This window comes from Hyla sarda, chromosome 1 (genome assembly GCF_029499605.1).
Source record: "Hyla sarda isolate aHylSar1 chromosome 1, aHylSar1.hap1, whole genome shotgun sequence".
Taxonomy (NCBI): domain Eukaryota; kingdom Metazoa; phylum Chordata; class Amphibia; order Anura; family Hylidae; genus Hyla; species Hyla sarda.
In genome coordinates this window covers 430,191,034-430,335,212 of record NC_079189.1, presented here as the reverse complement: position 1 = coordinate 430,335,212, position 144,179 = coordinate 430,191,034, and the positions used below count along the sequence as shown (strand labels likewise).

The 144,179-nt window shown below is 43.4% G+C and overlaps 1 long non-coding RNA gene across 1 annotated transcript; it reads right to left on the bottom strand.

The window, feature by feature from the left end:
* Window positions 1-33,384: 33,384 nt before the first annotated feature.
* Window positions 33,385-115,579, bottom strand: LOC130309231 (uncharacterized). Its single transcript, XR_008857932.1, has 3 exons — window positions 115,455-115,579; window positions 35,373-35,487; window positions 33,385-33,806 (listed from the first exon to the last, which is right to left on the bottom strand). It is a non-coding gene; the product is annotated as an uncharacterized LOC130309231 (long non-coding RNA).
* Between the last annotated feature and the right edge of the window lie 28,600 nt (window positions 115,580-144,179).

The following is a 144,179-nucleotide window of genomic DNA, read 5'->3' as shown; positions in this document are numbered from 1 at the left end:
CTAATATTTTTATGGAAGCCTTTGAATCACACCAAATCTGGAAAAATCAATCACTCATGCAGCATATTGTCACTTACTGTTGCTATATAGACAACTTATTCTTTATTTGGAGTGGACCCCTGATACCATCTCATATCTTACCCAGTTGAATCAGAACACCTAGGGCGTTCACCATTGATCACAGTAGAGAAAGTGTGAATTTTTTGGACATATGTATATCTCATGATCAACATTCATTCGTTACCTCCACTTTCTTTAAAGGGTTACTCCGCTCCCCAGCGTGTTACTCTTCTCCCCAGCGTCCAGAACATTGAGTTCCTGAACACTGTGTGTGGGCTTCCATGTTCACACCCACCCTCTTGTTACGCCACGGCCCGTCATGTGACATCACGTACCGCCCCCTCAATGCAAGTCTATGGGAGGGGGCGTCACGGCCGTCGCGTCCCCTTCCTATAGACTTTCATTGATGGGGCAGGCTGTGATGTCACGAGGGGGCGGGCCTGAACACGGAATCCCGCACACAGCATCCAGGAACTCAATGTTCCGGTGTGTGGTGGAATTTTGCGGACGCTGGTGAATGGAGTACCCTTTAAGAAAGTGGATGCCAACAGTTACTTAGATTTCCGTAGTGCTCATTTCAAAAAAATGGCTGGTGAGTGTCCCCTACAGCCAATACCAGCACATTTGAAAAAATTGCCATCACACTTTCAAACAACAATCCAAAATACTCCAAGACCGTTTCCATCAGAAGCATTATTTGGAGAAGGTCCTCATGCATGCCTATAATCGAGCCAAGGCACGGTCTCAAACTGACTGCCTGAGGGTTAAAAAAACCCACAACAGTAATAATACCAAAATCATCAAGACCATTATACAAAACCATTGGCATATTCTGCAGGAGGACAACTGTTTAAAATCCGTCCTCCCGAAGCAACTCAAGTTCACTTACAGAAAAAGCCCTTTTCTTAAAAGCATTCAGGCCCCCAGCCAGATCAGGAGGCATTATTCCAAAAAATCCACACAATGTGACCTCTTTGGGAATCCATTACCCAAGGGCAGTTTTAAGTGCAAAAAACCTAGATGCCTGTGCTGCTACCTGATTACCCATGGAGTGACAGAATTCTCATCTATGGTGACTAAAGACAAATTTGGCTTTAAGTTTCATCTTACCTGTCAGACAAATTTTGTCATTTATCTGATCCAATGTCAGAATTATCCTTTCCGATATATCGGTCGAACCATCTGTCCACTGAATTTGAGACTGAACCAGCATAGACTAAATATCAAAAGGAAGTTTCTGCTTTCTGGGTTATCGGAACACTGGACTTTCCAGCATCCCATTGCCACCAATCACATCCGCATTACCCCTATTGACTATGTTCCACCACAGGTCAATAATAGGTTCGAACAATTAAAACGATTAGAAATGTACTGGAAGTTAAATACTTTTTCTCCAAATGTCCTCAATGAAATTGAGGTAATCACTTAGACATCTGGGCTAATATTAATAATTGTCATTATTTTCTTCAGCTGTCTGCTTGAAGTGTACACACTGCATTTCTCTGGCATATATTTATATTTCTTTGCTATAGTGCACATCTTCAATCATTTTATTGGTTATATTGAGTATACTGCATGGATTAATTTGCCTGCACCATAAATGTTGCTCATTTCTGGCATATTCTATCTATTTTTAAGAGCAGAAAAGTTAGACTTTTTCACCGTGCAGACAATAGTATGCTCTTCTACAAGAACTACCTTCCTTGCATGGAACCGCAGTGCTACATTGGGCATGGATCGTTGTGTTAAATCACTGTGCAGAGCATTGACCCTAATGAGACAAGCTCCCTCTTGTACAGACAGTGTTAACTGTATTTTCCTGAGTGCATCGTCTATTGTGTCAGAGTATCTACACCTTTATCTACACTACCAGGGGATGCACAAACCCAGTCCCTCTGCATGCTATTACTGAATTATAGCACTGTATCATGCACGGATTGCTCCTGTCAATTACCATGCAGAGTATCTTACCCTGCACAGATTATCTCTCTCCCGTACTATCAGCTACAGCTGTACTTCCTCCAGCACTGTGCTCTTCACTGATCGGCGTCAGATACAGTGCAGAGCATCTCTCCCCGCGCTGTCAATAAGGAGCGAATTTTCCTTATAGCTCTGTTTTTCACTTCAGTGATTGCTGTGTCTCACTCCAGTGATCTCATGAGGGGGCGGGGTTATGATGTCATGAGCTCCCGGCGCAGGCTCCAGTGTTCGGAACAGTTTGTTCCAAACACCGAGCAGTGGAGTACCCCTTTAAGTTTATGTTTTTTCCTGAAGCTTTATGCATGAATGAATTGGATCTTTTAATGAAGAAAGTTTGTAATAGTGTGTACTAAGTTTCAATAGTTTTTAAAACTTTTTGCTTCTTACCTAACAATGTGTGTTGATGTCACTGGGCATCAACCCAGAAGTTTTTATTACAATCAGTGTCCTCTTGTGTATATACGTAGCACCTCGTGGAATTTTATGATTGTGCCTGATGAAGAGCCCGGTCCGGGCTAGAAACGCTTATCCTGTGCGTTGCATTCTTTTTCAAATAAAGTACAGTTCCTCTTTCACCATTGGTCCGGTCCCCCTTGATTCCTACGCCCGAATTAGATGTTCCCACTTTTCTCTGCACAATTAACCTGCGATGTTAATGATCAGTGTTTTGGAACTTTGTAAGAAAAATAATATTCAAAGGGTGCTATGGGCAACATATTCCTGCAAGTAACCAGCGTTTCAGTATACTAAAACATCTATGAAGCTCTGTTGCCAGTGGCAGTGTTCATTACAAGTCAGCAAATGAAGGGTTATGGCAAGTTCCAAATTGGGAAGGGATGTGCTAAAGGGGAGGGGTTTCTGTTAGAATGTGTATATTTATTTGGCTGAATATTTTCTCCCAGTGAGGACGTTGAAAAAAGGCTTTTGTTTGCTGAAACGCATCAGTCTGTTTCTACCACAATTTGTACCCCTATCATATTATATATATTTTTATATTGAAGAAAGAAATAATGCTTTTGTACTTTACACATGCTGGTGTCCAGAAGTGCTGAGGATCTCATGCTCCTGAGTGAGTGAAGCCTGTTTCTCTTTAAAAAGTTAATGCCTGACATTGGCCTGAGCAGTCTGATGACGGCAGCAGGGACCCACCAGCTTCTGTATACGCTTCATACAACATGCGCTGGCAGAGAGTGTAATGTAGGCCCTTTATTCGTAAAAAGATAAAAGTTATGTTTCTATTTAGTACCTCATTTTAATATAGCATAAATTGATCTCTTTGATAAATCTGTACGTGGGAATATTGATCTCTTTTTTTCCCGGGGGTCTCTCGTAGAAAATTAATACTTACTGGCGAAACAAAAAATTACCAGATATATTTTAACCCCTTAAGGACGGAGCCCATTTTCACCTCTAGGACGAAGCCCTTTTTTGCAAATCTGACCACTGTCACTTTAAACATTAATAACTCTGGAATGCTTTTAGTTATCATTCTGATTCTGAGATTGTTTTTTCGTGACATATTCTACTTTAACTTAGTGGTAATATTTTGTGGTAACTTGCATCCTTTCTTGGTGAAAAATTCCAAAATTTGATGAAAAAATTTAAAATTTTGCATTTTTCTAACTTTGAAGCTCTCTGCTTGTAAGAAAAATGAATATTCCAAATAATTTTTTTTTGGATTCACATATACAATATGTCTACTTTATGTTTGCATCATAAAATTGACGATTTTTTACTTTTGGAAGACACCAGAGGGCTTCAAAGTTCAGCAGCAATTTTCCAATTTTTCACAGAATTTTCAAACTCGCAATTTTTCAGGGACCAGTTCAGGTTTGACGTGGATTTGAAGGGTCTTCATATTAGAAATACCCCATAAATGACCCCATTATAAAAACTGCACCCCCCAAAGTATTCAAAATGACATTCAGTAAATGATTTAACCCTTTAGGTGTTTCACAGGAAAAGCAGCAAAGTGAAGGAGAAAATTCAAAATCTTCATTTTTTACACTCGCATGTTCTTGTAGACCCAATTTTTGAATTTTTACAAGGGGTAAAAGGAGAAAATGTAAACTTATATTTGTAGCCCAATTTCTCTCGAGTAAGCACATATGTCTATGTAAAGTGTTCGACGGGCGCAGTAGAGGGCTCAGAAGCGAAGGAGCGACAAGGGGATTTTAGAGAGTACGTTTTTCTGAAATGGTTTTTGGGGGGCATGTCACCTTTAGGAAGCCCCTATGGTGCCAGAATAGCAAAAAAAAAAACACATGGCATACCATTTTGGAAACTAGACCCCTTGAGGAACGTAACAAGGGATAAAGTGAGCCTTAATACCCCACAGGTGTTTCACGACTTTTGCATATGTAAAAAAAAAAATAATAATTTCACTAAAATGTGGATTTCCCCCCAAATTTCACATTTTTGCAAGGGTTAATAGCAGAAAAGACCCCCCAAAATTTGTAACCCCATCTCTTCTGAGTATGGAGGTACCCCATAAGTGGACCTGAAGTGCACTACGGGCGAACTACAATGCTCAGAAGGGAAGGCGTCATATTTGGCTTTTTGAGAGCAAATTTTGCTCGCGGGGCATGTCGCATTTAGGAAGCCCCTATGGTGCCAGAACAGCAAAATAACCCCCACATGGCATACCATTTTGGAAACTAGACCCCTCACAGAATGTAATGAGGGGTACAGTGAGCATTTACCCTCCACTGGTGTCTGACAGATCTTTGGAACAGTGGGCTGTGCAAAATTTTTCATTTTCACGGACCACTGTTCCAAAGATCCGTCAGACACCTGTGGGGTGAAAATTCTCACTGCACCCCTTATTACATTCCGTGAGGGGTGTAGTTTTCAAAATGGGGTCACATGTGGGTGTGTTTTTTTTTTTGCGTTTGTCAGAACCGTTGTAACAATCAGCCACCTCTGTGCAAATCACCTCAAGTGTACATGGCGCACTCTCCCTTCTGGGCCTTGTTGTGCGCCCCCAGAGCACTTTGCGCCCACATATGGGGTATCTCCGTACTCGAGAGAAATTGTGTTACAAATTTTGGGGGGCATTTTTCCCTTTTACCTCTTGTGAAAATGAAAAGTATAGGGCAACACCAGCATGTTAGTGTAAATTTTTTTATTTTTTTACACTAACATGCTGGTGTAGACCCCAACTGTTCCTTTTCATAAGGGGTAAAAGGAGAAAAAGCCCCCCAAAATTTGTTAGGCAATTTCTCCCGAGTACGGCGATACCCCATATGTGACCCTATTCTGTTGCCTTGAAATACGACAGGGCTCCAAAGTGAGAGCGCCATGTGCATTTGAGGCCTGAATTAGGGACTTGCATAGGGGTGGACATAGGGGTATTCTACGCCAGTGATTCCCAAACAGGGTGCCTCCAGCTGTTGCTAAACTCCCAGCATGCTTGGACAGTCAATTGCTGTCCAGAAATGCTGGGAGTTTTTGTTTTGCAACAGCTGGAGGCTCCATCTTAGAAACACTGCCGTACAATACGTTTTTCATTTTTATTGGAGAAGGGGGGTGGGGGGTGGGGGGACAGTGTACGTGTGTATATGTAGTGTTTTACTCTTTATTTTATGTTAGTGTAGTGTTTTTAGGTTACATTCACACTGGCGGCAGATTACACTGAGTCTCCCGCTAGGAGTTTGAGCTGCGGCGGAAAATTTGCCGCATCTCAAATTTGCAGCGGGGAACTCACTGTAATCTGCCGCCAGTGTGAATGTAGCCTGTACATTCACACGGGAGGGGGGTCAAAACTACAACTCCCAGCATGCACTGACAGACCATGCATGCTGGGAGTTGTAGTTTTGCAACAGCTGGAGGCACACTGGCTGGAAAACCTTGAGTTGGGTTCTATGACCTAACTCAGTATTTTCCAACCAGTGTGCCTCCAGCTGTTGCAAAACTGCAACTCCCAGCATGTACTGATTGCGGAAGGGCATGCTGGGAGATGTAGTTATGCAATGGCTGGAGGCACGCAAGTACAACTCCCAGCATGCCAAGACAGCCTTATGCTGTTCCTGAATGCTGGGAGTTGTAGTTTTGCAAGATTTAGAGGGGTTCAAGTTGTAATTCACTGTCCAGTGGTCTCAAAACTGTGGCCCTCCAGATGTTGCAAAACTACAACTCTCAGCATGCCCAGCCAGCATACTGCTGTCTGGGCATGCTGAGAGTTGCAGTTTTGCAACATCTGGAGGGCTACAGTTTGAGACCACTTAGTGATCTACAACCTGAACCCCTCTAAATATTGCAAAACTACAAGTCCCAGCATGCCCACACAGCAAACAGCTGTCTGGGCATGCTGGGAGTTGTAGTTTTGCAACATCTGGAGGGCCACGGTTTAGAGACCACTGTAAACTGTGGCCCTCCGGATGGCAACAACTCACCTAGCAGGACCCGGAAGCCGCCGCCGCCGCATGTGGGGGATCCCCGCATGGAGGATCGCGATCCGGGATCCAGGTAGGGACCTTCGGCGCCGACCCTCCCTGGACGGTTCCCCCGTTTTGCCCAGACACCGATAGGTGGGCAAAGCGGGGGAACCGAACTTTAACCCCCCCTCCCCCGGTCTGCTATCGATCGGTCGCTCGGCCGACCAATAGCAGGGATAGGAGGGGTGGCAACCCTGCCACCAAACTCCTATCCCTTTAGGGGGATCTAGGGTGTCTCGGACACCTACGATCCCTCTTATTTTCCGGGTCACCGGGTCACCAGTGACCCGTATGACCCGGAATCGCGCAGATCGCAGGTCTGAATTGACCTGCGATTTGCGCACATCGCGGTCATGGGGGGGTCTCAGGACCCCCCTCGGCGATGTGCCGGGATGCCTGCTGTTAGATAACAGCAGTCATCCCGGCCCGATCACCGCTACCGGTGACGCGGCGCTCCCGGAACCCCGCGACGTACATGTACGTCGCCACGCGCCAAGTGATAGTTCGCGGCGCCGTACATGTACGTCGCTCGTCGTGAAGGGGTTAAAATAGATCTTAGCTTCTGAAGCAGCTGTTTGTAGCTTTGCTGTTAGAAGTAAAAAGTAAATACAAGCAGAAGCTGGTGCACCTGGTGCTAAAAGGAAATAGACATTACCCTAATTACAACCAGAATTTGTTTCCAGTCTTCTTTCTGTAAATGTTAAGTAAAATATGGACATATGTTATTCCGCATAAAGAGGCTGTTTCTCTCAATATTTATTAGTATAATTTAGAGTTACCATATTGCGTGATTTACCCAAACATAACAAAGAATTCCACAATCCCCCCTCAAAAACATCTGTCTGGTATTGCTATATTATGCTTACTAATGGTAGAAACACTTCTAGTTCTAGATGTAGAAGACATATTAAATAGTATGCTTTTCATAAGTATTAAAAATATGACAGTCTTTTATTTATTTATTTATTAACATTTGTCCTATGCAATAAACTACAATTTATGTCAGTAAAATTAAAAAGTACAAATATTCATGCACTGTAAAGTCAGAACGGGATAATTATACTGTACAGGGCCACCATCAGAAATCATATGCCATGTAGAGCGCTATTTTTTTTTTACTGCCATTGACTATCTATATAAGTTTTAAGAAGGACAATGCAAGGACTTGCTCTATGTGGCACAAATACTAATCTAATCTTGGTTCACATTTATTAGGTATTTCTAAAAGTTTGCCCATATTGGAGAAGGGGACATAGCTTAGAAGGAATGGACGTGACTTTTGAAATGGGGGTATAGCTTAAAACTGCCACAGTCAGTCAAAGGTTTGGTATCTGATTACCTAATGTATGGTTTAATTATTGGTTAACCCCTTAAAGGTGTACTCTGGCCCTAATACATCTTATCCCCCATCCAAAGAATAGGGGATAAGATGTATGATTGTGGGGGTCCCACCACTGGTGACCCCCGCAATCTACCATTGCGCACCAAACTTTGTGAGCTCTCCGCAGCGCTGGAGGCTCTGAGTGTGTAGCGTGACGACCACAGGGCCGGAGTATCGTGATATCACAACTCCACACTCGGAGCCTCCAGCGCAGTGGAGAGCTCACAAAGGTGGGTGCACATTGACAGATTGCAGGGGTCCCCAGCGACCCGCAATCATACATCTTATCCCCAATCCTTTGGATAGGGGATAACATGTATTAGGGCCAGAGTAAACTTTTAAGGATCTTGAGACATTTGTAGTTTTTTCAACCTCGCCTTTAAAGGAAAGCAGTCAGCTTGCTCCCCCGGGGGACGTTGATCAGTTTGATGCTTACTGTGCCTGGATCCGCCCGGCCGTTTGCCCGATATCATCATTTTCCCCTATATGCTAATTAAGTGCTAACTGGCATAGGCGGCATTAACTGGCACTCTGACGCCACCGCCGCCGGCCGCAGTGCCGCCCAGCTCATCAATATTTCTCCCCTCCCTTAGCCTCTCCCTCTTCTCCCCGCTCTGTGATGAAGAGAAAGAGGTGGAGGGAGGAATATTGATGAGCTGGGCGGCGCTGTGGCTGACAGCCACTGATGTCAGAGTGCCAGTTACCCCGCATGTGCCAATTAGCACTTAAATAGCATATATGGAAAAAGGAAGCTATCCGGGCGGATCCGGGCACAGTAAGCATCAAACTGATCAGGGTCCCCCACACTCTCAGCCAGTAACGCTGGTTAGTGCGGGGGAAGCAAGCTGACAGTTTTCCTTTAATAGCCATTATTCTATTATTTTTTTCATCTACACATCCATATGAGGGTTTTTTTGCAGGACCAATTGTACATTGTAGTGACTTCCTTCACTTTTCCATAAAATATGCTATGAAACCGACAACATTATATTTTTTTTAGGGAAATAAAAAAAAAGTGCAATATTGCAAAGGGGGGGGGGGGTGTTACTTATGTAATTAATCAAGGGGTCAAACTTGATTCATTAGGTCATAATTTTTATATTACCCAATTTGTGTAGTTTTTGTTATCTTGTACTACTTTTCAAAAAAAAATTCTAACCATTCTTGCCATTTTCTGACCCATATAATTATTTTTTGCTCTGGTATCTTTAGTTTTTATCCCTACCATTTTGATATTGATCAGACATTCAGATTGCTTTTTACCCTAATTTTTCATCAGATCAGACCTGGGACCCACATGGAGCAGTTTAGTGGACCTCCAACAAGCTTTTAAATTGATCGGACTCCCTCAGACATGTGATTACAGCTCTTTTGTACTGTGATTGCAATTAATTACAGCACTTAGGAATGGACATTGAATGATAGCAGCCATCACTCCCAGTCTATGAAGGGAGCGCAGCTCCTGTGCTCACTTCGTAGTCGAAATGCTGCTCAGGAAGTAAATGTAAATCCTGGTGTGTTAAGTACCAGAGCACCAGGAAGTACATTTAGGTCCATTTTCCTCAATGCTTAAGAGAATAGCAAGTGATATAACAAAATAGAGAAAATTTTATGTGACTTTAGGGAGATTTATCAAAACCTGTCCAGAGGAAAAGTTGCCCAGTTGCCCATAGAAATGAAACAGATCGCTTCCTTCATTTTTAACACAGCTTCTGCAAAATGAAAGAAGTGGTCTGATTAATTTCTATAGGCAACTGGGCAACTTTTCCTTTGCACAGGTTTTGATAAATCTCCCCCAATGCCCTTGTTTTTCTGCTATCTGAAGGTTTAAAGGGGTATTCCAGGATTTTTTTTTATTTGATTATACTACAGAGGCTGTAAAGTTCAAGTAGTTCATAATATAGTGTCTGTACCTGTCTCTAACTGCTGGTCTCATATTCTTATGTGGTCTTTGCTCTGGATGTTCATTTTTAACAGCATACGAAATAACTCCTATCTCGGGTATTTGCCAGGATGCAGTGGGGCCGAGACCTGACATCACTAGTCAGGTAATGACAGGGAGCCTGTCTGCTTCAATGGGTGGAGCGGCCACAGGGAATTAGCAACAGCTGGAGACACCCTAATTAGAAAGCACAGACCTTTTTCATTGAATTTAGCTTGTGTGTTGTTCAATAGGTGGAGTGGCTGATGTGTGGGAGTTAGGAAAGTGGAATTCTGGGATTTGTAGTAAAAAAGAAAACTTCAACAGGAAATACTGAGGTTCACAAAAAGAAAGCCACAGCTTTATGGTAATCTCACAACATAGCCATTTGACCGAAAAACAAGCACAGATCCTTCCTAAGCATGTCCATTACTGTCTGCCAGGTAGTTGCTAAAATCACCTTATGGTGGGTAACCCCTTTAAGTCCTGCATCTGCCCCTCTATAAATAGATAGTGTGCTCACTGATGCTCACTAGTGAGGCTATATCCTAAGCACTAGACCTTAAATGTCTTGTGATAAATATTTAGCTATTTAGTTAACCTTCATACATTCTTTGAAAGAGTAAAAAATACCATCTTTGCACAATCCAAACTAGAGATGAGGGGTGGAAAACTGGTCAACATTATATGGCTCCCATCTTCAAAAGGGATTCCAGGGAATCTTTGGCACCAGACTTTTTATCTTGGTTCTCCAGATCCCTAGGGAAGGAGCACTTTCAATTGTATCTGCATTCTTATAACATGGTACAGTTGAAATCCATATCAGGGCTGGAAGCTATAAATATGCCTTTTTCTAGGCCACAGACCATTCTAGGCCTGCAGCCTAGGCCAATGCTAGAGTGTAGGAGTTATTGGGAAGTTGAGCAGCATTTAGATGAAGGCAGCATGATAGTAATATTAGTGTTTGTATAATGACAATATATATATTTTACTTTTGCCCAGGGACACACACAGTCAAAAACTTTAACATACTGCCCCATCACAAAAAAACTAGCCATTGGTTCATTGTCTAATAGAGTAGGCTGTTAAAAAAAAATACCAAAACAGAAAAAAAGAAATTCTAAAATATTTTCTGTAAATTATGTATACCCCTATATGTACCTCAAACTGTCACACACCGTTATATAAGTTTGCCATGGGGAAAAAATATGGGTTTTAGACTAGGATGACACAAAAATGCATTTTTGTAAACATTTTATTCAGTTTGCAATAGTATAGAAAAACAGAGTATAACATAAACAAGGTACTAGGCACAGTACCCAAATAATGTAAGAACAGTAGGTAAAACAGAAAACAACCATCATCTGATCTATCACTAGAAGGTATGCTCAAATGAAATAAAATAAAAGAAGCTTCACCCACCGCCACATAAAATTTGTTTTATTTATTCACACCTACTAAAACATTAAACATATTTACTCAGTATTATCATGTTTGGACTGATCCAGGGATTACAATTAACTTATTATTTTTACTGTAGGATAAACAGCAGAAAAAAACCACAAAATATTTTTGATAGACTCCATAAAAATATATAAAGGCTAAGCAGAAAGAAACAAATTGTCCCACAAGAAACAACTCCTCACAGAAGGAAATTGACGAAAAAATAAAGTTATGGTTCTTGAAAATGTCTTGGAATGTGACAAAAAATGCTTGGCCCCTAAGATTTAAAATAAACTACAGTAGAACTTAACGGGTTAAATATTCGGATAAAAAAAATAAATGAAATCTGTTGTAAAATATTTTTATTTAATACATTACTATGTAAATGGCCAAGATATTTCATTTTTAGTGATAAACATTTCATTGGGTTTAGACCTCAGAAGAGGGATGATTTGATATTGAATCCCAGTTCAGGTTTTCTTTTACCAGAATTTATAGGATCATATACACATAAATGCCAGTGCTCAGCTTGATCTATGTGTAAGTGGGGAGTAATTTTGAAATTCCGAGGATTTTGTTTTTATTCTGTTGCCTTTCAGAGCACTTATAAAACCGATGCTTATCACAGATGGTCTTAAAAGCACTCTGTAAAAAAAAAAAAAACTGTTGAAATTAGTTTTTGTGGAAAAAATAACTGCAAGGTGTGAAAAATAATGTTATTTTCATGTGTTTTGTACATTCAGTTTAAATCCTTGGCTTCTGTTCTAATAACTTTGTGTATGACAGAGACCTGACAATAACCTCAATATTGCAAGGTCATTGGAAATTAATTAGAGACATATTTTTTTGCCAGCTTTCTTTTCAAAGGGTAAACATTGCCAGCAAATACCAAGATGACTAATACATATTAGTAATACAATATTATTTATTCCTGAGGGAAAGGGGGTTGCCTGATTTGTGTTTTTCACGTGATGGATTTCTGTTCAAGATACTATTTATACTTTCAAAAGCAGAAAAAAATCTATAGAATTAGTATTATCTTTTTTCATAGATAAAAATTATCTTACTCTTTTTTACGTTTATTAGTCTGTGTCTAAGAACTAAGTCAATTGTGAATGTTAATAATATCTTGTATTTAGATTTTTTTTCCCCAAAGGAAGCATAAAATGTAGCTCTACATTAGGGAAGTCCCACACAAACTATATATTTATTAAAGCTGTCTAGTGCTTAAACTAGGCAATCTAAAAATGTGCCTGATTTACCACAGTGGTGCGTTTTAAGACTATATAGCTTAACCTTAGCCCAACAATTTTTTGTTTGAACTGTGGCAGAAACGTGCGCAATCTCCTATATGCATCTCACCTCTATACACCTTGCCATCTGTAGTCCCTCACATGGTAATAATGCCACCCTTGATGTCTCAAACTGTAAAATGGGTATGGAGCTCTCCCCTTTTCTTGGCCCTTCTATCTTGCCCCTTCTTCCTGTTAGCTTGATACCGGCACGTGTGGCCTGTTTTTCTCCCACTTTTCAAATGATGTGGGATAGAGTGAGGAATTTCACTGTAACCCAACTATACAAGGATGGAGTGACGCCAACATCAGACACTTTAAAGACCTTGCTGCCTTTGCAAAGACTCTCCTTTCTGCATGTAAACCACTTTACCCACTGTTGTACGGTGTTCCGGGAGAAATACCTTCCACTACAGAAACCGATACGTTTTGAAGAGCTTATTGTTACCACTCAGCCTAAACAGCGGAAACTTTCTTCATGCCTCACCTTCATTGCTTCTGCTCACAACCAAACACCACCACATTACATAACCTCCTGGGCAAGGGAGCTGGGTAGACCTTTCTCCGATGCAGATATTATATTAATCAATCAATCATAGAAGAATGAAAGCCAGCCACTCACCATCTCTTGTCTTCAGAATTTCTTTATTGAGTATACTCACAATACATGCTGGGGAGAGGGACAAACACCAGGGGGGGTACAGATAGGTGGGTACAGACAGTTTCACACTACCTAGTGCTTCATCCAGCCAGATGAAGCACTAGGAAGTGTGAAACGGAGCTTGTTGCCTATCTGTACCCCCCTGGCGCTTGTCTCTCTCTCCAGCGTGTATTGTGAGTATATTGAATAAAGAAATCCTGAAGACAAGAGATGGTGAGTGGCCGGCTTTTATTCTTCTATGATTGATGAATAACTGCATGCTATATATAGCCAGAGCATCGCCACATGCCTACACTGCAGGAGGAGCACACTTTCCACATTATTGTCTCCTAATACCCCAGTTGCCGAACACATCTCTATAACTGAGATATTATATTAATACTACGACATTCACATGGATTCTCACGTTGTGTTAGACTTCAAGAATCACATTATAAAGTGGTCTCAAGCTGGAATAAGACTCAGGAGTTGCTGCATTAAACCTTTGTTGGCAATGCACAGTGCACGTGGGTACTCACCTGCATATCTGGTGGACTTGCCCTATTATAGCTTCCTTTTGGAAGGAAGTTAGTACTGCAGTTGACTCTATAATGAAAAATAGGATCGTCCTTACACCGGAAGCAGTGCTGCTTGGTCTTCCATTCCCGGGATACGCTCTGAGTAAACATTCTCTGGTCTCCTATTTAGTGGCAGCTGCAAAAACTTTAATACCACTCCGTTGGCTCCAAAAAGATCCCCCCCCCCTCTAAGGTGGAATGGATTTCTAGAGTCCACCAGGTATGTAGATTTGAGGAGATGTCTCATAGGGCCATGGAGGCCCTGGTTGGTGTCCTCACTGGAATCTAGTATGTAGGGCAGATTGTATATTTACATAAATGAGTGTCTGATATTCCTTCAACTCCTCTCTACCCCCCCCCTCATTTTATCCTCTTTATAATTCCTAATTCATGATTTATATTCGTTTTGTTGTATCTATATAGATAATTATCATTTGTCTGTCCCACCCATAACACCGATGTGGTACTTACCTCTGGTATTGGCAGCTGCATCTGCCTTGTTGATTTTGTTGTATGTTACCTTAAAACAATAAAAACATACTTGATAAAAAAAGAAAACAGTAAAAGGGGTATGTAAGTAGGTCCCCCATATAGTTTTTTCTACCCACAGCAGTTAAGTAGTCCCCCTAGTGGTTTCATCTGTAGTATCTTTAGATGTCAAAATTACTCTATAGTTTTTAGTAGTTTGTTGTTGGTTTAATGGTCTCCTCTGTAAAAATTAGTTCATTAGCAGTTCAGCATTTTACATCTAAGAGTGTAAATATGTCCATCCCTAGATTCATGATTCATGTAAGGCTGGGTTCACATCATGTTTTATGCAATATGGGACCGCAGGGGAGCTAAAATGGGTGCTCTCGTATCCCTGCCATAGGTGGTCTGTATGTAATGTATTTCAATGAGCCGACCGGAGTGAAGCACTGTCGGCTAATTTTTGTCCCGTATGTGGTTTTCCCACTGGGCCTAAAACCGCTGGGAAAACCGCATACGGGACAAAAATTAGCCGAGCGGAGTCAGCGCTTCACTCCTGTCGGCTCATTGAAATACATTACATACGGGCCACATACGATAGGGATACAGGAGCGCCCGGTTTTAGCTCCCTCCAGCTGTATGCGGTCCCATATTGTATAAAACGTGATGTGAACCCAGCCATAAAATTGTCACAACCACACCATTTACTGGGTTTTTAACTCACTCCCAACCTGAGTGGGATCAGAATCAGATAAGGAAGCCTCTTTTTAGGACATTGCTGGGGACCTGATGTATATATTAAAAAAAAAAAAATAATAATAATTCTAATCTACAGTTTTTTCATATTAAACATTGTCATTTGGTAAACCCATCACATTAGGAATTGAGAAGGTGGAAGGGTACTCTGCCTCCTATTCCCCTTTAAGGTACTTCATCCCTAAGGTAGAAAATTCTGGTAATGCAGACTCCAAGCCCTGCCAATAGACCAGAAGACAAGAGCCATAGAGGTTTTAAGCCTAGACCAGTCTCAGAAGCTAATAGTTAATAATCTTTAAACATTCTTGGAAATAGCTTGCAAAGAAAAAATTGCAGAGGATCTATCCTTGTGTAATAGCTTACCCATCTTAAAGAGCACCTGTCACCAAGCTAAACTTTCAATATATTGTTCCTTATGTAATTATAACACACTTTGCTATTTACTTGCTGTTAAAATTCTCAACCTTTACATGTTTTTACCTGTGATTGAAAAAACGGTGACTAGGTGGCTCTGTTCTGTTCCCTGCCACAAGTTAAACAGTTAGTTTGGTCTCCTCCCAGCCTGGCAGGGGACAAAACTCAGAAAGTGTGTGCGGGGCATGGCGAGGCACAGCTCTCGCAGGCTTCAGAGGACTTTGCGCCTGCTGGGGAACACCCACTTTCTCCTGCCTGGAACTAACACAATCTGAGCAAGGGGAAAGGTATGATACAGAGATTTTAAAAGCTTTGGATTTTTTTTTTAAGTGCAGGAGGGGTGTTAGATTATATTCCCTAACTATTCGAGAGTTAGTGTAGAAAATATGGTTTGATGACAGGTACTCTTTAAATACACTGCTCAAAAAAAATAAAGGGAACACTAAGATAACACATCCTAGATCTGAACGAAGGAACTAATCGTATGAAATACTTTCGTCTTTACATAGTTGAATGTGCTGACAACAAAATCACACAAAAAATAATCAATGGAAATCAAATTTATCAACCCATGGATGTCTGGATGTGGAGTCACAATCAAAATCAAAGTGGAAAACCACACTACAGGCTGATCCAACTTTGATGTAATGTCCTTAAAACAAGTCAAAATGAGGCTCAGTAGTGTGTGTGGCCTCCACGTGCCTGTATGACCTCCCTACAATGCCTGGGCATGCTCCTGATGAGGTGGCGGATGGTCTCCTGAGGGATGTCCTCCCAGACCTGGACTAAAGCATCCGCCAACTCCTGAACAGTCTGTGGTGCAGCGTTGGTGGATGGAGGGAGATATGATGTCCCAGATCTTCTCAATCGGATTCAGGTCTGGGGAACAGGCGGGCCAGTTCATAGCATCAATGCCTTCATCTTGCAGGAACTGGTGACATACTCCAGCCACATGAGGTCTAGCATTGTCTGGCATTAGGAGGAACCCAGGGCCAACACACCAGCATATGGTCTCACAAGGGGTCTGAGGATCTCATCTTGTTAGCTAATGGCAGTCAGGCTAAATCTGGCAAGCACATGGAGGGCTGTGTGGCTCCCCAAAGAAATTCCACCCCACACCATTACTGACCCACCGCCAAACCATTGCACAACCCCCACCTGTGGATGTTGGACCCTTATACCACCCTCATGGAGTCTGTTTCTGACCGTTTGAGTGGACACATGCACATTTGTGGCCTGCTGGAGGTCATTTTGCAGGGCTCTGGCAGTGCTCCTACTGCTCCTCCTTGCACATAGGCGGAGGTAGCGGTCCTTCTGCTAGGTTGTTGTCCTCCTATGGCCTCCTCCACGTCTCCTGATGTACTGACCTTTCTCCTGGTAGCACCTCCATTCTCTGGACACTATACTGACAGACACAGCAAACTTTCTTGCCACAGCTCGCATTGATGTGCCATCCTGGATGAGCTGCACTACCTGAGCCACTTGTGTGGGTTGTAGACTCTGTCTCATGCTACCACTAGACTGAAAGCACCACCAGCATTCAAAAGTCATCCAAAACATCAGCCAGGAAGCATAGGAACTGAGAAGTGGTCTGTGGTCACCACCTGCAGAACCACTCCTTTATTGGAGGGTGTCTTGTTAATTGCCTATAATTTCCACCTGATGTCTGTTCCATTTGCACAACATCATGTGAAATTGATTGTCAATCAGTGTTGCTTCCTGAGTGGACAGTGTGATTTCACAGAAGTGTGATTGACTTGGCGTTAAATTGTGTTGTTTAAGTGTTCCCTTTATTTTTTTGAGCAGTGTATATCATAACCCTGTCCACAATCACTCTAAAATTGTAAGGTTGTGCTATGTTATAGGCAGAACACTATAATCCACTATTACACTGCAATCCACAGATGTCTATTTAAATCTTTGCCCTTTCACCAAGAAGAGCATTTGAGAAATGAATTACTGATATTGGATAAGGGGGACTGGCTCACAATCTCTGTTCTAGGTCATTGCAAAGGTGTTTTAAGGATTGAGGTCAGAGCTCTATGTTGGCCAGTCAAGATCCTCCATACTAAATTAACCCAACCATGCCATTTTGGGCCCTGCTTTGTACAGTTGGGCAAGTTCGTGATGGAACAGAAAAGGCCAGCTCCAAACTGGTTCGCCAAAATTTTAAGCATACAGTTGTTCAAAATGTCTTAGTATGCTGAAGCATTAGGAATTCTCTTCACTGGAACTAAGTTTCTAAAATACACACTACCTTGGGAAAAATGAGAATAAGGGTAAAAAGTAAGTCTGTAAACTGGACTTAATAAAGAAAGAAAAAAGTAGTGTAAAAATGTATACAGTGAAAGGGCTGTATTTACAATTTGTTCTGTCCTAGACATGAGGCTTAATAAATGCATGTGATTTCACATGAACCAGATTTTCTTTTCTTGCGGACCTGTCATGAACAACAGAAAACCCCTGATTCCTTACTTGCAGATATTGTTGCAGATCCACAGTGGATCTCAACCCTTTACACAAGGGCAAAGAGATTTTATAGATGTTGGTGTTTCTAAAAAATTTTTTTCCTCTGGTGTTAGTGCCAAAGAGGCAGTGACCCATTATTTGGTGTCCACCTCATCATTAAGTTTCTATATTTCCTAAATGCTTCTACTTTTCAATGATACAGCTTACAGTTTATTGTGGAACATCTAGGTGGTGTCATAAACTTTACAGCAGAGGCGGCCATTCCATTGGGCGAGTAAGGCATCTGCCTAAGGCCTCTCGCTGGAGGGGCCCTTGCAGCTACCTAACTTGCCCCCTAAGTGGCAATGCGTACAATGTACGCATCACCACTCTGCAGGGGTGTGGAAATCCTATCGCCTGACACAATTTTGGTTAAGAGGTTAACCCCTTAAGGACGCAGGACGTAAATGTACGTCCTGGTGCGGTGGTACTTAACGCACCAGGACGTACATTTACGTCCTAAGCAAAACCGCGGGCATCGGAGCGATGCCCGTGTCATGCGCAGCTGATCCCGGCTGCTGATCGCAGCCAGGGACCCGCCGGCAATGGCCGACGCCCGCGATCTCGCGGGCGTCCGCCATTAACCCCTCAGGTGCCGGGATCAATACAGATCCCGGCATCTGCGGCAGTGCGCGATTTGAATGAATGATCGGATCGCCCACAGCGCTGCTGCGGGGATCCGATCATTCATAACGCCGCACGGAGGTCCCCTCTCCTTCCTCCGTGCGGCTCCCAGCATCTCCTGCTCTGGTCTGTGATCGAGCAGACCAGAGCAGAAGATGACCGAAAACACTGATCTGTTCTATGTCCTATACATAGAACAGATCAGTATTAGCAATCATGGTATTGCTATGAATAGTCCCCTATGGGGACTATTCAAGTGTAAAAAAAAATGTAAAAAAATGGAAAAGTAAAAGTAAAAAAAAATGGAAAAATCCCCTCCCCCAATAAAAAAGTAAAACGTCCGTTTTTTCCTATTTTACCCCCAAAAAGCGTAAATTTTTTTTTATAGACATATTTGGTATCGCCGCATGCAAAAATGTCCGAACTATTAAAATAAAATGTTAATGATCCCGTACGGTTAACGGCGTGAACGAAAAAAAAAAATAAAGTCCAAAATTCCTACTTTTTGAATACATTTTATTAAAAATTTTTTTATAAAAAATGTATTAAAAGTTTTTTATATGCAGATGCGGTATCAAAAAAAAAGAAAAGATCATGGCGCAAAAAACGAGCCCCCATACCGCCGCTTATACGGAAAAATAAAAAAGTTATAGGTCATCAAAATAAAGGGATTATAAACGTACTGTCACGATGCCGGCTGGCAGGTAGTGGATCCTCTGTGCCAGAGAGGGATTGGCGTGGACCGTGCTAGTGGATCGGTTCTAAGTCACTACTGGTTTTCACCAGAGCCCGCCGCAAAGCGGGATGGTCTTGCTGCGGCGGTAGTGACCAGGTCGTATCCACTAGCAACGGCTCAACCTCTCTGACTGCTGAAGATAGGCGCGGTACAAGGGAGTAGACGGAAGCAAGGTCGGACGTAGCAGAAGGTCGGGGCAGGCAGCAAGGATCGTAGTCGGGGGCAACGGCAGGAGGTCTGGAACACAGGCTAGGAACACACAAGGAAACGCTTTCACTGGCACAATGGCAACAAGATCCGGCGAGGGAGTGAAGGGGAAGTGAGGTATAAATAGGGAGTGCACAGGTGAACACACTAATTGGAACCACTGCGCCAATCAGCGGCGCAGTGGCCCTTTAAATCGCAGAGACCCGGCGCGCGCGCGCCCTAGGGAGCGGGGCCGCGCGCGCCGGGACAGGACAGACGGAGAGCGAGTCAGGTACGGGAGCCGGGATGCGCATCGCGAGCGGGCGCTACCCGCATCGCGAATCGCATCCCGGCTGAAGACGGTATCGCAGCGCACCGGGTCAGTGGAGCTGCCCGGAGCGCTGCGGTAGCGAGAGAGAAGCGAGCGCTCCGGGGAGGAGCGGGGACCCGGAGCGCTCGGCGTAACAGTACCCCCCCCCTTGGGTCTCCCCCTCTTCTTAGAGCCTGAGAACCTGAGGAGCAGACTTTTGTCTAGGATGTTGTCCTCAGGTTCCCAGGATCTCTCTTCAGGTCCACAGCCCTCCCAATCCACCAAAAAGAACCTTTTTCCTCTGACCGTCTTGGAGGCCAGTATCTCTTTCACTGAGAAGACGTCAGAAGAACCGGAGACAGGAGTGGGAGAAACTAATTTGGGAGAGAAACGGTTGATGATGAGTGGTTTAAGAAGAGAGACATGAAAGGCATTAGGAATACGGAGAGAAGGAGGAAGAAGAAGTTTGTAAGAGACAGGATTAATTTGGCACAAGACTTTGAAAGGACCAAGATAGCGTGGACCCAGTTTGTAACTGGGGACACGAAAGCGGACATATTTAGCGGAGAGCCATACCTTGTCTCCGGGAGCCAAAATGGGGGGAGCTCTTCTTTTCTTATCGGCAAACTTTTTCATGCGAGATGAAGCCTGTAAAAGAGAATCTTGGGTCTCTTTCCATATGGTGGAAAGATCACGAGTCACTTCATCTACAGCGGGCAAACCAGAGGGCAAGGGAGTAGGGAGGGGGGGAAGAGGGTGACGGCCGTACACCACGAAAAATGGGGATTTGGAGGAAGATTCAGAGACTCTAAAGTTATACGAGAATTCGGCCCATGGTAGAAGATCTGCCCAATCATCCTGGCGGGAGGAAACAAAATGTCGTAAATAATCACCCAAGACCTGGTTAATTCTTTCTACTTGTCCATTGGATTGAGGATGATATGCAGAAGAAAAGTTTAATTTAATCTTGAGTTGTTTACAGAGAGCCCTCCAGAATTTTGACACGAATTGGACGCCTCTATCCGAGACTATCTGTGTGGGCAACCCGTGAAGACGAAAAATGTGTACAAAAAATTGTTTAGCCAACTGAGGCGCTGAAGGAAGACCAGGAAGAGGGATGAAATGTGCCATCTTGGAGAATCGATCAACGACCACCCAAACAACAGTGTTGCCACGGGATGGGGGTAGGTCTGTAATAAAATCCATACCAATCAGAGACCAAGGCTGTTCGGGGACAGGCAGAGGATGAAGAAAACCAGCGGGCTTCTGGCGAGGAGTCTTATCCCGGGCACAGACAGTGCAGGCTCGCACAAAATCCACAACATCCGTCTCCAGAGTCGGCCACCAATAGAAGCGAGAGATGAGTTGCACAGATTTCTTGATGCCTGCATGACCTGCGAGATGGGAGGAGTGACCCCATTTGAGGATTCCGAGGCGTTGGCGTGGAGAGACGAAGGTCTTTCCTGGAGGAGTTTGCCTGATGGAGGCTGGAGAAGTGGAAATCAGGCAGTCAGGAGGAATGATGTGTTGCGGAGAGAGTTCAACTTCCGAGGCATCCGAGGAACGAGAGAGAGCATCGGCCCTAATGTTCTTATCGGCAGGCCGAAAGTGAATTTCAAAATTAAATCGGGCAAAGAACAGAGACCACCTGGCCTGGCGAGGATTCAGCCGTTGGGCAGACTGGAGATAGGAGAGGTTCTTGTGATCGGTGTAAATAATAACTGGAAATCTTGATCCCTCCAGCAGATGCCTCCATTCCTCAAGTGCTAATTTAATGGCTAGAAGCTCTCGATCCCCGATGGAGTAGTTCCTCTCCGCCGGAGAGAAGGTCCTAGAAAAAAAACCACAAGTAACAGCATGCCCGGAAGAATTTTTTTGTAGAAGGACCGTTCCAGCTCCTACAGAGGAGGCATCAACCTCCAATAGGAAGGGTTTAGATGGGTCAGGTCTGGAGAGCACGGGAGCCGAAGAAAAGGCAGACTTGAGCCGTTTAAAGGCGTCTTCCGCTTGAGGAGGCCAAGACTTGGGATTGGCATTTTTTTTGGTTAAAGCCACGATAGGGGCCACAACGGTAGAAAAATGTGGAATAAATTGCCTGTAATAATTGGCGAACCCCAAAAAACGTTGGATAGCACGGAGTCCGGAGGGGCGTGGCCAATCTAAGACGGCAGAGAGTTTGTCTGGATCCATTTGTAGTCCCTGGCCAGAGACCAAGTATCCTAGGAAAGGAAGAGATTGGCATTCAAACAGACATTTCTCTATCTTGGCATAAAGTTGATTGTCACGAAGTCTCTGAAGAACCATACGGACATGCTGGCGGTGTTCTTCTAGATTGGCAGAAAAAATCAGGATATCGTCCAGATATACAACAACACAGGAGTATAAGAGATCACGAAAAATTTCATTAACAAAGTCTTGGAAGACGGCAGGGGCGTTGCACAGGCCAAAGGGCATGACCAGATACTCAAAGTGTCCATCTCTAGTGTTAAATGCCGTTTTCCATTCATCCCCCTCTCTGATGCGGATGAGATTATAAGCACCTCTTAAGTCCAGTTTGGTAAAGATGTGGGCACCTTGGAGGCGATCAAAGAGTTCAGAGATGAGGGGTAGGGGGTAGCGGTTCTTTACCGTGATTTTATTAAGACCGCGGTAGTCAATGCAAGGACGTAGAGAGCCATCTTTTTTGGACACAAAGAAAAATCCGGCTCCGGCAGGAGAGGAGGATTTACGGATAAAGCCTTTTTTTAAATTTTCCTGGATGTACTCCGACATAGCAAGAGTCTCTGGGGCGGACAGAGGATAGATTCTGCCCCGGGGTGGAGTAGTGCCCGGGAGGAGGTCAATAGGACAATCATAAGGCCTGTGAGGAGGTAGAGTCTCAGCTTGTTTTTTGCAAAAAACATCCGCAAAGTCCATATAGGCCTTAGGGAGACCGGTTATAGGGGGAACCACAGAGTCACGGCAAGGGGTACTGGGAACCGGTTTTAGGCAGTCCTTGAAACAAGAGGGCCCCCAACTCTTGATCTCCCCAGAGGACCAATCCAGGGTTGGGGAATGGAGTTGAAGCCAGGGTAGTCCAAGGAGGATTTCGGAAGTGCAATTGGGGAGGACCAAAAATTCAATCTTCTCGTGATGAGGTCCGATGCACATTAGAAGGGGCTCCGTGCGAAAACGTATGGTACAGTCCAATCTTTCATTGTTTACACAATTGATGTAGAGGGGTCTGGCGAGACTGGTCACTGGGATGTTGAACCTGTTGACGAGAGAGGCCAAAATAAAATTTCCTGCAGATCCGGAATCCAAGAAGGCCATAGTAGAGAAGGAGAAGGCAGAGGCAGATATCCGCACAGGCACAGTAAGACGTGGAGAAGCAGAGTAGACATCAAGGACTGTCTCACCTTTGTGCGGAGTCAGCGTACGTCTTTCCAGGCGGGGAGGACGGATAGGACAATCCTTCAGGAAGTGTTCGGTACTGGCACAGTACAGGCAGAGATTCTCCATGCGGCGTCGTGTCCTCTCTTGAGGTGTCAGGCGAGACCGGTCGACCTGCATAGCCTCCACGGCGGGAGGCACAGGAACGGATTGCAGGGGACCAGAGGAGAGAGGAGCCGGGGAGAAAAAACGCCTTGTGCGAACAAAGTCCATATCCTGGCGGAGCTCCTGACGCCTTTCGGAAAAACGCATGTCAATGCGAGTGGCAAGATGGATGAGTTCATGTAGGTTAGCAGGGATTTCTCGTGCGGCCAGAACATCTTTAATGTTGCTGGATAGGCCTTTTTTAAAGGTCGCGCAGAGGGCCTCATTATTCCAGGATAATTCTGAAGCAAGAGTACGGAATTGTACGGCGTACTCGCCAACGGAAGAATTACCCTGGACCAGGTTCAACAGGGCAGTCTCAGCAGAAGAGGCTCGGGCAGGTTCCTCAAAGACACTTCGAATTTCCGAGAAGAAGGAGTGTATAGAGGCAGTGACGGGGTCATTGCGGTCCCAGAGCGGTGTGGCCCATGACAGAGCTTTTCCAGACAGAAGGCTGACTACGAAAGCCACCTTAGACCTTTCAGTAGGAAACTGGTCCGACATCATCTCCAAGTGCAGGGAACATTGGGAAAGAAAGCCACGGCAGAATTTAGAGTCCCCATCAAATTTATCCGGCAAGGATAGTCGTAGACCAGAAGCGGCCACTCGCTGCGGAGGAGGTGCAGGAGCTGGCGGAGGAGATGATTGCTGAAGCTGTGGTAGTAGCTGCTGTAGCATCACGGTCAGTTGAGACAGCTGTTGGCCTTGTTGCGCTATCTGTTGTGACTGCTGGGCGACCACCGTGGCGAGGTCGGCGACAACTGGCAGAGGAACTTCAGCGGGATCCATGGCCGGATCTACTGTCACGATGCCGGCTGGCAGGTAGTGGATCCTCTGTGCCAGAGAGGGATTGGCGTGGACCGTGCTAGTGGATCGGTTCTAAGTCACTACTGGTTTTCACCAGAGCCCGCCGCAAAGCGGGATGGTCTTGCTGCGGCGGTAGTGACCAGGTCGTATCCACTAGCAACGGCTCAACCTCTCTGACTGCTGAAGATAGGCGCGGTACAAGGGAGTAGACGGAAGCAAGGTCGGACGTAGCAGAAGGTCGGGGCAGGCAGCAAGGATCGTAGTCGGGGGCAACGGCAGGAGGTCTGGAACACAGGCTAGGAACACACAAGGAAACGCTTTCACTGGCACAATGGCAACAAGATCCGGCGAGGGAGTGAAGGGGAAGTGAGGTATAAATAGGGAGTGCACAGGTGAACACACTAATTGGAACCACTGCGCCAATCAGCGGCGCAGTGGCCCTTTAAATCGCAGAGACCCGGCGCGCGCGCGCCCTAGGGAGCGGGGCCGCGCGCGCCGGGACAGGACAGACGGAGAGCGAGTCAGGTACGGGAGCCGGGATGCGCATCGCGAGCGGGCGCTACCCGCATCGCGAATCGCATCCCGGCTGGAGACGGTATCGCAGCGCACCGGGTCAGTGGAGCTGCCCGGAGCGCTGCGGTAGCGAGAGAGAAGCGAGCGCTCCGGGGAGGAGCGGGGACCCGGAGCGCTCGGCGTAACACGTACTAATTTGGTTAAAAAGTTTGTGATTTTTTTAAGCGCAACAATAATATAAAAGTATGTAATAATGGGTATCATTTTAATCGTATTGACCCTCAGAATAAAGAACACACGTCATTTTTACCATAAATTGTACGGCGTGAAAACGAAACCTTCCAAAATTAGCAAAATTGCGTTTTTCGTTTTAATTTCCCCACAAAAATAGTGTTTTTTGGTTGCGCCATACATTTTATGATATAATGAGTTATGTCATTACAAAGGACAACTGGTCATGCAAAAAACAAGCCCTCATACTAGTCTGTGGATGAAAATATAAAAGAGTTATGATTTTTAGAAGGCGAGGAGGAAAAAATGAAAACGTAAAAATTAAATTCCTTAAGGCCAAAATGGGCTGAGTCCTTAAGGGGTTAAAGGGGTACTCCAGTGTAAAACCTTTTTTTTTTTGTTATCAACTGTTGACAGAAAGTTAAACAGATTTGTAAATTACTTCTATTAAAAAATCTTAATCCTTCCAGTACTTATTAGCTGATGAATACTACCGAGGAAATTATTTTCTTTTTGGAACACAGAGCTCTCTGCTGACATCACGAGCACAGAGCTCTCTGCTGACATCTCTGTCCATTTTAAGAAATATCCAGAGTAGGAGAAAATCCCCATAGCAAACATATGCTGCTCTGGACAGTTCCTAAAAAAAAGAGATGTCAGCAGAGAGCACTGTGCTTGTGATGTCAGCAGAGAGTTCTGTGTTCCAAAAAGAAAATAATTTCCTCAGTAGTATTCAGCAGAAGTACTGGAAGGATTAAGATTTTTATTTTTTTTTTCAAATTAAATGTTTTATTTATTTAATTATGTAATAAACACAACAAGTATAAATAAAGGAAACAATCACCATCGGGCTATATACAGACAAAAGGGTCAGCAGCTCAGATATAGTGACTTTTTAAACAGTATGGGTAATGAGTCCAGTAACACGTGGGGAGACTGGGCTTTGCCTTCATCAATATCAATGGAAGGATGAGCAATCAAACTCAGAATAGGTCAGGAGCAAGTCACATATCTCAGTGCAGTCTCTAGCAGCCTTCGAGTGAATTGAGGCAAATGGAGCGAATGCAAGCCCGTGGGCATTCAAAAGTACAAAATAACAAAATGTAGAAGGCGACCATGTAATGAGCTTTAACATAGGCAATAGCTGTCGCAAGAAAGGTGTGTTCTCCATTAACTGTTAACAGGAAACATAATAAGGCAACATCTATCACAAGTGAAGGGGAATCAGGGAAGGGAGGAAGTCAGGTGGGGGAGGGGGGATCAGGGGGGGAGGGAGTGGAGGAGCAGGGAGGAGAGGAAAGGAGAGGGGGGAGCACAAGAAGATAGCAGGGAGTAAGGAAAGAAGAGAGAGAGGGGAAGAAGGAGAGGGAAGATAAAGAGAGGGGAGGATAATATGAAGTCAGGAAGACGTTCTCAGGTAGGAGTACTCACTGTGTCAGGAGGCGAAAGTCCAAACACCCGGGACACCCAGCGAGATCACCCAGTAGGAGTAGAGAGTGCGGCCAGGGGCTTGGCAGGACCTAAGAGGGATCCCTACGTAGGGGCATTCTCCAGAGAGGATGCGTTGTGGTTGGGCTATAGGGTGGAGTAAATGGTTTCGTAGTCTCTAGAAGAAATAAAGGAGCACCAAGGGGACCAGGTAGTAGTATATGCCGCTAAACGAGAAGGCATGTCTGCCGACAACTCTTCCATTCTATGTAGTCGTATAACTTCCTGGAACCAGGATGAGATAGAGGGAGGGGAGGTGGATTTCCACAACCTTGGGATGACAGCTCTAGCCGCGAGTAGTAGGAAAGAAATTAAACTGGATGTCCCTTTAGATGAGGGTGCAGGTAAAATTGAGAGGAGTACAATCTCCGGTGTGGGAGGCAGCCGGATCGATGTGATAAGGGCAATGGTACCCATGATCTTGTACCAAAAAGCAGTCACTAGGGGACAGGTCCGCCAGATGTGCAGCATGTGCCTCTGGAGAAGGAACAGCGCCAACAAGAGTCTGAGGAGCCCGGGTAGAAAAAGGCAAGGAGAGCAGGGACCCTGTACCATCGTGTGAGTATCTTATAGTTTATCTTGTGTGCTTTACAAGAAATCGAGGACTTATGGCAGGTAATGAGTGCCCTCTGCCAATCCCCATCGGAGATTGAGCGTCCCAACTCCTTCTCCCAGCCAGTTTTAAAGGGCAGAGGGTGGGAGGTCAGTTCAGCTAACAACAGGGGGTATAGAGCACTGACCATATGTGTGATTGGGGTGGACAACATACAGAGAGTCTCAAGTCTTGATAGCGGGCGATGTAGGTCTAGTTTGGACTTCATTGTATGGTAGTAATGGGAAAATTGCCTATATTGGAAGACCTGGGCCGGAGTGGGGGATGCATGTTGCAGGATGTCGGAAAGGGGTTTCAGAGATGATACCGTGAGGAGAGAGCGAAAGGTCCATCAGGAGTCAACAGCGTAGAGCGTTTCATGTAAAAGCAGCGTGCCTGGATAACAGAGAGCAGAATCGGAGGAAGTATCATGCCCGTTTTCGTAGAGTCTGCAGGCCAGGGGCGCCAGAGCAATGCGGTGGGGTCACATCTCACCATATGTCCTTCCATATCTACCCACTGTTTTCCAGTACTGTGATGCAAACAATCCAGAACTCGGGTCAGCACAGCAGCCCGGTAATAAGAATTATAATAGGGGAGGGCCAAGCCACCATCACGTTTGGGTCTGATGAGTATGTGCCTTGCCAGTCTGGGGCATTTATGCGACGAGACAAATCCAGACTGGAGCGCCAAGATCTCCCCAAAAAAGGTCTTGGGGATATGTAGAGGGATGCAAGAGAAGAGGTAAAGTAACGAGGTAAGACACTCATTTTCAAGATGTTAACTCTACCCAGCCAGGAGAAGTCCCGGCGCTCCCATCTGGACAGGTCCACCTCTAAAGAGCGTAAGAGTGGAGGAAAATTCAGTTTGTATGTATCGGATAAGTTAGCAGGTGCCGAGATGTCTAGGTATTTGAGTGACCGAGATTGCCACTTGAATGGGTATGTTGACTGTAGAGAGTGTAGCAGCGCTTGTGGTATGTTAATGCTGAGGGCCTCACATTTGGTCATATTCAGTTTGTAATTACAGTAAGTGGAGAAATTTCATATGGTCGCCATGAGTGAGGATAGGGAAATGAGGGGATAGGAGAGGTATAATAGTAAGTCGTCCGCGAATGCCGAGCATTTGTAATGAGCCGGAGGCACGGCCAGTCCCTTTATATCAGGATTCGCGCGGATCGCTACAAGTAAATGTTCCATGCATAGAACATATAGTAAGGGAGATAAGGGACAGCCTTGCCTCGTGCCGTTACAGATGCTAAACGGAGCTGACAGCTGACCATTGACTTTGATCAGGGCCATGATACGCGATAGCATAGCATTACCCAGCCTAATATGGGACATGGTGGCCAACAGGAAGTCCCAACTCACCCGGTCAAAGGCCTTCTCAGCATCTAAGGAGAGCAACACTAATGGGACATTGTTCTTCCTGGCATAGTGGATGGCTGAGAAGGTGCGTAAAGTATTGTCTCTGGCCTCTCAACCAAGTACAAAGCCCACCTGGTCTGGGTGAATTAAAGACTTCATGTGAGTAGCCAGCCTGTTAGCTATCAATTTCGCAAAAAGCCTGAATTTATTAGTGTCTGAATTAATTAGGGAGATGGGGCGATAGCTAGGGCATAGCATGGGATCCCTCCCTTCTTTGGGAATCACAGTGATGAATGCCCTAAGGAACGATTGTGAAGGAGGAGTGGTCGTGGATATGGCATTGAATGCTTCCAGGAGCAGAGAGGACAGCTCCGGGTAGAGAGATTTATAAAATGCAGATGAGTACCTATCTGGACTCGGGCTTTTGCCAGCAGGCATGGAGGCGATAGCTAGTTCTAATTCCGTCGCTGTGAACGGCCTCTCAAGCTCCTCAGAAACAGACAACGGCAGTTGAGGCAGGGCAGTGTCGGTAATGTATTGGGACAGGGAGGCCAGTGTATCAGAATGGGAATGTAAGTGGGATGGTTTGAGAAGATTATAAAGCTCAGTATAGTATCTGCGAAAAGCTTCCAGAATGGCTGGTGTGAGGGAGCAAGGGGGACCCGTTGGGGGTTTGATGGAGGAAACGAACAGGGAGGTTCTCTTTTCTCAGAGAGCCCTAACTAGTTACTTCCTGGAAGGTAAATGGGACATCTTTAAATCAACTCTAAATAACTATACAGCTAAATATATACCAAAGGGGAACAAATATAAACAATTAAAACTAAATCCTACTTGGCTGACATATGATGTTAAAAGAGCAATAAACAACAAAAAATAGCCTTCAAAAAATACAAATCTGATGGGTCAGCTATAACATTTAAACAGTACAAAGAGCTTAATAAAATCTGTAAAAATGTAATAAAAACAGCAAAAATTCTAAATGAGAGACAGGTGGCCAAAGAAAGCAAAACTAATCCTAAATATTTTTTTTAGATATATAAATGCAAAAAAAACAAGGACAGAGCATGTAGGACCCCTTAATAATGAAATTGGGGAGGTTGTCACAGGCGATAAAGAGAAAGCAGAGCTACCGAATGGGTTCTTTAGTTCTGTATATACTAGGGAAGAAGGAGGAGCTTACATTGGACAGGTCAGTGCTGGTAACACATCATGTAATGTACTGAACCGGCTTAATGTAGAGATGGTACAAGGTAAGTTAAGTAATTTAAATGTAAGCAAATCTCCAGGGCCAGATGTATTGCACCCAAGAGTTCTTAGAGAACTAAGTTCAGTAATATCTGTACCCCTGTCCATGATATTTAGAGATTCACTGGTGTCTGGTATTGTGCCAAGGGACTGGCGCAAGGCAAATGTGGTGCCAAGGTCTTCAGGTCTCCGTAGGGTAGCAGAGGTGGCACCGTGGCATGCCGTTAAAGAGAAGGGGAAGCCCCATCTGTAATTAATCTTGGCATTTTGCAGTAGGTGCAGGAGTGGTTTGAGAGCGGCTCTCAGCTTGAGTGTGCGGAGAGAGAGATCTTTAAATAAGTGGACAGGTGAGCCATTGTAGGTTACATGCTTTAGATCTCTGACTTTCCTCATGATCTTGTCTTTGATGAGGAAATGGTGAACTGTACAGATCACGTCTCTCGTTTTTTTGGGATCCGTGTCTTTCACTTTAAGGGCACGGTGCGCCCTGTCTAATTCGATAGGGGTATCCGGTGGTCTTTGCAGGATTTCATTAAACAGTCTCTGCAGGGTGAGAGCGAGATCCTGGGGAGGAACTGTTTCAGGAAGACCTTTGACTCGGATGTTATTCCTCCTGTTTCTATTATCCAGGTCGTCCAAATGATCTATTCTGCAGATTGTTGTAGAGATAGAGCAGCGGTGATGCCCGACAGTGAGGTTATTTGGGAGGTCACAGAAGAACGGAACTCCTCAAGGTCTTTCACCCGGTCTTGAAGGTGTGAGATGTCAGCTTTTACTGGTTTCAAATCTTGTCTCCAAGCAGCTTGCATATCAGAGGCCAACAGTTGCATAAAATTTTTGTTGGCAGTAGTGCCAGTAGCGCCTGCAATTCCGGATGTTGCTTTAGGGCATTAACCGCAGCCTCAGGCGATGGCAAATTGGGGTTAGGGTGTGAGGAGTACGCAGCTGGTTTACGGTCTTGGTTATTAGAGCGTCTATTCGGGCGTTTGGCTTTAGTGACCATATCATCCGAGGACGAGTGTCCAGAGCTCAATGTGAGTACTTGGGGCTGCTTAAGTGGGGTCTTAAACAGTGCTTTTTTAGCTGGAGGGCTGGCCCCCCAGCAATCCGGAGAGTCACTATCAATGGCAGAGTCACTGGGGCCCTCATCAGAGCCAGAGAGCATTTCATTAGCCCAGTCCATCACATCTTGCGGGGGGGGGGGGGGGGGGGGGGCAGGAACAGGTGGAGCCCCAGACCCCAGGGATAAGGTACATGCAGGTAGGAGGGGGTTAATGTCCATGGAACTTCTGGAATTCGCCACTGGGTGAGAAGAGTGACCCTCTGTAGTACTGAAGTGAAGTGACTGAGGCTGACGGTCATCAGGTTGGTGCAGTTTACAGGGGGAAGCATGAGCCACCATGTTGGAAGATGGGACGTGACGGGGCTCCGTAGGAGAGCAGGCTCAGAAGGCCGCATCTGAGGAGGTCGCCCCCTGATAGGATCGTGGGGGGTAGCCTGTATCTGAGCAGAATCCCCGTTCTGGGGGTGAGGGGAGCAGTGGAGGGATATTGCAGTCGGTGGTCCTCCACTCCCTGCAGTGAGTGGCGTAGACAGGGAGGAGGGTGCATCCATCCAGTCTGCTCCGTACCTCACTCCGGGTATTGCACCGACTTCCGGGTCCTGTGACAAGGCTGGTGCGCTCCAGGTCCCGTGGCTGGGTAGGCTCGCCTGCAGGAGGTACTGGTGGGTGAGCCAGTGCAGGGCTCCCTGGTTGCCGCGCAGGATCCATTTCGGTCAGTGGCGTGTGCGGGCAGTCACGTGACCCGGCAGGAGCTGTGTGCAGGGATGGCGGCGTGGAGTCCGGAGGCCGCGGAGCTGTAACAGGCGCTGGCAGGGGATGGAAGAAAGCGGAGATCGCTCCCGACAGTTGTCCCGAGGTGAGAGGGAGATTCTTTTTCTTTTTGCCCCAACGATTTCCTCCCATATCAGGATATATCAGCCCCGAGCACTGCAATCTCGGCCGGAGCTCTCACAGCATGCGACTCATCGCCAGCGCGCCAAGCCATGCCCCATCAGGATTAAGATTTTTAATAGAAGTAATCTACAAATCTATTCACCATATCACAAAAGAAAAAGAGAGGGCTCCGGCACTGTTATTATACAATCCCTGAGTGTGTGATATTGAATGGTGTGCTGCTAGCTGAATCACTGAGAGTCCATAGATCAATACAGGTGGTGCTTCACGCTTGAAAAAGACAGGTAAATATCTACACACATGAGAAGAAAGTGAAGAATGCGGAGCAGCTCACCAAGGTCCTGGAAGGTTGATCAACTTTGTCACATCGCGGTCAGGCGGCAGGAGGACCGGGAGGCTGAGATGGTACGGGGGGAATCAGACGTCTGATTCCCCCCATACCATCTCAGCCTCCCTGTCCTCCTGCCGCCTGACCGCGATGTGACAGAGTTGTTCAACCTTCGAGGACCTAGGTGAGCTGCTCCGCATTCTTCACCTTCTTCTCATGGGTGTAGATAATTAAAAAATCTGTTTAACTTTCTGGCACCAGTTGATTTAAAAAAAAAAAAAGTTTTTCACCGGAGTACCCCTTTAAGGACGAGGCCAATTTTAATTTTTGCACTTTCATTTTTTTCCCTCCTCTTCTTATTAAAATCATAATGCTCTCAATTTTGCACCAACAGGCCCATATGAGGGCTTGTTTTTTTTGCATCAGCAATTGTACTTTGTAATGACATCACTTATTTTATAACATAATCTGCGGCGAAAATAGAAAAAAAAACGTATTTGTGGGATGAAATAAAAAAAAATACATATGGTTACAAGTATACCTAATTTTTGTAGGTTTCATTTTATTTTACTACTTAAAAAAAATTATTACTACATGCACCAAAATGAGTATGTTTAAATTTGTCATCTTCTGACCACTATACCTTTTTTTGCGCCGTGGTCTGTAGTTTTTATTGGTACCATTTTTGCTTTCATAGGATTTTTTGATTGCTTTTTATATATTTTTTTACGGTCTATGAAGTGTCCAAAAATGCACAACTTTGGACTTTGGAATATTTTTTTTACGTGTACACATCAAACATGCGGTTAAACTACCCTTATATTTTAATAGTTCGGACATTTACGCATGTGGCAGCATCACGTATGATTATTTTTTCTTTGATTATTTTATTTAAATAATGGGAAAAGGGGGAGGGGATTCAAACTTTTATTAGGAAGGGGTTAATTCACTTTTATAAACTTTTTTTTTCACTTTATTATTTTTTTAACATTGATCAGTGTTATCTGTGCTCTGCTGCTCCAGCCTATGCAGGCTTGGAGCAGTGGATCACTGACTGGATGGCGAGGAGGCAGGTAAGCACCCTCCCACTGTCCTCTCAGCTGATCAGGACATCACGTTTTACTTTCGCATTTTACTTTCGGTTTAGATGCCAAAATCAACTTTGATGGTGGCATCTAAAGGGTAAATGCAAGGCATCAGCTTGATCTGTGATGCCTGGCATTAACCCTGGGTCCTGGCTGCTTATAGCAGTCGGGAACCACCGGGTTTGAAGTGTGCTCAGCTCGTGAGCATGCTTCAAACCCTGGGAACGGGACAAGAGGTTACATGCACAACCCCCCCCCTTAAGTACCGGGACGAGAGGGCATACCTGTACACCCTCTGTTCACGACAGGTTAAAATAAAACTCTCCTAGTCACCTTGTTAACCCGCATTTTAAGTAAAAAATAAAAAATATATATATATATATATATATATATATATATATATATATATATAATGAATTTGTCTTTTTTTCCAAATAAAAAAAAAATCAGGGTCTTCATCCTGTAATACAAACAACAACAAAAAAAAAATTCTGTAGAGAACACTGATCACATTAATTCAAGTGTCTCTGTAGCTGTCCAGCTGTTGCGAAACTACAACCCATATAATGTTTGGAAAACTTCAGGCAGAGGCACAGGTTGAGAAACAATGCTGTTTGGTATTTACACCACTCTTTCCCAGCTATTTCAAAACTACAACTCCCATCATGCAACAGGGGTCCTCTTCATTTTTGTCCTCCAATTCTTGCTGCTTGATTGTTTTCTCTCAGGTTTATGAAGGCAGAACTGTGAGCTGTGTCTCCAGCTAAGCTGTGGCTCCAACATGAAGTCTGAAATAGTCTGCAGCACACCTCCTGCCTCCTTATTGGTTCAGACTGTTGTTTTGTCCTTCTCTACTACCTTTTGCCTCCTCAGAATGGCTCCTGTGTATAAACACAAGTGTGTCACATTTCCACAAGTAGTGACTGTATTGAGAACTGATTTTATTAAAAGAGCAGAATGATTATAATGCAAATATTACTAATCTGTTAGAAACTGAAGATGAACAGGTAACACTCCACATACTGTATATTGAGAAACATAAGAGGGAGGGTTGTTTGAATGCATATAAAAATTCAACGTATAAAACTTCTATAACTTGGAAAAAAAATTAAAGGAGTACTATTGTAAAATCCTACTGTGCCCAGGCTGCAAAAAAACAACAACAAAAAAAATTAGCTCACCTTCCTCTGTTTCCCCGTTACGCCTCTTTGGTCCTCTGGTCAGTAGTGTTGAGCGGCATAGGCCATATTCGAATTCGCGAATATTCGCGAATATATGGACGAATATTCGTCATATATTCGCGAATATTCGCATATTCGTAATACTCTCGTTTTATTTTCGCATATGCGAAAGTTCGCATATGCGAAAATAACATATGCCAAAATTGGCATATACAAAATTAGCATAGTCAAAAATTCGCATATGCGAAAATTAGCATATGCAAATTTTCGTATATGCGAAAACTCGCACACCAGTCTCACACAGTAGTATTAGAGCCTTCTTTACACCACACAAGCTGGAAGCAGAGAGGGGTGATCACTGTGATGTGTACTGTGAAAAAAAACCCCGAATATTCGTAATTACGAATATATAGCGCTATTTTCGCGAATATTTGCGAATTCGCGAATATGCAATATTCGCGAATAAAATTCGTATTGCGAATATTCGCGAACAACACTACTGGTCAGGTCTCTCTTCCTTCTTCCGTTTGCGTGGATCGTCACACTGCAGTCAGCGTAATGCCGGCCGCAGTGATGTCCTGCCTCAGCCGGGGTTATACTGAGCGCAGTGTCATGTAAGGAGCCCGGGCAGCGGGGGAAAGGAGAGGCCCAGGCTCCTTACATGACACTGCGCTCAGTCTATCACCGTCCAAGGCGGGACATCGGAAGAGCTATAGCCGCGCAATGGGGAAACGGAGGAAGGTGAGTTAATGTTTGTTTTGGTTTTGTTATTTTACAGTACAGTCACAATAGGATGAAAAAAAATCACAATAGTACTCCTTTAATTAAAAGAAAAACATGTTTATTTTCAAATATGCAATAACCAATACAATTGATACAAAACTTGTCATTTTACACATAAACTAATAGTTACATGTGAAGTTATGGATGCACTATGCTTTAATAACAGATTCAGTTTTTAATGTTTCTAACAATATAAGAAGCACATTTTATTGCATCTTTCATGATGTTAGTTGTAGTAAAGCTAAATTAAAAGTTTATTCAAGGCCTTAGAACAAATACATTAATTGTGTTTAAAAGCTTACTGTGAAATGTAAAAAATTGTTGGCATTGAAAATATGAAAACAGGATTTAAAAGAAAACAAGAAAACTGTTCCTATTGTCGGTTTAAACACCCAGACTCCTACTTAAAGACAGAAGTTTCGTCCTTAACATATCCCTCCAGAATTTACAACCTTAGAACACTCATAAATGCCAAACCTTAACTTGATCTATGAAGCAGGAAGAGCTTCTCTGGGTGTTTCAGACTATTTCTTTATTCTGTGCATCAGTCCGGTGCTCATAAAACTGTTTCTGATCAGCATTGTAGGACTTTTAATATCTGCATTAAAAAAACCATTTGGAGGTTAAAGCACTTGTAAATGAGATGGATTTTGCCCTTTAAAAGTTATGTTTCATTTGCTGTCTGAATGCCCATCCTCATCCTATTCTTGCATCATTGTTTATTACGAGGTAGAGTCTTTATCTGATGTTACTCATTATTTTATAAATGCAGTACGCATAAATCGTATGCACTTATGAATAACGTGCGATAATTTAGTGCAAAAGGTAATAATGTGCCAAGCAATAAAGACAGAAATTAGGTTTCTTTAAATTCATGAGATCACATTTTTTTCCGATTAGAATTAGTTTTTATGAGCACTAACCGTAAAAAAAATACAATTAAACATTTAGTAGCACATAAATATGCTCAATTAGGTATTATTTATACAATTACTATTATTAATAATAAACCTTTTATTATCACCACTGTTATCAGTGTTATCACTGTTATCCCTTGGTAAAATGCAATATATAGATACAAATAAAATCTTTACAGAGCTATTTGCAGAATTTAGAACACTATGGGGAAGATTTATCACAAATTGTCCAGAGAAAAATTTGCTGAGTTGCCCATGGCAACCAACCAGATAGTTTCTTTGATTTTTCAGAGGCCTTATAAAAAAATGAAAGAAGTGATCTGATTGGTTCTTATGGGCAACTGTGTCAATGTTTTGATAATTCTCCCCCTATAAATTGCTGTTTTACTTTGTTTTTGCTGTAATTTTTTCAAAATTGCAGCAATATTATGCACTATTTTACCACAATTATGTAAATCGTGGTGAAAATGCATTGTGTTTATAGTGCTGTTTTTTGTCGCAATTTCGGAAAGTTGCTTCAAAAACCGGATAAAACTACAGCATTGTTGTACGTATTTAGACTAAATGTTTTCAGCAACAGAAACTTCTGCAACAAATCTGTTATATGGCTATCCCCTCAACCTCATTTATGTCTTTTGGCAATGTATTTTATGTTCTGTAGAGTATGTTGGAGTAAAAATTGATTAAATGGCTTTCAAATCAACACTACTGATTTTTTTTTCTCTGGTTGCTCTGCAAAATAGGCCAACCAATGAACAACCACAACTGAAAATGTTTATATATGTCACATGGTAACTCTGGTGACAATTGGTGACAAGTGTTTCACTCCATTATTCAGGAATTTAAAGAGTACCTTTCATCAAAAAAACTTTGATATTTTATTGATAAAAGTATGCTGAATAGCTTTCTAAATGCATGTGTTTAAAAAATATCTTTCTTTCCATGTGTATTTTTGCATTGAAAAAAGGACCACTAGGGGTCTTTCTACATGTCCCGGCCGCAAGTCTCTTATAGATTTCGGACTCATGCCGGCCTGGCATGAGTCCGAAATTTCATAGTTCAGCTGGGACACTGACGAGCTCAGCGCAGCTCCCTGCCTGTCAATCAGACAGGCGGGTGCAAGCGCCGTGCTTGCAGCACAGCAGAGCATGCTCCTGACTTGGCCAGCCATGTCATCAGGCTCCGCCAGTGCAGGCTGGCCACTGTTCTGCACTGTGAAAGCATCGGGTCCGCTTTCCCAACACTGATAGAGGTCTTCATATGTCTGATCTAAGTCTTCCTTTGAAATTGAAAAGTAAAGTAAGTTTATTTTGCACGGGGCATTATTTATATATCTCTCTATATATAGCTACATATACCAAAGTGGAATCAGCACTCGAGAGACCCAACAAAAATGCAAGTGTCCAACCAGCGTGCCAGAGCTGGATCAAGCATAGTCTATGCTTGAGAAAGGCCAACAGGCCGAAACATTGCATGTCATATCTATTGGTGCTATAAACACGTAGCCACTTTTTTCACCCTGAACACCATCATCTGTGCTGTGTCTTTGCTTACAATGGACTATAGCTACATATATATATATATATATATATATATATATATATATATATATATAGAAGAAAATAGAAGAACAGCACAAATCCAATTCAAAAGTATCCGTACGGAGGTGCTCGCAGATCTTGGATCCTTGGTTAGAGGACCAAAAATTATTTAGACAGCAAAAAGAAATCTTGTCCACAGCACCAATTCCAAAAAAAAGTGTAGATTTTATTCCATAACAGGTGTCAATACAGCAGTGACGTTTCTTGAGAAAGGTCAGGTTGAGCTGACTGAAACGTCGCTGCTGTATTGACACCTGTTATGGAAAAAAATCTACACTTTTTTTTGGAATTGGTGCTGTGGACAAGATTTCTTTTTGCTGTCTACATATATATATATATATGAATCGCAGCATATAGGAAGAAGGGCGGAAGTAAGCCCAGGCAGGCTTCAGATGACGTTGCGTCTGTCGGGCCACTCCCCCCTTCCTCCCTCACACTTGGACAGCAGAATGAGCAGCAATGAAGACATAAAAATAGGTACAAAGAGGGGGTTTAAAAAAAATTATCACAGGGATAATGTCAGTGAGAGTCAGGGAGAGATGGGGGAGGGGGGAAAAGGACAGTTAAGTTAAAGGTTGTCTACTTATCACATCATGGCAAAAATGGAAGTATGCCAGTAAATAAGTTATTGGTCTGATTGTGTTCTCTTCTCCATCCATTATACCATTGGGCTTAAAGGAATAAATCAACCCTGATTTCCCTCTGAAAAACTTGGAAAGTAATGCTATTGAAAAAGGGGTCACTCCTGAAACGTGTCTAGCTTATCCACCCGCAGCATTCAGATCACCATTGGCAGCCTAACACCATCCTACCATTTGCAACAGCTGGAATCCCTTGCTTTTGGGACCACTGTGCATACGTGCGCTCTCCAACACGAGGATGACGCCTTCAGCATTGCTAATCTGCACCTACATCCACTCACCAGCCACACACCGCATCCTTGTTGCCATCAGAATTGGGGAATCCTTAGACTTACCACGCAGACATCCACACTGAGCCGGCGCCAAGCCGAGCCAGTCTGCGATACGGAGCCCAGCGAAATAGGGGCTTCCATCCCAGCGGAGCGGTGAGTGGTGCAGAAGCAATGGCATATATTTGATACTTTATTTGCTACTATTTTGCTAAACTTCAGTGGACTGCAACACTACCAATATACTTGAAGTATACCCGACATTTTTAAAAGTATGTCTGTGGATTACAAAGCATGTCTATGGATTACGAAACGTTATAACTGTCCACAATTTCCTATACCATTGGTGACTGCCCCGTTATTTTATTTTATTTAAATTTAAATTTTTTATTATTCTTTGCACAACATAATATTATTTTTAACTATTTTTGCACAAATTCATTGTTAATATATTTAGTAGATCCATAGCAAGGGCCCTTCTAGGACTACTATATTTTACATTAATAAACTAATTTTTACTCATACCATCTACTGCTAGTATATTTGCACATAAACACCTACCTCACATCTCAATTCTAATATTTAACTAATACAATTTCATTTAATATATACCTAGAGGTCTGTATACCACTATATTCTTTACAGAGCAAACATAGCTCCAGGCTGCTGATGTACGGGAGTTCAGCAGGAGAGATCATGGGGGTCCCCAGCGGTGGGACCCCCACGATAGGACCTCTTATCCCCTATCCTTTGGATAGGGGATAATATGTCTAGGGGCGAAGTACCCCTTTAAATTAATATTTTCTTTTCACTTGTTGTTTTGTTCCCTTGTAACCAGTAGAAAATAATCATGGTATTGCAAATACATTTCATATGATTTAATGAGGAGACAATATAAAATTCATCTTAATGTCTCCAAAATGCTAAGTTCTGAACAAATGTTCATTACCAATAAGGCATGACAACACCATTATAAACAAATTTCAAATGGAAATTTTAATGTTTTCATAAATTGTTCAAGTGCATAATGTAATGTTGTCCTCCAAAAAGTAACTGTATCACTCTTTGAATAACAATAAAACAAAGTGGAAGAATTTACAACTAAGACAGTGAATGGGGCTTTCCTTTTTTTCTCCATGCTTTATAAGAGCCATGACTTTTATTTTTAGATCTATAGTTCCATATAATGGATTGTTTTTGTGCAATTAATTGTACTTTGTAATGACAACATTCATTTTACTATAACATATATAGCCTAACTTAAAAATATTATTTGTGGCAGTTTAGCAAATTTAGTTTTTTTTTGTTTAGTTTTTTTTTTTGCTTTAATGCAGTACATTTTACTGTAAAAATATCAACAGTGCACTTTACTGTAAAGTAAAAAAAAATGTTTTTTAAACAAATGATGTTAAAAATTTACCTATTCTGCGCCTATAACTTTCTTATATGGGGCTTTATGATTTTTACTTGTAAAAGGGGAAAGGGTTAGAATACAATTTTATTGGGTGAAGTGCTTATTCACTTTTATTAAACCTTTTTTATTGTTTTTTTTTTTGTTTTGTTTTTTACATTTTCCACATAGAAGACTATTTATAGCAATCTTTTGATTGCTTATACTGTTCAATGTATAGGCATAGCACTGATCTGTGTAACTGTAAGACCATAGAAGAAGATCATCAGAGCGGTCATAGCACTGATGTATGGAGCTCCAGCCACCATCTTAACTCAAAGGACACCCGTGATCCCCTAGTGCAGTGATGGCAAACCTATGGCACGCGTGCCACAGGTGGTACGCCGAGCCCCCTCTGTGGGCACGAGGCCATAGTTCGCCATCTGACAAAATCTGGAAATTACTTGGTTAACCGGTCACCGGCTCATGCAGCAGCTCGGCCTGGCTTCCCACAGTGGCTCTGCCCGGCATCACGCGGCAGTGGCGGCTCGGCACAGCATTTCACTTTCACAGCCCTGGGCTGGATGCCGGCTCCCGTACAGTGCCTTGGGCTCTGGCTTTCTCCCAGCAGTGCTTAGCGCTGGCAGGAAGTCACTTCCTCCCAGCACTCTATGGTAAAGCAGGATCCGCGTGGGAGGCAGTAACAGAGTGCAGGCCAGGTACCTGAAATGGGGAGGGAGAATTAAGATTATTCCTCCCCATTTCATATTCAAATATTTAATAATGACAAGGAGAGGATTAGTTGTATGAAGGGAATGGGCTGTATGAGGGGGGACAGGGGCTGTATGAGGGGCGGGGCAGGGACTGTATGAGGGGGGGACAGGGACTGTATGAGGGGGGACAGGGACTGTATGAGGGGGAACATGGGCTGTATGAGGGGGTACAGGGACTGTATGAGGGGGAACATGGGTTGTATGAGGGGGGACAGGGGCTGTATGAGGGGGGGCAGGGACTGTATGAGAAGTAACATGGGACTGTATGAGGGGGGACAGGGACTGTATGAGGGGGGGCAGGGGCTATATGAGGGAGGGGGCAGGGACTGTATGAGGGGGGGACAGGGACTGTATGAGGGGGAACATGGGACTGTATGAGGAGGGACAGGGGCTGTATGAGGGGGGGGACAGGGGCTGTATGGGAGGTGCAGGGACTGTATGAGGGGGGACAGGGGCTGTATGAGGGGGGACAGGGGACTGTATGAGGAGGGACAGGGGCTGTATGAGGGGGGGACAGGGGCTGTATGGGAGGTGCAGGGACTGTATGAGGGGGGACAGGGGCTGTATGAGGGGGGACAGGGGCTGTATGAGGGGGAACATGGGCTGTATGAGGGGGGACAGTGGCTGTATGAGAGGGAACATGGGCTGTATGAGGGGGGAACATGGGCTGTATGAGGGGGGACAGGGGCTGTATGAGGGGGGACAGTGGCTGTATGAGGGGGGGCAGGGGCTGTATGAGGGGGAACATGGGCTGTTTGAGGGGGGATAGTGGCTGTATGAGGGGGAACATGGGCTGTATGAGGGGGGGCCGGGGCTGTATGAGGGGGGACATGGGCTGTATGAGGGGGGACAGTGGCTGTATGAGAGGGGGACAGGGGCAGTAAGAGAGGAGAACATGGGCTACATGAATTTCACATAGCAGTACCCCTCATATAGATGGTGCCTCTCCTATAGTCTATATTCCCCATAATATGACTGTGTCCTCCCCCTCCTTCTCCAAATGTAAGAAGAAGAGAGGGGGGGGGGATAACTGTTAAATTTAGAAATGCTAATTTATTTATTTTGATAAAAAATAAATAACCTGCAGCACCCCTAACCCCCCCCCCCCCCCCACACACAGAACCCCTACCCCCCCACACACACAGCACCTACCCCACACAGCACTCCATCCCCCCACACACCTACACACCTACATAAACACAGCAGACCCCCACACAGCACCCCTCAAACACACAGCACAGTTGTTCTTCTTCTAAAACTAAATATGTTAATTAGTTATGACAACTGTATGAGTTGTTTTTTATAAACTTAAACCTCAGTATTCTGATTTATATTGCTGCGCTGGCACTTTGAGGGAAAAAAAAGTTGGCGTGAATTACGGTTTGGGCACTCGGGCTCAAAAAGGTTCGCCATCACTTCCCTAGTGGGTGGTCAAAAGTGACTCTCAATGCCTTCCTTATCGATAGGATTAGTATTGATCATGACAACTGAAGGGTTATGGGTAGAAATTAGCAATTTTAAAAAAATTCAATTCGGCCTATTCGCTGAATTTTTCGAAAAAATTTAGTTTGGTCCGAATTTATTTGCGGCGAATCTGTATTAAAAATGGCTATTTCTGGCCTACATAGAGCCTCAATAGTGGTGTTGAACACTTTGTCTTGCTGTAACTCGCATAGGGTGTGTGCTGTGTTAGTGAAATAATACTGTTATTCAGTAGGTCATGCAGAGTAGAGGGGTCACTATTAGAATCACTGTCACAGAGCGGCACAATGACAGAACCTAGAGGTGGCATCAGTATGAAGAGACCGTATAGTGCCTGATTGACACGGTGTGGAGGTGGCGGAAGCATGAAGAGACCATATAGTGGCTGAATGACCCAGCCTGGAGGTGGCAACAGTTGGATGAGACATTGGGGCCTCGCAATTGAAAAAATGTAAGATATGTTTTACCATTTAAATTGAAGATTTCAAATAGATGAACCTAAAAAGTTTTATTTAATGTGCCAGCAACATGAGGAGACCACATTCCGGTACAGTGGTACGGCCTGGAGGTGATGGAAGCATGAGGAGACCATATAGTGGATGAATGACAGCCTGGAGTTGGCAATAGCATGAGGAGACCACATGAATGACACAGCCTGGAGTTGGTGGCAGCAAAAGCAGACCACATAGTGGCTGAATGACACAGCCTGGATTTGACAGCAGATAGAGCAGACCATATAGTGGATGAATGACACAGCCTGGAGTTGGCGGCAACATGAGGAGACCATATAGTGGTTGAATGACACAGCCTGGAGTTGGCGGCAGCAAGGCAGACCATATAGTGGCTGGATGACACAGCCTGGAGTTGGTGGCAGCATGAGGAGACCACATATGTTACACTATGCGCTCCGGCATCACATGCTGGCCGTGAGCACATGGTCCCCTTACCTTCTGCTGCCGACGGGGCTTGGACTCGCATCCCGGGATGCGCCCACATGCGAGCGCCAGTCCGTCACTCTCCAGGTGTTTCTCCTGCCTCTGCCTCAACCTCTCTGCTCCGGTGCGCGTGTCCCTGTCCCTTATGGCGTGCGCGCACCAGAGCTTTAAGATTTAAAGGGCCAGTACGCTCATTAGTGTAACCACCTGTGGCTTATTTATAAATTCCTCCACCCTCCTAAGTTCTCTGCCGGATCTTTGTTGCCTTCTGACCTAGAGAAAGCGTTCCTTTGTACTGCCTTGCCGTGTACCAGATCTCCTGCTCTTGTGACTTGACCTTGCTCCTCTGCTGCCTGCCTACTGAACTCCTGCTACGTCCTGACTACGCTACTGTGCCGCCTGCCCTTACCTATTGCTATCCAGACGCCTAATGCCTCATCCCTCCTGTGCCTCGCATCTCCTCAGCCACCTGTGTGGTCGAGCCGTGCCAGGGGTAGCGACCTGGGTGTTGTCTGCAGCTGCAAGCCCATCCCGCTTTGCGGCAGGCTCCTTAGACTCCGCTCCCTGGTATGGTCCAAGTCAATGAGAATTTGTGTTTGTACTGTCCTAGCCCGACGCACTTTCTCAAGGACTGTACAGTTAACCTGCACCTAGGGTACATGGGAGAGGCATCCCTGGGTGTGAATACTACCTCTCCATGCTTAACTATTCCTGTACAAGTCTTCGCTTCAGCGCTACAGTATTTTTGGATTCCAGATCAGCAGGTGACTTTATTGATGCGGCTTTAGTCCACAAGTATCATCTTCCCTTTACTTGGCTTGCCAAGCCCCTGTCCATCTCCTCTGTTAATGGAAAAAATCTAGACTGTAAGGTTCACTTCAGTACTGAATCTCGCGTCATGCAAGTGGGAGTATTGCATAAAGAAAAGATTGAATTCTATGTTCTGCCACACTGTACTGAGATTCTTTTTGGTCTTCCTTGGCATTCCCCGCAACTGGATTGGAGAACTGGAGAAATAATTCGCTGGGGACAATCCTGTCAAAATTTTTGCCTTCAACCTGTTCTGCGTAAAGTTGTTTCTCGTCTTTCACCTTTACCTGGCCTGCCGCCAGCTTACCAAGATTTCTCGGATGTCTTCTGCAAGAAACAGGCTGAATCTCTGCCTCCACATCGTCCTTATGACTGCCCGATTGATCTTCTGCCTGGTACCACTCCTCCTCGTGTGAGGATATACCCTCTTTTAGTTCCTGAGACCAAAGCCATGGATGAGTGTATCCAGGAGAATTTCCAAAAGGGTTTTATCCTTAAGTCCTCTTCTCCTGCTGGAGCAGGTTTCTTCTTTGTAGGGAAGAAGGATGGCTCACTCCGTCCGTGCATTCACTACAGGGGACTTAACAAAATGACGGTCAAGAACCGTTACCCTCTACCTCTCATCTCAGAACTTTTTGACCTCCTACGTGGTGCCAAGGTCTTCTTCAAGTTGGACTTACGCGGTGCGTATAACCTCATTCGCATCTGCAAGGGAGATGAATGGAAAACCGCCTTCAATACTCGTGATGGACATTTTGAGTATCTTGTAATGCCTTTTGGTTTCTGCAATGCTCCAGACGTTTTTCAGGAGTTCATCAACTATATCTTCCGTGATCTTCTCTACACATGTGTTGTCGTATACCTAGATGACATCCTGATCTTCTCTTCCAACTTAGAGGAGCATCGTACTCATGTCCGTCTGGTTCTTCAGCGACTACGGAAGAATCATCTCTACGCCAAACTGGAGAAATGCCTGTTCGAGAAATCTAGTCTTCCGTTTTTTGGCTACATTGTCTCTCATCAGTTCCTGCAGATGGATCCAGATACGTTGTCTGCAGTATTGGATTGGCCTCGTCCCTCGGGCCTAAGTGCGATTCAACGCTTTCTGGGATTTGCTAATTATTATCATCAGTTTGTCCCACATTTTTCATCCTTGGTTGCTCCTATTGTGGCTCTCACTAAAAAGGCATCTAATCCTAAATCTTGGCCTCGAGTGGCTGAAGAGGCCTTCTCCCGTTTAAAGTCTTCGTTTGCCTCTGCTCCCGTGCTTACAAGACCTGATCCAGAGAGGCCCTTTGCTTTGGAGGTTGATGCTTCATCTATTGGAGCGGGTGCCGTTCTCACTCAGAAAAACGCCAAGGGCAAGAGTGTAACTTGTGGGTTCTTCTCCAAGACTTTCTCTCCTGCTGATAGGAATTACTCCATTGGAGATCGTGAACTCTTTGCTATCAAGCTAGCTTTGAAGGAATGGCGACATATGTTGGGAGGTTCTTCTCATCCGGTCAACATCTACTCCGATCATAAGAACCTTCTATATCTTCAGTCTGCTCAGTGTTTCAACCCCCGCCAGGCAAGATGGTCACTGTTCTTTTCCAGGTTCAGCAGACAAGAACATCAGGGCAAGGTACTGAAATGGGGTCATTCTTCCTTGACAGCAGGACATCCTGGAATACGCAAGACTCTACTTCTTATTTCCCGACACTTCTTATGGTCCCATATCGCCATGGATTTCATCACCGATTTGCCACCTTCTCATAATAACACCTTCATCTGGGTCGTGGTAGATAGGTTTTCCAAGGTGGCTCATTTCATTCCTCTACCAGGTCTTCCTTCTGCTCCACAGCTGGCAAAGTACTTCTTGTTGCATGTCTTTCGTTTACAATGTCTTCCACAGCATATATTTTCGGATCGAGGGGTGCAGTTTGTCTTTAAGTTCTGGCGAGCCCTTTGTAACTGTATGGACCTTAACCCCTTAAGGACCAAGGACGTATGAGTACGTCCTTAGTCCCACTCCCGTAATATAATGCGGGGTCCCACGGTTATATCATGGTGGGCTCGGCGTCATAGTGAAGCCGGGAACCACCGCTAATAGCGCGCGGTACTGATCGCGGTGCCGCGCGCTATTAAACCTTTACCCGCGCGCTCAAAGCTGAGCCACACGGCTAAAAGTGAAAGTAAAAACTGCCGGTTAGCTCAGTGGGCTGTTCGGGATAGCTGTGGCAAAATCGCGGCATCCCGAACAGCTTAGAGGACAGCCGGAGGGTCCCTACCTGCCTCCTCACTGTCCGATCGCCGAATGACTGCTCAGTGCCTGAGATCCAGGCATGAGCAGTCAAGCGGCAGAATCATCGATCACTGGTTTCCTATGAGAAACCAGGGATCAATGTGAAAGATCAGTGTGTGCAGTGTTATAGGTCCCTATGGGAGCTATAACACTGCAAAAAAAAAGTGAATAAAGATCATTTAACCCCTCCCCTATTAAAAGTTGGAATCACCCCCCTTTTCCCATAAAAAAAAAACACAGTGTAAATAAAAATAAACATATATGGTATCACCGCGTGCGGAAATTTCCGAATGATAAAAATATATTTTTAATTAAACCACACGGTCAATGGCGTGCGCGCAAAAAAATTCCAAAGTCCAAAATAGTGCATTTTTGGTCGCTAAGTCCTATCAATAAGTCCTATCAATGCAAAAATGGTACCGTTAAAAACTATAAGAATAAATGAGCCCTCATACCGCCCCATAGGCGGAAAAATAAAAAAGTTATATGGGTCAGAAGATGAGAATTTTAACCCCTTAAGGACCAAGGACGTACCGGTACGTCCTTGGTCCTGCTCTTCTGATATAACGCGGGGTTACACAGTAACCCCGCGTCATATCATGGCGGGCCCGGCGTCATAGTGAAGCCGGGACCCGCCTCTAATAGCGCGCAGCGCCGATCGCGGCGCCGCGCGCTATTAACCCTTTAGCCGCGCGCTCAGAGCTGAGCCGCGCGGCTAAAAGTGAAAGTGAAAGTTCCCGACTAGCTCAGTCGAGCTGTTCGGGATAGCCGCGGCTAATCGCGGCATCCCGAACAGCTGACAGGACAGCGGGAGGGCCCCTTCCTGCCTCCTCGCTGTCCGATCGCCGAATGACTGCTCAGTGCCTGAGATCCAGGCATGAGCAGTCATGCGGCAGAATCGTTGATCACTGGTTTCTTATGAGAAACCAGTGATCAACATAGAAGATCAGTGTGTGCAGGGTTATAGGTCCCTATGGGAGCTATAACACTGCAAAAAAAAGTGAAAAAAAAAGTGAATAAAGATCATTTAACTCCTCCCCTATTAAAAGTTTGAATCACCCCTCTTTTCCAATAAAAAATAAAACACAGTGTAAATAAAAATAAAAATAAACATATGTGGTATCACCGCGTGCGGAAATGTCCGAATTATAAAAATATATCATTAATTAAACCGCTCGGTCAATGGCGTGCGCGCAAAAAAATTCCAAAGTCCAAAATAGTGCATTTTTGGTCACTTTTTATATCATTTAAAAATGAATAAAAAGTGATCAATAAGTCCTATCAATGCAAAAATGGTACCGTTAAAAATTTCAGATCACGGCGCAAAAAATGAGCCCTCATACCGCCCCATACACGGAAAAATAAAAAAGTTATAGGGGTCAGAAGATGACAATTTTAAACGTATTAATTTTCCTGCATGTAGTTATGATTTTTTCCAGAAGTCCGACAAAATCAAACCTATATAAGTAGGATATCATTTTAATCGTATGGACCTACAGAATACATATCAGGTGTCATTTTTACCGAAAAATGTACTACGTAGAAACGGAAGCCCCCAAAAGTTACAAAACAGCGTTTTTTTTTTTAATTTTGTCGCACAATGATTTTTTTCCCGCTTCACCATAGATTTTTGGGCAAAATGACTGACGTCATTACAAAGTAGAATTGGTGGCGCAAAAAATAAGCCATCATATGGATTTTTAGGTGTAAATTTGAAAGAGTTATGATTTTTTAAAGGCAAGAAGCAAAAAACGAAAATGCAAAAACGGAAAATCCTCCGAACCTTAAGGGGTTAAACATATTAGTTTTCCTGCATGAAGTTATGATTTTTTCCAGAAGTACGACAAAATCAAACCTATATAAGTAGAGTATCATTTTAATCGTATGGACCTACATAATAAAGATAAGGTGTCATTTGTACCGAAAAATGTACTACGTAGAAATGGAAGCCCCCAAAAGTTACAAAACAGCAATTTTTTTTTTTATTTTGTCGCACAATGATTTTTTTTGCCATTTCACCGTAGATTTTTGGGAAAAATGACTGACGTCATTACAAAGTAGAAAAAAAAAAAGCAATTACATGGATTTTTAGGTGCAAAATTGAAAGAGTTATGATTTTTTTAAGGCAAGGATGAAAAAACGAAAGTGCAAAAATGGAAAAAACCCCGGTCCTTAAGGGGTTAATCTGGACTTCACCTCAGCCTACCACCCTCAGTCCAATGGTCAGGTGGAGAGAGTTAATCAAATCCTTGAGGCTTATCTTCGGCATTTTGTTTCAGCTCGCCAAGATGATTGGGTCAACCTTCTCCCCTGGGCTGAATTCTCATGTAATCTTAAGGATTCCGAGTCCACGAGGTCGTCTCCCTTTTTTGTCATCTACGGACTCCATCTCCGTCCTCCTCTTCTTCTCCCAGTCTCCGCCTGTGTGCCTGCTGTTCATGAGCTGATCCGTGACTTCTCCAACATCTGAACAACAGAAATATATAGAAAAAGACAGAGGAGACACAATGCGCATCTAAGCGTAATTAAAAAATATATATAGATAATCTGAGTGTAAAAGAAAATAATTAAATTAAATTAAAAATGGATGTCGGCAGCCGTTTCCAGATTAGTGTTTTAGGTTGTTATGTTAGGTTTGCTCACCTTTCTGTGTTGTACCGTGGGCACAACACCAGTAGACACTTGTTTCCCACTATTCTGGGGGACACAGATTGGAGGAGTGCAGCCGGCACTAGACCCTTTCTCACCGGCGGAGGACGGTCACTGGAATGGAAGAATATCGGTCCCGTGGTCCCGAGAAAAAAGAGAAGTGCTTCTGTGGGCGCTCACCTGCGTCACAGATATAGTCCGTCACAGGTATGTGGATGTTTCCGAGAACTTAGTAAAATAAAACGGCTTGGACACGGATGTATTTGGAAAATAAAAAGAAGATTTATTCCTTCAGCATGCAATACAGCAACGCGTTTCGAGGGGCGGGGACCCCCTCTTCATCAGGCTATCTGATTGGGCAGTGTGGATGTCCTTTATTTATACCTAATTTGCCCGCGAAAATCACATGTGCGTGTTACATAACATGAAAATAAAAAAAAATCCATAGAAAAGAAGACATTTACATAAAAAATGGAAGTGAGCATTCTGTAAAATAACCCACAGATGGTCAGTTTGACTAACCCTTATATTATGCACCTTATCTTGTATTGCATATGTGATATGTAATAATTCTGCAGACGTCGGGCCATTTCAAACGCTCTCCCTTCGGAGATCTACAGTGGCTGGGTGAGAGGTCTGAGGCACCGACCACCGGTCCGTCCACACATCCGTACTCCTGGCCGCTAATTGGATGGGGGACCGGCGTCAATCAGTAAAAAGAAGAAAGCAACAGCGGCAAGATCAAGACCGGACCTTTGCAGTAGGTTAAAAAATGAAAATGCAGAAATGCAAAGTGGCCCGCGACGGAGACCTATAAAGAAGGGAAGACATAGCTTGCCCAGCCAATGTGTGATGACACCGGCATGTAATAGTGCTGCCCCTCGGCAGGGTAATGCCCTGTATTTTCTAAACATACATTTGAATTTTAAATTTTAGATACAGAAACCCATTTCCCCACACAAGGATAATTACATTTATTTAATGCATATGTGTATGTACATACACACACATACATACGCATGGTGGATGGATGTGTACTTATCAGCTATTTGTTTTGTTTTGATTCAGTTTGTTTGTTGTGGTTGTTGTGTCAGTTGTTAACTATCTCATCTTTTTAAGATATTAATTCCACCGCTTCATTCAGGCCATGTGGTTGTAATGTCTGGAGGCTGTAAACCCAGAACATTTCTTTGCGTGACAGGATTTCAAACCTATTTTTCTTTCCCGGTGGAATGTGTTCAATTGGGGTTATGGATATGGCTGTCATGTTTCCCTCATGCATCAGGCTCAGATGTCTAGATAGGCTATGGTGCATGAATCTCTTCTTTATGTTGGAACGATGCTGATTCAATCTCAAATGTAATGTTTGTGTTGTTCTTCCAACATATTGTTTACCACATTGGCACTATGAGGTAGATGACATATTCCGTTTGGCATGTCATCAGATGTTTGATGGGGAAGGTTTCTCCCGAATGGGTACTGGAAAAACATTTTTGGTTATGGCGTATGGTAAAGCAACATAGGCATCTAGGTTTTTTGCATTTGTATGTTCCCACGTTTCCAGTTTTGTCGTTTTTCTGGGAGGATTTGTTGTGGCATTTGAGATTGCTTGGGGCTATCATACCCTTTATGGTTGGTGCCCGCCTGAAAGTCAATGCCGGATTTTTTGGGAGAATTTTTCCTAGATGTGGATCACTTAGTAGTATTCCCCAATGTTTCTTCATGATGTTTCTGATTTTTGTTTGACCCGCTGAATATGTGGTGATGAAATTACATCTGGTTTTTTCCTCATTCTCCTTTTCTTTTTCTTTCTTTTGTAGGTGGAAGGCTCCTGGGTCCGTTGCCTCAAGACATTCCTCTTGGGTAAGTGCACAGGTTTTTTCATATGCATTTTCAATTAATTCTTTCGGATATCCTTTTGCTATGAATCTGGATTTTAAGATTTTGGACTGGTCGGAAAAGGTGGCAATATCTGTACAATTTTTTCTTACTCTCTTGAATTGTCCAAAAGGGATGTTTTGTTTCCACTTCTTATACAATACCGATAGACCAGAGTGAGGTCGATTTAAACCCTGGAGAAGGTCCCAGTCAAAACCATCTTGACATCCCTGTCTCTTCCACACACGGAGAGTCTTTTTTAGGGGCCAGTCCTGCACAACACAGAACTATCAAAGATTACTTCTTTGTAAGAAAACCAACAAAAAGAAAACTAGAAGAGGAACCAGAGGAGGAACAACGGCCAAATCTAGAAAGCTGCATCAAAAAAGACAGAAAATAAAAAATACTCCGAATGGAGGGGGAAAAAAGGATGAAGATTCTCTAATCAAGATTTTCAATCTATCCAACCACACTTTAGAAGTAGATGAAAAATCCCTTTTACAAAGGGGGTTGTCTTTTTGTCCACACTATAACCCCAAAAAATTTTATCTATTTTTAGACCTCCACCGATTCACACGCCGCCTAACCTTAAAACGGCATTTCTCTCTTCCAAAAAACCAGAAGGATCCTGAACGGACCGTAGGTCCTGAGAAAAAAGATGAACAAATTCTCCTGGGGAAGCACCCAGAAATTCATATAAAAACTAAATGTTATCCCACTGAGAGTCAGGGCAATTTTATAAAAACATTCCATGAAATGGTGGCAGATGAATTCAAAAGCCTTCCAGAAGCTTTCCCAAGAAAACAAAGCGAAGGAACATTGAGCAAAGGTGAGCAAAACGCCCTGAGAAATCTGAAAAAGAATGAAGACATTGTCATTCGTGCGGCCGACAAAGGAGGAAGCATAGTAATCCAAAATTACACAGATTACAACAAAGAAGCCAACCGGATTCTTGGAGACAAGAACCACTATAAAACGATCACCACAGATCCTTTTCCAAAATTACAGAAAGACATTCTAAGTCTTTTAAAAAAAGCTCTGGAGGATAAAATCATATCAAAGAATGAAAAGAAATTTCTTTTTAATCCTAACCCTGGGACACCATATTATTACCATCTACCAAAAGTACACAAGGACACTCAAAACCCCCCGGGCAGACCCATCATTTCTGGGATACATAGTCCCACATGTAACATGTCCCAATATCTAGATAGGATATTGCAGGAATATGTGGTGGATCTACCAAGTTACCTGAAGAATTCAGATCAGCTGATCACCATCTTAAATGACACACCCTGGGAAGATGACATGGTTTTACTCACCATGGATGCAACGTCGTTATACACGAATATCCAACATGATCTGGGAATTCGATCCACCATTTCCTTTCTGGAAAAAGATAAAAACATCCCAAACGAACAGGTAATTTTCCTTACTAATTGCCTGAAATTCATTCTGGAATACAATTTTTTTCTCATACAATGGCACCCTATACCATCAAATAAGGGGGACGGCCATGGGGACCAGAGTGGCACCATCATATGCGAACCTCTTTATGGGTTGCTTTGAAGAACAGGTGATAAAAAACATCCCCTGTATAAAAGACATGTTACCATATACAAAAGGTATATAGATGTTTTGTTTTTATTATGGCGTGGCCACCCAGAGAACATCAAATCTTTTGTCACGGATATTAATACCAACAACTGGGGTTTGACATTCACCCCCGTTTTTTCCTCCACTTCAATTGAGTTTTTGGACCTCCACATCACCCACAAAGGGGATAGATTCATCACATCCACCTTTTTCAAGAAAGTTGATTCCAATAATTATATATCCTTTACCAGTGGCCACTATAAGAAGTGGAAACAAAACATCCCTTTTGGACAATTCAAGAGAGTAAGAAAAAATTGTACAGATATTGCCACCTTTTCCGACCAGTCCAAAATCTTAAAATCCAGATTCATAGCAAAAGGATATCCGAAAGAATTAATTGAAAATGCATATGAAAAAAACCTGTGCACTTACCCAAGAGGAATGTCTTGAGGCAACGGACCCAGGAGCCTTCCACCTACAAAAGAAAGAAAAAGAAAAGGAGAATGAGGAAAAAAACAGATGTAATTTCATCACCACATATTCAGCGGGTCAAACTAAAATCAGAAACATCATGAAGAAACATCGGGGAATACTACTAAGTGATCCACATCTAGGAAAAATTCTCCCAAAAAATCCGGGATTGACTTTCAGGCGGGCACCAACCATAAAGGGTATGATAGCCCCAAGCAATCTCAAATGCCACAACAAATCCTCCCAGAAAAACGACAAAACTGGAAACGTGGGAACATACAATGCAAAAAACCTAGATGCTTATGTTGCTTTACCATACGCCATAACCAAAAATGTTTTTCCAGTACCCATTCGGGTGAAACCTTCCCCATCAAACATCTGATGACATGCCAAACGGAATATGTCATCTACCTCATAGAGTGCCAATGTGGTAAAAATATGTTGGAAGAACAACACAAACATTACATTTGAGATTGAATGAGCATCGTTCCAACATAAAGAAGAGATTCATGCACCATAGCCTATCTAGACATCTGAGCCTGATGCATGAGGGAAACATGACAGCCATATCCATAACCCCAATTGAACACATTCCACCGGGAAAGAAAAATAGGTTTGAAATCCTGTCACGCAAAGAAATGTTCTGAATTTACAGCCTCCAGACATTACAACCACATTGCCTGAATGAAGCGGTGGAATTAATATCTTAAAAAGATGAGATAGTTAACAACTGACACAACAACCACAACAAACAAACTGAATCAAAACAAAACAAACAGCTGATAAGTACACATCCATCCACCATGCGTATGTATGTGTGTGTATGTACATACACATATGCATTAAATAAATGTAATTATCCTTGTGTGGGGAAATGGGTTTCTGTATCTAAAATTTAAAATTCAAATGTATGTTTAGAAAATACAGGGCATTACCCTGCCGAGGGGCAGCACTATTACATGCCGGTGTCATCACACATTGGCTGGGCAAGCTATGTCTTCCCTTCTTTATAGGTCTCCGTCGCGGGCCACTTTGCATTTCTGCATTTTCATTTTTTAACCTACTGCAAAGGTCCGGTCTCGATCTTGCCGGTGTTGCTTTCTTCTTTTTACTGATTGACGCCGGTCCCCCATCCAATAAGCGTACAGGAGTACGGATGTGTGGACGGACTGGCGGTCGGCGCCTCAGACCTCTCACCCAGCCACTGTAGATCTCCGAAGGGAGAGCGTTTGAAATGGTCTGACGTCTGCAGAATTATTACATATCACATATGCAATACAAGATAAGGTGCATAATATAAGGGTTAGTCAAACTGACCATCTGTGGGTTATTTTACAGAATGCTCACTTCCATTTTTAATGTAAATGTCTTCTTTTCTATGGATTTTATTTAATTTTAATGTTATGTAACAAACACATGTGATTTTCGCGGGCAAATGAGGTATAAATAAAGGACATCTACACTGCCCAATCAGATAGCCTGATGAAGAGGGGGTCCCTGCCCCTCGAAACGCGTTGCTGTATTGCATGCTGAAGGAATAAACCTTTTTATTTTCCAAATACATCCGTGTCCAAGCGATTTTATTTTACTAAGTTCTCGGAAACATCCGCATACCTGTGACGGACTATATCTGTGACGGAGGTGAGCGCCCACAGAAGCACTTCTCTTTTTTCTCGGGACCACGGGACCGATATTCTTCCATTCTCCACCATCTGGCAACAGACCCGACAGTCCTTGTCCCAAGCTTTTTCACACATGAAGGTGCAAGCGGATAAAAGCAGAAGACCTCCTCCGTCCTTCTCTCCTGGTGACATGGTGTGGCTTTCATCCAAATACATCCGCTTCAAGATCCCCTGTTACAATCTCGGTCCCCGCTATCTTGGTCCCTTCCAGATTCTACAAAAGATTAATCCAGTCTCCTACAAACTCCATCTACCTGCTTCATTACGTATTCCCAATTCCTTCCACGACTCTCTCCTCAAGCCTCTTGTTGTAACCAGTTCTCTAAGAAGAATGCTGTCCCAACACCTGTCTCTGGCTCATCTGACGTCTACAAAGTTAAACAGATTCTTGCTGCAAAAACTGTGAGAGATAATAGTATAGGGAATTTTGGGTATCTCCCAACCGAGTAATGACAATACTCCCAGTCAATTATGCAAAGGGGGGGGGGGGGGGAGAGGAGTGATTAAGACTTAGCTTTTAATCAAGTAATATTAAAAGAATACAAATATGTGAATGTACAGTGTGGGGTAGATCTGATAATATCTCCGCACCATAAAGACGCAATAATTACACACTGTTAAATGACCACGAGTGTTTAGTATTGTAATTTTAGCATCATCAGTTATTCCCCTTAATGTCCGACGCGTTTCGGTCACCATCCATGACCTCCTCAGGGACAGGTAGGGTGCTATTTAATATACCAGATGAGCCCTGCTTATAAGTGGTACAGTCATAAGCCACGTCTACAAATAGCAGGGAACAAAACACTCATCACAAGCAGGCAGTGATACAGTACCGCCTCTTGATATTACTTAAAATTGATATCCAGAGTCATAGATAAACAGATAGCAGACCCTGGAGCGCCTTGGATATGGTCAATCCCTGAAAAAAAGCACATATAGACACAAGCTGCTGTCAGGTCACGTCGCATAAATCATTATTAACCTGAAAGAAAAAACAGCCGTGTTACTTACAGTTAGGCGTCTAGCGATAGTCTCCATGTGCATACATGCTTGGTTGCGGGGAGCCGTACAGTCCTGTTGGCTTCTACAGTGCACATGGAGAGACGCCGCGGCGTTCTGTGTAATATCCGATAGCCGGGCGGAAGAGAGGCAGGGCCCGGGTGACGCAACTTCCGGTTTACGCCGCCGATCCGGAGATGCGTAGCCGCTCTGTGCTAGAGAGCGGTAACTAGGCAACCCGATTAACTCCACTGTGCCCAGAAAAAAGGACATGGTTTACAGAAATGAGTAGTACCATAGGTTTTTAGACTAGCTAATACTGCAACAATGTAGCCTTACTTATCATAGTATGACTATTGGTCAAAAGTGAAGAATAAATCAAAAATTGTTTGGGACATGTGTGAAGAAAAATGGCATGCATGTGAGCCAGTTAGTGTGGTCCGGTTGAGCCATGTGGGGGTAGGTGGAAGAGGCGAAAGATGGCTGTGAGTCACCATGTCGGCTATACTTTTGCCCTTACGGTAAGTAATTTGTGGATATTCTCCTATTAAGGTACGTAGATCTTCATCCATAAGCAGAACACTCCAATGGCGCTGAATAATTTCTTTAATTGGGCCTGACATATTGTCGAATGTGCCAATAATTCTGCATATCCTGGATTCTTCCGTGTGTTGCTTGGGGATAAGTAACTGTTCTCTAGGGGTATCCTTTGCCGTTTTATATGCCAAGGTTAATACATGGTCGGGGTATCCCCTATTGCGAAATCTCCCCCACAAGTCCCGTGCCTGCGCCTCAAAGTCCGTCTCTTGTGAACAGTTCCTCCTGAGGCGGAGATATTGCCCCTTCGGAATCCCCCTTTTCAGGGGGCCCGGGTGGCAACTCTCCCACCTCAGGAGGCTGTTCGTAGATGTGGCCTTTCTATAAACATTGGTGTGAAGGCCTCCCGCTCCATTTTTAGTGATAGTTACATCCAGAAAGTCTAATGTACGGTTGTCTACCGTGTATGTGAAGGTCAGCCCAATATCATTCCTGTTAATGGATTCCATGAACTCCTTGAATTGAATCATCGATCCCGTCCATAGGACAAGGATGTCATCGATATATCTAACCCACAGAGGTACCAGATCACTCAGCCACTCCCTCTTTTCGACGAACGCTATTGTAGCCTCACACCAGCCAAAATACAGGTTTGCGTATGTAGGCGCACAGGGACTGCCCATGGCAGTCCCTTTTAGCTGGTGGTAATAGCGTCCGTCGAAGAGAAAGTAATTGTGGCTGAGGATGAATTCCATCAGGATAAGTATCAACCTATTGTGATTTAACATATAGATGGGACGTGTGGAAAGCTAATAGTTAACTGCTATAAGGCCTTTCTGGTGTGAGATTGATGAATAAAGTGCTTCTACATCAATCCCTCCTAAGAGTGTATTAGTGTCTACCTCTATTCCATCCAACTTAGACAAGAGATCCATCGTATCTCTTGTAAAGGAGGGGAGGGAGGTGACAAAATGTCTTAGAACCTTATTAACATATACCCCCACGTTTTGTGATATACTTCCAATGCCCGAGACTATTGGGCGTCCTTTTAAGGGGACCATGCCCTTGTGAATTTTTGGAAGGGCATAAAACGTGGGGGTAATGGGAGCAGTAGGATATAAAAATTCATACTCCTTGTCACTGATAAGTTTGTTATTTCTTGCCTCCAGGAGTATGCAAGCAAGTATCTCTTTGTATCTTGCTGTAGGATCCTGTGTAAGTATCTCATAGGACTCCCTGTCATTGAGAATCCTATAGCACACTTTCTTATATTGCTCCCTCTCCAGGACCACTATATTCCCTCCTTTATCCGAAGGTTTTATGATGAGCCTATGATCATTTTCCAGCTCTCTTATAGCTTGTCTTTCTGCATAGGACAAGTTGTTACGGAGGAAGTGGTCCTGGAGTGAGAGATTACTGAGATCCCTGGTGACCAATTCTCGAAAAATCTCAATACATGAGATATCGTTCATGGGTGGTTGGGTCTTGGATCTAAGTTTCAGATCCGTAAAGGGGCCTTCACCCCTATTTCTTTCGCCAGCATCAAGTAATTCAGTTAAGTCTCCCAAAGTGACCAAGTCATTTGATGTAATTCCCAGGTCCAGGCACTTCTTTCGTTCGATATTTTTAAAGAATTTGTGCCAACTTAGCTTCCTTGTAAATAGAAGTATATCCTTGGTCCATAAAAATGGATCAAATTGGACTGTGGGAACAAATGATAGGCCCCTATTGAGAGCATTAATCTGAATTTCAGTTAAAGGGATGTTTGAAAGGTTTAGAACCTGTGGGGTATTTTTGCCAGATGGAACTACTGTTTGCCTTTGCCCACCGTGGGGCGGAGGAGGTACGGATTCTCCCCATCTAAAAAAAGTAGTAGACGAGGAGGCTGAGGCCGAGTATGCAGGGCCTGATGTCAAGGGGGTATTTCCGCATGTCTGTGGTGGGTTCCGGGTGGTTGCTCTAGATCGACCCCTTCCCCTATATTTTTGTCCCCTACCTCTGCCTCTTCCTCTGCCCCTTTCTCCTCTACCTCTCTCCCGATCTGAGTAATCAGTCTCCGAGGAGGAGGGCTCAGTTTCGGTATCCTTAGGAGGATATCCTTTGTCAAAGAGGGAATACGCCTTATTATCACAAAATTCTTGGAGGTCTCTTACAAACTGTGTGTGTTTCCGTTCTTTGAGGTGATAGCAAAATCTTTCTATAGTACTCTGCAGTTGGGTTTCCTTTGTCCCGAATTCCGGGTCCCCCTTAAACTTTGCTGTTACCTCTTGTTGTTCTTTTAATTTCCTTCCTGAGACCTCCAAGTTTCGATTTTCCTCCCCCAATAAAATTTGAAGGAACCTAACTGAGCAGGTAGTAGCTTCCTCCTCCCACCTTTTAAGTACGTCTGATGTACGTAATCTGGCTGCGGGTAGGATGGATATCCGCAATCCACGTGGGACAATTTTATTTTTTATATATGATTCAAAACTTTAAATTTACCAAAAACTGGTAATGTATGCTTTATGGCAATGAGTTAGTTCCTTAAATGCTGCCTTAAGAGACAGGGTATATTTATTCTGGATAAATGCTTTGTCCGAGAAAACATCTCTAGCTACACTAAGCCAATCATCTACATTAGGTGCACCAGTGATGAGACTAGCCATAACCAAAAAAGTAATTAGATAATAGTATAGAGAATTTTGTGTATCTCCCAACCGAGTAATGACAATACTCCCAGTCAATTATGCAAACCTGTATTTGGGCTGGTGGGAGGCTACAATAGCGTTCGTCAAAGAGAGGGAGTGGCTGAGTGATCTGGTACCTCTGTGGGTTAGATATATCGATGACGTCCTTGTCCTAAGGACAGGATCGATGATTCAATTCAAGGAGTTCATGGAATCCATTAACAGGAATGATATTGGGCTGACCTTCACATACACGGTAGACAACCCTACATTAGACTTTCTGGATATAACTATCACAAAAAATGGAGAGGGAGGCCTTCACACCAATGTTTATAGAAAGGCCACATCTACGAACAGCCTCCTGAGGTGGGAGAGTTGCCACCCGGGCCCCCTGAAAAGGGGGATTCCGAAGGGGCAATATCTCCGCCTCAGGAGGAACTGTTCACAAGAGATGGACTTTGAGGCGCAGGCACGGGACTTGAGGGGGAGATTTCGCAATAGGGGATACCCCGACCATGTATTAACCTTGGTATATAAAACAGCAAAGGATACCCCTAGAGAGCAGTTACTTATCCCCAAGCAACACACGGAAGAATCCAGGATATGCAGAATTATTGGCACATTCGACAATATGTCAGGCCCAATTAAAGAAATTATTCAGCGCCATTGGAGTGTTCTGCTTATGGATGAAGATCTACCTTAATAGGAGAATATCCACAAATTACTTACCATAAGGGCAAAAGTATAGCCGACATGGTGACTCACAGCCATCTTTCGCCTCTTCCACCTACCCCCACATGGCTCAACTGGACCACACTAACTGGCTCACATGCGTGTGGTCACTGTCGAGCCTGTACACACATGAGTAAAACTCTTCAGATATCACTACCAAGGCTCAATAGAATGTATAGAATTAAAATCTTTATCAACTGCAGTACCAAAGCAGTTATCTACATAGCCGAGTGCTCATGTGGTCTGAAATACGTGAAAAAGACTATTCGTGAGCTCCGTAGACGAGTCTTCGAACATGTTGGCGATGTGAGGAACAAGAGAGACACAGCTATTTCCAGATATATCCATGAAGTCCACGGGGGCGACATTAAACATCTGCGCTTCTATGGCATTGAGAATATGCGTCCATCTATACGCGGTGGAGATTTAGACAGACTATTATTACAACGCGAAACGCGTTGGCTTTATACGCTTGACACCGTTACACCACATGGCATGAATGAAATGCTGTGTTTCACTAGTTTCATTGAGACACAGTGACGGGGAATAGGCAGGGGGATATTTTGGAGAGGTAGCTAGTGGGGGTTGTAGTCAACCCATGATGCAGTATATCCCCCTTTTTTTATATCAGGGACTACTAGGGTTTGATAGACTAGGTTCCTGTGCGGGACTGCCCTTTTTAGGGCGGCCACCCCGCCTAGGATTAGGGAATAGTACAGACTGCATCTAGGCTTCACACTAGGTCCCCTAGGCCCCTGCCATACTCCCTTCCTCTATATCTGATAGGAGGTGACCCTTCTCTTTTCCCACATGTCACTGTGTCTTGATGACTCCTCTCGCCTGATCTCCCCATACGTGTCTCAGTGCCTGTGCCCATCCGTCATAAAATACATAGCCCTTACATTACATCATATGGATAATCATATAAGCCCCTGCCATTTTTCTTCACACATGTCCCAAACAATTTTTGATTTATTCTTCACTTTTGACCAATAGTCATACTATGATAAGTAAGGCTACATTGTTGCAGTATTAGCTAGTCTAAAAACCTATGGTTCTACTCATTTCTGTAAACCATGTCCTTTTGTCCGGGCACAGTGGAGTTAATCGGGTTGCCTAGTTACCGCTCTCTAACACAGAGCGGCTACGCATCTCCGGATCGGCGGCGTAAACCGGAAGTTGCGTCACCCGGGCCCTGCCTCTCTTCCGCCCAGCGATCGGATATTACACAGAACGCCGCGGCGTCTCTCCATGTGCACTGTAGAAGCCGACAGGACTGTACGGCTCCCCGCAACCAAGCGGGTATGCACATGGAGACTATCGCTAGACGCCTAACTGTAAGTAACACGGCTGTTTTTTCTTTCAGGTTAATAATGATTTATGCGACGTGACCTGACAGCAGCTTGTGTCTATATGTGCTTTTTTTCAGGGATTGACCATATCCAAGGCGCTCCAGGGTCTGCTATCTGTTTATCTATGACTCTGGATATCAATTTTAAGTAATATCAAGAGGCGGTACTGTATCACTGCCTGCTTGTGATGAGTGTTTTGTTCCCTGCTATTTGTAGACGGGGCTTATGATTGTACCACTTATAAGCAGGGTTCATGGATGGTGACCGAAACGCGTCGGACATTAAGGGGAATAACTGATGATGCTAAAATTACAATACTAAACCCTCATGGTCATTTAACAGTGTGTAATTATTGCGTCTTTATGGTGGGGAGATATTATCAGATTTACCCCACACTGTACATTCACATATTTGTATTCTTTTAAGATTACTTGATTAAAAGCTAAGTCTTAATCACTCCTCTCCCCCCCCCTCTTTTTAAAAACTGTGAGAGGTAAACAATTTTTTTTTGGTTGACTGGGAGGGTTACGGTCCTGAGGAGAGATCTTGGGAACCTGAGGAGAATATCCTGGGCCGTGACCTTCCCAGAAGTTTTCAATCTCGTAAAAGGAGGGGGAGACCAAAGGGGGGGGGTACTGTTACACTATACGCTCCAGCATCACACGCTGGCCGTGAGCGCATGGTCCCCTTACCTTTTGCTGCCGTTGGAGATGGGACTCACATTGCGGGACATGCCTGCATGCGAGCCCCAGTCCTTCACTCTCCGGGTGTTTCTCCTGCCTCCGCCTCCACCTCTCTGCTCCGGCACACGTGTCCCTATCCCTTAGGGCGTGCGCACACCGGAGCTTTAAGATTTAAAGGGCCAGTATACTCATTAGTGTAACCACCTGTGGCTTGTTTATAAATTCCTCCACCCTCCTCAGTTCTCTGCCGGATCTTTGTTGCCTTGTGCCCTAGAGAAAGCGTTCCTTTGTAATGCCTTGCCGTGTACCAGAACTCCTGCTCTTGTGACTTGACCTTGCTGCTCTGCCGCCTGCCTACTGAACTCCTGCTACATCCTGACTACGCTACTGTGCTGCCTGCCCTTACCTATTGCTATCCAGACTACGAGTTGCCTCATTCCTCCTGTGCCTCGCATCTCCTCAGCCACCTGTGTGGTCGAGCTGTGCCAGGGGTAGCGACCTGGGTGTCGCCTGCAGCAGCAAGCCCATCCTGCTTTGCGGTGGCCTCTGGTGAAGACCAGCGGCACCTTAGACTCTGCTCCCTGGTATGGTCCGAAACATGTGCCACAAAGGTCCAGCAGATCCACATACACCGGAGTCCTGTCTTCAGAAACGTGAGTGTTATAACATAGTGGCTGAATGACACAGCCTGGATTTGGCGGCAGCAAGAGGAGACCATATAGTGGCTGAATGACACAGCCTGGAGTTGGCGGCAGCATTAGGAAACAATATAGTGACTTAATGACACAGCCTGGAGTTGGTGGCAGCAAGAGCAGACCATATAGTGGCTGAATGACACAGCCTAGAGTTGGTGGCAGCAAGAGCAGACCATATAGTGGCTGAATTACAAAGCCTGGAGTTGGTGGCAGTATGAGGAGACCATATAGTTGAAGAATGGCACAGCCTGTAGTTGGAGACAGCATGAGGAGACCACATAGTGGCTGAATGACACAGCCTGGAGTTGGCGGAAGCAAGAGCAGACCATATAGTGGCTGAATGACAAAGCCTGGAGTAGGCGGCAGTATGAGGAGACCATATAGTTGAAGAATGGCACAGCCTGTAGTTAGAGACAGCATAGGGAGACCATATGGTGGCTGAATGACACAGCCTGGAGTTGGCAACAGCATGAAGAGACCATATAGAGGCTGAATGACACCGCCTGGAGTTGGCGGCAGCAAGAGCAGACAATATAGTGGCTGAATGACACAGCCTGTAGTTAGTGGTAGCATGAGGAGACCACATTGTGGCTGAATGACACAGACTGGAGTTGGCTAAAGCAAGAGCAGACCATATAGTGGCTGAATGATGATGCCTGTAGTCGGCGGCAGCATGAGGAGACCATATAGTGGCTGAATGACACAGCCTGGAGTTTGCGGCAGCAAGAGGAGACAATATGGTGGCAGAATGACACAGCCTGGAGTTGTTGGCAGCATGAAGAAACCATATAGACCCTGAATGACACAACTTGGAGTTGGTGGCAGCAAGAGCAGACAATACAGTGGCTGGATGACACAGCCTGTAGTTGGCGGTAGCATGAGGAGACCACATAGTGGCTGAATGACACAGACTGGATTTGGGGGCAGCAAGAGCAGACTATATAGTGGCTGAATGACACAGCCTGGAGTTGGCGGCAGCCTGATGAGACCATATAGTAGCTTAATCACGCAGCCCGGAGTTGGCGGCAGCAAGAGCAGGCCATATAGTGGCTGAATGACACAGCCTGGAGTTGGCGGCAGAATGAGGAGACCACTTAGTGGCTGAATGACACAGCCTGGAGTTGGCGGCAGCCTGACGAGACCATATAGTAGCTTAATGACACAGCCTGGAGTTGGCGGCAGCAAGAGCAGGCCATATAGTGGCTGAAAGGCACAGCCTGGAGTTGGCAGCAGATAGAACAGACCATGTAGTGGCTGAATGACACAGCCTGGAGTTGGCGACAGCATGAGGAGAACATATAGTGGCTGAATGACGAACCCTGGAATCGGCGGCAGCATGAGAAGACCATTTAGTGGCTGAATGACACAGTCTGGAGTTGGCCGCAGCATGAGGAGACCATTTAGTGGCTGAATAACACAGCGTGGAGGTGGTGGCAGCATGAGGAGATTATATAGTGGCTAAATGACCCATCAGGTGGCAACAGCCTGATGAGACCGAAATGCCTCACAATTGAACATTTTACAGATATTTTTTTAACATTTAAAGTGAAGATTTCAAATAGATGAGCCTAAAAAGTTTTGTTTAATGTGCCAGCAGCATAAGGAGACCATATGGCAGTAAAGTGACACAGCCTGGAGGTGGCAGAAGCATGAGGAGACCATAAAGTGGATGAATGACACAGCCTGTAGTTGGCGGCAGAGTGAGGAGACCAAATAGTGGCTGAATGACACAGTCTGGAGTTGTTGGTGGCATGGGGAGACCATTTATTAGCTGAGTGACAAAGCGTGGAGGTAGCGGCAGCATGAGGAGACCATATAGTGGATGAATGACCCAGGCAGGAGGTTGCAACAGCCTGACGAGACCATAGAGCCTAACAATTGAAAAGATTAAAGATATTTTTTAACATTTTAATTGAAGATTTCAAATAGATGAGCCTAAAATGTTTTGTTTAATGTGCCAGCAGCATAAGGAGACCACATGGCAGTACAGTGACACAATCTGGAGGTGGCAGAAGCATGAGGAGACCATATAGTGGCTGAATTACACAGCCTGTAGTTGGCGGCAGAATGAGGAGACCATATAGTGGCTGAATGACACAGCCTGGAGGTGGCGGAAGCATGAGGAGACCATGTAGTTGCAGAATGAGACAGCCTGGAGGTGGCAGCAGCATCAGTAGTCCTGAAAGTGACCCGGTGACATAGTGGGGCGTTGGGTGGCAATACCAGTACCCGTTGATGAAGGTGGGTGAAAAAAGGTGAACACAGATGTGTGGCATCAGGCGGGTGGCAGGATCAGAATAGTAGCTGAGGAAGGTAGGCAAAAGAAACGGTCTCTTTTGTAAAAGTGTTAGTGTGCACAAGTAAGTATTGAGGACATGCATTACATAAAACTTAACTTTTAATAATATTCTTAGCATAAAATATATGTACCCCAATTTTTTTTTAAATCAAACAAAAGGAAAGGTGTGCAAAAAAACACCATGTACCACCATGTGATGCAAAGACCCCTAAAAGATGGAAGGTAACAACGTATGGTTCATTGTAACTGGTGGGGGTAAAAACTTCCCCTAGAAGGCCCTACTCTTGCATTATTAATTCCCTTCTTGGCAAAACTCTCCCTATTTCCACCTAAAAACCCTGTGAAATGGCAGTGTTCAGGTCTACCTGCTGATGATGAGTTGCTTCACTATGCGGGTGAAGAAAGATACTCATTAGCGACTGTAGACTCAGGCTGCTGCTGATGGAGCTGGTACTGCTCCTGCCACTACTCCCAAGCAGCCATGGCAGTGGAAAGTGAGTGCAGAGGGCCCCGAGTCAGACCTGCGAGAGGATGGACGATGGCACAGATAGGCATCGGCCAACTGACTATGTAGGATGTTTCTGTAGTAGGTCCTCCCTCTCAGTGGGTGTAAAAAAGGCTCCCATTTTGTGCAGGTAGCGAGAGTCCAATAAGGTGTAGAGCAAACGGCAGGTGTCACGTATGAGCTGCCACTGGTTCACATTGAAGTTACACAGGGGAGTCCCCCTATCTGTTTGGATCATCAAGAAATCGTTGATGGCTTTTCTCTCTTCGTATGGTCTGTTCAACATATGGAGGGTGGAATTCCAATGTGTGGAAACATCGCAAATCAGACTATGTTTGGGAATACGGTTCTGACTCTGCAGCTCAAGGAGGGTGTGCTTTGCGGTGTACGAGTGGCTGAAGTGCATGCAAAGTTTCCTTCCCATTGTTAGGATGTCTTGCAGATGAAGGAAACACTTCAAGAATCGCCTGACAACCAGATTGAACACATGTGCCATGCAGGGCGCATGCCTCAGGCTTTCTTGTCACAGCGCAGACAAGATGTTCTTCCCGTGGTCGGTCACCATTGTTCCCATTAGCCAGATTTCATGGAGTAAGCCATGATTCGATTTCTTAATTAATGATTTTTAGCAGATCCTCCCCTGTGTGACTCCGTTCGCCAAGGCAAACGGTGTGAAGAACAGCGTGACACCGCCATGCCCTGCACACATGGTATGCTGTAGGAGCACTGAGACTTGTCCGTGCAGTGAATGCTGAGGATACGGTATAGGATGAGGAGGCGGAGTCGCACACTGTCACAGGACCAACGGCCTGAGAGCCTGGAGGCAGAAGCTGCTTGACCTGTCCAAGTTGCTGTTGTGACTGTGCAGAAACCACATGCACCCAGTGGGCCGTAAAGCACATGTATTGTCCCTGACCGTAGTTACAGCTCCAGACGTCGGCACTGCCTAGCTCTTTGGTACACAATGACAGGCTCAAGGAATGGCCCACCTTCTGTTCCACAAAATTTTGCAGGGTTGGTACTGCCTTCTTCGCAAAGAAATGACGCTTGGGACTCTCCACCTTGGCTTGGCACAAGCCATCAGTTCTCTGAAAGGTGCAGAGTCCCCCACTTGAAAAGGGAGGGACTGAAGCACCAGCAACTTGGACAGGAGCACATTCAGCTTCTGCACCATTGGATGAGTGGGCGCATACTGTTGTCTCTTGGACATGGCTTCACTGATGGAATGTTGGCTGAATGAATAAAACAACCACACTATCGAAATCATTAATTAGGCCTAAATAGTAAAATTTTTATCTTTATTGGAACATAAACACATAAAGACATAAAAAGATTTCACTGACAGTACAGAATTGTGTCTCTTGATCCGATAATATGCACAGATCGCGGATCAGGTAGGGACGGGGTATAGGATACAGGTGAGCCCCTACTCCTTAGAAGACCCTACCTAGTCTAAACCCTTGCCCTCACTGAACAATAAGTGTGGACAGGGTTAGGAAGATATCAATATTTCATTAGAAATACAACATGAATGAAATAAATTTAATGAGGCATCTCGTGCTCCCTTTCCAACGCGTTTCTCCCATAGCAAATAACCAGATCCTCCATATAGCCTGGTTTTTGTTAATTAATTATTAATTTTTATAAATTTTTGGTAATAAAATTTTTTCCTTGGTATCGTGACTACAGCCTTATCATAATTATACTTATTTGTACCCATATTGTACCTATCTTTACTTGCATTATTATTATTTTTATTGCTAAAGGGCTGGTTGAGTAAGTCCAGTTATATTCTACATCATGGGAGCTGAGTCCATAGCCTTTTTGATTGATTTTTTCAAGACCTTTTTAATTTCCCACATGCACTTATATTTAGCCCCCATTATCCACAATTATCTCCTTGATTGCTGCTGGTACACAAGCTGTGTGTCGGCAGTTACCTCCGTGGCTTGGTTGACACACAGGTTGCGAATCTCCGGCGCATGCGTACCAGCGCGGCTGTTAAGTTTTTGGAACTCTGTGACGCGCATGTGCGTTCCATCCCATATCTGGTTGGGGCGCATTTGCGTGTCACGGGGTGGAAGTCCCCCATAGTGCATCAGCGATGCTGGTGCCTTATCAGCCTGGATTCGGTGATACGCATATGCGTCCCACAGGCCGGAAGTACGGGTTGCTCTTAGCCCCGCCTTACAACTTCCGGTCTGGGCAGTTATAAAAACAGATGCGGGACTCGGAATAGACACACACGTATCGTGGGTCCACGCGTCTGAGCTGCCAGATCAGGGTAAGTACTTTGCTGGTCTTGAATTTCCATTCGGTGTGCTGTAAATGTATTGGCACTTTGACTTAGCGCATTTCTGGTCCCCTTATATCGGTAGGAAGGCCATTGAGCCGAAGACCGGGAACTTTATCGTCTTTTTTCCCCCTATTGTTGTCACATCTTCGATACGCTTATCGTGGTGAGATTTTTTAATATTTAATATATATTTTCTATATTTAATATACATTTTCTATATCAGGCTGTTGTTCAGTTTATTCTATACTGGACTAGGTTGTTGCACATTCTACTGCATACTCTATTATATTAGTTTTTGTACTTTGGGGTTAATGTTAATCCTATTCCTCATTGTTTATCACAGCAACCATTACATAGAAAGGGAAGCGCTACTGTACTTACCATGATGGACCGATTGTAGGTCTAGGAGTGCATTGATTTCTAATTGGGAGTCCTGGTCTTGAATTATACTTGGTATGTCTTTTTGATTGTTTATTTATTTGTTTTCTGATCCTATTATGATAAATATAGAATGATGAATTTTGGCTCTTATAGTTTCAGTCTCTGGGGTCATCTAAACCCCACTATTAGAATTCCATTGGATTTATTGATAATCCTTGGTCTACTAGAGTGCATCAATTTTTAAATGTACATTCAGACTATGAATCGAACTGGGTATGCTAATTTGATTATCATATATTTTTACAGTTCTTGGAGGTCATCTAAATTGTATCTATACAGCCCTGTTTAAACAATGCTGGGACTACCTCACTACTCTTGATGTGCCATTTTGTGGCTAATACATGTGGCTAATACAGAGGTATAAGATCTATATTTTAATATAGTGTTCTTGAACTAATCTCCATTAGCAACCATGATGGTGTATATATATATTTCTCTGCATTCTGTTTCCACAGTTATATCCACCTTATTTTGGCCGTATTCTGGATTTGGCCAGCGTCATACTTATAACATAAGGGATTCACCATTCGACATATATCATATATATTGAATGAACTCAGCTCAGACGTTCGACTGTTATCATAATCAGTTTTGACTCACTCAACTGTGCTTTATAATTATATTTATTTTTATCTTTATCATTTTCTGACTTCACCACGGTACATCATTGGCAATATTTTATATATCTATATGTACTTTTTTCTCCTCCATTCCCTGATGAACCCTAGTTATTTGCTAAGGGAGAAATGCGTTGGAAAGGGAGCTCGAGATGCCTCATTAAATTTATTTAATTCATGTTGTATTTCTAATGAAATATTGATATCTTCCTAACCCTGTCCACACTTATTGTTCAGTGAGGGCAAGGGTTTAGACTAGGTAGGGTCTTCTAAGGAGTAGGGGCTCACCTGTATCCTATACCCCATCCCTACCTGATCCGCGATCTGTGCATATTATCGGATCAAGAGACACAATTCTGTACTGTCAGTGAAATCTTTTTATGTCTTTATGTATTTATGTTTCAATAAAGATAAACATTTTACTATTTAGGCCTAATTAATTATTTCGATAGTGTTGGTTGTTTAATAATTATCATTAAGGGCATTTATATCACATATACATGAGGATATATACATCAGTTTTCCTCGACAATTGATTTGAATGAATAAAAGTAGGAGGAGCAGGAGCATCTGGAGCAACAGAAGGAGAGTATGACACACAGCTCCCTTCGGCTGAGGTGGTGGAGCCTTGTCTGGCTGAAAAGGGAGTCAATATGTTGATATTTTGAATTATATGGAAACATATGTGTTACGCCGAGCGCTTCGGGTCCCTGCTCCTCCCCGGAGCGCTCACGGCGTCTCTCTCCCTGCAGCTCCCCGGTCAGACCCACTGACCGGGAGCGCTGCACTGACATTGCTGGAGGGGATGCGATTCGCATAGCGGGACGCGCCCGCTCGCGAATCGCATCCCAAGTCACTTACCCGTCCCGGTCCCCGGCTGTCATGTGCTGGCGCGCGCGGCTCCGCTCTCTAGGGCGCGCGCGCGCCAGCTCTCTGAGACTTAAAGGGCCAGTGCACCAATGATTGGTGCCTGGCCCAATTAGCTTAATTAGCTTCCACCTGCTCCCTGGCTATATCTACTCACTTCCCCTGCACTCCCTTGCCGGATCTTGTTGCCTTGTGCCAGTGAAAGCGTTTAGTGTTGTCCAAGCCTGTGTTACCTGATCTCCTGCTATCCATATTGACTACGAACCTTGCCGCCTGCCCCGACCTTCTGCTACGTCTGACCTTGCCTCATCTTGGGCCACACCGCTCTGGGACCGCAATGATCCTGCCACAGCCACAGTCCAGTCCTTCTTCGCTGAAGTCCGTAGTGTCTTCGAGGAACCAGCCCGAGCTTCTTCTGCCGAGACTGCCCTGCTGAACCTGGTCCAGGGTAATTCTTCAGTAGGCGAGTACGCCATCCAATTTCGTACTCTTGCTTCCGAATTATCTTGGAATAACGAGGCTCTCTGCGCAACCTTTAAAAAAGGCCTATCCAGTAACATAAAGGATGTGCTGGCCACACGAGAGATTCCTGCCAACCTGCAAGAACTTATCCATTTGGCCACCCGCATTGACATGCGTTTTTCTGAGAGACATCAGGAGCTCCGCCAGGAAAAAGACTTAGATCTCTGGGCACCTCTCCCACAGTATCCTTTGCAATCTACGCCTGGGCCTCCCGCCGAGGAGGCCATGCAAGTGGATCTGTCTTGCTTGACCCAGGAAGAGAGAAATCGCCGTAGGGAAGAAAATCTTTGTCTGTACTGTGCCAGCACCGAGCATTTCTTGGTGGATTGCCCTATTCGTCCTCCACGTCTAGGAAAAGCACGCACGCACCCAGCTCACGTGGGTGTGGCGTCTCTTGGTTCAAAGTCTGCTTCTCCACGTCTCACGGTGCCCGTGCGGATTTCTCCTTCTGCCAACTCCTCCCTCTCAGCCGTGGCCTGCTTGGACTCTGGTGCCTCTGGGAATTTTATTTTGGAGTCTTTGGTGAATAAATTCTGCATCCCGGTAACCCGTCTCGTCAAGCCGCTCTACATTTCCGCGGTCAACGGAGTTAGATTGGATTGCACCGTGCGTTACCGCACAAAATCCCTCTTAATGTGCATTTGACCCCATCACGAAATGATTGCATTTTTCGTTCTTCCCAACTGCACCTCTGAGGTCCTCCTCGGTCTGCCATGGGTCCAGCTTCATTCTCCCACCCTTGACTGGACCACCGGGGAGATCAAGAACTGGGACTCTGTTTGCCATAAGAAATGCCTCTCCCCCCCTCCCAGTCCCGTCAGGCAAGCCTCAGTGCCTCCTCCTACACCTGGTCTCCCCAAGGCTTATCAGGACTGTACCTTGCCCCCTAATGGCCCCCGTCCTGGTGACACACTGCCCCGTGCAAAGCTTCACCCTCTGCCCTCCCTCCCCATTCCCACTCCTGCTGTACTGCCTGCCTTTGAGGAAACCCTACAGTCACTCCCGGTGTCCTCGTCCCATGTGAAGCAGCTGCCGGACAAAAAAAGGGGGAGACCTAAGGGGGGGGTACTGTTACACCGAGCGCTCCGGGTCCTTGCTCCTCCCCGGAGCGCTCACGGCGTCTCTCTCCCTGCAGCGCCCTGGTCAGACCCGCTGACCGGGATCGCTGCACTGACATTGCCGGCGGGGATGTGATTCGCATAGCGGGACGCGCCCGCTCGCGAATCGCATCCCAAGTCACTTAACCGTCCCGGTCCCCGGCTGTCATGTGCTGGCGCGCGCGGCTCCGCTCTCTAGGGCGCGCGCGCGCCAGCTCTCTGAGACTTAAAGGGCCAGTGCACCAATGATTGGTGCCTGGCCCAATTAGCTTAATTAGCTTCCACCTGCTCCCTGGCTATATCTACTCACTTCCCCTGCACTCCCTTGCCGGATCTTGTTGCCTTGTGCCAGTGAAAGCGTTTAGTGTTGTCCAAGCCTGTGTTACCTGATCTCCTGCTATCCATATTGACTACGAACCTTGCCGCCTGCCCCGACCTTCTGCTACGTCTGACCTTGCCTCTGCCTAGTCCTTCTGTCCCACGCCTTCTCAGCAGTCAGCGAGGTTGAGCCGTTGCTAGTGGATACGACCTGGTTGCTACTGCCGCAGCAAGACCATCCCGCTTTGCGGCGGGCTCTGGTGAACACCAGTAGCCTCTTAGAACCGGTCCACCAGCACGGTCCACGCCAATCCCTCGCTGACACAGTGGATCCACAACCTGTAAGCCGAATCGTGACAATATGCTACTGCTAAAGCATATATATTTCTATACACTATCACACCCCTATAGCTATCATATTTTATTTAAATATAAGATCACTTTTTATTAAGACAACTATTTCTATAGAGGGCTTGCACCATATCCTGCTGAGTAAAATCCATATAGACTAAATAAAATTTTACAACGATTCTTCTAAGACAACATCTAATAGGAATTGCTCAGCAGGCAGCAGCCTACAAAAAAATTGTGTGCACTAAAACAGAGATTTGACACATTGATATTTTAAAGGGTTTTTTGAACTTTAAACCCTAGAATTAGACCTAGACAAAAAATGTGTTCAGAAACAAAAGCACAGCATAGAAATTTACTGAAATCAGTATATAATGAGGCAGCCCATTTTAGTCTTTGCATTTTTTCTCCTTCTCACCTTTTAATAGTTACTCTTTTATATTTTCATATTCAAACCCATACAAGGGCTTGTTTATTTCCAGGGCTTGTTTCTTGTAATGACAGCCTTTACTTTTTCATAAAATATGCTCCAAAAAAATGCAACTTTATTTGGGGGGGGGGGGTGCTTCTTTTAACGTGTGTTCGAGCTGACTTATCTTGATTTTTCAGGTCAGTACAATAACAATGATTATTTGTATCGTTTTCTAACACCATTTTAACAACAACAATGGCAACGCTTGGGATCTAACTTGGCACACAATGTCAATCCTCCTTTTCCCGTGACAATGGGCATCACAGCGTCCTACAGGTTATGGCTGACAATACCAGCAATGTCTGGGATCTAACCTGGCATAGGCGGTTCCCCCTTTGATTTACTCAACAGGCATTCAAGGTCCCCAGTGAAGAACAACCCCCTTGACAGCTTCCATAAGCGGGAGGGCTGTTTTAGAGAGAAATGTTGGTCAGACCTGACCTTTGGGACCTGAACCAAGTAGCAGCCATTCACGTTTTCCCATTGAATCTCCAAAATAAAACAGAAAAAGTCCGGTAAAAGTTCCAAATCTGGGCATTACTTGTTAAGTCTAGTAGCTTCCTTCCCACACATTCACAGTGCCAAGGCCAGAAGCAGATGTCTCTATTTTTTCCATTCCTGCTATTTGCAGATGGTCCCATCTTTCTGACCAAATACTTCAAAACTAAAATCGATGACATTCGTGATGAAATACTCTCCCAGTCCCCTAAAAGTTCTGATCCAATTCCCAGCCACGTCTCCTCTTCATCACTCTCAGTTTTTGAGCCTGTAACGGAGGATGAGGTTTCCAGGCTCCTCTCCTCTGCCCGCCCCACTACCTGCTCTAGTGACCCCATGCCTTCACACCTCATCCAGTCTCTCTCTCCTGCTATCAGCTGTCACCTAACTAAAATCTTTAACCTCTCCCTCTCTTCTGGGGTCTTTCCCTCCTCTTTCAAACACTCTATCATAACCCCACTATTGAAAAAAACATCTCTGGACCCATCCTGTGCAGCCAACTATCTACCCGTGTCAAATCTCCCCTTTATCTCCAAACTCCTGGAACACTTGGTCTACTCCCGCCTTATCCACTATCTCTCCGAGAACTCTCTCCTTGACCCCTTACAGTCTGGTTTCCGCTCCCTTCACTCCACAGAAACGGCCCTAACCAAAGTCACTGACGATCTTCTGACGGGCAAACCAAATGGCAATTTCTCTTTACTGATTCTCTTGGACCTCTCTGCAGCTTTTCACACTGTGTATCACCAACTACTCCTCAGTAATCTCCGCTCCATCGGTCTCTGCTCTCGCCTGGTTTTCCTCCTATCTCTCTGGCCGCTCCTTTAGCGTCTCGTTTTCTGGCTCTACTTCTTCTCCTCTTCCCCTTGCTGTCGGGGTTCCCCAGGGATCAATACTGGGTCCTCTACTCTTTTCACTCTACACATCCCCCATTGGATAAACAATCAGTAGATTTGGTTTCCAGTACCACCTCTATGCTGATGACACCCAACTCTATACCTCTTCCTCCAACATCACCCCTGCACTCCTACAGAATACTGTCTCTCTGCTGTCTCAGACATCATGTCCTCTTTATATCTGAAACTAAATCTTTCGAAAACAGAACTTGTTTTTTCTCCATCAACTGATACTGTACCTAACCCTGACATTTCCATCCATTTCCATCTCGGTATGTGGGACTTCCATAACTCCCAGGCAGCAGGCTCGCTGTCTTGGAGTTATACTTGACTCTGATCTGTCTTTCACTCCCCATATTCCCCACTCCCTTTCACGTTCTTGTCACCTGCATCTCAAAAACATTTCCAGAATCCGCCCGTTTCTCACTACTGAAACTGCTAAAACTCTCATTATTGCTTTGATTCACTCCCACCTCGGCTACTGTAACTCTTTACTAATAGGCCTTCTTTTCTCCAAACTCTCTCCTCTTCAGTCCATCCTTAATGCCGCAGCCAGACTCATCTTCCTCTCCAACCGCTACACCGACGCCTCCTCCCTGTGCCAGTCACTACACTGGTTACCAATTCAGTCCAGAATACAGTACAACATCCTCAGTCTCACACACAAAGCTCTCCACAATGCTGCACCTCCCTACATCTCCTCTCTCATCTCCGTCAACCATTCTACACGTTCTCTCCGATCTGCTAATGATCTCACACGAACATCTTCTATAATCCGAACTTCTCACTCCCATCTCCAAGACTTCTCTGGAATGCTATACCTCAATCCCTCAGACTCAACAACAACATCCATAGTTTCAAACAAGGCCTGAAGACACATCTCTTCAGACAGGCCTATAACATTCTTTAATTGGCCTCAACATATCCTCAACATATCCTCAACATATCCCCACACCTCTTGTTTGAATAGTTATTGTGTAATATTATGTCTGATACTTGTCTTTGTTTGTACCCCATAATTGCAAGCGCTGCGGAATCTGTAGGCGCTATATAAATAAAATTATTATTATTATTATTGTAGGAACAGACTGTTGCCACACTATCACAAGATAATTCAGCCAGCATAGGAGAGCTGGACCCTGGACACCCCCTCCTTACATTCATCTGGAACTTCCATAGCATAGGTAAACAAGCAATTAATGATTAGAAGGAAGAGGCAGCCGGTTGTAAGGGCTACTCAGTCAGCATAATGGGCTCACGCTGGCAGCACAGGAAAGTGAATGAGACATTCTGCAGACCTCTGCACAGTTATAGCTGGGGGACGGTTGACATTACAGATGCCTGGAGGATCCCAAGTTGATTATGTATTTAACTTGCGATGGGCTGTCATGGGCCATCGTATGTTCAGAACATCGCATGTTGAGGCCAAAGCAAGTCGGGGAATCACTGTATTTAAATTGCCAATATATGACCCCTATAAACGTTTTACTTTGCTGCCCATGGGGCTCTTTTGGGACTCATTGTTTGTGCCAATACCTGTAGTTTTTGTTGGAAAAAATTTGCATAGATCTGACATAAAAAAAAATAAAAAAGATTAAAATACATATGTTTAAAAAAAAAATTATGAAAAAAAAAGCTGGTTTATGGTTTACAAAACATGGCATACATATTGACACAAATCACAGTAAAAAAAAACAACTTAAGACTGTTAGGGGGCTTTTAACAATTAAAATACTGATTATTTTTATATTCTCGTGTTATTATTTGCTATTTTTCCTTTATTAAATGTTTGAGTCACATTTTTATATGATAACATTCTTCTACATGTTTTTTTTTTTTTTTTATTTAGCTTGAAACATGTAGCGCAGCTGGCATGCGGACAAACGTATCTCACTTATGAGTCTGTGGACACTAATGAGCCCGTAGATACATATTTTTCTCCCCCCACCAAAAAATAGAGCTCAAAAACACCAGCTATGAGCCCTGTAACACAATAGTAAATGCAACATTTGTAACGTTTGATGGTCACACTTCACAAAAGGCAAACATTTTAAAAAATGAGCAAATCTGAGCCGATGTGTGGGAACATGGCCAAATAATATAATCATATGTCATTTTATTTTATAAAGTGCAACTATGAATTTGCATATAGAAACTATTGTTACAGTAAATAAAACAGTCTACAGGAGATCAAACATTTTGTACATCATTAATTTGCTCTTCCCCATTTCAGCAAAAGCCATAGCGATAAAGCCTCCCAAATGCTCACCATATGACAGAAAGTGAAAGATGTAGCATATGTTATTTCAAGACATAGTGATTGGTCACATGTGTGAACACTTCATTGCTATGCTTAGAAATCATTTCCTTCGCTCTGTGCAGGAGAAGTCTGTTGTGTGGCAGAAATAAGGAGAAAACAATGGTTTGCCAATGAAAAATGGTACAAAGCTCAGCAGACTCTCAGTTCTGAGCAGTCTCTCCGCAGGACAATGATTAGAGACGTGATTTATGCTTATCATTTGTCTGCACTCCTCTTTACTGGGGAGAATAACATAACTTGTCTTTGCATAAAAATAGTAGGAAGTTATGTTTATAATTTGAGAAATGAAACTGATTCATCCCTGCGCATGAAAAAATCTGTTCATTAGGCATTCAGTGACAGCTTGTACCCGTGGGAGCCTGGGATGATGCCGTTCTTTTTTGAACTTCACTTCTTGTATTTTTTTTTCTGCAAAAAAAAACGCTTCCAAAATAAAGGTGTATTATTTGGAAAATAGCAAAGAACAGAAGATTTGAAAAACTGCATAAGGTTGAGTTCACATTACATATTGGCCATACAGGGACTAGATCCGGCTAGGGGATGGGAAAACCGGGCGCTCCCATATCCCAGAAGGACCCGGCCCCCATCTCCTTTATTTGAATAAGCCGAACAGAGTCAGATAGTTACTCCAGTCCGCTCATTTTTGCCCCGTATCTGGTTTTGTGACAGGACCTAAAACCGCAGCATACCACAGTTTAAGGTCCGGTCAGAGAAATGGGTACAGGGCAAAAATGAGCCAACTGGAGTAACTATCTGACTCCAGTTAGCTCATTCAAATGAATGAGATGGGGTCCGGGTCCAGCTGGGATATGGGAGTGCCCAGTTTTCCATCTCCCAGCCAGATCCGGTCCCTGTATGGACAAAACCTAATGTGAACCCAGCCTTAAAGGGGTACTCCGGTGGAAATCTAATTTTTTTTAAATCAACTGGTGCCAGAAAGTTAAACAGATTTGTAAATGACTTCTAAAAATTCTAAAATTTGACTTCTAAAAAATCTAAACATTTTTTATTCTTCCAGTACTTATCAGTTGCTGTATTCTCTAGAGGAAGTTATTTTCTTTTTTAATTTCTTTTCTGTCTGACCACAGTGCTCTCTGCTGACACCTCTGTCCATGTCAGGAACTGTCCAGAGTAGGAAAAAATCCCCACAGCAAACCTCTCCTGCTCTGAACAGTTCCATACATGGACAGAGGTGTCAGCAGAGAGCACAGTGGTCAGACAGAAAATAAATTAAAAAAGAAACAAACTTCCTCTGTAGGATACAGCAGCTGATAAGTACTGGAAGGGATGAGATTTTTAAATGAAGTAATTTACAAATCTGTTTAACTTTCTGGCACCAGTTGATTTAAAAAAAAAAATTCCACCAGAGTACCCCTTTAACCTGTTAAGGAACCAGGGCATACCTGTACGCCCTGAGTCTGCACGCTTTCTATAACGCAGGGACGTGCCATGGCCCCGCGTCATAGCCGATCAAGCCCAGCCTCTAACAACGGCCGGGACCCATGGCTAATAGCGTGTGTCACTGATTGCAGTGCCTCACACTATTAACCCTTTAGATGCTGCGTTCAATGTTGAGAAAAAGCACTGCTGGCTGCTCAGTCAGGCTAGTCGGGACCATCGCAGTGAAACCGCGATGTCGCGATCAGCTAGGATGCATCAGGAGGGTTTTCTACCTGCCTCCTGCTTGTCCGATCGCAGAATGACTGCTCCGTGCCTGAGATCCAGGTAGGACCAGTCAAGAGGCAGAATCACTGATCAATGTTATCCTTTGGGATAACAATGATGAGTGTAAAAGATCAATGTGTGCAGTGTTACAGCCCCTATGGGGGCTATAACCTTGCATAAAAAAAGTTTTAAAAAGTTAATAAAGATCATTTAACCCCTCCCCTAATAAAAATTTGAGTCACCCACTTTTCCCATTTGAAAAAAAAAAAAAAACAATGTAAAGAAAAAGAAAAACAAACATATGTGGTAACACCACATGCGGAAATGTTTCGAATTATATAAATATATAATTAATTATACCACACGGTCAATGGCGTATGTACAAAAAAATTACTAATTTCAACATAGCGTATTTTTGTTACTTTTTATACCATTAAAAAATGAATAAAAAGCGATCAAAAAGTCTGATCAAAACAAAAATGGTACCATTAAAAACTTCAGATCACAGTGCAAAAAAATTAGCCTGCATACCACCGCATACACAGAAAAATAAAAAAAGTTATAGGGGTCAAATTTTAAACGTATACATTTTCCTGCATGTAGTTATGATTTTTTTTTTCAGAAGTACGACAAAATCAAACCTATGTAAGTAGGGTATCATTTTAATTGTATGGACATAGAGAATAAAGAGGTGTCATTTTTACCAAAAAATGCAGTGCGAAGAAACGGAAGCCCCCAAAATTTCCTAAATGGTGTTTTTTCTTCAATTTTGTTGCACAATGATTTTTTTTCCCATAGATTTTTGGGTAAAATGACTGATATCATTACAAAGTAAAATTGTTGGCGCAAAAAATAAGCCATCAAATGGATTTTTAGGTGCAAAATGTAATGGGTTATGATTTTTAAAAGGGAAGAAGGAAAAACCGGGTTAAGGTATTGGACATAAAATAAACAGGTTGGCATTCACACATTGGTTGTTTTTTGGTCGAAAAGCATGAAAAGTTACTTTGCATATGCTATTTCATCAGTATGAATACATTTTTATTTTGTATTATATACACACTATTAAACAAATGGCCACATGGGCCACTTGTTCTAATAGTAAGCTGACATTTTCTTGACACTTAGCTTGGAATAAAGAAGAGACAGAGGTGATATGATAGAAACTTTTATATACATAAAGGGAATCAACAAGGTAAAGGAGGAGAGGATATTTAAAATAAGACAATCACAAGAATTTTATATTAGAGAGGCAAAGGTTTATGCAGTAATATCAGGAAGTGATACTTTACTGAGAGAGTAGTGGATGCATGGAATAGCCTTCCTGTAGAACTGGTCGCTGCAAATACAGTGAAGGAGTTTAAACATGCATGGGATAAGCATAAGGCTATCCTTCATATAAGATAGGGCCAGGGACTATTGATAGGATTCAGATTATTGGGCAGACTAGATGGTTCTTATCTGCCAACACATTCTATGTTTCTTACTTGTAGAAAATCATTTTTTTATTATTCACTTCCACAGGCAGGATTATAATTAAAAAAACCTGACTAGATAACACAGGAGCCACTGTTCACAATAGGTGATGTCAAAACTCACCTGCAACAACTCAAGTGACCAAATGCACAGTTCAAAGTTCAGCAGCAATTTTCAAATTTTTCACAAAATCTTCAAAATCGGAATTTTTCAGGGACCAGTTCAGTTTTGAAGTGGATTTGAAGGGCCTTCATATTAGAAATACCCCACAAATGACCCCTTTATAAAAACTGCACCCCTCAAAGTATTCAAAATGACATTCAGTAAGTGTGTTAACCCTTTAGGTGTTTCACAGGAATAGCAGCAAAGTGAAGGAGAAAATTCAAAATCTTCATTTTTTACACTCGCATGTTCTTGTAGACCCAGTTTTTGAATTTTTACAAGTGGTAATAGGAGAAAAATCCCCCAAAATTTGCAACCCAATTTCTCTCTCGAGTTTTCTCTCATATGTGTATGTCAAGTGTTCGGCGGGCGCAGTAGAGGGCTCAGAAGGGAAGGAGCGACAATGGGATTTTGAAAAGTGAATTTTTCGGAAATGGTTTTTGGGGGGCATGTCACATTTAGAAAGCCCCTATGGTGCCAGAACAGCAGAAAACCCCACATGGCATACCATTTTGGAAACTACACCCCCTCAAGGCACGTAACAAGGGATCCAGTTATCCTTAACACCTCACAGGTGTTCGACAACTTTTCATTACAATCGGATGTGTAAATGGAAAATAAAAATGTCACACTAAAGTGCCGTTTTCCCCCAAATTTACCATTTTTACAAAGGGTAATGGGAGAAAATGCCCCCCCCAAATTTGTAACCCCATCTCTTCTGAGTATGGAAATAACCCATGTTAGGACGTAAAATGCTTTGCGGGCGAACTACAATGCTCAGAAGAGAAGGAGTCACATTTGGCTTTTTGAAAGCAACTTTTGCTGAAATGGTTTTTTGGGGGCATGTCGCATTTAGGAAGCCCCTGTGGTGCCAGAACAGCAAAAAATACCCACATGGCATATTATTTTGGAGACTACACCCCTCAAGGAACGTAACAAGGGGTCCGTTAAACGTAACAAGGGTTCGTTAAAATTGGATGTGTAAATGGAAAAGAAATGTTTTTCCCCCAAATTTACAATTTTTACAAAGGGTAATGGGAGAAAATGCCTCGCCAAATTTGTAACCCCATCTCTTCTGAGTATGGAAATACCCCATGTTAGGACGTAAAATGCTTTGCGGGCAAACTAAAATGCTCAGAAAAGAAGGAGTCACATTTGGCTTTTTGGGGGCATGTCGCATTTAGGAAGCCCCTGTGGTGCCAGAACAGCAAAAAATATCCACATGGCATACTATTTTGGAAACTACACTCCTCAAGGAATGTAACAAGGCGTCCGCTGAGCCTTAACACCCCACAGGTGTTTGACGACTTTTCGGTAAAATTGGATGTGTAAATGAAAATTTTTTTTTTTTTTTACTAAAATGCAGTTTTTCCCCTAAATTTTACATTTTTACAACGGGTAATAGGAGAAAATGACCCCCAAAATTTGTAACCCCATTTCTTCTGAGAATGGAAATACCCCATGTTAGGATGTAAAATGCTCTGCTGGTGAACTACAATGCTCAGAAGAGGAGGAGCGCCATTGAGCTTTTGGAAAGAGAATTCGTTTGGAATGGTAGTCAGGGGCCATGTGCATTTACAAAGCCACCTGTGGTGTCAGAACAGTGGACCCCCCCACATGTGACCCCGTTTTGGAAACTAAACCCCTCAGAGAATTTAATAAGGGGTGCAGTGAGTATTTACACCCCACTGGCGTTTGACAGATCTTTGGAACAGTGGGCTGTGCAAATGAAAAATGAAATTTTTCATTTTTACGGACCACTGTTCCAAAAATCTGTCAGACACCAGTGGGGCGTAAATTCTCACTGTACCCCTTATTACATTACATGAGGGGTGTAGTTTCCAAAATGGAGTCACATGTGTCGGGGGTCCATTGTTCTGGCACTATGGGGGCTTTGTAAACACATGTGGCCTTTAATTCCAGACAAATTTTCTCTTCAAAATCCCAATGGCGCTCCTTCTCTTCTGAGCATTGTAGTTCGCCCGCAGAGCATTTTAAATTCCCATATGGGGTATGTTCTTACTCAGAAGAGATGGGGTTACAAATTTTGGGGGGGCTTTTTTCCTATTTTCCCTTGTGAAAATGAAAAAATTAGGGTAACACCGGCATTTTAGTGAAAAACCATTTTTTTTTCATTTTCCGATCCAACTTTAATAAAAATTCGTCAAACACCTGTGGGGTGTTCAGGCTCACTATACCCCCTGTCACATTCCGTGAGGGGTGTAGTTTCCAAAATGGGGTCACATGTGGGTATTTTTTTTTTTTTGCGTTTGTCAGAACCGCTGTAAAATCAGCCACCCCTGTGCAGATCACCAATTTAGGCTTCAAATGTACATAGTGCGCTCTCATTCCTGAGCCTTGTTGTGGCTCCGCAGAGCATTTAACGCTTACATGTGGGGTATTTTCGTACTCAGGAGAAATTGCGTTACAAATTTTGGGGGAATTTTTTTACTTTTACCGCTTGTGAAAATAAAAAGTATGGGGCAACACCAGCATGTTAGTGTAAGAATTTTTATTTTTTTACACTAACAGGCTGGTGTAGCCCCCAACTTTTCCTTTTCACAGGCGGTAAAAGGAAAAAAAGACCCCCAAAATTTGTAGTGCAATTTCTCCCGAGTATGGCGATACCCCATATGTGGCCCTAAACTGTTTCCTTGAAATACGACAGGGCTCCGAAGTCAGAGAGCGCCATGCGCATTTGAGGACTAAATTAGGGATTGCATAGGGGTGGACATAGGGGTATTCTACACCAGTAATTCACAAACAGGGTGCCTCCAGCTGTTGCTAAACTCCCAGCATGCCTGGACAGTCAGTGGCTGTCCAGAAATGCTGGAAGTTGTTGTTTTGCAACAGCTGGAGGCTCCGTTTTGGAAACACTGCCGTACAAGACGTTTTTAATTTTTATTGGGGACGGTGTAAGGGGGTGTATATGTAGTGTTTTACTCTTTATTATGTGTTAGTGTAGTGTTTTTAGGGTACTTTCGCACTGTCGGGTTATGGTGAATTTCCCGCTAGGAGTTTGCGCTGTGGCGAAAAATTTGCTGCAGCCCAAACTTGAAGCAGGAAATTAACTGTAAACCTGTCCGTGTGAATGTACCCTGTACATTCACATGGGGGGGTCAAACCTCCAGCTGTTTCAAAACTACAACTCCCAGCATGTACTGACAGACCGTGCATGCTGGGAGTTGTACTTTTGCAACAGCTGGAGGCACACTGGTTGGAAAACCTTCAGTTAGGTTCTGTTACCTAACTCAGTATTTTCCAACCAGTGTGCATCCAGCTGTTGCAAAACTACAACTCCCATTTTGTACTAATCACCGAAGGGCATGCTGGGAGATGTAGTTATGCAACAGCTGGAGGTACCCAACTATAACTCCCAGCATGCCGAGACAGCTGTTTGCTGTCTGGGCATGCTGGGATTTGCAGTTTTGCAATATCTGAGAGCTACAGTTTTTAGACCAGTGCACAGTGATCTCCAAACTGTGGACCTCCAGATGTTGCAAAACTACAACTCCCAGCATGCTCAGACAACAAACAGCTATGTGGGCATGCTAGGAGTTGTAGTTTTGCAAGAACTGGAGGGATATGGTTTAGAGACCACTGTATAGTGGTCTCAAACTGCAGCCCTCCAGCTGTTGCAAAATTACATATTCCAGCATGCCCAAACAGCTGTCTGGGCATGCTGGGAGTTGTAGTTTTGCAACATCTGGAGGGCTACGGTTTAGAGACCACAGTCTCAGACTGTAGTCCTCCAGATCAACCTATCGGCTTCCATAGGATCCAGGGAGCCATCCTCTTCTGACGCACGTCACGCCGCCCGCCGATCACTGTCGCCGCAGCCTCCGGTTCGGTAAGTGGACGTCGGCGCCTGGTCTTCTTCGGTTCCCCGTTCTGCCCCGCCTATTGTGGGTGGGCAGGACGGGGAAAACAAAAGTTAACCCCCCCCCCGCCCCCGGTCTGCTGTTGGTTGTCGCCTCTGACGATCAATAGCAGACCAATAGCCGGGATAGGAGGGGTGGCACCCCTGCCACCTCACTCCTATGCCTACATGGGGATCGTGGGTTTCTTAGACAACCGCGATCCCCCTTATATTCCGGGTCACCATAGACCCGTATGACCCGGAATTGGCGCAAATCGCAAGTGTGAATTCACTTGCGATTTGCGCCGATTGCCGACGGGGGGGGGGGGGGTGGTGGTTTGCGGGGTCATTTGCGCGGGGTGCCTGCTGATTGACCAAAATTCACCACCTTAAGTACCAGGACGTCAAGGCGTATCCATACGCCCTAGGTCCTTAAGTGGTTAAAAGAAGCTGAGGCAAAATGGCTGCCCCTATACTCATGTACAGCAAATAGATAGAACACATGGAATAAAGTTTTACAAGCCTAAAATAACAGCAGAAAGGAAGAAAACAACATACAAACACACACACACACACACATATATATATATATATATATATATATACAGTGGTCCCTCAACATACGATGGTAATTTGTTCCAAACGACCCATCGTTTGTCGAATCCATCATATGTTGAGGGATCCGTGCAATGCAAAGTATAGGAAGCTGTACTCACCCGTCCCCGCCGCTCCGGACCAGGTCCTCACCGCTCCCGATGCTGTCCCAGGGGCTCCAGATGCTGTCCCGCTGCTCCGGTGTCTTCTTCGCGATCCTCCGGCTTCTTCTGCATCTTCTGCAGGGTCTGGGTCTTGCTTTCTGGTGACGTTATTACGCTGCTGCGCCGGCGCGGCGTGCGTAGTGACGTAATATCGACGCCGGAAAGCGAGGCCCGGACCCTGGAGAAGATGCGGAAGACGCCGGAGGATCGCGAAGTGGACCCGGAGCAGCAGGAATAGGTAAGCGAACCTGCACGGGATGCTTAAACTGCTATCCGACAGCGCAAAATGCTTAAGCAGTTAATGCGATGGCCCCAAAATATAAAAGCATCGTATGTCGATGCTGACATCGACATGCGATGGCCTCTGAGAGGCCATCGTATGTCGATTTTATCAGATGTCGGGGCCATCGCATGTCGCATAGACGCTGCTCAAAAAAATAAAGGGAACACTTAAACAACACAATGTAACTCCAAGTCAATGACACTTCTGTGAAATCACACTGTCCACTCGGAAAGCAACACTGATTGACAATCAATTTCACATGCTGTTGTGCAAATGGAAACGACAACAGGTGGAAATTATAGGCAATTAGCAAGACACCCCCAATAAAGGAGTGGTTCTGCAGGCGGTGACTATGCTTTCTGGCTGATATTTTGGTCACTATTGAGTGCTGACGATGCTTTCACTCTAGTGGTAGCATGAGATGGAGTCTACAACCCACACAAGGGGCTCAGGCAGTGCAGCTAATCCAGGATGGCACATCAATGCGAGCTGCGGCAAGATGGTTTGCTGTGTCTGTCAGCATAGTGTCCAGAGCATAGAGGCGCTACCAGGAGACAGGCCAGTACATCAGGAGACATGGAGGAGGCTGTAGGAGGGCAACAACCCAGCAGCAGGACTGCTACCTCCGCCTTTGAGCACGGAGGAGCAGTAGGAGCACTGCCAGAGCCCTGCAAAATGACTTCCAGCAGGCCACAAATGTGCATGTGTCGACTCAAATGCTTAGAAACAGACTCCAATAGGGTGGTATGAGGGCCCGACGTCCACAGGTGGGGGTTGTGCTTACAGCCCAACACCGTGCAGGACGTTTAGCATTTGCCAGGGAACACGAAGATTAGCAAATTCGCCACTGGCGCCCTGTGCTCTTCCCAGATGAAAGCAGGTTCACACTGAGACGTAACAGAGTCTGGAGACGCCGTGGAGAACGTTCTGCTGCCTGCAGCATCCTCCAGCATGACCGGTTTGGTGGTGGGTCAGTAATGGTGTGGGGGGGGGGCATTTCTTTGGGGGGGAAGCACAAAGCCCTCCATATGCTTTCCAGAAGTAGCCTGACTGCCATTAGATACTGAGATGAGATCCTCAGACCCCTTGTGAGACCATATGCTGGTGCGGTTGGCCCTGGGTTCCTCCTAATGCAAGACAATGCTAGATCTCATGTGGCTGGAGTGTGTCAACAGTTCCTGCAAGAGAAAGGCATGGATGTTATGGACTGGCCTGCCCGTTCCCCAGAACTGAATCTGATTGAGCACATCTGGGACATCATGTCTCGCTCCATCCATCAACCACAGACTGTCCAGGAGATGGCGGATGCTTTAGTCCAGGTCTGGGAGGACATCCCTCAGGAGACCATCTGCCAACTCATCAGGAGCATGCCCAGGCATTGTACTGAGGTCACACGGGCACATGGAGGCCACACACACTGCTAGGCCTCATTTTGACTTGTTTTAAGGACATTACATCAAAGTTGGATCAGCATGTAGAGTGGTTTTCCACTTTGATTTTGAGTGTGACTTCATATCCAGACCTCCATGGGTTGATAAATTTGATTTCCATTGATCATTTTTGTGAGATTTTGTTTTCAGCAGACAAAAGTATTTCATACGATTAGTTCATTAATTCAGATCTAGGATGTGTTATCTTAATGTTCCCTTTATTTATTTATTTTTTTGCAGTGCATGTGTGTGTGTGTGTGTATTTAATCAACAGTTATGTGATGCTTTCTTTTTAAAGGGGATTGCTCACTAACAGCATTTATCACAGTGGTCACAGCGTTTCTTAGGTTTGTGACCTATGAGAGGCAGGGAACAGCCCAGATCCTGCTGGACAGCAGAGCAGAGAAGAGGCTGACAGGGGTGGAATGACAACACTCACGGCCCTGGACCAAAAAAAGCAAGGGCCCCCTTCGAGGCTCCGCCACTGGTAACACTTCTGCCATTCCCCTATTCCACCCAAATCCCTCCACCACCCCTAAATACAAAAAAAACTAAGATGTATAAATATGTGTGTGTGTGTATATATATATATATATATATATATATATATATATATATATACATACAGTGGGGATCAAAATTTTGGGCACCCCAGGTAAAAATTTGTATTAATGTGCATAAAGAAGCCAAGGAAAGATGGAAAAATCTCCAAAAGGCATTACATTACAGATTAGACATTCGTATAATGTGTCAACTAAAGTTAGATTTTATTTCCATCATTTAAACTTTCAAAATAACAGAAAACAATAAAAATGGTGTCTGCAAAAGTTTGAGCACCCTGCAAGCACTGCCCCCTTTGCAAAGCTGAGACCTGCCAGTGTCATGGATTGTTCTCAATCATCATCTGGGAAGACCAGGTGATGTAAATTTCAAATGTTTTAAATGCCCAGACTCATCTGACCTTGCCCCATGAATCAGCACCATGGGTTCTTCTAAGCAGTTGTCTAGAAATCTGAAATCTGAAACTGAAAATAGTTAACACTCACAAAGCTGGAGAAGGCTATAAGAAGATAGCAAAACTTTTTCAGATGTCAATATCCTCTGTTCGGAATGTAATTAAGAAATGGCAGTCATCAGGAAGAGTAGAAGTTAAAGCAAGATCTGGAAGACCAAGAAAAATATCAGACAGGACAGCTCGCAGGATTGTGAGAAACACAATTCAAAACCCACGTTTGACTGCACATCCCTCCAGAAAGATCTGGCAGACACTGGAGTTGTGGTACACTATTCCACTATAAAGAGATACTTGTACAAATATGGTCTTCATGGAAGAGTCATCAGAAGAAAACCTCTTCTACGTCCTTACCACAAAAATCAGTGTTTGAACTTTGCAAATGAACATGACAAGCCTGATGCATTTTCGAATAAAGTTCTGTGGACCGATGAGGTTAAAATTGAACTTTTTGGCCATAATGAGCAAAGGTACGTTTGGAGAAGAAGGGGAACAGAATTTAATGAAAAGAACCTCTGTCCAACTGTTAAGCATGGGGGTGGATCAATCATGCTTTGGGGTTGAATTGCAGCCAGTAGCACAGGGAACATTTCATGAGTAGAAGGAAAAATTGATTCAATAAAATTTCAGCAAATTTTGGATGCTAACTTGATGCCATCTGTGAAAAAGCTAAAGTTAAAGAGAGGATGACTTCTACAAATGCATAATGATCCTAAACACACCTTGAAATCCACGAAGATTACATCAAGAGGCGTAAACTGAAGGTTTTGCCATGGCCTTCACAATCTCCTGACCTCAACATAATTGAAAATCTATGGATAGACCTTAAAAGAGCAGTGCGTGACAGACAGCCCAGAAATCTCAAAGAACTGGAAGACTTTTGTAAGGAAGAATGGGCAAAGATACCTCAAACAAGAATTGAAAGACTCTTGGCTGGCTACAAAAAGCGTTTACAAGCTGTGATACTTGCCAAAGGGGGCAGTACAAGCTATTAACTCTGCAGGGTGCCCAAACTTTTGCAGACGTCATTTCTTTTATTTCTGTTATTTTCAAAGTGTAAATGATGGAAATAAAATCTAACTTTTGTTGACATATTATAAGAATGTCTAATCTGTAATTTGATGCCTTTTGGAGATTTTTCCATCTTTCCTTGGCTTCCTTATACACGTAAATACAAATTTTTACCTGGGGTGCCCAAACTTTTGATCCCCACTGTATATGTGTGTGTAAAAAAAGAAAATGGCAGCAGCACACTTGGTCAACAAAATGGCGGCTCTTAGCGCACGTGTCCCCCCATCCACCATGCAAAGGTGGCCCCATATCAGATGGGACCCTAACACAAATACTGAGCCTAACACTCATAACACTCACCTCTGCTGGGCACACAGCCTCTGACTACGTGACATGTTGGATTCATTATCAATCCAAACCACCTCCTGTGAAATAGGGGAGGGGATGCATGGCTACAGAGGGAGGGAGCCACTCCCCCCAAATTGCACAGCAAAAACAAAAAAAAAAAAAAAATGTAGCCAGCACTGTGACACATTCAGGAGTACATAGACGATAAGATCTGATGCCTTTCACGGTGGAAGTGCTTAATTACAGACTATGATCAGTCATCAGTCTATGATAAAGCACTTCCAGCTTGAAACGCTTCAGTTCTTATCGTGTATGTACTCCTGCAAGATTTGAGTCCCTGGCTGCGTAGTGTGTTACTGATGGTAGCCTTTGATCATTTAGTCCCAGCTCTATGCAGGTCATTCACTAGGTCTCCCCATGTGGTTCTGGGATTTTTGCTCACCGTTCTTGTGATCATTTTGACACCACAGGGTGAGATCTTGTGTGGAGCCCAAGATCGAGCGAAATCATCAGAGGTCTTGTATGTCTTCTATTTTCTAATAATTGCTCCCTCAGTGGATTTCTTCACACCAAGCTGCTTGCTTACGGCATATTCAGTCTTCCCAGTCTTGTGCAGGTCTACAATTTTGTTTCTGGTGTCCTTCGACAGCTCGTTGGTGTTGGCCATAGTGGAGTTTGGAGTGTGACTGTTTGAGGTTGTGGACAGGTGTCTTTTATACTGATAACAAGTTCAAACAGGTGCCATTAATACAGATAATGAGTGGAGGACAGAGGAGACTCTTAAAGAAGAAGTTACAGGTCTGTGAGAGCCAGAAATATTGCCTGTTTGTAGGTGACCAAATACTTATTTTGCACCATAATTTGCAAATAAATTATTTAACCCCTTAAGGACCAAGGACGTACCGGTACGTCCTTGGTCCTGCTCTTCTGATATAACGCGGGGTTACACAGTAACCCCGCGTCATATCATGGCGGGCCCGGCGTCATAGTGAAGCCGGGACCCGCCTCTAATAGCGCGCAGCGCCGATCGCGGCGCCGCGCGCTATTAACCCTTTAGCCGCGCGCTCAAAGCTGAGCCGCGCGGCTAAAAGTGAAAGTTCCCGGCTAGCTCAGTCGGGCTGTTCGGGATAGCCGCGGCTAATCGCGGCATCCCGAACAGCTGACAGGACAGCGGGAGGGCCCCTTCCTGCCTCCTCGCTGTCCGATCGCCGAATGACTGCTCAGTGCCTGAGATCCAGGCATGAGCAGTCATCCGGCAGAATCGTTGATCACTGGTTTCTTATGAGAAACCAGTGATCAACATAGAAGATCAGTGTGTGCAGTGTTATAGGTCCCTATGGGACCTATAACACTGCAAAAAAAAAGTGAAAAAAAAAAGTGAATAAAGATCATTTAACTCCTCCCCTATTAAAAGTTTGAATCACCCCCCTTTTCCAATAAAAAAAAAACACAGTGTAAATAAAAATAAAAATAAACATATGTGGTATCACCGCGTGTGGAAATGTCCGAATTATAAAAATATATCATTAATTAAACCGCTCGGTCAATGGCGTGCGCGCAAAAAAATTCCAAAGTCCAAAATAGTGCATTTTTGGTCACTTTTTATATCATTTAAAAATGAATAAAAAGTGATCAATAAGTCCTATCAATGCAAAAATGGTACCGTTAAAAACTTCAGATCACGGCGCAAAAAATGAGCGCTCATACCGCCCCATACACGGAAAAATAAAAAAGTTATAGGGGTCAGAAGATGACAATTTTAAACGTATTAATTTTCCTGCATGTAGTTATGATTTTTTCCAGAAGTCCGACAATATCAAACCTATATAAGTAGGGTATCATTTTAATTGTATGGACCTACAGAATACATATCAGGTATCATTTTTACCGAAAAATGTACTACGTAGAAACGGAAGCCCCCAAAAGTTACAAAACAGCGTTTTTTTTTCAATTTTGTCGCACAATGATTTTTTTTCCCGCTTCACCATAGATTTTTGGCAAAATGACTGATGTCATTACAAAGTAGAATTGGTGGCGCAAAAAATAAGCCATCATATGGATTTTTAGGTGTAAATTTGAAAGAGTTATGATTTTTTAAAGGCAAGGAGCAAAAAACGAAAATGCAAAAACGGAAAAACCTCCGGTCCTTAAGGGGTTAAATATCAGACAATGAGATTTTATGGATTTTTTTTCTCATTATGTCTCTCATAGTTGAGGTATACGTATAATGAAAATGACATGTCTTATTTGTCTTTTTAAGTGGGAGAACTTGCACTATTGGTGGCTGACTAAATACTTATTTTCCCCACTGTGTGTGTGTGTGTATATATATATATATATATATATATATATATATATATATATATATATATATAAATTAATTCAAATAGAGAAAACAGACATGGTGGCACATCCACAAAATGCTTCTCAGCAATATTTATTAAACTAACAGATCATTAGTGTAATTTATGATAATGAAGTGCAAGCGCGATAGCCACGTCACAGCCACCTGTAAGTAGCGGTTCCCTGATGTCCCTAGCATAAAATGGCGTAGCACTGAGCGGCGACCACCACCGCCACAACACTAGGGGGAACGACCCACTGGCAAAGCAGCCCCAATGTCACTCAAAACAGTCCCAGGGCCACGCCTCTCCATAGAGATGGCACCGTGGCAGCAACGAGCGCAGCACAGCACCACACCAGTGTGAGCAAGGTGTAAAAGCTCACTTACCATGTGCTCGCAGTCAGAGACTGGGAAGTTGCCAGAAAGGCAGAGGCCCTGTGCTAAATTATAAATGCCTGGGCTAAGGGGGAGGGGCAGAGTGCAGACCATGTAAAGAAAAAAAGAGGGGGATATAAAACACAATGTGAATTCAAATAGAGAAAACAGGTATGGTTGCACATCCACAACATGCACAATGATCTAATGCTTCTCAGCAATATTTATTAAACTAACATTAGCTGCCAATTCAAAGTGCTGCTATTTCTAAGTGCATTGAGGAGATATTGCAGGACATAGGAGGTAGGTTGGATGTGGATCCAATCTAAAAAAGGGAAGATGTGCTTGTTTTAAATTTTTCTCCTCTTTAAAATGGCAGACTTGGTTCATTCCATGAATTGTTGTGCATTTATTTCATGTTCCACTCTTTAGAGGTTTGGATCTGTGGACAGTTCTCCTTACTGCAGCAGGAAATTGAATTTTTTAAATCTGAGATGTTTAACCCCTTAAGGCCCGGGTTTTTTTCCATTTTTGCATTTTCGTTTTTTGCTCCTTGCCTTTAAAAAATAAAAACTCTTTCAATTTTGCACCTAAAAATCCATATGATGGCTTATTTTTTGCACCATTACTTTGTAATGACATCAATCATTGTGCCCAAAAATCTACGGTGAAATGGAAAAAAAAATCATTGTGAGACAAAATTGAAAAAAAATGTTTTGTAACTTTTGTTGCCTTCCATTTCTACGTAGTAAATTTTTCGGTAAAAACGACACCTTATCTTTATTCTATAGGTCCATATGGTTAAAATGATACCCTACTAATATCGGTTTGATTTTGTCGTACTTCTGGAAAAAATCATAACTTCATGCAGGAAAATTAATACGTTTGAAATTGTCATTTCTGACCCCTATAACTTTTTAATTTTTCCGTGTATGGGGCGGTATGAGGGCTAATTTTTTGCGCCGTGATTTAAAGTTTTTAACGGTACCATTTTTGCATTGATAGGACCTATTGATCGCTTTTTATTCCTTTTTTCGTGATATAAAAAGTGACCAAAAATGCACTATTTTGGACTTTGGAATTTTTTTGCTTGCACGCCATTGACCGTGCGGTTTAATTAACGATATATTTTTATAATTCGGACATTTCCGCATGCGGTGATACCATATATTTATTTTTATTTTTATTTACACTGTGTTTTTTTTTAATGGGAAAAGGGGGGTGATTCAAACTTTTAATAGGGAAGGGGTTAAATGATATTTATTCACTTTTTTTTAATTTTTTTTTTTTTTGCAGTGTTATAGGTCCCATAGGGACCTATAGCACTGCACACACGGATCTTTCACATTGATCACTGGTTTCTCATAAGAAACCAGTGATCGATGATTCTGACGCTTGACTGCTCATGCCTGGATCTCAGGCACTGAGCAGTCATTCGGCGATCGGACAGCGAGGAGGAGGAGGAGGCAGGTAGGGACCCTCCTGCTGTCCTGTAAGCTGTTCGGGATGCCGCGATTTCGCCACTGAGCTGACCGGCATGGTTTCAGTTTCACTTTAGACGCGGCATTCAACTTTGAACGCCGCATCTAAAGGGTTAATAGCGTGCGGCACCGCGATCAATGCCGCACGCTATTAGCCACGGGTTCCGGACGTTGTTAACCCCGTGGCCCCGCGTTATAGATCGGGAGCGGACACATGACGTTCCAGTACGTCATGTGTCCTTAAGGGGTTAAATTATCTGTTAAACAAACTCAGACTGGGACTGCCGCAATGCCACTGCCACAGAGGACCCCTAGAAATGGAAGATGTAGGTTCTGGAAGACTTAGAGTTGTGGCTAGAAGTCTGTGGTTCTTCATAATTCATTTGCAGCACTCTCAGAATGTAAGGGCAGCATGGATATTGGCTCAAGCACAGAGAGTGAGGAACCATCGACTCTTATGTCTAATGTATACAAGACTGCAGCCAAGGACAAAAAATATAAAGTAAAGTCTGAAAGGAAGCAGCTGTTGCTGGGTGATTCAATCATAAGAAGTGTGGAGCTTAAGGAAAATGGTTTTGAGAGATGTCTCCCGGGTGCTACTGCTAGAAGAGATAGAAGACAAATTCTTAATATTGTTAAGCAAGAAAAGCAGGAAGGGGATGTGGATGTTCTTGTCCATCTAGGGACAAATGACGTAGCTTGCAATGAAGTTTCAGAGGTGAAGAAATCTTTTATCACACTTGGTAATGGTGTATAGGATTTTGCATCCAATGTTTCATATTCTGAAGTTCTGAATGATAGGCAGAGCAGCATTAAGGAGTTCAAATTATTCCTTAGTAAATGGTGTCAAGAGCAAGGATTTGGCTTTGTGTCTCATGATAGCTCTTCATGGAATAGAAAGGAACTGTACAAAAAAGATGGTTTGCATTTTTCGCTCAAAGGAACGAATGTACTCAGTGAACAATTCCAAGAATTTGCTAAGGAGTATTTAAACTAGCAGGTAAAGAGACAAAGACCGGCACTGATGTATCAGGTATAGGCAATCTCTAACAGGCTCTGGCGATTAGCCACAAAACAGCCACAAAAAAGGAAGCAGTTTCCTGACTGTAACAAAACGGGGTGCTCAATCCTCCAGAGCAAAACATGCATGGTCCATAGTACAAAGAGAAAGGAGAGGAGGCACTCACGGTTTTAAGGTGCAGTGGGTCTCTTTATTTTCTGTGCAAACTGAAGCAAAGCAGCATTAGCGGGATGCCATCACAGGTACACAGGTGCAGTGACAAATCTTAGACAGATCTTTGTACTATGGGGTATTTAAACTAGGAAGGAGGGGGGGGGGCAAAAGAGTGAAAATCCATAAGTCCAATTGCCCCCCGAAACAATGCCAGAATATGTCAGTAGCACAGAGGTGAAGAAATGACAAGCTCAGAGTCCTGTCTACAAATGCCTGCAGTTTAGGTAATACAATCAATGAACTTGGGTCAATAATGACATCTGAGAGTGTAGATTTAGTGGCTGTTACTGAGACATGGTTTAATGAAAGTATGACTGGGACACATTCATACCAGGGTATTCTTTATACAAAAGAGACAGAAAAGGCAAGAAAGGAGGAGGAATGGCCCAAAGATAGCATAAAATCTAACCTAACACAAGTTAGTGAAGCCAACATAGAGTCAGTTTGGGTTACGTTGCACTTTGGTAATCATGCAGTAACTTGTGTAGGTGTGATATATAGACCACCTGGCCAAATTAAAGAATTAGAGGATCTACAAGTTGAAGAAATAGCTAAAATGACAATGAAAGGAGAAGTTATCATTATGGGAGACTTCAATCTTCCGGATGTAAACTGGAAAACCAAAATAGCTAGTTCTGCAAGGAGTACAGATCTTCTAAATTCCCTACTGGGATTATCTCTAAAACAAGTGGTTGAGAAGCCAATCCAGAACAATGAACATAGGGAAATCTACAAAACTAAGTAGAAAGAGGCCAATCAAGTTATAAGAACATCTAAAGTGCAGGCAGAAGAAAAACTAATTCATTCTGTGAAAAAAGGGGATAACACATTCTTCAGATATATAAATGAAAAATGGAAATTAAAGCAATTAATAACAAAGGAAGGAAGGTGTGTAGAAGAGAATAAAGGGCTATCCGACTGCCTTAATGAATGTTTCTGTTCCGTTTTTACAGAAGGAAAAGAAGGAAAAGGACCTCAATTAGGGAGGAAGACTGATGAATCGTATGATGCATGTGTCTTTAAAGAGGAAGAGGTTCTACATTTGCTTTCTAAAGTGAAGACAAATAAGTCATAGGGGCCTGATGGGATACACCCAAAATTATTAAAAGAGCTTAGCGGTGAACTAGCAAAACTGTCAACAGATTTATTTAACCAATCACTAGTAACAGGAGTCGTCCCAGAAGATTGGAAATTAGCAAATGTCATGCCCATTCACAAGAAAGGTAGTAGGGAGGAATCAAGCAACTATGGGCCAGTAAGCCTGACATCAATAGTGGGGAAATTAATGGAAAGATAGGATTGTGGAACATCTAAAATCCCATGGATTGCAAGATGAAAAACAAGGGTTTACTTCAGGCAGATCATGTCAAACAAATCTTATAGATTTTTTTGACTGGGTGACTAAAATAATAGATGGCGGAGGGGCAGTAGACATCGCATATCTAGATTTTAGTAATGCTTTTGACACTGTCCCACATAGAAGACTTATCATTAAACTGCAGTCATTGAACTTGGACTCCCATATTTTTGAGTGGATTAGGCAGTGGCTGAGTGACAGGCAACAGAGTGTTGTAGTCAATAGAGTATATTCAGGGCAAGGTCTTGTGACCAGGGGGTACCTCAGGGATCTGTACTGGGACCAATTTTGTTTAATATCTTCATTAGTGATATCGCATAAGGTCTTGATGGTAAGATATGTCTATTCGCTGATGACATCAACACAGTTGATGTTCCTGGAGGGAAATGCCAAATGGAAAAGCATTTAGGCAGAATTTAGAAGAATGGTCAGAACTCTGGCAACTGAAATTTAATGTGGATAAGTGCAAGATAATGCACCTGAGGTGTAAAAACCCTCAGGCAGAATATAGAGTATTTGACACAGTCCCCTCAGTATCTGAGGAAAGGGATTTAGGAGTAATTATTTCAGAAGACTTAAAGGTAGGAAGACAATGTAATAGAGCAGCAGGAAACGCTAGCAGAATGCTTGGATGTAAAGGGAGAAGTATAAGCAGTAGAAAGAGAGAAGTGCTCATGCCGCTGTTTAGAACACTGGTGAGGCCTCACTTGGAGTATTGTGCGCAGTATTGGAAACTGTATCTCCAGAAGGATATAGATACTCTAGAGAGAGTTCAGAAAAGAGCTACTAAACTAGTACATGGATTGCAGGATAAAACTTGCCAGGAAAGGTTAAAGGACCTTTGCATGTATAGCTTGGAAGAAAGAAGAGACAGAGGGGATATGATATAGACTTTTAAAGGGGTAATCTGGTGAAAAACTTTTTTTCAACCCCTTAAGGACCAGGGGTTTTTCCATTTTTGCACTTTCATTTTTTTTCTCCTTACCTTTAAAAAATCATAACTCTTTCAATTTTGCACCTAAAAATCCATATGATGGCTTATTTTTTATGCCACCAATTCTACTTTGTAATGACATCAGTAATTTTTCCCAATAATCTATGACTAAACAGAAAAACAATCATTGTGTGACAAAATTGAAGAAAAAACATTATTTTGTAACTTTTGGGGGCTTCTGTTTCTACGCAGTAAATTTTTTCGGTAAAAATTACATCTTCTCTTTATTCTGTAGGTCCAAGCAATTAAAATAATACCCTACTTATATAGGTTTGAGTTTGTCGTACTTCTGGAAAAAAAATCATAACTGCATGCAGGAAAATTTATACATTTAAAATTGTCATCTTCTGACCCCTATAACTTTACATTTTTTCTGTGTACGGGGCGGTATGAGGGCTAATTTTTTGCGCTGTGATCTGAAATTTTTAGCGGTTCCTTTTTGTATAGATCAGACTTTTTGATCGGTTTTTATAAAAAAAAATTCATAACATAAAAAGTGACAAAAAATACACTATTTTGGACTTTGGAATTTTTTTTGCGCGTACGCCATTGACCCTGCAGTTAAATTAACAATATATTTTTATATTCAAACTTTTAGTAAAGAAGGGGTTAAATGATTAACTTTTTTTCCACTTATCTTTTGCAATGTTGTAGCCCCCATAGAGGCTATAACACTGCACACACTGATATTTTACATTGATCAATGGTTTCTCATAGGAAACCATTGATTGATGATTCTGCCGCTTGACCGCTCATGCCTGGATCTCAGGCACTGAGCAGTCATTCGACGATCAGACAACAGGAGGCAGGTAAAGGGACCCTCCTTGTGTCCTACAGCTGTTGGGGATGCCACAATTTAACTGCTGCGGTCCTGAATAACCCACTGAGCTAGCCAGGGGTAGTTTAGTTTCACTTTAGATGCGGCGATCAACTTTGAACACCACGTCTAAAGGGTTAATAGCGGGCGGCACCGCGATCAGTGCCGTGTGCTATTAGCCATGGGTCCTGACCCGCTATGACACAGGGCCATGCAGTGGCCCCGCATTATAGAAAGGGAGCGGACTCAGGGCGTACGGGTATGCCCAGTGTCCTTAAGGGGTTAATCAACTGGTGCCAGAAAGTGCCAGATTTGTAAATTACTTCTATTAAAAAATCTCAATCCTTCCAGTATTTATTACCTGCTGAATACTACAGAGGAAATTCTTTTCTTTTTGGAACACAGTGCTCTCTGCTGACATCTTTGTCCATTTTAGGAACTGTCCAGAGCAGCATATGTCTGCTGTGGGGATTTTCTCCTACTCTGGACAGTTCTTAAAATGAACAGAGATGTCAGCAGAGAGCACTGTGCTCATGATGTCAGCAGAGAGCTCTGTGTTCCAAAAAGAAAATAATTTCCTCTGTAGTATTCAGCAGCTAAGAAGTGCTGGAACGATTAAGATTGTTTTATAGAAGTAATTTACAAATCTGTTTAACTTTCTGGCACCAGTTGATTAAAAAAAAAGTTTTCTACCGGAGTACCCCTTGAAATACAAAAAAAGAGTGCATTTTTAAAAGAAAAAAAAACTACCACAAAAGGACATAGTTTTAAATTACAGGGGGGCAAAAGTTTAAAAGTAATATCAGGAAGTTTTATTTAACTGAGAGAGTAGTGGATGCATGGAATACCCTTCCTGCAGAAGTGGTCGCTGCAAATACAGTGAAGGCGTTTAAATATGCATGGGATAAGCATGAGGCTATCCTTCATTTAAGATTTATAGGATTCAGATATATTGGGCAGACTAGATGGACCAAATGGTTCTTATCTGCCGACACATTCTATTTCTCTATGTTTCTATGTAGGTCGTTAGTGTACTTTGTAATCATGAAGTGCAAGCCCGCTAGCCACGTCATGGCCACCTGTAAGTAGCGGGTCCCTAACATCCATAGCATAAAATGGCATACCACTGAGCAGCGACAACCACAACACCAGTGCCACCGCAACACCAGTGCCCACAGGGGGAATGATCCACTGGCAGAGCAGCCCCAATGCCACTCAAACCAGTCCCCGCGCCACGCCTCCCCACAGACATGGCGCCATGGCAGCAATGGATGCCGAACAGCACCACATCAGTGTGAACAAGTTGTAAAAGCTCACTTAGCATGTGCTCCCAGTCAAAGACTGGGAAGCTGCCAGAAAGGAAGGGACCCTGTGCAGCTTCTTTCCTTTCTGTCAGCCTCCCAGTTTATGACTGGGAGCACATGGTGAGTGAGCTTTTACACCTTGTTCACACTGGTGTGGTGCTGTGCGATGTCCATTGCTGCCACGGCACAATGTCTGTGGGGAGGCGTGGCCCTGGGACTGGTTTGAGTGGAATTGCGGCTGCTGTGCCAGTGGGTTATTCCCATTGTGGGCACTGGTGTTTCAGCGGTGGTGGTCGCCGTTCAGTGCTACGCCATTTTCTGCTAGGGACATTAGGGACGCTATGGAAGTAGATATCAGCTGTACACAGGATCTGTATACCATAGAAGTTGTAACAGTTACAACTAGGGACTCACAATTATGTATTTTCTGATAGGCGGCATACTCTTTCCTTTTCTTCTCCATCCGGATCAGACCACCATGTCGATCTCTTAACATCTGCTGGACAAACATGTTAGACTCTTCATTTTTCCAGTGCCCTCCCCTTCTCTATATAATATCCCCATCTATAGGCCCCTAACAGTTATAAAGCCCTCCTTGGTGTCCTGCACAGTAAAAGGGCAAGTAGGTAGATAGCCAGGTAGTTAGGTAACTAGGTAGGTTGATCAGGAAGCTAAATATGTAGGTAGGTGACAAGCCAGGTAGGTAGGTGCGTAGCCAGGCATGTAGGTAGGTGGCTAGCTAGGTAGTTAGGCAGCCATGTATGAATGCCAGGTATGTACATAAATAGGTAGTTGGTAGCTAGTAAATCCCCCAGATAGCTGGCCCATGTATGAAAACCCCCAATGTTGGTAGTATGTAGCCCCTTTATTAGTTTGGTAATTTGTCTCCATATTAGCTAGGCAGGAACATAGAAATTAGTCCCCCACATTAGGTACAGGCAATAGCGTTCCACCATAGTAGGTTCAGGCAGTAGTGTTCCCCCACATAAGGTACAAGCAACATTGTCACCCCACAGTAGGTACAGGCAGCATTGTCCTCCACAGTAGGTACAGGCCGCATTGTCCCTGACAGTAGGTACAGGCAGCATTGTCCCCCACAATAGGTACAGCCAGCATTGTCCCCCACAATAGGTATGGGCAGCATTGTCCCCCACAATTGCTACAGGCAGCATTGTCCCCCACATTAGGTACAAGCAGTGTTGTCCCCCACAGTAGGTATGGGCAGCATTGTCTCCCTAAATAGGTAAAGGCAGCATTGCCCCCCACAATAGGTACAGGCAGCATTGTCCCCCACAGTAGGTACGGCAGCATTGTTGCCCTAAATAGGTACAGGCAGCATTGTCCAGTCCCAGGATGTCCCACACAGCGGTCTCCTCCTCCACAGGGGCCCACGTCTTCTATCCTCCACAGTGCAGGCGCCGATGAGTGCTGGTGAGGAAGTGGGAGTCAGAGGATATGAGATTTTTTTTTCCTCTGGAGGCTACCTATCTTTCAACTCATACGCAATGAAGAAGAAAAACATGCTCTCATCGCACTGGCTCACATTTCTTCTTTAATTAGGCATATGGCTGGTAATACAAACAGACAGGGGAAAGGGTAGTGGATCTGTGCTAAAGTGTAGTCATCTGATGCAATGACCGTTTCATGCCATCCTGCGATTCTTCAGAATTATCTTCTGTAATCCCATTTTTTTGCTTATTGAATTCAAACCTGTTCTTTAAAACATTGATGCCTGTGTGTTTGCAATCGTGCCATAGGATAAAGGTTAATAGCATTGTTCTTCTGAATTATATCTCATCTTATGTTTTAATTTGTGAGAATTCTATTAGGCAAGTATAAACTTTTGGAACCCTTCTACTAATTAATACATTTGTACAATTTTTTATATTTTACAGTCTATGGACAGCTAGACACATATTGCTATTTAGAGGCCCAATATCCTTGCCGTCAGGGGGAATTGTAGACAGCATTGCTAAGACAATGGTAGAAAGCACCACAGCTCAAAACATGTATTTGAGGTCTTTCATGCTTGTCATTGTCAGTTGCATGTATTTTAATTGTATTTTATTGATCAGTTGCATGTATTTTATATCTTTTTTTTTTTTTTTTAATCTCCAAGATATTCTGCTTGAAAACTGGGGCCTAGAACTAAACAAGTTCTCGTTGGGGCTGAACTGGCACTTTATAAATAGAAAATTAGAAGTTAACAAAACAACAGAAGCAGCAGATTTGCATTATGTAATGTTTAGCTTATGATTTACAAGTGAGTCCTATTTCTATTAATGATTTTTCCATTCCCTTCACACCCCTAGGATATATACTGTAGCACATACAGAGTTTTAGCCTTAGAAGCCTTAATGAATATGTATTGTCATTGAATTTCATTTTCCTTGAACCACTCAGTGGTTCCAGGTCAGATTATTTCTTTTAAATAAGCTCTATGGACTAAACAATATTTAATGTCATCTGTAAACACAAAATAGTGCTATTAAGGTATTACTCTATATAATTTATGAATGAATGAGCTATGGTGGTCTCAAAAGTAACATAAAAGGCATCAGTTATATAAAGCACAGTAGGGATCAGAACAAAAATAATCAGTTATTTTAGAGCATAATGCTCTCTAAAAACAACTGTACAAAAAAGACAACCACAGAAAATAGAGGCAATATATAGATCAGAGTGGACTAAAAAAAAATGCAGTGGTGCCATTGTATCAAAAATTATTTTGCTTGTGCAAAATATGAGGTTCTTACACAACTTTCCCCAACAAATAGAGATGGTCGAGAAAAGAAGCCCTCATACTAGTCTGTGGATGAAAATATAAAAGCGTTATGATTATTTGAAGGCAGGGAGGAAAAAACGAAAACGTAAAAATAAAATTGTCTGAGTCCTTAACCCCTTAAGGACGCAGGACGTAAATGTAAGTCCTGGTGAGGTGGTACTTAACCCGGCTGCTGATCCCGGCTGCTGATCACAGCCAGGGACCCGCCGGCAATGGCCGATGCCCGCGATCTCGCGGGCGTCCGCCATTAACCCCTCAGGTGCCGGGATCAATACAGATCCCGGCATCTGCGGCAGTGCGCGATTTGAATGAATGATCGGATCGCCCGCAGCGCTCCCCTCTCCTTCCTCCGTCCGGCTCCCGGCGTCTCCTGCTCTGGTCTGTGATCGAGCAGACCAGAGCAGAAGATGACCGAAAACACTGATCTGTTCTATGTCCTATACATAGAACAGATCAGTATTAGCAATCATGGTATTGCTATGAATAGTCCCCTATGGGGACTATTCAAGTGTAAAAAAAAAAAGTAAAAAAATGTAAAAGTAAAAGTAAAAAAAAAAGTGAAAAATCCCCTACCCCAATAAAAAAGTAAAACGTCCGTTTTTTCCTATTTTACCCCCAAAAAGCGTAAAAAAGTTTTTTATAGACATATTTGGTATCGCCGCGTGCGTAAATGTCGGAACTATTAAAATAAATTGTTAATGATCCCGTACGGTGAACGGCGTGAACGAAAAAAAAAAAAGTCCAAAATTCCTACTTTTTTAAAACATTTTATTAAAAAAAAAATTATAAAAAATTAATTAAAAGTTTTTTATATGCAAATGTGGTATCAAAAAAAAGTACAGATCATGGCGCAAAAAAATGAGCCCCCCTTACCGCCGCTTATACGGAAGAATAAAAAAGTTAGAGGTCATCAAAATAAAGGGATTATAAACGTACTAATTTGGTTAAAAAGTTTGTGATTTTTTTTAAGTGCAACAATAATATAAAAGTATGTACTAATGGGTATCATTTTAATCATATTGACCCTCAGAATAAAGAACACATGTCATTTTTACCATAAATTGTACGGCGTGAAAACGAAACCTTTCAAAATTAGAAAAATTGCGTTTTTCGTTTTAATTTCCCCACAAAAATAGTGTTTTTTGGTTGCGCCATACATTTTGTGATATAATGAGTGATGTCATTACAAAGGACAACTGGTCGTGCAAAAACAAGTCCTCATACTAGTCTGTGGATGAAAATATAAAAGAGTTATGATTTTTAGAAGGCGAGGAGGAAAAAATGAAAACGTAAAAATTAAATTGTCTGAGTCCTTAAGGCCAAAATGGTCTGAGTCCTTAAGGGGTTAAGGCCCAAATGGGCTGAGTCCTTAAGGGGTTAAATTTATTTCTATACTTTGTACTATAATTATTCTGTCAAATGGGAACTCTCTTTAAAAAGAGGAATAGCATGTTGCCTTTCATATGGGTATTAATATCTGTAGGCTTTACCTTCTGTGTCCATTCGAGTGATCTCAAAAGGCATTGACATTGAATAACATACACTATCAAACACAAAGAAAAAGAACAAAAGAAAGAAAAAATGGGATGGAAAGAATAGAAATATTTGTATGCTATTTATATACTGGACAGTAGAATCCTTGCACAACTTTCCCCAACAAATAGAGATGGTCGAGAAAAGTGTCTGGGGCTTCAAAGTTGTGCAGCACAGTTCTCCTACACTTATATACATTTTGGATAGCAATACTATATCTAACCCAGTCATGTTTTTGCCTTATGATATAAAAAGTAATGGGGTTTGTTACCTGTTCGTGGATCTTTCTCACTGTTGAGACTAGCACACTGTTCAAAAATGTGTCTTCATTGATAAATATGTCCCTTTAATTTTGTGTAAACTTTAAAGGGGTCCTCCACCGGAAAACATCTTATCCCCTATCTAAAGGATAAGATGTCTAATCGCGGGGGACCCGCAACTGGGGACCCCACGATCTCTGCTGCACCACCTCAGTCATTCAGTGCACAGAGCGAACTCCGCTCTGTGCCGGATGACTGGTGATCACAGCTGCCACCCCCTCCATTCATGTCTATGCCCCTCCCCATAGACATGAATGGAGGGGGCATGGCGTGGCATCACAAACACGGAGGCTCCAAGCTTCCGTGTTCTGGATGCCACTGCTGCTGGCACGGAGATCACGGGGGTCCCAAGTGGCAGGACCCCTCTAATCAGACAATCTATCCCCTATCCTTTGGATAGGGTATAAGATGCTTTCAGGCGCAGTAGTCCTATAGCCCCTTAACGGCGCAGGACGTAAATTTACGTCCTGGTGAGCTGGTACATACCGCACCAAGACGTACATTTACGTCCTATGCATAACCGCGAGCATCGGAGCGATGCTCGCGTCATGCGCAACAGGTCCCGGCTGCTGATAGCAGCCAGGGACCCACCCATAATGGCGGAAATCCGCGATCGCGCGGATGTCCACCATTAACCCCTCAGATGCCGTGATCAATACAGATCATGGCATCTGCAGCATCGCGGTACTTTGAATGGATGATCTGATTGCCCGCAGCGCTGCTGCAGCGATCCGATCATCCAGCATGGCAACCGGAGGTCCCCTCACCTGTCTCTGCTGCCTTCCATGGGTCTTCTGCTCTGTGCTGCGATCGAGCAGCCCAGAGCAGAAGATGACCGATAATACTGAGCAGTGCTGTGTCCTATGCATAGCACTGAACAGTATTAGCAATTCAATTATAGCTACAAATAGTCCCCTATGGGGACTATTAAATTGTAAAATAAAAGTAAAAAATAAAAGCAAACAAATAAATAAAAAAAAAACTCCCCCCCAAAAAATTTAAATTGTCCCATTTTTCCTATTTCACCCAAAAAAAGTGTAAAAAATATATTTTATATACATATTTGGTATTGCCGCGTGCATAAATATCCCAACTATTAAAATAAAATGTTAATGATACCGTACAGTGAACGGCGTGAACGTAAAAAAAAAATCCAAAATAGCTGCTTTTTTATAAAATTTTATTCAAAAAAAATTTATAAAAAAAAGTATTCAAAGTTTTAAGCAAATATGGTATCAATAAAAAGTACAGATCACGGTGCAAAAAATTAGCCCTCATACCGCCGCATATACAGAAAAATGAAAAAGTTATAGGTCTTCAAAATAGGGGGATTTTAAACGAACTAATTTGGTTAAACAGTTTGCGATTTTTTTAAAGTGCAACAGTAATAGAAAAGTATGTTATCATGGGTATCATTTTAATTGTATTTACCCAAAGAATAAAGAACACGTCATTTTTACCGTAAATTGTACGGCGTAAAAACAAATAGTATTTTTTGGGTTGCGCCATACATTTTATGGTAAAGTGAGTGATGGCATTACAACGGACAACTGGTTGCACAAAAAACAAGCCCTCATACTAGTCTGTGGATGAAAATCTAAAAGCGTTATGATTTTTTGAAGGCGAGGAGGAAAAAATGAAAACGTAAAAATAAAATTGTTTGAGTCCTTAAAGGGGTACTCCGGTGAAAACCTTTTTTCTCTTAAATCAACTGGTGGCAGAAAGTTAAACATATTTGTAAATTACTTCTATTAAAAAATCTTAATCCTTCCAGTACTTATTAGCTGCTGAATGCTACAGAGGAAATTCCTTTCTTTTTGGAACACGGATGGCATCACGAGCACGGTGCTCTCTGCTGACATCTCTGTCCATTTTAGCAACCATGCATAGCAGATGCATGCTAAGGGCAGTGTTGTGGCTCAGTGGTTAGCACTGCTGCCTTGCAGTGCTGGGGACTTGGGTTCAAATCCCACTAAGGAAAACAATAAATAAAGCGTTATTATTATTATAATAACATCAGCAGAGAGAACTGTGCTCATGATGTCATGAGAGAGCATTCCAAAAAGAAAAGAATTTCCTCTGTAGTATTCAGCAGCTAATAAGTACAGGAAGGATTAAGAATTTTTAATAGAAGTAATTTACAAATATGTTTAACTTTCTGCCACCAGTTGATTTAAAAGAAAAAAGGTTTTCACCGGATACCCCTTTAAGGCCCAAATGGGCTGAGTCCTTAAGGGGTTAAATTTATTTCTATACTTTGTACTATAATTATTCTGTCAAATGGGAACTCTCTTTAAAAAGAGGAATAGCATGTTGCCTTTCATATGGGTATTAATATCTGTAGGCTTTACCTTCTGTGTCCATTCGAGTGATCTCAAAAGGCATTGACATTGAATAACATACACTATCAAACACAAAGAAAAAGAACAAAAGAAAGAAGAAATGGGATGGAAAGAATAGAAATATTTTTATGCTATTTATATACTGGACAGTAGAATATTCTAAAAAAAATTATGCTCTTTGTGGTAGCTCAATCTATGGAGGACTTCAGATACAGATCTGTGGTGCACTGCAGTGCACTCAAACAAGTCAGTGGCCCTGATTTATTAAGAGTGTAGTTTTCTTTGAGGGATTCGATTCCCAACAGGTACTTTTATAGTAATATTTCCCTAAGTTTTGCACTTTTCCCTATGTTTAGTTTTTTTTTTCACGACTACACAGAGCTGTGGGGTTTTACAGAGCTCAAATCCACCACATTTTCTGTGGAAACATTAGTAAATATGTTGGGATTTTTTCACAATGTTGGGAATGTGCCCCCTTTTTACGCTTTGTTCCCTTAAAATGGTGTACGACAGTTAGTATGGACACAACTTTCCAGAAGCAGGAAAAGAGTTCATGTTTTTTTTATATTATGTATTTTTGATATTATGTATTTTTGTTCAGTTATAGAACATGGATCTCCTTTATAAACACTACAACAATCTCAGTGTAAATCTGCAATCTCACTGCTGGCATGTTATTAGCTAGTATTCACATTTGTCTACATCAGACTATATACTATATTTGCACCTTTTACAGGTTTCTGTTACATTGTGAACCCTGATTAACATGTAATTAATAACTGCAATTTTCAATCGTATGCTATCATTTGCTCTTTTTGTAATGTTCATTAAGCTTTTTCAGTAAAAATCCAAATGACTCAGTAGCTTAGTCCTAATTTTAGATAAGATACCATATGTAATGTTGAAGCAAAAAAAACATACAGCTTCTGTTGACATGACAATATTCACAAGATACTGACATAAAATTAGTTAAATGTGTAAATATGCTAAATATGTATGCTGAATGTGATGCCCACGAAAAGGTGGAAATAGAAGTTAAGGCTAGCTTGGGGGTAGTAGTCCCTTGGGTAAAGCATGTGGCAATGTCACGTGGGCAGAGTGGTCTGGCTAAACTGATGAGTCCTCTATGAGCCTTTACAACTCTTTAACCCCTTAAGGACACAGGGTTTTTCCATTTTTGCATTTTCATTTTTTCCTCATCACCTTCTAAAAATCATAACGCTTTCAATTTTGCACATAAAATTCCACATGATCACTTTATTTTTTGCACCACCAATTCTACTTTGCAGTAACATTAGACATTTTACCAAATAATCCACGGCAAAACGGAAAAAAAAAAATCATTGTGCGACAAAATGCCTTTTTGTAACTTTTGGGGGCTTCCGTTTCTACGCAGTGCATTTTTGGGCTAAAAATGACACCTTATCTTTATTCTGTAGGTCCATACGGTTAAAATGATACCTACTTATATAGGTTTGATTTTGTCGTACTTCTGAAAAAAATCATAACTACATGCAGGAAAATTTATATGTTAAAAATTCTCATTTTCTGACCCCTATAACTTATTTATTTTCCTGTGTACGGGCCGGTATGAGAGCACATTTTTTGCGCCGTAATCTGAAGTTTTCATCGGCACCATTTTTGTATTGATCAGACTTTTTGATCGCTTTTTATTCATTTTTTCATGATATAAAAAGTGACCAAAAATATCCTTTTTTGGACTTTGGAATTTAAGTAACTATGTATTTTTTATAATTCGGACATTTCTGCACAAGGCGATACCACATATGTTTATTTTTATTTACACAGTTTTTTTTTTTATGGGAAAAGGGGGGTGATTCAAACTTTTATTAGGGAAGGGGTTGAATGACCTTTATTAACTTTTTATTTTTTTGCAGTGTTATAGCTCCCATGCACACACTTATTGTTTACACAGATCCCTGCAAAGCTATAGCTTTTCATGGATCAGTGTTATAGGCGGTCGATTGCTTAAGCCTGTATCTCAGGCTTGGAGCAATCAAATGCCAATCGGAAGTGACGGAGACAGGTGAGGAGGCCTCCGCTCTCGTCCTAGCTGATTGGGACTTCGTGATTTTATCACGATAGTCCCGATCAGCCCTACTGAGCTGCCGGGAAGCTTTTACTTTTATTGTAGATGCGGTGGTCAACTTTGATCGCAGCGTCTAAAGGGTTAATAGCGTGCGGCATAACGATCGGTACCGCACGCTATTAGCCCAGGGTCCCGGCTATCATAAGCCGCTGGGATTGACCCGGTATGACACAGGGTCATGGCGTGACCCTGTTTTAAATACCGGGACCGGGCGTAGGGCATACAGGTACGATCTACGTCCTTAAGAGGTTATTTCAATAAGACAGTTTTGCACAGACTACAGAGTCCATGACCCAGTGGTACATATGTTAAGGTGTCTGGGGTGTACCTGTGATGTTATGTGCAGCACTGATACTGTAGACACAGTTGTAACATAGAAAAAAAATGCAGCTTTACTGAAATCCTCTGTGCAGAATTCAGATAATATAGGAACTCTGTAGCACAGGGTGGCAAGTTACAAAACTTCAGGCTGAATGCATAGAACTTGAGTCACGGTTCCCTTTGCAGTTACTATCCAAGCAACTGACTAAAAGTATTTAATATGCTTTTTGGACTTAGGGTAAGGTTGTTTGTGAAACCAGATACATAGTCCAATTATATTGAACTCTAGTGTAGAGGGCCTACACAGGTTGCATCACTGGGGTGAAAATACTTGAACACTTTATTCAAGGTTTGTGGAACAAATGCCAATTTTAGGGTATATGATAAAATAGTTTGTAGGTGTAGGCCTGGATGGAAGTAGGGTGATAGTGGATTGGTGTTTTTAGCAGTAAAGCAGACAAGGGTGAGGTAGAGTTATCTGTAGCCAACAGAGACCAGGCATTGGTGGACTAGGTATACTTCTATCCAGGCTTTGTGATACATGAGGTGCTGATGTTCCTAAATTTGGACCCTACCTATGCCTCACTTTCTCTCCGCAGATACAGCACCGTGTCTGTTTTCCTGCATCTGGTAACATAGTAAAGATTTCCACACGGCAGGTAGGTACATCAACACTCAACTGTGCCTCTGTTCTAGAAATTTTTTTCTCAAGCCTTTAGATCCAGTGTCACCATCACTTGCCCCTGAGCTGTTCAGATCAGAAGGCCTGCTGACATCCTCTTTAAACTCCTCTTAATCATCCCCACAACTCCTCTCAGTCAGCACTTCTGATGTGTCATTGTGGCCTCTTTGTTCCCCCGTACCACATCTACCATCATGCCTTCCAGGATCCTCACCACGACTACCACCAGTCCCACTAGTGCTATGCTCGGCCACTGCAGCCCCTTCCCCCACCTCAGCAACATGCCCCAAAGGCTGACCATGACTTAACTCCTCCTCGTGGCTAGTGCTATCCTTCTGCGTAGCAGTAAGGGGGAAGAAAAGACAGAGGTGAGGTAACAGACCCTCTAGGATGGACAATTTCTTTACCAGAGATATTTCTTTTGCATCTTTTTGGGGTGATTTTTCAGCAACCTACTTGTCAACTTTAAGTTTCAATGCTTTGGACTGCATTTATCTTACAACAAGGTACATATAAGGCAAGTTATAAGTTGTAAAAAATGCCAGTCGCTTTAGAAGCCTAATGTGTTTGGAATGCACAAGCTTTTAAAAAAGATTTAAGGTGTGTTTGCAGAAAAATATTAAATTCAACAAAACTGTGCCTACCTTTCTCTCTCTTTCTAAATGGTATCTCTTTATCTCTCTAATCTGTAATCTGTATCTTTCTCTAATCACTAACTGTACCTAGTTATGTCTCTCTCCGTCTTGCTCTGGCAGTTCCTTTGGCTCTGTATACAGTGGGTGATGTCACTGCCCTCTTATCTGTGTAAAAATGCCCCCACCTCCCTCTGTCCCATTGGCCTTTGTGCTGATTGACACAGTTAGCAGCAAATCACATGATAGACCTGGGTTATGATGTAATATGCTGATGTCACTCACATAATCTCACTGCCCCTGCCCGCCCTTCTCTTTCAGTCCGCCAAAAAACCAAACCATGCCTTCTGGGGTTTTTTTTGCAATATTTTCTGGCTCGTGCAAACCAAACCGGTAAGAGCTCGAGTATTTGCTGAGCCGGAGAAATCCAAAAGTTTGGCTCACTCATCTCTAGTTCTGTACATGCTTACACATACACAGCTCACCAGTGGTAGCAGCAAAGAGTAAACAGTTATGACTTTCACAGCCGTAATGCCTCAGTGTATGCAGTAGTAGAAAATACAATGCACAATATAGTAGGTAATGAATATTAAACACACAGTATTGAGACTTAAATATATTAAACTTAATTATTATGCTTGTCCCCTGCAGTAGGGGACACTGTACATTTAACAAATATCCATTCATTTTGTGAAATCTATACATAATATTTACAGTGCATAGTGAAAGTATTCGGCCCCCTTGAACTTTTTGACCTTTTGCCACATTTCAGGCTTCAAACATAAAGATATAAAACTGTAATTTTTTGCGAAGAATCAACATCAAGTGGGACACAATCATGAAGTGGAACGAAATTTATTGGATTTTTCAAACTTTGTTAACTGAAAAATTGGGTGTGCAAAATTATTCAGCCCCTTTACTTTCAGTGCAGCAAACTCTCTCCAGAAGTTCAGTGAGGATCTCTGAATGATCCAATGTTGACCTAAATGACTAATGATGATAAATAGAATCCACCTGTGTGTAATCAAGTCTCCGTATAAATGCACCTGCACTGTGATAGTCTCAGCGGTCCATTTAAAGCGCAGAGAGCATCATGAAGAGCAAGGAACACATCGGGCAGGTCCGAGATACTGTTGTGGAGAAGTTTAAAGCCGGATTTGGATACAAAAAGATTTCCCAAGCTTAATACATTTTAAGGAGCACTGTGCAAGCGATAATATTGAAATGGAAGGAGTATCAGACCACTGCAAATCTACGAAGATCTGGCCGTCCCTCTAAACTTTCAGCTCATACAAGAAGACTGATCAGAGATGCAGCAAAGAGGCCATAATCACTCTGGATGAACTGCAGAAATCTACAGCTGAGGTGGGAGACTCTGTCCATAGGACAGCAATCAGTCGTAAACTGAACAAATCTGCCCTTTATGGAAGAGTGGCAAGAAGAAAGCCATTTCTTAAAGATATCCATAAAATGTGTCATTTAACCCCTTAAGGACCAGGCCATTTTACACCTTAGGACCAGAGCGTTTTTTGCACATCTGACCACTGTCACTTTAAACATTAATAACTCTGGAATGCTTTTAGTTATCAATCTGATTCCGAGATTATTTTTTCGTGACATATTCTACTTTAACATAGTGGTAAAATTTTGTGGTAACTTGCATCCTTTCTTGGTGAAAAATCCCAAAATTTGATGAAAAAATGTGAAAATTTTGCATTTTTCTAACTTTGAAGCTCTCTGCTTGTAAGGAAAATGGATATTCAAAATATTTTTTTATTTTATTCACATTTCCAATATGTCTACTTTATGTTTGCATCATAAAATTGGCGTGTTTTTACTTTTGGAAGACACCAGAGGGCTTCAAAGTTCAGCAGCAATTTTCCAATTTTTCACAAAATTTTGAACCTCGCTTTTTTTCAGAGACCAGTTCAGGTTTGAAGTGGATTTGAAAGGTCTTCCCATTAGAAATACCCCACAAATGACCCCATTATAAAAACTACACCCCCCAAAGTATTCAAAATGACAATCAGTAAGTGTTTTAACCCTTTAGGTGTTTCACAGGAATAGCAGCAAAGTGAAGGAGAAAATTCACAATCTTTATTTTTTACACTTGCATGTTCTTGTAAACCCAATTTTTGAATTTTTACAAGGGGTAAAAGGAGAAAATGTATACTTATATTTGTAGCCCAATTTCTCTCGAGTAAGCACATACCTCATATGTCTATGTAAAGTGTTCGGCGGGCGCAGTAGAGGGCTCAGAAGCGAAGGAGCGACAAGGGGATTTTGGAGAGTACGTTTTTCAGAAATGGTTTTTGGGGGGCATGTTGCATTTAGGAAGCCCCTATGGTGCCAGAACAGCAAAAATAACCCACATGGCATACCATTTTGGAAACTAGACCCCTTGGGGAACGTAACAAGGAATAAAGTGAGCCTTAATACCCCACAGGTGTTTCACGACTTTTGCATATGTAAAAAAAATATTTTTTTTTTCACTAAAATGTGTGTTTCCCCCCAAATTTCACATTTTTGCAAGGGTTAATAGCAGAAAAGACACCCCAAAATTTGTAACCCCATCTCTTCTGAGTATGGAGGTATCCCATAAGTTGGCATGAAGTGCATTACGGGCGAACTACAATGCTCCGAAGAGAAGGAGTGATATTTGACTTTTTGAGAGCAAATTTTGCTCGGGGGGGCATGTCGCATTTAGGAAGCCCCTATGGTGCCAGAACAGCAAAAAAAAAAACCCATGGCATACCATTTTGGAAACTAGACCCCTTGAGGAACGTAAAAAGGAATAAAGTGAGCCTTAATACCCCACACGGGTTTCACGACTTTTGCATATGTAAAAAAATATATATATTTTTTTCCACTAAAATGTGTGTTTCCCCCCAAATTTCACATTTTTGCAAGGGTTAAAAGCATAAACTACCCCCCAAAATTTGTAACCCCATCTCTTCTGAGTATGGAGGTACCCCATAAGTGGACCTGAAGTGCACTACGTGCGAACTACAATGCTCAGAAGAGGAGGACCACCATTGAGCTTTTGGAAAGAGAATTCGTTTGGAATGGTAGTCAGGGGCCATGTGCATTTACAAAGCCCCCCTTGGTGCCAGAACAGTGGACCCCCCCACATGTGACCCCATTTTGGAAACTACACCCCTCACAGAATTTAATAAGTGGTGCAGTGAGCATTTATACCCCACTGGTGTTTGACAGATCTTTGGGACAGTGGGCTGTGCAAATGGAAAATTACATTTTTCATTTTCACGGATCACTGTTCCAAAAATCTGTCTGACACCTGTGGGGCGTAAATGCTCACTGTGCCCCTTATTACATTACATGAGGGGTGTAGTTTCCAAAATGGGGTCACATATGGTTGGGTCCAATGTTCTGGTACCATGGGGGCTTTGTAAACACAAGTGGCCTTCAATTCCGGACAAATTTTCTCTTCAAAATCCCAATGGCGCTCCTTCTCTTCTGAGCATTGTAGTGCACCCATAGGGCACTTTACATCCACATATGGGGTATGATCTTGGGTTACAAATTTTGGGGGGCTTTTTTTTATTTTCCCTTGTGAAAATGAAAAATTTAGGGTGCCACCAGCATTTTAGTGAAATTTTTTTCACTTTCCCATCCAACTTTAATGAAAATTTGTCAAACACCTGTGGGGTGTTCAGGCTCACTATACCCCTTGTTACGTTCCGTGAGGGGTGTCGTTTCCAAAATGGGGTCACATGTCTGTATTTATTGTTTTGTGTTTATGTCAGAACCACTGTAAAATCAGCCACCCCTGTGCAAATCACCAATTTAGGCTTTAAATGTACATGGTGCACTCTCACTCCTGAGCCTTGTTGTGCGTCCGCAGAGCATTTTACGCCCACATATGGGGTATCTCCGTACTCCGAAATTGCGTTACAAATTTTGGGGGTCTTTTTTTCCTTTTACCTCCCGTGAAAATAAAAAGTAAAGGACAACACCAGCATGTTAGTGTAAAAAAAATTTTTTTTTACACTAACAGGCTGGTGTAGACCCCAACTTTTCTTTTTCATAAGGGGTAAAAGGAAAAAAAGCCCCCAAAATTAGTAACGCAATTTCTCCCGAGTACGGAGATACCCCACATGTGGCACTAAACTGTTTCCTTGAAATACGACAGGGATCTGAAGTGAGAGAGCGCCATGCGCATTTGAGGACTAAATTAGGGCTTGCACAGGGGTGGACATAGGAGTATTCTACGCCAGTGATTCCCAAACAGGGTGCCTCCAGCTGTTGCTAAACTCCCAGCATGCCTGGACAGTCAGTGGCTGTCCGGAAATGCTGGGAGTTGTTGTTTTGCAACAGCTGGAGGCTCTGTTTTGGAAACACTGCCGTACAATACGGTTTTTTTATTTTTTATTAGGGGGACAGTGTAAGGGGGTGTATATTTTGTGTTTTACTCTTTATTATGTGTAAGTGTAGTGTAGTGTTTTTAGGGTACATTCACACTGGCGGGTTTACAGTGAATTTACCACTAGGAGTTTGCGCTGCGGTGAAAAATTTGCCACAGCCCAAACTTGAAGCAGAAAACTTACTGTAAACCCGCCAGTGTGAATGTACCCTGTACGTTCACATGGGGGGGCAAACCTCCAGCTGTTTCAAAACTACAACTCCTAGCATGTACTGACAGACCGTGCATGCTGGGAGTTGTTCTTTTGCAACAGCTGGAGGCACACTGGTTGGAAAACCTTCAGTTAGGTTCTGTTATCTAACTCAGTATTTTCCAACCAGTGTGCCTCCAGCTGTTGCAAAACTTCAACTCCCAGCATGTACTGATCGCCGAAAGGCATGCTGGGAGATGTAGTTATGCAACAGCTGGAGGGATCGCAACTCCAACTCCCAGCATGCAGAGACAGCTGTTTGCTGTTTAGGCTTGCTGGTAGTTGCAGTTTTGCAACATCTGTAGAGCTATAGTTTAGAGACCACTGCATAGTGGTCTCCAAACTGTGGACCTCCAGATGTTGCAAAACTACAACTCCCAGCATGCCCAGACAGCAAACTGCTGTCTGGGCATGCTGGGAGTTGTAGTTTTGCAAGATCTGGAGGTGCACAGTATAGAGATCACTTTGCAGTGGTATCAAACTGTAGACCTCCAGCTGTTGCAAAACTGCAACTCCCAGCAAGCCTAAACAGCTCTCTGGGCATGCTGGGAGTTGTAGTTTTGCAACATCTGGAGGGTTACAGTTTAGAGACCACTATAGTGGTCTCAGACTGTAGCCCTCCAGATGTTGCTAAGTAACTCACCGGCTTCAGTTGGATCCAGGGAGCTGCGTCGCGGTCCTCTTCTTCCGCCGCTGATCGTCGCCGCTGCCGTCGCCGATGGGTAAGTGGATCTTTGGCGCCGGTCCCTGTCGGTTTCCCCGTTCTGCCCCGCCTATTGTGGGTGGGCAGGACGGGGAAACCGAAAGTAAACCCCTCCGCCCCCGATCTGCTATTGGTGGTCGTGTCTAGACCACCAATAGCAGAGATAGGAGGGGTGGCAACCCTGCCACCTCACTCCTATCGCTACAGGGAGATCGTGGGTGTCTAGGACACCCGCGATCCCCCTTCTATTCCGGGTCACCGGGTCACCATAGACCCGTATGACCCGGAATCGGCGCAAATCGCAAGTGTGAATTCACTTGCGATTTGCGCCGATCGCTGACATGGTGGGGTCTAATGACCCCCCTGGGCATTTGCGCGGGGTGCCTGCGGCGGGGACCGAAATTCCCACGGGCGTACAGGTACGCCCTTGGTCCTTAAGTACCAGGGAGCAAAGGCGTACCTGTACGCCCTTGGTCCTTAAGGGGTTAAAGTTTGCCACAAGCCACCTGGGAGACACACCAAACATGTGGAAGAAGGTGCTCTGGTCAGATGAAACCAAAATCAAACTTTTTGGCAACAATGCAAAACATTATGTTTGGTGTAAAAGCAACACAGCTCATCACCCTGAACACACCATCCCCACTGTCAAACGTGGTGGTGGCAGCATCATGGTTTGGGCCTGCTTTTCTTCAGTAGGGAGAGGGAAGATGGTTCAAATTGATGGGAAGATGGATGGAGCCAAATACAGGACCATTCTGGAAGAAAACCTGATGGAGTCTGCAAAAAACCTGAGACTGGGACGAAGATTTGTCTTCCAACAAGACAGTGATCCAAAACATAAAGCAAAATCTACAATGGTATGGTTCACAAATAAACATATCCAGGTGTTAGAATGGCCAAGTCAAAGTCCAGACCTGAATCCAATAGAATCTGTGGATAGAATTGAAAACTGCTGTTCACAAAAGCTCTCCATCCAACCTCACTGAGCTCAAGCTGTTTTGCAAGGAGGAATGGGCAAAAATTTCAGTCTCTCGATGTGCAAAACTGATAGAGACATACCCCAAGCGACTTACAGCTGTAATCGCAGCAAAAAGTGGTGCTACAAAGTATTAACTTAAGGGGGCTGAATAATTTTGCACGACCAATTTTTCAGTTTTTTATTTGTTAAAAAAGTTTGAAATATCCAATAAATTTCGTTCCACTTCATGATTGTGTCCCACTTGTTGATTCTTCACAAAAAATTACAGTTTTATATCTTTATGTTTGAAGCCTGAAATGTGCCAAAAGGTCGAAAAGTTCAAGGGGGCCGAATACTTTCACTATGCACTGTATCAATATTACCTGAGAGGCAACATATAGCAAAATATTGTAGGTGTCATGAATGTTGTCACATAATGCCTCACAGCTATCTTTTAGGTGCATTCTTTTAGGGGTAATGTGGCACTAGCTGATATACCTGATATGGGCATCTTAGGCTGGGTTCACATATATCAGGCATCCAGCATAGTTTACCTTTGGCGTGCAGAGGCAAACTGATGCTAGAACTGATCCCATTCATTTGAATGGAACAGTTCACAATCATCCAGTGTCTCAATTTTGACGCCAGATGGTTGGACACAGAAACAATGGATACCGGATGCCATACAACCGATGACAACTTGTCATCAGCTATGGCAACAGCTGCGTCCAGATCTAGGCTGAGTTCACCTATGCCGCATGCCGGACATATGTGAACCCAGCCTTACAGAGTCGTAGCATCAGCTGGTGTTGATGCTGCCTTTGAAATTGGCTGAGCCAGGGAAACATAAATAGGTAAGCAATGCACAACAGAATTATGCTGATATGCTCGCTTTTGACTGGTTGAAGCACCTGAGCAACATATGTTATAATCACACTCTTGCTCAGCTTCACAATGGGAGTCTGTCCATAAGAGATATTTGGATATATTATAGTCTCTCTCACTTGCTCACGTTTTTTATATCTTTTTTTTTTTTTTTTTAGGAAAGTCTCTGGCTATGTTTTAGCCTTTCTATTGTTTCTATCACTTACTTATCTGTATTCTGGGGCACATTCAACAACTTCATAATGTTCATGTCTTAAACCATCCCCTGCCTGGTAATTTCCAATGTCATTTCTTTGAGTTGTTTGGAGCATTATTTCATTTTCATGGTGTGGTTTTTGGTCAGGAAAATGTCTCATGCACTAGAAAATAAGAATAATGATATTATTATATCTTAAAGTATTCACAAAAATGCATTAAACTCATAGAAACATGGGTAATATTAAAACCATCCTATACACGTAAACTGGGAGCAACACAACATTTTAACTGATAGACTTTGAAAAAAAGTTATTTTTGTTTTCAGAAACCCTACAAATATTAGAATGTCACAAAAATCTGAAGAGCATCCATCACAACAAGCTGCATCTTCTGGAACACTTGTTAATTTAAACAATGTTCTCTGTGAAAACCAAGTATTTTGGATGATTGCCAGGCTATGTGGAGTAAAAAAATAATAAAATGCTGTAAAAGAGATGTGGAGGGGGACTGCTTTGTTAAGTTTCTTTTATGATTGTAATGTAGTTTATAATTACTTTTCTGTTTACTGTGCCTTGATATAGCTAATTTTCTGATTTAAATAAAGGGCAGCATTTTAAATGTGTGATTTTATTTTTATAAAAACCATTCAAACAATGGTGTTATCGCAAAGCAACTTGTTTAAACTATTGATAATACCTTCTTAGCACACACAGCGTAAAAGAAGATTCTGGTTTAAAGGGGGTACTGCAGCAAAAAGTAACTTATCCCCTATTCACAGATCTCCTGCACGAGCCCCAGCTCTATAAAAGGAGCGTGTGCTGGGGTCGGCACGCACCCCTTCATTTTCTATGGGGGCGCCGAAGAGACCCGAGTACTGTACTCAGGCATCTCTGCCGCTCCCTTAGAAATGAATGGAGTGCTTGCCAACACCAGGATGCGCTCCTTTCAGAGAGTCAGGGCCTGTGCAGGAGATCGTGGTGGGCATCAGCAGTAAGACCCACCTCAAACTGACACTTATCCCCTATCTTATGGATAAGGGATAAGTTAATTTTCACTGAAGTACCCCTTTAACCCCTTAAGGACCAAGAATTTTTCTGTTTTTGCAGTTTAATTTTTTCCTCCTTAGCTTTTAAAAATCATAATCTTCCACCTATAAAAATCAATTTATCTTTATTCTGTAGGTCCATACGATTAAAATGATACCCCAATTATATAGGTTTGATTTTGTCGTTCTTCTGGAAAAAATCATAACTGCATGCAGGAAAATGTATACATTTAAAATAGTCCTTTTCTGACCCCTATAGCTTTTCTTTTTTTTTTCAAGTACGGGGGTGTATGAGGGCTCATACTTTGTGCCATGATCTGAAGTTTTTATCACTACTACTTTTGTTTTGATCAGACGTTTTGATCTCATTTTATTCATTTTTTTATGGTATAAAAAGTGACCAAAAACCTGCTTATTTTTTTACGCGTACGCCATTGACCGTGCGGTTTAATTAACAATATATTTTTATAATTTGGACATCTCTGCACGCGGCGATACCACACATGTTTATTTTTATTTACACAGTTTTTTTTTATTTTATGGGAAAAGGGGTGTGATTCAAACTTTTATTAGAGAAGGGATTAAATGATCGTTATTAACTTTTCTTTTCACTTTTTTTTGCAGTGTTATAGCTCCCATAGGGGGCTATAACACTGCACACACTGATCTTTTCCATTGTTCAATGGTTTCTCACAGGAAACAATTGATCATTGATTCTGCCGCTTGACTGCTCATGCCTGGATCTCAGGCACTGAGCAGCCATTCGGTGATCGGACACCAGGAGGCAAGGTAAGGGACCCTCCAGCTGTGTCACAGCTGTTCGGAATGCCACAATTTCGCCGCAGACATCCCGAACAGCCCCCTGAGCTAACCGGCATTGTTTTACTTTCACTTTAACTAAAGGGTTAATACTGCACGGCACCACGATCAGTGCCGCGCGCTATTAGCCACGGGTCCCGGCCGTTGTTAGAAGCCGGGCCCGATCCGCTATGATGCGGGGCCACGCCGTGGCCCCACGTTATAGAACGGGAGCGGACTCAGGGCGTATGGGTACGCCCTTGATCCTTAACAGGTTAAACAGATTTGTAAATTACTTCTATAAAATGCTTTAATTCTTCCAGAATACTGCTGTATTCTCCAGATTAAGTTATTTTCTTTTTTAATTTATTTTCTGTCTGACCACAGTGCTCTCTGCTGACACCTCTGTCCATGTCAGGAACTGTCCAGAGTAGGAACAAATCCCCATAGCAAACCTCTCCTGCTCTGGACAGTTCCATACATGGACAGAGGTGTCAGCAGAGAGCACTGTGGTCAGACAGAAAAGAAATTAAAAAATAAAAGAACTTCCTCTGTAGTATACAGCAGCTGATAAGTACTGGATGGGTTAAGATTTTTAATAGAAGTCATTTCAAATCTGTTTAACTTTCTGGCACCAGTTGATTAAAAAAAAAAAAAGGTTTCCACCGGAGTACCCCTTTAACCGCTTAACAAAGCCGGATGTAAATGTACGTCCTGGTGAGCTGGTACTTAACGCACCAGGACGTACATTTCCGTCCTATGCATAGCCGCGAGCAACGGAGCGATGCTCGGGTCATGGGCGTCAGGTCCCGGCTGCTGATAGCAGCCAGGGACCCGCCGGTAATGGCGGACATACGCGATCGCGCGGATGTCCGCCATTAACCCCTCAGATGCCGTGCAGCATCGCGGTCACTAAAATGGATGATCAGAACGCCCGCAGCACTGCCGCAGCGATCCGATCATCCAGAACGGCAGACCTGCCTCCGCTGCCTTCCACGGGTCTTCTGCTCTGGTCTGCGATCGAGCAGACCAGAGCAGAAGGTGACCGATAATACTGATCAGTGCTATGTCCTTTGCATAGCACTGAACAGTATTAGCAATCGAATGATTGCTATAAATCGTCCCCTATGGGGACTATTAGAATGTAAAAAAAGTTTAAAAAAAGTAAAAAATAATTGAAAAACCCCCTCCCTCAATAAAAATGTAAATTTTCCATATTTCACCCCCAAAAGTGTAAAAAAAATATTTTATATACATATTTGGTATCGCCGCATGTGTAAATATCCAAACTATTAAAATAAAATTTTAATGATACCGTACGGTGAACGACGTGAACGTAAAAAAAAAAAAAAACAAAGAATAAAGAACACATGTCATTTTTACCGTAGATTGTACAGCGTGAAAACAAAACCTTCCAAAATTTTTATAAATTGAGGTTTTCTTTTTAATTTTTCCACACAAATAGTATTTTTTTGGTTGCGCCATACAACGTAAACTAAGTGATGGCATTACAACGGACAACATGTCGTGCAAAAAACAAGCCCTCATACTAGTCTGTGGATGAAAATATAAAAGAGTTATGATTTTTTGAAGGTGAGGAGGAAAAAACAAAAATTTAAAAATACAATTGTCTGAGTCCTTAAGGCCCAAACGGGTTGAATTCAAATGTGTGTGTTTTTAACTTAACTTTTTTTTTTTCCCTTTTAGCCTCCTTAGGGACTTTTAGGAGGAATCATTTGATTCCTCATACAGATCAATGTGGTTGCATAGAACCACATTGATCTGTGTGCTCTGCACTCGATTGATAAAGCCTGTTCCTGCCAGGCTTTATCATTCTGAGTGCAGGAGCCGCCGTGGAAGGAGAGGTAAGCCCTCAGGCTACCTCAGCAGTGGATTGCCCCCCGCGCGATTGCGCTGCGGGGTGGGGGGGGGGGAATCCACCCCACATGACCACCAGGGACTGAATAAAGGCACCTTTAGACGCCACTGTCAGCTTTGACAGTGGCAATCTAAAGAGTTAATAGCCGGCCGCGGCGATCGCCGCATGTCGGCTATTAAGGCCGGCCCCCAGGTACAGGAATCAGCTGGGGGCTGGCCGGTATGACGCGCGCTCGAGTCGGGAGCCCACACCATACCCAGTTAAAGGCACATGGACGGGTATAGAAGTCCATGGTCGTTAATCGGTTAAGGTTCCCAAAGTCAATGTCAAATGTGAGCCAAACCCACCAACTTCAGTGGGACCGAAAGACTGTCTAAAGTGTATGTACATATTAAGGGGCCAGAAATAATTTATCAAATAGTAGACAAGTATCTTAACGCTATGGAGTATCTTGATGTTGTATGAATAAGAAGTAGTATACCATATTTTCAAATTTAGCATCCTCTTAGAATTATTACAATTTAAAATATAGAAATACCCCATGTGTGGAAGTCAAGTGCCCTGCGGTTGAACTACAATGCTCAGAAGAGGAAGAGCGCCATTGAGCTTTTGAAGAGTGAATTCGTTTGGAATGGTAGTCAGGGGCCATGTGCGTTTACAAAGCCCCCCGTGGTGCCAGAACAGTGGACCCCTTTACATGTGACCCTATTTTGGAAACTGCACCCCTCACAGAATTTAATAAGGGCTGCAGCGAGTATTTACACCCCACTGGCATTTGACAGATCTTTGGAACAATGGGCTGAGCAAATGAAAAATTTTATTTTTCATTTTCACGGACCACTGTTCCAAAAATCTGTCAGACACCTGTGGGGTGTAAATGCTCACTGTACCCCTTACCCGAGCCTGCTGCACGACATCACTGCCCGCCAATCTCCGACACCTATCGTCACCCGCAGCCTCCGCAGATCGGTAAGTGGACTCCGGCGCCGGTCCTCTGTCGTTTCCCCGTTCTGCCCCGCCTATTGTGGGTGGGCAGGACGGGGAAAACAAAAGTTAACCCCCCCCCCGCCCCCGATCTGCTATTGGTGGTCGCGTCTAGACCACCAATAGCAGGGATAGGAGGGGTGGCACACCTGCCACCTCACTCCTATCCCTTCAGGGGGATCGTGGGTGTCTTAGACACCCGTGATCCCCCTTATATTCCGGGTCACCGGGTCACCATAGACCCGTAATGACCCAGAATTGCGCAAATCGCAAGTGTGAATTCACTTGCGATTTGCATCGATCGCGATGACTGGTGACCCCCCTGGGCATTTGCGCGGCGTGCCGGCTGATCAATATCAGCAGTCACCCCGGTCCGGTCCCCTCCCGGCGCGTGGCGGGGACCGAAATTCCCACGGACGTATGAGTACGTGCCTGGTCCTTAAGACCCAGGGTGGAGGGACGTACTCATATGTGCTTGGTCTTTAAGGGGTTAAAGTGCATCTGTCACCTCTTTCAAAGGTACTGAACTGCACACCCCAGCAATTAGGCCATAGGGAAAAAAGAAAGATGGCATCTTTATTTAGAGTGGGCAACCAAACAGTCTGAGAAGGGTCGCAGCAGCATTTTATATATATATATATATATATATATATATATATATATATATATATTTTACACTTGTTAAGTCCTTGTAGGAAACTTATATGTTTTCATTAGATTTCAATGAAATATGTAATAATATAATACTGCTCAGTACTATTGGTGATCTTCTTGTACTGCCTGCCTAGGCAGACAGCACAAGAAGACTGGAAACTTTGCATGTTGGAGGAAGGTAAGAGACCTCCGGTCGCCATTTGCATTAATGAGGTCTGGCATTGATCACGGCATCTAAAGGGCTAATGACAGATATCAGTGTAATCGCTGGTGTCCACCATTAGCAATTAGTCCCTAGCTGCTGATACTCAACTCCTGAGTTCACTTCATAGCCACGCAATAAATGTATGTTAAAGTGCACGAAAAAGCCCACTGCAGCGCCGCAAAGTTATGGTGCGAGTCCTTAAGTTAGTTCATCCTTAAAGGAGGTGTCCAGTCCAGACTTTTTCTATTACGTCCTGCCCAGGCTGCAAAAAAAGACAAAACAACTTACCTCCATATGTTCTCCCGGATCTCCGCAACAGCTGATTGGTCAGCCGAGCTGTTTACTTCCTACTTCCTTTAGCCCGTTACGTCACATGGCGCTTCAGCCTATCACCAGCTGAGGAGGTAAGTGAAAGTTTTTTTGTCTTTTTTTGCAGCCCAGGCAGGACGGAATAGAAAAAGTCTGCGCCGGACATTTCCTTTAAGTTAGTGAGTTAATGTGCTTCTATGTAAAAAAATTAAAAATTAAAAGAAGATGCTAGAAACAATTTGTTCCATTCTTAAAATGATCCCCAAGCTCAGAGAGTCTCCATCACCTGGCCAAAACCATTTTAAAAGTGCTTGATGCGTAGAAATTTCATAGTTTGTAAATTTTCTCCTTTGAAACTCTCTATACATTTATTCTACTTTTTATTAGTCAAAGTTAACAACTTGTTTGTGTAACAATAACAAATAACTTTGCAAACAGGAAAACTCTTACAATATTCATCCACTTAGTATAAGCTGTACCTTATGTACATTATTCCAGATAATCTATTTCTTTGTAGATACTATTGTGCTTTAGCAATAATTTCAATAAAATGAAACATTGTGACAAGATAATAGCCTCCTATTTCCCTATTTTCAATGTTTTTTCAGTGGGAGATCATTACCCTGTCACAACATTTCCTTGGAAATTACTTTTTTCTATTACATGAAATGATTTAAGGTTTGCAACAAGAATGTAAGTAAAATAATGATGCCAATAATGATAAAAAAAAATTGAATAGCTCTAGGTCTGTACAAGATGCCCAAAAAGAGTAAGCTAGTCTCCGCTAATGAGCTTTCCTGTGCATTCTGATGGCGCAAAACCGGCAATTTTGTCTTTTGATATTTTGAAAGGTGCATTATAGTACAGATCAATTGTCAATAAAGTCTTTACAATTATTTGCTGAAAATATGTCTGAATATTGCAACTAGGGATGAGCGAATCGAATCTGACAAATCCAAATTCATTATTAATTTAACCCCTTAAGGACCCAGCCAATTTTCACTGTAGGACCTGGCCAATTTTTGCACATCTGACCACTGTCACTTTAAGCATTAATAATTCTGGGATGCTTTTACCTTTTATTCTAATTCCGATTTATGTTAGTGGTAAAATTTTGTCGATAATTTCTTGGTGAAAAATTCCAAAATTTGATGAAAAATTAAAAAAATTTGCATTTTTTTTACTTTGAAGCTCTCTGCTAATAACAAAAATGAATTTTCCAAATAAATTCTATATTGATTCACATATACAATATGTCTACTTTATGTTTGCATCATAAAGTCGACATATTTTTTTACTTTTGGAAGACATCAGAGGGCTTCAAAGTATAGATGCAATTTTTCAATTTTTCACAACATTTTCTAAATTGAAATTTTTCAGGGACCAGTTCAGTTTTGAAGTGGATTTGAAGGGCTTTCATATTAGAAATACCCCATAAATGACCCCATTATAAAAACTGCACCATTATTCAAAATGACATTTAAAAGGTTTGTTAACCCTTTAGGTGTTTTACAGGAATAGCAGGAAATTGAAGGAGAAAATTCAAAATCTTAATTTTTTACACTGGCATGTTCTTGTGGACCCAGTTATTGATTTTTTACAAGGGGTAAAAGGAGAGAAATCTTCCTAAAATGTGTAACCCAATTTCTCTCGAGTAAGAAAATACCTCATATGTGTATGTCAAGTATTCGGCGGGCACAGTAGAGGGCTCAGAAGGGAAGGAGCGATAGTGGGATTTGGGAGAGTGAGTTTTTCTGAAATGGTTTTGGCATGTCACATTTAGGAAGCCCCTATGGTGCCAGAACAGCAAAAAAAAGATGGCATACTATTTTGGAAAATACACCCCTCAAGGCACACAACAAGGGGTCCAGTAAGCCCTAACACCCCACAGGTGTTTGACGACTTTTCGTTAAAGTTGGATGTGTAAATTATTATTTTCTTTTTTTCACTAAAATGCTGGTTTTCCCTCAAATAAAAGAAATTACAAGGGTTAATAGGACAAAATGCCCACCAACATTTGTAACCCCATCTCTTCTGAGTATGGAAATACCCCATGTGTGACCTCAAGTGCTCTGCTGGCGCACTACAATACTCAGAAGAGAAGGAGTCACATTTGGCTTTTGAAAAGCAAATTTTGCTGAAATGGTTTTTGGGGGGCATGTCATATTTAAGAAGCCCCTATGGTGCCCGAAGAGCAAAAAAAAGAAAAAAATGCATGGCACATGGCATACTATTTTGGAAACTATATCCCTCAAGGCATGTAACAAGGGGTCCAGTGAGCCTTAACACCTTACAGGTGTTTGATAACTTTTCGTTAAAGTTGGATGTGTAAATTATTATTTTTTTCACTAAAATGCAAGTTTTCCCTCAAATTTAAACTTTTTACAAGGGATAATAGGACAAAATGCCCCCAAAATGTGTAACCCCATCTCTTCTGAGTATGGAAATACCCCATGTGTGAACGTCAAGTGCTCTATTGGTGCACTACAATGCTCAGAAGAGAAGGAGCGCCATGAGCTTTTGGAAAAAAAATTGTTCGGAATTGAAATCAGGGGCCATGTGCGTTTACAAAGTCCCCCGTGCTGTCAGAACAGTGGATCCCCCACATGTGACCCTATTTTGGAAACTACACCCCTCACAGAATTTAATAAGGGGTGCAGTGAGTATTTACACCCCACTGGCATTTGACAGATCTTTGGAACAGTGGGCTGTGCCAATGAAAAATTACATTTTTCATTTTCACGGACCGCTGTTCCAAAAATCTGTCAGACACCTGTGTGGCGTAAATGCTTACTGTACCCCTTATTACATTACATGAGGGGTGTAGTTTCCAAAATGGGGTCACATGTGGGGGGGGGGGGAATCCATTGTTCTGGCACTATGGGGGCTTTGTAAACACACGTGGCCTTCAATTCCGGACAAATTTTCTCTTCAAAAGCCCAAATGGCGCTCCTTCTCTTCTGAGCATTGTAGTTCGCCCACAGAGCACTTTACATTCACATACTTGTTCTTACTCAGAAGAAATGGGGTTACAAATTTTGGGGGGCGTTTTTCCTTTTTTCCCTTTAGGAATTTAGGGTAACACCAGCATTTTAGTGAAAAATGTTTTTCTTAATTTTTACATTCAACTTTGAATAATTTTCATTAAAGGAGTACTCTAGTGCAGAGTATTCCTGCTCCGTCCTGCCCGGGCTGCAAAATAAATGAAAACGAACCATCACTCACCTCCATGGGTTCCCGCGGAGCGCCACTACAGCTGATCGGTCCTCCGGTCCATCTCCTTCATACTTCCGGGTGTAACGAAGCATCACATGGCACTCAGCTTATCGCCGGCCACCGCGATGTTCAGCCGCGGTCGGCGATAGGCTGAGCGCCATGTGACGCTTTGTTATGAAGGAGATGGACCGGAGGACAGATTAGCTGTAGTGGCGCTCCACGGGAACCCAGGGAGGTGAGTGATGGTTCATTTTCATTTATTTTGCAGCCCGGGCAGGACGGAGCAGGAATACTCTGCACTAGAGTACTTCTTTAAACACATGTGGGGTGTTAAGGCTCCCTATACCCCTTGTTATATTCCGTGAGGTGTGTAGTTTCCAAAATGGGGTCACATGTGGGTATTTATTTTTTTGCGTTTATGTCAGAACCACTGTAAAATCAGCTACCCCTGTGCAAATCACCAATTTAGGCCTCAAATGTACGTAGTGCACTCTCACTCCTGAGCCTTGTTGTGCACCCGCAGAGCATTTTACGCCCACATATGGGGTATTTCTGTACTCAGGAGAAATTGCGTTGAAAATTTTGGGGGTCTTTTTTTCCTTTTAACGCTTGTAAAAATAAAAAGTATGGGGCAACACCAGCATGTTAGTGTAATTTTTTTTTATTTTTTTACACTAACAAGCTGGTGTAGCCCCCAACTTTTCATTTTCATAAGGGGTAAAAGGAGAAAAAGCCCCCCAAAATTTGTAGTGCAATTTCTCCCGAGTATGGAAATACCCCATATGTGGCCCTAAACTGTTTCCTTGAAATACGACAGGGCTCCGAAGTGAGGGAGTGCCATGCGCATTTGAGGACTAAATTAGGGATTGCATAGGGGTGAACATAGGGGTATTCTACGCCAGTGATTCCCAAACAGGGTACCTCCAGCTGTTGCTAAACTCCCAGCATGCCTGGACAGTCTTTGGCTGTCTGGAAATGCTGGGAGTTGTTGTTTTGAAACAGCTGGAGGCTCCGTTTTAGAAACACTGCCATACAATCCGTTTTTCATTTTTATTGGGGGGGGGGGGGGGGGGGAGACAGTGTAAGGGGTGTATATGTAGTGTTTTACCCTTTATTATGTGTTTGTGTAGTGTTTTTAGGGTACATTCGCACTGACGGGTTACGGTTAGTTTCCCGCTGGGAGTTTGCGCTGCGTTGTGTTACCCAATTCATTATTTTCCAACCGTGTGTCTCCAACTGTTGCAAAACTACAACTCTCAGCATGTACTGATCGCCAAAGGGCATGCTGGGAGATGTAGTTATGCAACAGCATGCCGAGACAGCTGTTTGGGCATGCTGGGATTTGCAGTTTTGCAACATCTGGAGGGCTACAGTTTAGAGACCAGTGCACAGTGATCTCAAAACTGTGGCCCTCCAGATGTTGCAAAACTACAAATCCCATCATGCACAGACAGCAAACTGCTGTGTGGGCATGATAGGAGTTGTAGTTTTGCAAGATCTAGAGGGCCACAGTTTGGAGATCACTGTGCACTGGTTTCTAAACGGTAGCCCTCCAGATGTTGCAAAACTGCAAATCCCAGCATGCCCAAACAGCTGTCTCGGCATGCTGTTGCATAACTACATCTCCCAGCATGCCCTTCGGCGATAAGTACATGCTTAGAGTTGTAGTTTTGCAACAGTTGGAGAAAAAAAGTTTTGGCCTGGAATACCCCTTTAAGTCTAGTTGTAATGTTAATAAATGTATATATTTAATATTTATATCTATATTGTATAGGAATGTATAGTACTTACCTTGTTCAGCGTCGCAGGACCTTCGGTCATGTGACCGTGCTAGTAACCTCTATGGTATGTTGCAGGACCTTAGGAGATCCTTGGGTCACGTGTTAACCACAAATCTCTGTAATGGTGATTGACATCCGTTTGGACCAATTAGCGTTAGTCCAGCCCCTGCTACGCAACTTTCAAAGACACGCTAGGCCTCAAAACCTACGGCCTCAGCAGAACCAAAATCGTGAGTTCTAATCTAATTCCTGCTAATACTAGCGTGACTACTGGACCGCAACTAATTCCCCTAAATCCAGTGGAACAGCGCAATAGACTAAAAGACTCTTAAAGTTAAAGTCCCAACCATTGTCAATCTTCCAAGGAAGCTGTTGTTATGATAAGAGACTGTTATGTTGTTGAAGCGTACAGAAAATCTTAAGTAAAAGTTAATGCTGTTTACAGAAGCATTCCGGTTTTGGACAATCCTTTATTATCTACCTCAAACCTATTATCATCTACCTCCCTATGGTTCCTGGGAAGGGCGGCAGTAGTAAAAGCTTTATTGAGGAGCCCACACCCTGGCATCACGAATAGCAAGGGTAACAAGCACCCTTTAATACCCGCACAGCTACACTCCCCATACCCTACACCCTCCCAAGCTACCACATTGTAATGAATGGTCAAATGTAGGGGCATTTTGGGGCTTGAAAACCCCCGTCAATCACTCTCACAGAGCAGAAGCAATGGTCTCCGATTCCTGGAATAAAAACATGAAAGCAGGGCTATAAACATTTCTGTCACAAGATCTAATAATATGATGCGGGACATAGCCTGTAACACTCCTAGCCATCAGAGGTCCACAAGGTGCCTGTAAAAGAAAAAGCACTATCACTGACTGTTTTCAAGGTATCTGTAAATAAAGAAGAGAGCTTCCGCACACAATGTCGCTAGGCGGCAACTCATGATTATGCCGCCGGTCTAAAGTCTTCACGGTTGTGGAGCTGTGCAATGCTTATAGTTACTGAGCGCTCTGCCTGGTGGTGCTGGCGTTCGGCATCATATCCTATCATATGAGCGTCACGTCGGTCAGCCGCCCCCGCTGTTACGTAGCAGCGGTGCGGGTAATAATTCCCTGAGGGTGGTGCTGAAATCCTGGCTGGAACTTAGTGCATTCACAAGTGATTTAGGCTATAGGTTATGTATCTTGTATATGTTGATACTAAAACCGGTAAGTATTAATAGTGTTGAGCGGCATAGGCCATATTCGAATTCGCGAATATTCGCGAATATATGGACGAATATTCGTCCATATATTCGCGAATATTCGCATATTGGTTATATTCTCGTTTTATTCTCGCATATGCGTAAATTCGCGTATGCGAAAATTAACATATGTGAAAATTAGCATATAGAAAATTAGCATACGCAAAAATACGCATATGCGAAAATTAGCATATACTAATTTTCGCATATACTAATTTTCGCACGCCAGTCTCACACAGTAGTATTAGACCCTTCTTTACACCACACAAGCTGGAAGCAGAGAGGGGTGATCACTGTGATGTGTACTGTGAAGAAAAAAAATAAATAAATAAATTTAAAAAAAACGAATATTCGTAATTACGAATATATAGCGCTATATTCGCGAAATTCGCGAATTCGCGAATATGCGATATTCGCGAATAATATTCGAATTGCGAATATTCGCGAGCAACACTAAGTATTAAATGGCAGAGTAAGTCAGTTGTAAGTTACCAAGGCTAATACCCTGTTATTTTAATTAAAGGGGTATTCCTTTTTTATATATCAACTGGCTCCGGAAAGTTAACCATATTTGTAAATTACTTCTATTAAAAAATCTTAATCCTTCCAATAGTTATTAGCTTCTGAAGTTTTCTGTCTAACTGCTCAATGATGATGTCACGTCACGGGAGCTGTGCATGATGGGAGAATATCCCTTGCATGATGGGAGAATATCCCCATAGGAGCTGGACAGCTCCCGGGACGTGAGTCATCAGAAAGCAGTTAGACAGAAAACAGCAACTCAACTTCAGAAGCTAATAACTATTGGAAGGATTAAGATTCTTTAATAGAAGCAATTTACAAATCTGTTTAACTTTCTGTTTAAAATAATTTTTTTTTGCCTGGAATACTCCTTTAAGTGTCCACAAGGACACCAATGCAGAAAATATTCAAGCTGGTAAAAACAGTAGTAACATTCGGGCTGGTACAAACGGAATCTCAAATTCCATCATGATAATGGGTGGGTATACTGGCATATACGGATCAGCCACCTAAGGTATCCTAAACATAAATAAGGGGGATACTCAATTTTCAGCTATGATAGGTGCCAATCCAATGTTCCACCACCTAACGTACCCACCACAATAGACAGTAATGGTCAAGTGTACACTTATGTGTGACGATTACTGAACAAAGCTGTGTGCTGTAAGATATCAGACACACAGGCAAGCCACAACTTTTAATTAAGCCCTTTAATTACACCTTAATACAGGGGATCAGGAGTTAACTATTATCCATCACAATGCGAGATTAGTTATGAGGGGTATGATGTGCCAGCCCTTCATGCAAGCTGAATAGAAACCCTTGGCATGTGACTCCCAAAGTAGCCGAGTAGCCACCTAGCGACATTGTGTGCGGTATAGTCAGTGATAGGGCTTTTTCTTTTAGAGGCATTTTGTGGACCTCTGATGGCCGTGAGTGTTACAGGCTATGTTCAGCATCATATTATGAGATCTTGTGACAGAAATGTTTTCATGTTTTTATTGCAGGTATCGGAGACCATTGCTTCTGCTCTGTGAGGGTGATTGACTGCACCTACGTTTGACTATTTATTATAATATCTATATAATTACAATATATTGAGAATCCATGAGATGCTGGACATTCATAAGCACCCATTATTAGAAATGCATAGATTTGTATGCTGAGTTTTGATTGAATATTATCATAGTACCCATTCTGTATTTTCCATGAAGATGACAGTAAATATTGTCAGAAACTTGCTGGGAATGGTCTGAAGTGGAGTTGCTTGATGGATTTAACTCTATATTGAATTGTGTATACAATTAACGGTTTTCATTTGAGCACTGGATTATTATTTATGTGGTGAATTTTATCTGGTGTGATTAAGAGTTAAGTTTTAGGCATATTTCTCTAGATAATACCTTTTGTCTAAAGTCTCCTCCTTGTGCTGGTAGCACAACTCTTTCAATGCCCTGTACTGTACTCTGATGGATGTGGTTTTGCCTGCATGGTATTGGGCATAGTGTGATGAAATGGCCGAGGCATGTCGCATGTTGAAGTGTTGTATATCTGACAGATGTTTTCTTATACTTACTTTCAATGCAGTAGTAGTACATCCAACATACTGTCATTTGCAATCTAAACAAGAGATGACATAGATAACATGAGAAGTGTTGCAATTGATGCATTGTTTTATATTATGTACATTACCAGTTGAAAAGTAACAGTTGTGCTGCATTGCATGAAACAACAACACGTTCACACACGATGGCCACATTTGAAAGAGCCAACATGGCGCAACCAAGTAGAAGTATTAGTGTTGCACTTGAGAATAAACTGGGGGACAAGAGTAGTCCCAATGTTGTGGCTCGTTTGGCAACACATTTGCATATGTTTTTTAGAACTTTAGAAAAATGCAAATCAGTAATAATTAAAGGCATAAACGTATGTACAATTTTGCAGATAGCATTACATTGTTTACTGAAAATGACTGGCTTGATAGTGGATTTATATGACCTATGCCTAGGTACAGTTAGATCCTTTCTGTTTCTATGGCATACTACATTGTTAGCCCTCTGGATTGTCCAATTCGGATAACCTCTGTGCCGAAGACGAGTTGCTAAAGAATTCATTTCATTTCATGAAGATTTTTGACAACATGAAATGGATGACAGGACATTGTATGATGGATGGAATTTACAGATATTTCCTTTCAAAATTTACAAGATAAAGCGCGACCACTCTGAACATCTCCATGTAGATTGAGGTCTAGGAAGGAAACTTGATGGCCACAATAGGTCACAGTAAGGAAAGGTTATCTGGACTGGAATTCAAAAACACTGTAAAAGAATTAGTGTGTTCATACTCAAAATCACAGACAAAAACCAGATCATCAATATAGCGACCATAATGTAAAATGTGTAGTTTGAAAGGATTCTGATCAGAAAACTAAAAGCGCATTTCCCACCATGCCATGTAGATGTTTGCTAGAGAAGGGGAGAATTTAGCCACCATGGCTGCTTCGGTGATCTGCAGATAATACGTCCTATCAAACATAAAACATACTATGAAACATGGAGGAGGCCTCCTATGTTTTGGAGTTTCTTTGCTGCATCTGACACAGGGTGTCTTGATTGTGTACAGGGTACAATGAAAGGGGATCCTTATGCATCCAAGAGATGTCACATTTTTTGTCAGTTTTGTTGTGTAAGGTATTTTGCACGGTGTAAGGTATTAAGTACTATGCATGTTGTGTAGATCAAATCGTAAAAATCTGTTTGTAACAGTGGCCAAATAGGCAAAAAGTCTAAGGGGGTAAATACTTATGCAAGGCACTGTGTATCGTTTAGAAATGTCCTTGAATTGTAAAGCAAATGTAAAATAAGCAACCAATTAATCCAGTTTATGATTAAAGGGGTACTCTGGTGGAAAACAATTTTTTCAGTTTTTGCATTTTCGTTTTTTCCTTCTTACCTTAACCCTTTCAATGTTGCACCAACAAATTCATATCATGGCTTATTGTTTGTGCCACCAATTCTACTTTGTAATGACATTAGTCATTTTACCCAAAAATCAACGGCGAAATGGGAAAAAAATCATTGTGAGACAAAATTTTAAAAAAGAACGCTGTATGAGGAATCATTTTTTGCGCCGTGATCTGAAGTTTTTAGCGGTACCATTTTTGCATTGATAGGACTTATTGATCGATTTTTATTAATTTTTTCATGATATAAAAAGTGACCAAAAATACACTATTTTGGACTTTGGAATTTTTTTGCGTGTACGCCATTGACTGTGTAGTTTAATTAATTATATATTTTCATAATTCGCACATTTCCGCACATGACGATACCACATGTTTATTTTTTATTTACACAGTTTTTTTTTTTATGGGAAAAGGGGGGTGATTCAAACTTTTATTAGGGAAGGGGGTTAATGATCTTTATTCACTTTTTTTTTCACTCTTTGTTTGCAATGTTATAGCTCCCATAGGGGGCTATAACACTGCACACACTGATATTTTACATTGATCAATGGTTTCTAATAGGAAACCATTGATCAATGATTCTGCCCCTTGACTGCTCATGCCTGGTTCTCAGGCATTGAGCAGTCATGCTGCGATTGGACACCAGGAGGCAAGGTAAGGGACTCTCCTGCTGTGTCACAGCTGTTCGGGATGCTGGGATTTCACCACGTACATCACAAACAGCCTCCTGAGCTAACCGGCAATGATATACTTTCACTTTAGACGCGGCGTTCAACTTTGAACGCCGCCTCTAAAGGGTTAGTAGCGTGCAGCACCGCAATCAGTGCCACGCGCTATTAGCCACGGGTCCCGGCGGTTGTTAGAAGCCGGGCCCAACCCGCTATGACGCCGTTGCCCCCGCGTTAGAGAACGGGAGCGGACTCATGACGTATCGGTACGTCATGGGTCCTTAAGGGGTTAAAGATATTGCCTACTATATTAAAAATGTTGCACAATAGCACCACTTGTGTGCAACACTGCAGCTCAGTCTCATTTAATTCAATAGAGCTGAGCTGTAATACCAGACACAATCTGTGGACAAGAGTGATGCTGTTTTGGGAAAAATAAATAAATAAGCAGCATTTTTCTTATACTAGACAACCCATTTTTCAACTCTTTTTCATTCAACACTGTTTCTTTACCTAAAGCTATAATGTTGTCACTGTTCACAATTGAATTTACATTTCTTCAGCCTCCAAACATTCAGTCGCTGGCATACATAGAGGAAATGTTTCAGTGTGTTCATATTAGCAAGAGCTTTGTTCCCTGATTTGGCGGCAAAACATTTGTGTAATTGGAATTGGCAGGTACATTATCCAGCAGACTGTGAGAACCAAGGAGGCGGCTACATGCAGAGAAACAAGTAATTGATAAATCCATTTGCACTTCTAATTATGTGTATGCAACGTCTTTATCAAAGTAAAAGAAAAACACTTTTTCATGGTATTCTAAGCACATGCATTATAAGTCATGCTGCATACAAACATTGTAAAAGTAAACCACAAGATTTCTATCCCTGTGTAGAATAATGTACAGATGGATAGTATGAAAAAAATAAGGAGATGTTTGGTAATTCTGCTGAAATTAATTAGAAGGAAATTGGCAGGAAACATATACGAATTATTCCGCTATTGTGTAAAAAGGACTGGAATTCATGGTACCATGGAGTTTACTGTAAATGTTTAGAAATGCCAATGGCCATGTATAGGGAAAGGTTTGCGCTATCTCAACGGTTCCTAGATTTTTTTCTTTATTCAAATTTTAATGTGTAATATCTTTAAGGGGACATTAAAGGGGTACTCTGCCCCTAGACATCTTATTGTGAGATGTCTGATCGTGGGGGTCCCGCCACTGGGGACCCCTGTGATCTCGGCTGCGGCACCCCAGACATCTGGTGCACGGAGTAAACTTTGCACCATGACGGATGACTGGCAATGCAGGGCGGAGGCTCGAGATGTCACCGCCATGCCCCCTCAATGCAAGTCTATGCAGGGAGCAGGGGGTTCAGACATGTTATCCCCTATCCTTTAGATAGGGGATAAGATGTCTAGGGGCAGAGTACCCCTTTAAATAACTAAGGGTGCCCTGATCACACATCATTTAACACCTGATCACGCAGCTTTTTTTTCTTGCTAAACCCTTCTGTTCTCGAGGAATGATGGTTTATAGTTCTGGCAATTCAGGCAATCAGTTAGATCAACGGGAACTTAATTTTTTAAAATGTTAGTGAATATCATATGATGGGCACAATTATAAAGTCAGGAGATATGAATGTTGTACATTTAGGGGTGTAAATCCCTAACACACACCCCCTGACTATATAATCCCGCCCATCACCTAATAATCACTCCCATTATTAAAATTAAGTTCACACCCATCTGACTGATTTCCTGAATTGTCAGACAATCTATAAACCTACATATTTCAGGAATGGAAGGGCGCATCACAAAACTGTAAAAGGAGTGGGATCAAGGTATCCTAATATATTTAATGCTAATGCAATCTCATTTAAGGGCTGGTCATAGGTCCTCTTTAACCTGTCCAGGACACAGGGATACAGGTTTGCCCTGGCGTCCTGGGTCTTAAGGACCAAGGGCATACCTGTACGCCCTGGACGTTTCCGTTCACAGCCAGTAAATGGGTGGTAAATGGAAGAGGATGTCTGCAGAAATAATTCAGCAGGCATCCCATTCAAACCCCTGGGGGCGTCCCCCCCCCCCCCCCCAAGGTCAATTCAGACCGCGAATAGCGGTGATTCCGGGTCAATTGGGTCTATGTTGACCTGGAAGAAAGGGTGATATGTGGCAACCGAGATGGCACATATCACCCTTTACCAGCAGGAGTTACCTCACGATCACGTGACCGGTCGATCAGAATTACCGACCTACCAATCCCTGTCCTGCTGGGCGGTGATCATTGGTGATCTGGGTGGCGATCTGTACCTGTCCGGAGATCGGCGGGGGTACCTTCAGGTGGAGGCAGGAGCAGCGGCAGAGGCAGAAGCAGTGGCAGTAAGGCAGTAGTATTGGTGGCGGAGGTGGCAGGATACAGCAGGATGCGAGGTCTGTTTGCCTCCTGCTGTTGCTTAGCAACAACTCCCAGCATGCACAGCCAAAGGGCATGCAGAGAGTTGTAGTTTTTCAACAGCTGGAGGCACAACTACAACTCCCAGCATGACATTTGCCTGTCTGTGCATGCTGGGAGTTGTAGTTATGCAACAGCTGGAAGTTGTAGTAGTGTGCGTTCAGCTGTTGCATAACTACAACTGCTAGCATGCCCTTCGGCATGGTTGCAAAACACTGAGCTATGTAACAAACTCTCAGTGTTTTGCAACCATTGTGCCTCCAGTTGTTGCATAACTATAACACCCAGCATGCATGGACTGCCATACTTGGGAGTTGTAGTTTTGCAACAGCTGGAGGTTTGCCCCCCCCCCCCCCCATATGAATGTACAGGGTACATTCACACGGGCGCGAGTTTACAGTGAGTTTTCTGCTGCAGCTCAAACGCCTGGCAAGAAACTCCCTGTGAACCCCTGACTGTGTGAATGTACCCTAAAACCCCTACACTGCACTACACAAAATAGAAAGTAAAACACTACATATACATACACACATCCTACAGCACTTTTTCCAAAATTGAGCCTCCAGCTGTTGCAAAACAACAACTCTCAGTATTTCCGGACAGCCATTGACTGTCCAGGCATTCTGGAAGTTTTGCAACAGCTGTAGGCACCCTGTTTGGGAAACACTGTCATAGGGTAATGGTTGCATCCGGGTCCATCCCTATGCAAATCCCTAATTTATGCCTCAAATGTGCATGGCGCTCTCTCACCTCAGAGCCCTGTCGTATTTCAAGGCAACAGTTTAGTATCACATATGGGGTATTTCCGTACTCGGAGAAATTGCCTAACAAATTTTGGGGTGCTATTTCTCCTTTTCCCCCGCATGAAAAGGCAAAGTTGGGGTCACAACAGCATGTTACTGTAAAAAAATGTAATTTTTTACACTAACATGCTGGTGTTGCCCCATACTTTTCATTTTCACAAGAAGTAAAAGGAAAAAATTTGTAGCACAATTTCTTCTGAGTATGGAAATACCCGATATGTGGACGTAAAGTGCTCTGCAGGCACACAACAGGGCTCAGGAGGGACAGCGCATCATGTTCATTTGAGGCCTAAATTGGTTATTTGCACAGGGGTGGCTGATTTTACAGCGGTTCTGACATAAAAGCAAAAAAATGTATACCCACATGTGACCCCATTTTGGAAACTACACCCCACATGGAACATAGCAAGGGGTATAGTAAACCTGAACACCCTTTAAACCTTAACTCACAAATGCCAGTGGGGTGTAAATACTCACTGCACCCCTTATTAAATTCTGTGAGGGCTTTAGTTTCCAAAATGGGGTTATATGTGGGGGGGGGGGGGGGGGTCCACTGTTCTGGCAACACAGGGGTTTTGTAAACATACATGGCCCCCGACTTCCATTCCGAACAAATTCTCTCTTCAAAAGCTCAATGGCGCTCCATCTCTTCTGAGCATGTTAGTTCGCCCGCAGAGCACTTTACATCCACGTATGTGATATTTCCATACTCAGAAGTAATGGTGTTCCAAATTTTGGGAGGCTTTTTCTCCTATTTCCCCTTGTGAAAATAAAAAAAATTTGGGGTAACACCAACATTTTAGTGAATTTTTTTTTCACATCCAAATTTAGCAGAGATTTGTCAAACATATGTGGGCTGTAAAGGCTCACTATACCCCTTGTTACGTTCCTTGAGGGGTGTTCTTTTTTATTTTTTTTTTTGCTGTTATGGCACCATAGGGGCTTCCTACATGCAGCATGCTCCCCAAAATCGATTTCAGCAAAATTTGCTTTCAAAAATCAAAATGTGGCTCCTTCTCCTTTGAGCATTGCAGTGCACCTGCAGAGCACTTTACGTCCACACATAGGGCATTTCCATACTCAGAAGGAATGGGGTTACAAATTTTGGGGGGCATTTTCTCCTATTACCTCTTGTAAAAATGGTAAATCTGCACATCCTATTTTAATGAAAAGTCGTCAAACACCTGTGGGGTGTTAACGCTCACTGTACCCCTTAAGCTAGATGCGACAGGAGCCTTGGGCTTCAACGATCGCAACAAATTCAGCGCTTTTCTATAACACCTACTGGATTGGATCATACGATGCTGTTGATATGTTCTCTGACATATTTCCCATGAACGATTTTAATATTCTATTTATCTATTGTTATATTCACTTTGTTTGTTATACACTAAGGTTATGACATGACTTACCTGTTTCCTTTGGTTCCGGTGTCTCTCATATATAATGCGCTTGCGCATAGAGAGACGCGAGGTGTCGGATTGTGGAAGCACAATTACTGTGCGAAACAGTTCTGTCCCGTAACCACCTCTGCCTCCGCTCTTCAATATACTTGTCACTCTGCTGTTTACTACAGTAAAGACATCCTTTTCACTGATAGGTGAGTGCAGTTGCCTTTATTTCTATTGCATTTATTTTCCATTGCTTGGATTTGCACTTGCACCCCATGCATCAGGATTAGGAGAGGTTTCCCGTGGTCAAACGCAGGTGTGTGTTCACTTGATAGCTACTAGCTGCCGCAGTACCGGCTCTTACTTCTTTTTTGTGGATCACTGTACCCCTTGTTACGTGCCTTGAGGGGTGTAGTTTCCAAAATAGTATGCCATGTGTTTTTTTTTTTTTTTTGCTTCTATGGCCCCATAGGGGCTTCGTAAATGTGACATGCCCCCAAAAACCATTTCAGCAAAATCCCATTGTCACTCCTTCCCTTCTGAGCCCTTTAGTGCACCCACAGAGCACTTTACATCCACATATGAGGTATTTCCTTACTCGAGAGAAATTGGGTTACAAATTTTGTTTTTTTCCCTCCTTTTACCCCTGGGTCTACAAGAACATGAGAGTGTAAAAAGTTAAGATTTTGAATTTTCTCCTTCATATTGCTGCTATTCCTTTGAAAAATCTAAACAAACTTTCTGAATGTCATTTTGTACACTTTGAGGTGTGCCATTTTTATAATGGGGTAATTTATGGGGTTTTTCAAATATGAAGGCCCCTCAATCCAGTTCAAATCTCAACTGGTCCCTGAAAAATTACAAATTTGAGAATTTTGTGAAAAATTGAAAAATTGCTGCTTAACTTTGAAGCCCTCTGATGTCTTCCAAATGTAAAAACATGTCAACATTTTTCAATAAATTTTGGAATTTTTCACCAAGACATGATGCAAGTATCGACAAAAAATTACCACTATGTTAAATTAGAATATGTCACGAAAAAACTATCACGGAATCAGAATGATTAGGACAAGCATCCCAGAGTTATTAATGCTTAAAATGACAGTGGTCAGATATGCAAAAAATGTTCTGGTCCTTAACCCATTAAGGACCCAGGGTTTTTCCGTTTTTGCATTTTTGTTTTTCCTCCTTACCTTCAAAAAATCATAACTCTTTCAATTTTACACCTAAAAATCCATATGATGGCTTATTGTATGTGCTACCAATTCTTCTTTGTAATGACATCAGTAATTTTACCCGAAATTCTACGGTGAAATGGAAAAAAAATCATTGTGAGACAAAATTTTTTTTTTTAAATGCCATTTTGTAAATTTTGTAAATTTGTCACATCTGTTCAGGATAAAGCTATTTTGCTGCGGAAATCCCCAACAGCCCCCTGAGCTAACCGGCAATGATTTACTTTCACTTTAGACACGGCGTTCAACTTTAAACACCGCGTCTAAAGGGTTAATAGCATGCGGCACCGCAAACAGTGCCGCGCGCAATTAGCCACAGGTCCCGGCGGTTGTTAGAGGCCGGGCCCAACCCGCTATGACATTATAGTGGCTGAATGACACAGCGTGGAGGTGTTGGCAGCATAAGGAGACCATATAGTGGCTGAATGACATAGCATGGAGATGTTGGCAGCATAAGGAGACCATATAGTGGCTGAATGACACAGCTTGGATGTGGCTGAAGCATGAGGAGACCATATAGTGGCTGAATGACACAGCGTGGAGGTGTTGGCAGTATGAGGAGACCATATAGTTGCTGAATGAAACAGCTGGCAGCAGCATGGGTAGACAATAGGGCTTCACAATCCCTAAGATTGAAAGATGAATTTTGACATTTAAATTGAAGATTCTTGGTAGCTACTGCTACCATAATTTTTTTTAGGTCCAGGCCCAGCAGCATCAGTAAACCATATATTGGCTGAATGACACAGCCTGGTTTTGGCTGAAGCATGAGGAGACCATATAGTGTCTGAATGGCACAGCCTGGAGGTAGCTTAAGCATGAGGAGACCATATAGTGGCTGAATGGCACAGCCTGGAGGTGGCGGAAGCATGAGGAGACCATATAGTGCCTGAATGGCAAAGCCTGGAGTTTGTGGCAGCATGAGGAGACCATATAGTGTCTGAATGGCACAGCCTAGAGTTGGCGGCAGATGAGGAGACAATAGTGCCTCACAATTTCTAAGAATAAAAGAGGAATTTTTTAATTTCCATTGAAGATGTATGGTACCTAGTGCTACCATAAACATATATAGTTAATGTCCTAGGCAGGCCCAGCAGCATCACTGAACCATGTAGTTGCTGAATGACACATACTGGAGCTGGCTGAAGCATCAGTAACCGATATATTGGATCAACGGCACAGCCTGGATGTGGCTGAAGCATCAGTAAACCATAAATTGGATGAATGGCACTGCCTAGAATTGGCTGAAGCGTCAGTAAACCATATATTGGATGAATGACACAGCCTGGAGCTGGCAGCAGCATGAGCAGACACTAGGGCTTCACAATCCCTAAGATTAAAAGATGATTTTTGAAATTTAAATTGCAGATTTATGGTAGCTAGTGCTACCATAATAAAATTTTAGGCCCAGGCCCAGCAGCATCAGTAAACCATATATTGACTGAATGACACAGCCTGGAGGTTGGTGAAGCATGAGAAGAGACCATATAGTGGCTGAATGAGACAATCTGGAGGTGGCAGCAGCATCAAGAGTCCTAAAAGGGACCCGGTGACAAACTGGTGCGGTGGGTGGCAATACCAGTAACCGGAGATGAAGGTGGTTGAAAAAAGGTCTGATGCAGAGGAATGTTTGTAACTGGGGAGCAGTGCCTTAAATCTGTTTGGCACTATCCATATTCTCGAAGTGTTGTTGTGGCACCATGGTCAGTCTACTATGATGCATCAGGCATTGGTGGTTGGAAATCCTGGCTGATCCATGCCTAATTCATCTTCACACATTCGTGGACAGACGATTTCTCCTTGGGTTTACTATGCCCCCCCCCCCCCACACTAAACACCCGCTCTGATGGCACACTACTGGCCGGGTAGGACAGCTTTTCCAGGGCAAACTCTGCTAGTTGCGCCACAAATTAAGTTTGACTGCCCAGAAGTCCAGCGGATCTTCAAGGTGTGTTGGCATGAGCATGTCAAGGTATGCAACCACCTGCTGGTTCGGGCCCTGCTCCAAGTGTACCTGCTGCTGATGAGTTGCTGTTACGCCGAGCGCTCCGGGTCCCCGCTCCTCCCCGGAGAGCTCGCTTCACTCTCGCTACCGCAGCGCTCCGGGCAGCTCCACTGACCCGGTGCGCTGCGATACCGTCTCCAGCCGGGATGCGATTCGCGATGCGGGTGGCGCCCGCTCGCGATGCGCATCCCGGCTCCCGTACCTGACTCGCTCTCCGTCTGTCCTGTCCCGGCGCGCGCGGCCCCGCTCCCTAGGGCGCGCGCGCGCCGGGTCTCTGCGATTTAAAGGGCCACTGCGCCGCTGATTGGCGCAGTGGTTCCAATTAGTGTGTTCACCTGTGCACTCCCTATTTATACCTCACTTCCCCTTCACTCCCTTGCCGGATCTTGTTGCCATTGTGCCAGTGAAAGCGTTTCCTTGTGTGTTCCTAGCCTGTGTTCCAGACCTCCTGCCGTTGCCCCTGACTACGATCCTTGCTGCCTGCCCCGACCTTCTGCTACGTCCGACCTTGCTTCTGTCTACTCCCTTGTACCGCGCCTATCTTCAGCAGCCAGAGAGGTTGAGCCGTTGCTAGTGGATACGACCTGGTCACTACCGCCGCAGCAAGACCATCCCGCTTTGCGGCGGGCTCTGGTGAAAACCAGTAGTGACTTAGAACCGGTCCACTAGCACGGTCCATGCCAATCCCTCTCTGGCACAGAGGATCCACCTCCTGCCAGCCGGTATCGTGACAGTAGATCCGGCCATGGATCCCGCTGAAGTTCCTCTGCCAGTTGTTCCTCTACCAGCTGTCTCAACTGACCGTGATGCTACAGCAGCTACTACCACAGCTTCAGCAATCATCTCCTCCGCCAGCTCCTGCACCTCCTCCGCAGCGAGTGGCCGCTTCAGGCCTACGACTATCCTTGCCGGATAAATTTGATGGGGACTCTAAATTTTGCCGTGGCTTCCTTTCTCAATGTTCCCTGCACTTGGAGATGATGTCGGACCAGTTTCCCACTGAAAGGTCTAAGGTGGCTTTCGTAGCCTTCTGTCTGGAAAAGCTCTGTCATGGGCTACACCGCTCTGGGACCGCAATGACCCCGTCACTGCCTCTGTACACTCCTTCTTCTCGGAAATTCGAAGTGTCTTTGAGGAACTTGCCCGAGCCTCTTCTGCTGAGACTGCCCTGTTGAACCTGGTCCAGGGTAATTCTTCCGTTGGCGAGTACGCCGTACAATTCCGTACTCTTGCTTCAGAACTATCCTGGAATAATGAGGCCCTCTGCGCGACCTTTAAAAAAGGCCTATCCAGCAACATTAAAGATGTTCTGGCCGCACGAGAAATCCCTGCTAACCTACATGAACTCTTTCATCTAGCCACTCGCATTGACATGCGTTTTTCCGAAAGGCGTCAGGAGCTCCGCCAGGATATGGACTTTGTTCGCACAAGGCGTTTTTTCTCCCCGGCTCCTCTCTCCTCTGGTCCCCTGCAATCCGTTCCTGTGCCTCCCGCCGTGGAGGCTATGCAGGTTGACCGGTCTCGCCTGACACCTCAAGAGAGGACACGACGCCGCATGGAGAATCTCTGCCTGTACTGTGCCGGTACCGAACACTTCCTGAAGGATTGTCCTATCCGTCCTCCCCGCCTGGAAAGACGTACGCTGACCCCGCACAAAGGTGAGACAGCCCTTGATGTCAACTCTGCTTCTCCACGTCTTACTGTGCCTGTGCGGGTATCCGCCTCTACCTTCTCCTTCTCTACTATGGCCTTCTTGGATTCCGGATCTGCAGGAAATTTTATTTTGGCCTCTCTCACCAACAGGTTCAACATCCCGCTGACCAGTCTCGCCAGACCTCTCTACATCAATTGTGTTAACAATGAAAGATTGGACTGTACCATACGTTTCCGCACGGAGCCCCTCCTAATGTGCATCGGATCTCACCATGAAAAAATTGAGTTTTTGGTCCTCCCCAATTGCACTTCCGAAATTCTCCTTGGACTACCCTGGCTTCAACACCACTCCCCTACCCTGGATTGGTCCACTGGGGAGATCAAGAGTTGGGGCCCCTCTTGTTCCAAGGACTGTCTTAAACCGGTTCCCAGTACTCCCTGCCGTGACCCTGTGGTGCCTCCTGTAACCGGTCTCCCTAAGGCCTATATGGACTTTGCGGATGTTTTTTGCAAAAAACAAGCTGAGACTTTACCTCCTCACAGGCCTTATGACTGTCCCATTGACCTCCTCCCGGGTACTACTCCACCCCGGGGCAGAATTTATCCTCTCTCTGTCCCAGAGACTCTTGCTATGTCTGAGTATATCCAGGAAAATTTAAAGAAGGGCTTTATCCGCAAATCTTCCTCTCCTGCCGGAGCCGGATTTTTCTTTGTGTCCAAAAAAGATGGCTCTCTACGTCCTTGCATTGACTACCGCGGTCTTAATAAAATCACTGTAAAAAACCGCTACCCCCTACCTCTCATCTCTGAACTCTTTGATCGCCTCCAAGGTGCCCACATCTTTACCAAACTGGACTTAAGAGGTGCCTATAATCTCATTCGCATCAGAGAGGGGGATGAATGGAAAACGGCATTTAACACCAGAGATGGACACTTTGAGTATCTGGTCATGCCCTTTGGCCTGTGCAACGCCCCTGCCGTCTTCCAAGACTTTGTTAATGAAATCTTTCGTGATCTCTTATATTCCTGTGTTGTTGTATATCTGGACGATATCCTGATTTTTTCTGCCAACCTAGAAGAACACCGCCAGCATGTCCGCATGGTTCTTCAGAGACTTCGTGACAATCAACTGTATGCCAAAATGGAGAAATGTCTGTTTGAATGTCAATCTCTTCCTTTCCTAGGATACTTGGTCTCTGGCCAGGGACTACAAATGGATCCAGACAAACTCTCTGCCGTCTTAGATTGGCCACGCCCCTCCGGACTTCGTGCTATCCAACGTTTTTTGGGGTTCGCCAATTATTACAGACAATTCATTCCACATTTTTCCACCATTGTGGCTCCTATCGTGGCTTTAACCAAAAAGAATGCCAATCCTAAGTCATGGCCTCCTCAAGCGGAAGACGCCTTTAAACAGCTCAAGTCTGCCTTTTCTTCGGCTCCCGTGCTCTCCAGACGTGACCCATCTAAACCCTTCCTATTGGAGGTTGATGCCTCCTCTGTAGGAGCTGGAGCGGTCCTTCTACAGAAAAATTCTTCCGGGCATGCTGTTACTTGTGGTTTTTTTTCTAGGACCTTCTCTCCAGCTGAGAGGAACTACTCCATCGGGGACCGAGAGCTTCTAGCCATTAAATTAGCACTTGAGGAATGGAGGCATCTGTTGGAGGGATCAAGATTTCCAGTTATTATTTACACCGATCACAAGAACCTCTCCTATCTCCAGTCTGCCCAACGGCTGAATCCTCGCCAGGCCAGGTGGTCTCTGTTCTTTGCCCGATTTAATTTTGAAATTCACTTTCGGCCTGCCGATAAGAACATTAGGGCCGATGCTCTCTCTCGTTCCTCGGATGCCTCGGAAGTAGAGCTCTCTCCGCAACACATCATCCCCCCTGACTGCCTGATCTCCACTTCTCCAGCCTCCATCAGGCAAACTCCTCCAGGGAAGACCTTCGTTTCTCCACGCCAACGCCTCGGAATCCTCAAATGGGGTCACTCCTCCCATCTCGCAGGTCATGTGGGTATCAAGAAATCCGTGCAACTCATCTCTCGTTTCTATTGGTGGCCGACTCTGGAGACGGATGTTGTGGATTTTGTACGAGCCTGCACTGTTTGTGCCCGGGATAAGACTCCTCGCCAGAAGCCCGCTGGTCTTCTTCATCCTCTGCCTGTCCCCGAACAGCCTTGGTCTCTGATTGGTATGGACTTTATTACGGACTTACCCCCATCCCGTGGCAACACTGTTGTTTGGGTGGTCGTTGATCGATTCTCCAAGATGGCACATTTCATCCCTCTTCCTGGTCTTCCTTCAGCGCCTCAGTTGGCAAAACAATTTTTTGTACACATTTTTCGTCTTCACGGGTTGCCCACGCAGATCGTCTCGGATAGAGGCGTCCAATTCGTGTCAAAATTCTGGAGGGCTCTCTGTAAACAACTCAAGATTAAATTAAACTTTTCCTTTGCATATCATCCTCAATCCAATGGGCAAGTAGAAAGAATTAACCAGGTCTTGGGTGATTATTTACGCCATTTTGTTTCCTCCCGCCAGGATGACTGGGCAGATCTTCTACCATGGGCCGAATTTTCGTATAACTTCAGAATCTCTGAATCCTCCTCCAAATCCCCATTTTTTGTGGTGTACGGCCGTCACCCTCTTCCCCCCCTCCCTACTCCCTTGCCCTCTGGTTTGCCCGCTGTGGATGAAATATCTCGTGATCTTTCCACCATATGGAAAGAGACCCAAAATTCACTTTTACAGGCCTCATCACGCATGAAGAAGTTTGCTGATAGAAAAAGAAGAGCTCCCCCCATTTTTTCTCCTGGAGACAAGGTATGGCTCTCCGCTAAATATGTCCGCTTCCGTGTCCCTAGCTACAAATTGGGACCACGCTATCTTGGTCCTTTCAAAATCTTGTGCCA